Consider the following 113811-nt stretch of genomic DNA (forward strand, 5'->3'; position numbering starts at 1 on the left):
TTACAGGTTAAAACTTAAAAGTATACATGGGATAAACTCACCTAGTATCTAGTATCTATCATCCCTTATCTAACACTAGGTCCTTATGATTAACTCTAGTTGTGATGTCACCATCAGATACATTTCGTGAAGAATTTTAAGATAAGAATTTTTCCAACGGAGAAAGGTTAACTGTGTGATGTGATGCATTTTATTTGCTAAAAGCAGTTTGGAGGAGGTTGATTCTTTGTTCAGGAGTTTGAGTAGAATAGAAGTAGGAGAATTAATGCAGAGAAGTGTACGTGAAATGAAGTGATCAATGCAATGCAAAGAAGGGTCAGTTTTGAATTGGCACTCTTCATTGTAACATTTATCAGTGTCTTGTGTGATGCTCACACTTAACCACTCGCCTATGATATTTGTTTTTTATATGTAAATAAATCAGTTCCATAATTTAATTAAAAATTAACATCGTATTTAATACCATATATATAATTATTTTTATCTTTTCTTTACACATGTATATCAATTTTACACTAAAATATAAAATTAAAAAACAACTATAATTATTCTACATAAAACGATTTTCATAATAAATGTCAGTCTCAAAAGTCAACAAATTTCTTATGAAACTATGGGTGATGCTTCTGCCAGTCATTTGCTGTTGCTCATACTTGAACACAATTCTATACGTTTCGTGTTGTGGTTTCACTGTCCAAAGTGATTAATGTTACTTAATCTGCCTCCTAACTTTTCCATGCTTTCCTCATTTTTAATTTTAATTATCTAAAATAATAGGTTTAATTGTATTTTTAAGCCTACGTGCAACTTTGGCCTCCTTAATTTTTTTTAAAAATTTTATTTTATCAAAAACTTCGAATTCTCATACTTTCATTCAAAATATTTATAATTGAATCAGTTGAATTGTTTTCTACTCAAAATTAACTAATTAAAATATCAAATTTTATTCAAAATTTTTAAAATACTAAAGAATTTCTTTCGTCAAACCTTAATCCATATCTTATATCCTTCAAATCGTTACTATATTTCTTATTTTTCTGCTTTTAAGATGATTTTATGTTCTAATTTTATTATAACCTCCTCCTCCCCCTCCACACACACACACACACACACACACAAATCAATAAAAAAAATGAAATTTTTAAGTAAAAGAAAATCAATAAAAAGACCAAATTTATTAAATTTATAAATACAAAAACTAAATTAGGTTGAAAAAAATCAATTAAAATTAGAGATTAAAAAAAAAAGCATATTCAGCATTCATTGGGCAGATGAGGTTTTTAAAAATACAAAGGTATATGATTTTATAAGTAGTTACTTGACATTGGGGATTTTAAATTTTTATATTTGGCAATGATAACATAGAAATTGCGACTTTTAAACATAATTAAAGACTAAAGAGTTAAAAAAAATGCCACCAAACAATCACACAACAAATAATATTTTTCCCATTTAGCGTAATCAATTATTTTATCAGAAAATATTTTTCATTATAATTTTATTCATTCATAATCATATTTTCGTATATATAATGCATTAAAATTTATACAAATAAGTTTTATTCATAAAATCATAGAATATTTTTATTCATACTCTCTCATATTAACATGGATTTCAATCCAATAATATATAAAAACAAAATGTGTTGTGATATTTTCAAACAACCTAGTTTTTTTTTATCGAATTGTCAATAATTCAATAAATTACTCACATTCATAATTAGTATTACAGTATCTATTTAATCACGATAGAGAAAAAATGATTTAATAATTTATATCATATCATATCTAATAGATTCGAAGCCACTACATATTTCGTGCCATATATACCCAATATTTATTTTTGTGTGGGGACGTAATCATGAGAAAGTTGGAAATAACCAAAGCCATTAATATTATTACCTTAAACAAAGACTGGTTTGCACCAAAGACAACACCAACCGGACTTCGTATGGTACAATGCTCGTAGCAATGTTTTCTTATAAAGGCCCACAGAATATCTTGGAAATGACAAAGGTCAACTCTAAAAAAAAATATCACTTGTATTTTTATAATACATCACCCGTATACTGTAAAGTTATATTAAATTAAAAATATAAATCATAGTAAATTATATATTTAAAAAATATATTATTGTCATACAATATCTAACGAAACATTAATTATAAACATATTTTTTTATAATATAAAAATAATTTATCTAAATAGACATAAATTATTAAAGTGAAGTATATAAAAAATATAGTGAGTGAATATATTATTAAAAAAAATTTACATAAAAAAGAGTTAAACTTAAGATTTTACTTGAGCGATAATAAATCGTTTATTACTTAAACTAACTTCTATTAATAATGAAAGAGATATTTTATATTATATTATAGCATAAAATGTTATAATATAATTTTTATTTTATAAATAAAATTTAAATGATTTTTACTTCTATTATTATTAGAGAAACTAATCTTAAAAGATAATTTAAGATACTCTAAAACATGAAGATATAATAATAAAAATTAATATTTTTAATAAAGCATAGTAAAATAAAAATAAAAAAAATTATTTTAAGTTTCAATAAATATAACTATGTTAAATATTTAAAAAATATTTTATTATCCATAATAATTCTATTAAACTGAAATAAGATTAAAATATTAAAAATATTATAGTGGTAGAATTTCTATATCATATATAAATGTCTAATTTTCTGATTTTGAGACTATACCCAATGACAATGGTAACTTAACTATTCATGATTGTTTACTTCTTGCATATTAATAAAAAAAAAAAATTACTTACTTTGTGTGAAGTGGGAACTGAATCATTCCCTTTTGAATGTTAGAATATATTAATTATATTTAGAACATTTTATATTATTTTTTGGAATTATATTATATATTTTTTTATATTTTATAATTTATTTTTTGTAGTTACGTTGTTTGTCATGAAAAATAGATAAAAAAAATTAAATAAATACCTTTTTTTATAATTTTTTTAATAAAGAGAAACATAAAAAAAAATACATATAAATAATTATCTATAGGATGAAAGAAATATTCACACAAGAGTGTTAAATGGGCTTATTGGTGAACTATTGAATTAATTTATAATTTTTTAAAGATAAACTAATTTTAATTTCTTCAAAATAAGTTTATCCTATAATAATTTTCTAACATGGATCAGGTGAAATTTTTAAAAAAATTACTTTTATTTTAGCACAAAAGGTAAATTCATTACTAAGTAAATATTGTTAGTCATTTATAAATTTATTATTAAGTAAACAAAAGTTATTTATCTAGTCTTGTATAATACTACTACAACCTATGTGAATATTATATTATAAGTTTTGATGATGCCAAAAAGATTGAAGCATAAGAGTATGAAGTTTCTTAGAGATGAACTAAGTCAAATAATCAAGTCATGGTTAGAATAATTAAAACTTAGATCACGTTATTAAAAAAAATTATTTAATAAATTTATTTAATCCTTGTTAAGTTAATTAAAGTTTTAATTTAAATAAAATTTAATTTGAAAGAATTTATTTGTTTTGCTATCGAATAATTTTATTTTTTTATTGTGAAAATATGAGTATGTTTTAAAAAGAAATGTTTGAATGAGAATTAAAAGTATTTTTAGAAATGAAAGATATATAATTTAATATTTTGTAGTAATCAATTAAATACCTTGTAATTGATTACCATGCCTTGCCAGAATTTAAAATTTGAACTGTGTAATTAACTACTACTTCATATGATCAATTAACATACCTAAAAATGTGTAAATAAGTATTTTTGAAAAGATAGTTTTTTTTTTTAGATTAATTCCAAATGATCTGCACAAATTATTTTCTATAAATACTCATTCTTTAATATTTTTTTTGAAAGCATTAAAAAAAATATTACAAATATCATTTTAATAATTGTTTGTTTAATTCTTGACCAAATACACTTATTCTTGAGAAACATTATAGTGTTTCAATTTATAATATATATTCTAGTTAGAGAATGATTTCCTATATTCTTTTATTGAGATTATAAAAATGGCAAAATATTTATTGTTAGAACTAGAGTGATGTATCTCTTGATTCTTGAAAGACTCAAACACACATGGTAAGGAATCCCAAATAGGGATGAGAATGGATTATGCTGGAGGTTAAATGAGTCTGGCTTACTACATAAAATTAGAGCTTAAACTTAGGCCTATGACTTGACATAGACTAAATTTTTAGGCTTGCTCTGTCTTTTTAAAAAATCTGACATGATCCAGTAGTCTATTTAATAATAAGACCTTCAAATAATATTAACAATTTATATTTAATGGACTAGTAAGCCAATGAATTAGTAACTAACAGGCTAACAAGCCGAAAAATTTATTATTAATAAAATAAAAAAAATATGATAAGTAATTATATTTAAATACTATATTTAGCAAAAAAAAAATACATAAGTAATTATATATTAGGGTTATCAAATAGTAATTTTTAATGGCCACCTCAGAACATGCGACAACATCACCACAAACAATCGTCGGTGACATGCCTCAGTGGCAACTTTTGTTTTTTGTTTATGCAACCATGACTTTAAAGAATTATATTAGGGCTAAGAAACTGAAAAGTATTTAAATTAAAAAGATTAAAATAAGAATTAAGAAAGAATAAATTCTAATAATGAATTGAGATGTTTTAGAAATTAGACAAAGTTTTAATTGATAGTTTTTTTTACAATAAATTTAATTTTGGTACTCTAATAGTATAATTATAATTGTTATATTATTAAAGTATAAATATTAAACTATGTTAATCAATGTTACATTATATATAGGCTTAATTATGTTTTTAGTTCCTATAAATATAAGCGTTTTTGTGATTAGTTCCTACAAATATTTTTGTTAGAAAATGGTACTTCTAAAGTAGAAAATTAAGAAATGATCCCTATTGTTAACCTCTCTTCTGTTCAGTATTGAGTTAGCTAACGAAAAGTCAGCTCAACACTTCACGTGGCGCCACGTAATATGCCACATCATTTATTTTTTTATTTTTTTATTTAAAATTATATAATTATAAATAAGTCTTCAAACATACTTTTACATAATTACAAAAAGGTCCATCTTCTTCTCTTATCTCTTTCCTGTTAACAAAATCTACTCTTCCCCAACCCTCACCCCTTTCTTGATATATGGTTACTGAACACACCATTTCCTGCTTAACTCTTCCTCAACCTTCACTCCTACCTTTCACCCGCACACTCCCACCCACACCCACACTCCTTCTTCTTCCTCTTCTCCACACTCTACCTTTCTCACCCCAACCCCAACCTCCACTCTCCCTCCTCTAATCCCAACCCCAACCTCCACTCCCCCCTCTCCCACCTCTTTCCGACACTCCTCCTTTTTTTTCACATTCCTACCCTTTTCGACATTTATTTCTTATTCTCATGCTTCTCTTACCTCCACCCAGCACCCCTACTACCTCCATCCAGTTCACCACCAAAGAGTACCCCAAGCTTCTCTCGCACGCTAAAGCAAAGTCCAAAACCGATTGCAGACCCTTGTAGAAACCTTTCTCTATTTAAGTGGGTGTTGGTGATGTTTGTTTTATTATTCTCGTGAGGTGATATTGTTGAACTAATGGATAATGATACTGAAAATCACCCTCCCACTAAAGTAGAGGTAGGTCGACCAAACAAATTGGTCACTGTCATTACCAACTTCGAGCAACATGGTTGCCAAAATGTGATCAATGGCACACTTGAGTCCTTGATTGTCCGTTCTCTTTGTACTTTCGAGGTTCCTGTAAAAATTGATTCCCAATAAAGTTAAACCCAAATCTAAAATAATTAAATAAAATAATAATAATTACTAAGAAAATAAAAAATATATATTACTTTCGTTCCTCAAGAAAATAGTCCTTGAAGAGTTGCAACCTTCTCTCCTTAACTTCCTTGCAAATCTTCAAGTAGCCATGTAAGAAGGGTCTTAAAATAGGGATAAAATCACCATAGTTATAGTCAAAGCTTTGTGCCAAACAGCTTCTTTCACCGTTCAAAACTCTTAACTTCTGAAATAACGGATCCTCCTCGTTCTCGAACCTTATATCGAACATGATTCTACACATGCTGTTATACATCATCAATTGCAGCCTTCGCCGGAGCACAATGCCACCGGTGGCTGAATCTGGATTCCGGTGAACATCGTCGACGACGCGTGCCGCTTCGTCCTCTCATCCGAATCGATACCGTTGCACCACCTTGTTGGCGAAGAACGGAACCGTCATGATACGACGCATCATACCCTAAAGCATGAGAGAATTAAATTGGGGTTGAACAAGGGTTCTGCACGAGGTGAGAATAAAAAATAAATGTCAGAAATGGTAGGAATGTGGGAAAAAGAAGGAGTGTTGGAAAGGGGTGGGAGGAGGGGGAGTGGAGGTTGGGGTTGGGTGAGGAAGGTAGAGTGTGGGGAAGAGGAAGAAGAAGAAGGAGGGTGGGAGTGTGCAGGTGAAAGGTAGGAGTGATAGGGCAAAGAGGAAGAAGGGGAGAGAGTGGCGGTGTAAGGAGGGAGAAGGAGAGGGAGTGGTCATGGGAGAAAGGAGTAGGGGTAAGGGAGGTGGAGAGGTGCCGGTATGTAGAAGATTAAAGGAATGGAGAAGAAGAAGGATTTTTATGCAAATATATAAAATAAGTTTAGGGGTTTATTTGCAAATTTTAATTTTAAATAAAAAATAATAACGTAGATTATGACTGGGACTTAAGATGACAACGTGGCGTCACGTGGAGTGCTGAACTGACTTTCCGTCAGTCAGCTCAGCACTTAGCAGAAGGGAGGTTAACAGCAGAGATCATTTTTTAATTTCCTACTTTAGAATGATTACTTCTTAACAAAAATGTTTGTAGGGACTAATAACAAAGATGCCTATATTTATAGGGACAAAAAATATAATTAAATCTTATATATATATATATATATATATATATATCAATCATTTTTCTGGATAATTATATTTATGTTAAATTGTTACAAATAAATATAAATTATAAAATAATATAATTATTTAATTGGACTGGCCAATAAACTTAAAAGGCTTTTTTTAAAAAAAACTTAAATCTGACCTCTTTATATAAATAGGTCTTTTCAAAAGTTTAAGTCTGTCTTTTTTAAAAATCAGTCAAGCCAAGTTAGACTTTAGATAAGTTATAAGTTATAGGCCCCTCACGAGTGTCTTAACTCGTTTCCATTCCTAATTCCAAAGTATAAGAGTGTATTTTTTAGTTGTAAAAAATTTAAAGTTAGTAGAATTCTTAAGCATGTTACTTGCTTGGGACTAGATATAGGTCACAAAAGGTATCAAACTAACATAAATTGAGTTTGCATTCTTTTTTCTTTTATCTCTTTATGTTTACTCTAAGTTTACGTTTTATTATATTGTTTATCTATATTATTAAAATTCTAAATCTTTTGCATTATCATTCATTCTATTATATTTTAATCTAATTTCTTATATTTCATTGAAAAAAGAATTAAAATAAATAAATTAAGAAAAAGTTTGAGAACTTAATTCACCATCCTCTTTAAATTCATTGAAGTCACTTAAATAACAACTCATATAAACCATTTGATAACTTGTTTAAAATTAGTAGAGAACAATCTTTATTAAATTAATTAATAAAATTTAAAATATAATAAATACTTTATTTTTTTTATTCAAAAAAAATATTTTTTTAGGTTAAAGTCATAAAAAAATATATAAATAGTAAATATAATCTTTATAGGAAGTTAAAGTAACCATTCAAAAAATAATAATATAATCATAAAAGTTAGAATAGGTAAATGGCACCGGCACCTAAGTAAAATTAAATCATCAATACAAAACACTATCTCATTTTATATAAATAAATAAATCATTAGATAAATAAAAGAAAAGAGAAAAAAATAGAAATATTAACTAATTAAAAAAAGCAAAGATAGTCTAAAATAAATTATAATATAATCAAGATACTATTTATATTTTATATTTATCATAACATTATAAAAAGAAAAATGAAGTAATGATTTTTTAAAATTTTAAAATATCATATACCAATTCGATCAGAAGAGTTTCAATATTATATATGAATGTCTAATGTTTCGATTTGGAAACTATATCCAATGGTAATGATAACTTACTATTCATCATTGTATACTATTTTCAAATTCATATAAAGGTAATTTACTATAATTGTAAAAATATTGCGTTTAATAGATGTGAAGTGTGAACTGTGAATTTAACTATACACAGGTCATGAAGTGCCAAAGGTTAATCATCGCTTTTCCTTAGAAATTTTCAATTATAAATTCGTTGACACAGCTTAACAAATAAACAATTCATAGAAGATCTCTTTTTTCTTTTGGGGCAGTTAAAAAGTTGAAATTTAAGAGAAGACTAGAAATATTTACAACATAAAAGAAACAAGTCATGAGCTTCAGGAAAAACTTATAATAGACTATACCGGTTAAAAATTAATAAATTTTTATTAAAATTAGTGTTAAAATATATTTAATAAAATTATAAAAAATGAGTATATTTTTATTTTAAAATTTTTAACTAACATTTTAAAGATACTATGTTAATATTTTTTTATAGTAAAATAGTTTGGTAGCAGTGGAAAAACTCCATAAAATTTGGTAGCACTTGATTATCAAATTGCTGGAAGTTGAATATTTTAGCAAGCAAATTCAACAGCTTCAAATCATAACATATTTATTATTAAAATAAGATAGAGCAGAGCATCTTACTTTGCCCGAGGAATACTAATATCTAACTACTTTTTTTGAAATACTAAAACAATTATATATATATATATATATATATATATATATATATATATTCTCCCATACTCTTATAATTTTTAATAAATCTTAACTAATAATTAAAAATATTTTTTTAACTTTAAAAGACTAAAAATAAATAATTAATAATAATAATAATTTATAAAAATATATTTATTATATTTTATAAATTTAATATAATAAATACATATTTTTCATTAAAAAATTATTTATAAATATTTATTTATTTATAAGGATAGCGAGTTCCCACAGATGAAAAACAATTGCTTTTGGTGAATAAACAAATATTGGGATATCCTTATCCTCCGATTTGAACTGACATGCATTGGTCAAAAAGGAAATCAAAGCCCGTTTAGTGGTCCCTTTCTCGCTACTTTTATGTGGTTTTAGCATCACCTCCCCTACCTTTCCATATATTTGTACAACTTACTTCATCTTTCGGTTTTTTTCAATGTAATGTGCCTCATTCTCTACGGTAATTGCTCAGTCCAGGGAGTAGTTTGCGTAAAAAAAGAAAGGATTTCGATCTGATTTTGCGTCATTTACATATTAAATGTTTAATATTGAGTGTAAAACAGTGGTTTGAAATTTTATATTGACTATGAATGTGGATATACTCAAAGTAGAAATTGTAAAAAACAAGTCTTATAAACTTGTTTTTGAGGGCTAAGTTATGTCAAATACAAATTTAAGAATATGATAAATAATAAAAGTTATATTATGTAATAATAATAGCCACGAGGGATGTAACTCTAATTAAGGACTGCGATTCTCCATTTGAAATGAAATCAGTTATATGATGACTGCAATAGGGTGGGCACACACCGAGCTTTTTTGTTTTCTTCTTATCTATACAGGTAAAAAACAATAAATACCCATTATTATCTGAATCCGGGCGCAGGATAATTTAGCTTATTCTTATTTTTATTTTCAAGAAAATTATTACTGCTATTCACAGCTCAGCATAATGACATACTCCCATAAAGAAAGAATCAAATGAAGAAAATACTCTTAATGTCTCAAAAATATATTAAACATTCAGTATTTTCTTTGTCTAGCATGTGAGAATATTAATGAGAAGATTTTGTTGAAGGGTTTAATATTGACATGTACTTTATGTCATAAAATCATGGTAAGTCATGGAGAACAGTTAAAAACATGGCTTTGGAGTTTGGACTGAGGAGCACAATCAGTGAAGACCCTCTTTGTGTATAAATAGATAAGGCCTAAGGTACCCTTGTTTTTCTCGCTGCAATTGTGGAAGTGAAAGATCTTGAAGTGAACGCAATGGAGAGAAGGATTGGCTGTGAGATGGTGGTGGCTTTGATGACCCTTTTGCTTTTTTCATTGACTAGTGTCACTGCAACAAAACTTCACAACCATGAGGACCAATTCAGGAGGAATCTACTTGCTAATGGCCTTGGTAGAACTCCTCCTATGGGGTATGTGTGTTAATTATCAGTAAATTTCTTCTCTGTGAGATGAGTCATTTCTTTATTTTGTTAGTATCCCTTGATTTATGATACTTAGTTGTCATAACATTTTTGTTTTGTGCAGGTGGAACAGTTGGAATCATTTTAACTGTCAAATTAATGAAAAAATCATCCGAGAAACTGGTATTGGGTCATCTATATATATTATGTGAATTTTGTATTCATCTATCATTGTCAATTTATCATATAAAACTATATGAGTTGTTGTTAAAGATCAACTTTATTAACGATTAGTAGTGTGATTCTTCAATATGGGTTTACAGCGGATGCCCTCGTTTCTACTGGTCTTTCCAAGCTTGGATACACCTATGTCAACATAGGTACATGAAAACACCCATTTTTCAAGTCTCTTATTATTAGTACTACCTCTATTACTAGAAAAATGTTAACTATTGCCTTTAGGACGTTGGTTAAGGAATCAAAAGTAGAATTTTTTTTAATTAAAAAGCATGATAACGTGCTTCTCCCATGATTTTTAATGTACCCCTTATATGATTTTTAATATGAACATTTTCTTTATTTAATTCTTAACCAATGTCTTTAAGGTACTAGTTAGCAAAACCCTTATTATTATGCACTTTTTACTTTGCAAAATGTCATGAGCTCATATAGTAAACCTATATCCGCAATTTTCTATTCCTGCAGATGATTGTTGGGCTGAATTAAATCGAGATGATAAGGTATGGTTGCCTCAATGCATTTGCATTTTCTTGCTGGTTACCTGAAAGTTCTCACATTCAATTAAAGAAAAATTCTTCGTTGCTATAGGGCAATCTGGTAGCAAAAAAATCAACATTTCCTTCTGGCATCAAAGCTCTTGCAGATTATGTTCACAGCAAGGGTCTTAAGCTTGGAATTTATTCAGATGCAGGGTACCTATCTTTGGCCAATCACCTGACCAAGTTAGTTCCATGTACATTTTAACTAAGTTTTGTACTTTTATGTTGGTCAATTTCGCAGGTATTTTACTTGTAGCAAAAAGATGCCTGGTTCCTTAGGTCATGAGTTTCAAGATGCCAAGACTTTTGCATCATGGGTATTATACATTGTGCTCATTTCTTCATCTTTTTCGTTGACATCATCATATTTAATGCAATTCAAAATGTGGTTGTTATGCTTTATTTACAGGGTATTGATTATTTGAAGTATGATAACTGTAACAATGGTGGATCAAACCCAACTGTTAGGTAGTTAATACTTTCTTCAGTATTCCCCCTTAGTCATCATATATAATTTTGAAAACTATGGTCTGCTTGTGAATAGATACCCTATTATGACTCGGGCTTTAATGATGGCTGGTCGTCCAATCTTCTTCTCACTATGTGAATGGTAATTTTTTGTGCTAGCATTTTATTGTTCCTCCAATTTTAAGTCCTTCCCTTTAATCACATATGCTTTGTTTGTTAGGGGAGACATGCATCCAGCTTTATGGGGTGCTAAAGTGGGAAATAGCTGGAGAACTACTAATGACATCAGTGATTCATGGGAAAGGTAAAAACAATGCATTCAGTTTATACAATTAGTCTTTTAAATGTGAAGTAGGGTTTGTAGCTGTTCATCAAAATTGTAGTATAAAGTTGGATATTTAGCAACTAGGTTGTCTATTAATCTTAACTTTTGCCTTTGGCAGTATGATTTCAAAGGCAGACATGAATGAGTTTTATGCTGAGTATGCAAGACCTGGTGGTTGGAATGGTTAGAATTTCATCAGCACAACATTTAAGATTTTTATGTTTGGGTTTAGGGTGTGTCTATTGCCACACTCATGCGTCTATTACTACTCCCTTTTAAGTGACTTTTGTCTAAAATATCTTTATTTTTATAACTATATCAATAGTAAGTTAAGATTATTTTGCATAATTTTTTTTAAAATTTGAGGACAATAAACATACGGTGTGGTAATAGACATTTCCTTGGGTTTAATCTAATTATGAGTCATTGTATAAATTAATCATTCAAATTCAACAGATCCTGACATGCTTGAGGTAGGAAATGGAGGGATGACAAAAGATGAATATATTGTTCACTTCAGTTTATGGGCAATTTCCAAGGTAAATACTATTATTCTTTTGTTTTCAAGTATATTGATTTATGTTAAAGCATGTATAGGAGCTTTTTATTTCCCCTCACATGGAGCTTTATTGCAGGCTCCTCTTCTTCTAGGATGTGATGTTCGAAATATGACCAAAGAGACTATGGAGATTGTGGCAAATAAGGAAGTTATTGCAGTTAACCAAGGTGATACATAACCACGGTCATTCTATGGTTTCTTATTGTAATTTATTACTGTTATTAATGTTTATCTATTACCATGTCAGATTCACTAGGTGTACAAGGTAAAAAAGTTAGGATGGAAGGTGACCTTGAGGTAAGTTGAATTTGGAATATGACATATGATTTTGTCTCTAATAGAGTTGGAAAAATAGTCTGTTGTGGGCAGTGAAATTTAGCAAGTTGGGCTGAAAAAGCTTTGATTCAATTTAGGCTTGTAAAATAATGTCTAAATCTGGTAAAAGTCCAAGACCTATGCAAATCAAACTAGAAAGGGAAAAATTTAATTTGGACTCATAATTTAAAATCTAAGCCCTACATTTTGATGGCTGGGTTAGGGCCTAATTAGCTCATTTTGTCATCTCTAGTCTCTAATGTCATGTGAGCAAGAAATGTTCATAGGTATGTTTTTGGACAGATTTGGGCAGGTCCTCTTTCAGGGTACAGGGTAGCTGTTGTCTTGCTTAATCGTGGCCCTTGGAGAATTGCTATTACAGCCAATTGGAAGGATATTGGTATTCCACCTAAAAGTGTTATTGAAGCAAGAGACCTTTGGGAGGTATTGTAAATTTGTATTTATGATACATTTAATCTTTTGTTTTGTAACATTGTATTGAATGCTTTCTTTTCAACACAATTTTGTTGGGGGTACTGATGCTGTTAAGGTAATGTTAATGCATGCAGCACAAGACATTGATGAGACCGTTTGTGAACAAATTGACTGCCACAGTAGATCCACATGCTTGTAAAATGTATGTGCTGAAGCCAAAAGCTTGAGTTCTGAAACACATTTGAGTGTAGCTTATGGAGCCACTGTTTTTAAGTGTTAATTTGTATATCAGCTTCACTTCAATAAACATTCTTCATTTGCTTCTATTGGTAGAAGTTGGCTAGTGGCTACCTTATTTAGTGTACCAGCCCAATGGAATCAGTCAATAAGATGATATCAATTAAGGGTGTTGCATTCAAATTGATTTTAGTATTTTACTTTCTTAAACGTCAAATCCTCACTTTTCAATTGGCCATCAATTTTTTAGCAATACATTCTTGATTCTTAACTAAAATTCATTAAAAAAATATAAAAATATGAAGAAAAATATAATTTTAAAATAAATTTATATCATTTTAAAATATGTAGTTTGAATTAAATAATAAAATTTTTCTCATTTAATTTTATCTTTTGGTATGGGTAGAGTAATTTTCTTCATTATTAAGTCTATTTATTTAAAATTTTTACTATGACTAAAAAGGTTAAGGGGCTCATCCATGATGATATTACTATGGAACCAAACCACTAATTCTCTATTGTGAAAGCCACAACAGTCTCAAACTCAATAAAGTGTGACGGTGTGGAGTGAGAAGGGAGGTGGGTATGAAATTTACCCTTTTGATGAAATTATAATTCTTCAATTTTAATTTATTAAAATTTCAGTTAAAATTGTTTAATTTTTGAGTGTTTAAAATTAAACATCTAAGCAAAATATTTTTAAAACAATTTTAAATTTCCACAAAAATTAAATTCCCCATTCCATGCAATTATGCTTATGTTTTTAAAACCAGACGTCCCTGCCGTTGAAAAAAAAAAGCCATTTCTGATACTCCCTTAACATTTTTTTAAATTCATAAAAATTGTGTTATAGATTTATATTTTGTTTTAAAAATATTCATAATATTAATAAATAAATTAATGTTTAGTACATAATTACTTAAATTTATTCAATAAACAGATGCTTTATTTGTTGTGAATAATTTCTTAGTAATTGAATATTCATTAGACTTAAATTTGATTATTCCTTAATCATGATTAAAGTTAAAGGGGCCTTGAAGAAAAAAAAAAAAAGAAAAGAAAAATCAAGCAAATATATGGAGGAAAAAGAAAATGAAAATGAAAGGTGGGAATCTGGAGTATAGCAACAGAAGAATGTCACGTTGTGTACAAATCAAAATAATTATTAGATGATTTTGAATTCAATGATTTGATTTAATACATAGTTTAATGAAAGATTATGTCAGCAAATGAATTGAGCGTAGCAAAGGTGAGTGACAGCAGAACGATGAAAACGCGTTTGCAAGTTGTGAGTTGTAAGTTACTTTCATAAACGCGTTTGTCTGTTGGATACTGCAAAACTGATCTGTCATCCAATCATCACCTCATTGAATTTCTCTTTTCCTTCAAAATTAATTATTCAATTTGTAACGAAATTCATTAATATAAAGTATTAAATCTATTTATGGTATCATTTTTTATATTAATGATACATTAATATTAAACTTTAGTGGTTGAAATTTTATACTTTTTTACAGCACCCTTTTTTTTTAATTATCATAAGTCAAAATTTTTGTGTTAATATGAACGTGCATTTTTCACATTTCAATATTTCTTTTTCAACAAAATTAAGATAAAAAGATGGAAAATTCGACACTTTTTTAAAATGGGTAAACTGTGTATTAGGTAAGGTAGATTAGTCTCATTAATTCATAATATTCATGATTATAATTGGTCTGCACTTAATTTAGATAAATCTATCAAATTTTTATCCTTATATCAGCTGATAATCTCGTAATAAAAAGAATCATTTTCATCAATATGAAATATTTTATCTCAAAATTAATAAACATTTTAAAATTAAAGAAAAACTAGTATTAGAAAAAAAAACATTTTCAATAAAAAATTTCATCTCAAAATTAGTTTCTTAAAATTAAATAATACCATGCATCTTATATTTAAATATCTTAAAATGTGTAGTTTTTAAGTCTATCATTTAAAAAAATGGTAAAAATAATATAATGGATGATAAAATATATGTATCCTAATCATTAATCAGTATTAATAATAATAGAAGTTCCAACTTATTTTATAAGTTAGAGTTAAAACCAGCAAAAGATCTTATATAAATTTCTATATTTTTTATTGTATATATCTATTATATTTTTAAACATTATCTCTTAAATTTATAATTATTGATATATTTTTTACATTATACAATTAAAATATTATTTTAATTTTATTAAATATTTATTATTTTGATATATTATTTATAATTATAAAATTAAATTAAAATAATTTTTCTTTATAAATTTATAAAATATAAAATATTATTATTTAATTTTTAAATTATATATATTTATTCTAAAATAAAATATGAAAAGAAAATTACGTATAGTTTAATACAAATACGAGCAGACTTACAAGCTGAAGGTCAAAACGGTCACATCGTCAGCAGGTGGCCCTCTTAAACTAAGATTAACAGACAACTAAACCCAACTAATTATCTTCCATTTGTTTACATTGAAAAAGCATCAAAAGTTTATAAAAGCAGTTTTGGTCATTGAATTTATAAAAATACTGATTCATCACTTATTAATTTTATTATAATTAAATATGTAATATCATATAATAAATTAATATAAAATAATTATATTATATATGTTATAAATTTTAAAAAGTAAAATAGAATATTAATTGACAAAAAAATATATAATGAATTATGAAGTGGGTCCATCGTTCAAAGGATCTTAAGTTTGATACACATTCCACAATCTTTTTTAATAATTTTTTAAAAAAATTAACCCATTAGGTTAATAAATTAGTGTGTTTTTTTTTTCAAATAATTCTTGAGAAATTTTGCATCTAACTGGTTATGTAAATTGTCTGTCTGATTCCCAGATTAAAAACTCGTTCATTTTGATTTTCAAAAAAATGAAAAAAATTTGTTGTTAAAATATATTTATCAAAATAAGATCGTTGTTAAAATGAATAAATAAGAATTCATTTGACTCTAAATCTTAATAAATTAAACTTATGATACTTTTGGATTCAAAAGAAGAACACATCATTCATTAACTCATTATGTTCAGACAATTTATATTTGTAAATTTTTAAATTTATAATTTTTTTTATATAATAAAAAACATAATTAAAAAGAAAAAGTGAGTTAAAATCATTAATATAAAAGATAAATATAAAAAATTATTTTATAATAAATGTTAGAGATAATACAACTTTTATAGTGTCATCTACACGTGAAAGAGTAAATTGTTCTCTTACAATTAAGGTGTGGTATTTAAGACAGTTTTCTGTTTCTGGCATTTTCTCGCTCCATTTTCCTTCCTTCTCTCTCTCTCTCTCTCTCTCTCGTAGTCTTTCTAACTACAACTGGCAACTGCAATCCAACCCTAAAGCTCCGGGATCGTTGCGGTTTGACTCACCGAGTTGCTTTTTCAGCTGTTCTTCCCATGGCATGAGGTGAGTCCTTTCTTTCTCTCTTGTTCCACACTTTTCTTCCTTTTAATTCTCGCCATTTACACTATTTTAGCCTTCATCATCTCACTCATTTTTTCGTTGAGTCTATTATTCACTGTAAATCTAGTTCATCACTTTCCCTTATTGAATTTTGCTGATTTTGTCAACTTTGGGTCGAAACTGATGATGATCCCCCACTTTCCTTTCCTGATCTGGGGTGCTATAAAAATCAGATCTTTTAATCAAATTTAAGGTCTTTGTGTGATTTCAACTTCTGGGTGTGTTTAAATTGTACTTACATATAAAGGGTGTTTGCAATTGCAGGTGAGAAAACAAAGCAGGGTTTTTTGGTTCTGGTTTTGGTTTTACTTTGGAGCTTTGTGTTACGATGAGGAGCATGAATCAGTACTGTGTTTGTGTTCCATTGCTTGTGTGCTTGGTATTGGCTATTGAACTTGTCCTAGCTCAGGATTTTAAGCCTGCAGATAAAATTCTGCTGAATTGTGGTGGTCCTCCGGTTAGTTCTGATACTGATGGCCGTCAATGGACCACTGATATTGGTTCCAAGTTTGGTTCTTCGGCCGGAAATTCCTTGACTTCGCAGGCTGCATCTCAAGATCCTGCAGTCCCGCAGGTTCCCTACATGACGGCACGCGTGTTCCACGCACCTTATACCTATACTTTTCCGGTGGCCTCCGGTCGGAAATTCCTCCGGCTGTACTTTTATTCGGCTTCTTATGCTGGCCTCAATGCATCCAATGCACTGTTTGGTGTAACGGCACAATCCTACACCGTGCTTAGGAACTTCAGTGTTGCTCAGACCACCTTGGCTTTGAATTTTGCCTACATTGTGAAGGAATACTCTATATATGTTGAAGGGGAAACCTTGAATGTAACTTTTACCCCATCTACCAATGCCTCGAACGCCTATGCATTTGTTAATGGGATTGAGGTTGTGTCCATGCCTGATATTTATACTTCCACGGATGAATCTACCGTGATTGTGGGTACCGATACACCTTTCACAATTGATAACAGCACTGCACTTGAAAATCTTTATAGGTTAAATGTGGGTGGGAATGATATTTCACCTTCACATGATACTGGAATGTTTAGGTCATGGTCTGATGATGTGCCCTACCTCTTTGGGGCTGCATTTGGCGTTACTGAGCCTGCGGATCCAGGTGTGAAGTTTGAGTATCCTCCGGGCACACCAGCTTATATTGCTCCACAAGATGTCTACACTACAGCCAGATCAATGGGCCCAGATGCCAATATCAACTCGAATTACAACTTGACTTGGATTTTCTCCATTGATTCTGGGTTTTCTTATCTTGTGAGACTCCATTTTTGTGAGGGCTCAACAAATATAACCCAGATTAATCAAAGAGTATTTGATATATTCCTCAACAATCAAACTGCTCAGCCTGGTGGTGCTGATGTTATTGCCTGGGCACGTGATTTTGGCCTTTCACATTCAAATGGGGTTCCAGTGCATAAAGACTACGTTGTATTTGTTCCTAATGGGGAACCACGGCAGGACTTGTGGCTTGCACTGCATCCAGATACAAGTAACAAGCCCCAGTATTATGATGCAATCTTGAATGGAGTGGAGATATTCAAAATTAATGATACTACAGGTAATCTGGCAGGGACAAATCCTATTCCTCCTCCTTTGCAAGATATAATTGACCCGTCATTGGCTAGGACATCTAGTCATGGAAAATCAAAGAGTCATGTGGGAATAATTGCGGGAGTTGTTGTTGGAGGAGTTGTTTTAGTACTTGTGATTGGGGTATTTGCTTTTGCTGCTTCGCGTCGCAGTAGGCATGGAAAAGATTCTGGTGCAAGTGAAGGGCCGTCTGGCTGGCTTCCACTTTCTCTTTATGGTAATTCACACTCTGCAGCTTCTGCCAAGACCAACACCACAGGAAGTTACGCATCCTCTCTCCCATCAAACCTTTGTCGTCATTTCTCATTTGCTGAAATTCAGGCTGCCACGAACAACTTTGACGAGGCTTTGCTTCTTGGTGTGGGGGGATTTGGTAAGGTTTACAAAGGAGAAATGGATGGTGGAACAACCAAAGTAGCAATTAAACGTGGAAATCCACTATCTGAGCAGGGGGTTCATGAATTCCAAACTGAGATTGAAATGCTCTCTAAACTTCGTCACCGCCACCTTGTTTCACTGATTGGCTACTGTGAAGAAAACACTGAAATGATCCTTGTCTATGATTATATGGCCTATGGAACACTCAGGGAGCATCTGTACAAGACCCAGAAGCCTCCACTGCCATGGAAGCAAAGGCTTGAGATATGCATTGGTGCTGCTCGGGGTTTACACTACCTACACACTGGTGCTAAACACACTATCATCCATCGTGATGTGAAGACGACAAACATTTTACTAGATGAAAAATGGGTGGCTAAGGTTTCTGATTTTGGATTGTCAAAAACAGGTCCAACATTGGATAATACCCATGTAAGTACTGTTGTCAAGGGTAGTTTTGGGTACTTGGATCCAGAATACTTCAGGAGGCAGCAACTGACAGACAAATCTGATGTTTACTCATTTGGTGTGGTTCTATTTGAGATATTGTGTGCACGACCAGCTTTGAACCCGGCCCTTGCTAAAGAGCAAGTGAGTCTGGCTGAGTGGGCATCTCATTGCTACAAGAAAGGCATTCTTGACCAAATCATTGATCCTTATCTGAAGGGCAAGATAGCTCCAGAATGCTTCAAAAAGTTTGCTGAGACTGCAATGAAGTGTGTAGCAGACCAAGGCATTGATAGGCCATCCATGGGTGATGTCTTGTGGAACCTTGAGTTCGCTTTGCAGCTGCAAGAAAGTGCAGAAGAAAGTGGCAATGGCTTTGGCGGCATTCACAATGAAGAGGAGGCAATGTTTGCAGATTCTAAAGGAAAGAAGGACCCTGATGCATTGCCAGGTTATGATGGTAATGTGACCGACTCCAGAAGCAGTGGCATTTCAATGAGCATTGGAGGTAGAAGCTTGGCTAGTGAAGACTCTGATGGATTAACCCCTAGTGCTGTATTCTCCCAGATCATGAATCCAAAAGGGCGCTAAGGTCATGCAGTAAACCACTCAAGTTCTTCTGTAGTGCAATCTTCTTTCAGTAAACTTGAATGTTACTCTATTGATTCTCTTAATATTATTTCTATTCCTTTGTCTTGTTTCTTATTTATTATGATTATGTAAGCTGTAATTTGTGGCTACGTTATATAAAGATTGAAGAGCAAACATGTTGTAACGAGGTTGTTGTAATCTTAATTTTTGGAAACCCCTCCCTTTCTTTCTCCACCATTGATAAGACGTGCAAGACAAAGATTACATGTGTCTCTCCCTTTTTAAAGGAAAATGACTTTGTTGCTGTCATAAGATAAAGTCTACATATAGTCAACAGGCTCAGCATCATAATCACCTAGTGATTTCCTTGAAGATGTTGATCGCTCCTGTTTATAATTATAACCCTGTATTTTGTATAACTATAGTATGATAGTAATAGAAAAAAACAATTATACCATAATCATGCATGTCAAGAGTTAATATAGCAATGAAATGGGTATCTTGATTCTTGACCTTTAAGGTCTGACTTAAACCAAGCATGCCCATGATATTGACGTGTAACCATCCATACATTTCATATATATCATCATGATCTATATGCATTATATGTGGGGTGATCCTTGTTCAGTTGAATGAACTGTGTGGGTGTGTGATGACAAATTCTCATGTCTAAAATGAAAAAAAAATCTTCTAAAAATGTCACTGTTGTCAAACTTTTTGGGATCCCACTAACCATGAAGGAATATTAAAGATAATTAAATTGTGAATTAAATATAAGGATGAGCACTAACGTGTGAAAGAGTTAGAGGGAAGGAGCATTTTTCAACGGTTGCCTTTGTATGTATGAATACATAATAATGACACCTGTGCTGTGAGTATATAACAAAGAAGGGCAAGAAAGGATGAGGAAAGGGTCCATTTTCATTCATGAATGTGACTCTTGCACCAAACTTCCACCGTCATATTTGTTTATTCATTTGTGTCTTTCTTTTAGTATATGGGTGTTTATACCCTATAAATTATTTTAATTTTGTGCTACCCCATAAATTAGGTTATGATAAACAAAAAAATAAATAGGTAGCATTGGCCAAGAAAATTAGTTTATGTCTGAATGAGATTGGCACGACAATTGAAATAAGCTGAATGTGGTTGGGAGGAGATTATTGAAAAAACTATAAAAGTAAGGAGATCAGAGAAATTATTATCGCAAAGGAAATTCCTTGCTTAGAATCAAAAAATGAGAAATATCTTTATAATTTCTCTAATTATAACATAGATGACTTATTTTAATAATGGGTAGTTGATTCAAGTGATATATGCTTGATTTCTCTTGAACAAATTTTGTCTGATAAAAAAAATCTAGTAGAAGGGTTAATTCTATCATGTTGTCAATATTTTTAAATTTAGCTAGATTGTCTCAAATAAAATATATAGTAGTTTAGAGAAAAATAATAACTTACCTTTAACTTATCTGATAGAATAATAGTGAAGATGAATGTGTGTGTATTATTAGTCCGTTTTAACATTGTTTGCATGAAAAAAACCGGGGGAGGGAAAGAGAGAGAGTACCTTAATTTGGTCACATATTGATAATTTATAAAATATAAATATTCATTTATAAACAATTAAAAATAGAAAATATTGAAACAATTACTGTGGCACTTATAATTATATTTGTCCGAAATTCAGACATTCTTCACGTTAAAAGATGAGTTATCAAACTGTGTTAAAGCTGTCATCAACAATTAATCTTAAATAGTTTACGTTGTTTATTTCTTACAAATTTCTTTTACGTGAATTAAATAATACATTTAATGTAATTTAGAAGTGAGATATAACTTAACATGATAATTATACAAGTTAAAAGTCACCTTTTCCCGAGCTTTAACTAACAACTTGTACACCTATTTGTAGGAAATTAGTTTATGCAAGTATTTAAAAAATGACAAGAACTTCTAAAACATTGCAGTTTGGGTAGCAAATTGATCTGTCTTTTGACATTTAAAAGATTTCACAATATAAAGTGGGTGCAAAAAGTTTAAAGTAATTGTTGAAAAATTTGAAGCCACACGTATTCTATAGTTGTCCGGCTTAGGTGGCCACCTTAAAGTTAATGATTCTGGTCACACAAGACACAACCAATGTCAAAATGAAAGATTCGTCATGTTAGTATATCTATAGATAAATCATCTCTTTGCTTAAATATTTTTTGTTTTCCTTACGACTTATTCAAATAATCAATGAATATTTTTAATTAAAAATTAAAATATTTATAGGACAATTACAATCGATGTATTAAAAGTGAAAAAATTGTCAAAAAATATAATTATTAAACACTTCCAGTTACTTTGAATATGATTAAACATTTTTCAAGAAGTAAAACCCTACTTAATATTATTAATGCATTAAATCTTGTAATGTTTTACAACATTTAGTTAAAAACTTACTATATAAGTTTCTTATTATATTTTCTTAGACACGTGTAAATTTGTGACACTCGAAAAAGTTGCACCTGGCAAATGACATACGAGGGCTTCTTTATTCCAAATTTATAAAACCAATTCTCGTATTTTTAATAAAAGAAAACTCATATTTCACTAAAAATATGAAATTTAAATTAAGTTATGAACGTATTTTAATGACATCAACTACTTAAAATCAATTTCATAAAAAAAAAAAAACTAAATTCAAATGAGCACAAAACCAGCTGTCCAAACTGTATTAAGTGGGTCAACGATCTCTCTCTCTTTCTTTGTACTTAGCTTTGGCAACTTTTCTCTATGTGACCACTTTAAAATTCTCTATATGCCATGCCACCCATAGACTTATAGTAATGGAGCCACAAGGCATGAACCAAAGTTAAATTTTTGCTTAAACAACAACAAAAGACAATTTTTTGATATTAGCAAAACAGGATTGTTTAACTACAGCAATACCCCTTTGAATGATAGACATTAATGTGAAAAGTCTTGTATTTACATCCAAGGACAAAATTACAAAGATACTCACGGAAAAAAGACATGTAAGAACACTCATGACCCCAGGAATGAACAACACTCACTGCTTATACTCAGGAACTGAATCAGTAATTGCAACAATTTTCTTCAGCAGCTCTGGCTTGTTGGCTCCCACAAGTTTATCAATTTGTTGTCCATCTTTAAGGAAGAAGAAAGTTGGTGTGGCTTTGATGTCCCATGATGTGCTGAAGTCCTGCAACATATGCAAGTAAAATGTGTTGGTATATCTCTCTCACACACACACGTATTAGAAACAACACTCACCATGAACACAAGAATTGATATTCTTATGTTGAAATTTCACATAACATGATAACATGATCATGTGTAAATTTTTCGTTTTATCGTTTTTGATAGACATTAAATAAGTGGGACTATGTATAAGGAAAGATAGCTACAGAACTTGCACATAACCTATCACATCACATGAGAGGATCTTTTCCTGTTTGCTAAAGGTGGAACTTGAGTTTGTTTTATGTTTTCATTTAATGAAATACTAGTTCAAACAAAATAACTTTAAGATGTAATGATATATACAGCTTTGCTACTTACAGTTAGCTCATCCACATCAACTAATAAGAACATCATAGATGTGTATTTCTCAGATAACTCGCAGTAATATGGCGCAATCATCTTACAAGGACCGCACCATGTTGCACTGAAATTTGCAATGACCTGTTAAACATGGAACTTTAGCATTAATTATTGTATCTGAAGAAAACAAATTAGGTATATGCGAACAACTAATGTCCTACGGGTATTATAATTAAGGAAACAAACATAGAAAGTTTTTATAAAAAAATTAGTATCTTTTGTATTAGGAATTCGAAAGTCATTGATAAATGTTCTTTTTAGGTAACTAGAAGAATCCTCCTTATTAGCAAAACCTAAAAAATTACATAGCATAGCAAGTAAAATAAGGCCAAAGAAAATATAATGAAAAAGCTGCAACAAAAATATGATATATTTTAACAGTTTTTCTAACCTATGTCGAGGGACACAATTCATTGGAAATCACAATATCTAATGCATTGAAAACATTAAATGTTACAATTTTTTATAAAAACTTACAATTTATTAATTTCTTCTTGTGCACCCTTGAACATATACTAAAAAAACCGATATTTTAATAAAAATGGGATGGATCAACTTCTGAGTGTCTCTGTAAGCATTTGTGCTGGTGTGTGTGGAGAGAGAGAGAGAGTACAATCAGCAATAATTTGATATCTTAATACCTAGTCAGCACCAATTCTAGGCCACTACTAGACTAGAAAGAATAAAATCATGTAAAAAGAGAGACAAAGTCATGTTGTGCTTTACAAGGTTCAAGTGTACAATGCAGGGCCTCCCCATTAATATTGAGACTATCAGTTTATGTCCTTAGACATGTCTTAGACTGTTATACATTATAAGTCTTTCTATTAACATGAAAAATCCTTTCAATTTTTTTAGACAAATTAAAACAACAGGGAATCAATGATGTATCCTGATTCTGAATCAGAACATGCACTTTTGGTCAGGTACTTACACAAAATCTTACAACTCATCATGAAGCTTGAAATGAGACAGCACCATGTTGATTACTTATGAAATATAATTGTAAAACAATCCATAAATTATCTTTACAATAAATAGAAGCATTAAAAAGAAAGAGAACAGGGGACACAACATTTCATTAATATGGACTCTCAATAAAATAGAAACATTAGAGGAATTAGTGAGGCTTTGCTGTCTTGCACTGAAAATACACATGTTACCAACTATACACATGCATGGTAAATCATGATAAGGTAGCAACGGTTCAACCAAACAACACAACAAAATGGAAATAGGTTCTTTAATTTTACAGTAAAAAAGATGGAAAACTTACAATTTTGTCATCCCTCCTTGCTTCTTCCAATTTCTGGTCCCAAGATTCTGTGGTGGTAATAAGTTTCACATTCCCACCAGCAAACTCCACATCATGATCGGAATCATTATCCTTAGCTTGAGACTACAAACATCAGAAACATGAAACTTCCCAGTCAATTTCCTTAGAAATGAAAGATGTGGACTGACAGATTACAATTTACAAAGTTCTAGAAGCATTGAGGATGTTCCACAAAGTTTACAAAGCTATCATACGCTAAAATTCTTTTTTCCGTTGTTCTTTCTGGCAGCCAGTACCAGGGGGGAGGAACTGAAAAGTAAAGGCTAGAGGCTGATGGAAGAAACAAACTTCTAGTTACAGATAGAGTACTATTAACATCATACTGACTTAATAAGATTTTTATTAGCCAAAAACACCGCAATACCAAATATAAGCAGGAATAGGAATGTAAAAAAGAGACGTATTTAGAAATACCCAGCAGTTAAAGAGCAACCCTTTATCACCTTTAAAGATAAAGAAGACTGGGGCCAGGGGGAGAAGTAAGTGAAAGAATTAGAAAGAAAGTTGAAATTTAGAAAATTAGTTCTTATTTACATTATTTTCCTCTCTAATTTTACCTGTATTACCAGACTAATGGCTACTTATTTCATGATTTGAACTATAAATTATCAGCTGATATTTAGATACTTTAGAACAGCTGGCATACTTATAACATTTGTCCAGTTCAAATTCTTATATAGCTCTCATTAATTGTTGCAGCCCGCTATATTTGTTTCTCCATCACTGTTTTCATCATCATTGTCTAATGTCTACTATAGATTACGATATACGTTTCTACACAATTCATCACATGGGCAATGGCCTGCAGCCGCAGAAGAGAAGGCATGGTAAAAAACTATCAGTTCAAAGTTACAATAGCAGGCTTTCCTTATGCCATCCATTTAAATTCTATCAAAAAGAGAACACCCTACACACTTTGCATGAAATTTATTTTGCTTTTAGACTAGCTATCTGTTGAACAAAAAAAGTTATTAGAAAGAATAGGTGAAATGCCTCGGGCATTGATGTATCAAAATATCTCACCTTAGCTATGCAATTCCCCATACAACTGTTCGAAAGCCACAAAATCGTAAACTTTAATGAATGGAAGCCTGAAATGTCAGCAGATCAAATTTCTCTCAAGTCCACCACAACAAAACGAAAAGTACAGAAAACAATAGCCAAGTCACAGCACTCAATCAGGGGCTATCAGCTTTCAAGCTACACAAGACCACAGAAAAATAATCACTTCCTTGCATACTTTTCCAAAAGAGGACTAAAGAGCTAGAAAAGATGAAATCTGATAATAGTTAAATCAAAAGGGTCAAAATCAATCGGGGCAAGGAAAATATGTTAGTCCTCAAACAACACCCGCATATTTATCAAGTTGAAGAAGAGACTAACAACACACTCCCCTCCTCAACAATTACAGGAGTAGGGTGTGCTTTATAGAAAGCCAAATTGAGAATGGGAAGAATCAAAATGAAAATTACAATGTATATTTACAAATGACATATGGTTTAATCCTCAAATTTCCATCCAATACTCGCAAGAATGCCATAACATGCAAATGCTCCCAAAAATTGCAAAGCAAAGTAAATAAATTCCAATGGGGACCAAACTCCCAAATGTTCATTTTTGCTCAGAAAATTGCTTTTGTTGCTAAGAAACCCAAAAGGAAACTCATTAAAAACAAAGGCAAAAAAGTAGTAGTTTGAAGAATCATATCAGCTTACTTGTAATAACAACTCTTCTATATCTGAAACATAAAGTTGGAAGCTTTCCATCAATTTCCATGCAATTAAACAACCCCATCAAAAATAAATAAACAAAACACAGATAAACGAAGAAAGAAGCACAACTAAATCCCCTCAAAAATTGAAGTGTGAGATTGCTTAATAGTAGAAAAAGGGATTGAAAACAAACCCAATTTGCAGATTTGAGCTGAAACAAAGGAGTGATTGTGAAGCAGCAGACACTACTACACCTTAGAATCGGAGAAGATAAGGAAGGAGGTGATGCAGTTTGCGTGAATAACAAAGATTTTGGTTTTGGTTTTGGTTTAAACACAAAATAAAAACTAATAAATGGATTCTTGAAGTGGAAGCTATTTCTATTTTTATATATAAATATAAACTAGTAAATTAATTAATTTTTGGCATGGATCTATGAATAATGAATGAATCTTTAAGCCTCCAGCTTGGAATGTAGACAAACATATTTATTAAATTAATATTAATTAACCCCTTGATGACAACTAAGATAAATATAAGTGACCAATCAGAAGCTTGATTTTATTAACAATGTCCGGTTCAGTCAATTCCTTAAAAGTCTTCAAACTTGGACAAACCAATTGTTCCCTTTTTGGATGGGAAAGCTTTAAAATTAAATAGGTTAATATTTTTATAATAATTAAAAAAGAAAAATATGATGGCCCCCTAAAATGTAGTGCTTCATGCATTTAATATAAAGGGTATTTTGCATATGCTCACATTTTGATACCCATTTTGGCTCGGTAAGGTCGGTTACAGGCAGAATCGCAACTTCGGTTGAAAAAATCAATTTCCACTGGCCTTTGTATGCGTAAAAAAATTTTATACAATTCACTTACATTTTAAAACACATTATAAATTGAAATATTTTTATAATTGTGTTATATATATATATATATATATATATATATATATATATGTGTGTGTTATAGAAATGAATTGATTTAATATTTTATTAAATTTTATTTTAACATTAATATATCCTTTCAAGATTAATTCTACTAAAGCTTAAAACTCACCTCTTTTATTCATTCTATCTAGAACTGTCAAAATAGACTAATTATGATAGGCAGTAAATTTTAGCAGGTTGGACTAAAAAATCATGAATATAATTTAAGCTTTGTAAAATTAATGTTTAAAATGAGCGAAATTTATTTATTTATTTATTTATTGTAGATTTTAACAGATTTTTACGGGTTTAACTTGCATCACATTTTAAAAAAAATTAAATTTATATTTTATTAAGTGTGTTCTGACTATCCTATTTTGTCATCTTTAATTCTATCTTTTTTTAATTCTAGTTAAATAACTAAAAAAATATTTTTTTAATGTATTTTTAAGAGGAGTATCAAATTATTTATTTTTTTTTACATTTTACATTTTACATTTAAATGATTCTTTTACAGCATTAAATACATGTTGACTAATAAATATGTTCTTGCATTACACATATTTATTTATATATTTCTATTACATTATTTTATTTACAATAATTAAAAATTTTATAATTTAAATGTAAAAAATATTTTATAACAAAATTATAAATTTATTATTGATTAAATCATAATAAAATTTTATTATATAAATAATATTAAAATATAATCACAGCAAAAATGATTATGAAATACTTCATCATAACAATATTATTTACATTATACTATATTATATTATATTATATATATTATAATCTTTAATAATAAAAATTTGTATTCATGTTATTGTAATAATATAATTTATAATTAACAATAACTAAATTTAAGTTTTGTCAAATATAATTTAACATAATTTAATTATTATTTTTAAATTTTGTTTATTATTATTACATAGTATATATTTTTTGTTTTCTTCTTTAATAATGTGTTAATTGTACTTAAAATTAAAATTAAAATAAATTATAATGTAAATTTTTTAAAAAAATATAGAACTTTTTATTATTAAAATTTCATTAAATTATTTTACATCTTTTGATAGCTTAATAGCTTAAAAATAATTTAAATAATAAAAATTATTTTTTAATAAAATTTAATAAATAAATTTAAAATACTATATAAAAAACATTTAAATTAAACTAAAAATAAATAAAAAATGTACATTATTTATTAGGTCTATAATTATTTTAAAAAATAATAAACATAACTTTAATATTAATACACTGAAAAATTATATTGTTGTAACTACAAAAAAATGTATATTAGCTTTTTTATTGTTATAGAAAATAAATTATTTTACAAAACTATTATAATAAATATATAAAAAAGTATAAACTAATGGATAAAAAATATAATAAAAAGTATTTTCTAATCAAACCTGATGTTTACTACAAGACGCAAATGTGAGACATACTGAAATAAGGTTTAGTTTAATGGAGTTTAATTTTTACTTTCCAATAAAATTGAAGCAAATATTAATATTAATTTATTTAATAGATTATGCATAAAATTATTGACCTATAATTTTAAAATAACATATTTAAATTTGATTTAAAATATGTGGTATAATAAGAAAGTGTATTCTAACCATTGTAATGTAGATTTATAGTTGTATTTGACATATTTATATATCGAATATATTAAATTAATTAATAAAATAATTTAAATAAATACTATTTAAATTTGAATATGATGTGAAGCAATGATACAATTTCATTTTTAGTTAATGTACCACTCGAAAACTTCATTCACTTTCTGTAAAGTTATTTTAATACAAGTTAATTAATATTTTTTTTTGTTTTTCATATTTTATAATGAACTTTGTCAATGTTTTATATATAATAAATTTTAATATTTTTTATTAAATATCATTTATAACAAATTTGTTATTTTTATTTTTAATATTGTACAATTATCACTAAAAAAATTTTATACAATTAATTTTAGTAAACTTTTCTTAAATATAATTTAAAAATAATAATAATTTATTAATTATAATTTTAATTATTAATTTATAAAAAATATTATAATTAATTTTAGTAATTTTTTATTAAATATAATTTATAGTTAATTTTTTGTTTTCGTTTTAACATATACTAATATCTTTATAGATCATTCATGTAAGTAATGTTGTATGTAATATCTTTTTTTAGTGACATAACATTCATATTACTGATAATATAATTGATCCTAAATATTTTAAATTAATAATTATAAATTTTGCTATAAATATATAGAATAATAAATAAATACAAAATAATATATTTTTTTAGTGATGTAATGTTCATTTCACTAATAATACAAATAATTTTAAATATTTTAAATCTTAAAAATTACAAATTTTGTTATAAATACATAGAATAATAAGTGAATTTAGTTGATTTTATATATCTAAGTGAGTTTAAATATTCTAAATCTTAATAATCATAAAATTTATTATAAATATATAAAATAATAATATTTTTCTTTAGTAATATAATGTTGATCTCACTAATAATATGTGATATTAAATATTTTAAATTTTTGTAATTATAAATTTTTTTGTAAATACATAAAATAATAATAATAAGTGAGTGTAGTTAATTTTATGAAATAAATATAGATATAAAAATAGACATAGATATTGATATAGATGTAAGGTATATTAATTCACTGGTAGTAGAACAGCCGCAACAACTCACCTACATATATTGAAAAATTGGAAAAGTGTTCTTCAGGTACCAACTTTTCCAACGTGTCTGGTTTCTTTGTTAGAAACTTTTAAAATTTTGATTCGAATTAAAATTATAAAAGATGAAATTTCACCCAAACCATGATCTGTGACTTTCATATCGGAACATGAAACAAGTTCTAAAGATATGTATTATCCGCTAAGAGCAAAGAAAATGTGCACAAACATCCATTGGCATTAACTTATTATCTTCATTGTGCTTAAAGAAAACACCTTAGTACAAACAACCCTGTAAAATAATATCAATTAAATGTATCTAAGAATAGTAGCTACCAGGACAAGAAGGGTTTCAGTTCTTCTGATGTGTCCCTTGTGATCCTTATACACATATCTATATTCTACATAATCCTTTTTGCTTTTGATAAAGTAGAAAAAAATGTTACTATTTTTAATGGATAAAGTTAAATAAATATTAAAAAAAAAGCTTAAATATGGCCAGTGTTATTTATTAATTAATGCTATTACATAATATCAAAGTAAAATTTTAAATTTAATCAGTAAACAATATTGATGGTACTTAAACTGTTACACTTAATTTTTTCAAAAAAAAAAATAAAAATCTCAATCACTGGCATAACTATGTTCAGAGTTGAGATTCTTTGAAAGCCTTGGTTAGTTAAAGTGAGTTTTTAATATGGAATATCATAATTGACAGATAGAATGTATGATTGATTACATATAGAACATGAATATATCAGATTCTGACAGAAAAAAGAAAAGAAAAAGAGGGTCTGATCAGAGTCAATGTACATATCAATGGGTGTCACGTGGTATTTAATATTAAAAAATATATAGTAATAAAGAAAGTTAGTGTTTCCCACGTCTGATCCAAAGAAAGAAAGAAGGTGAGATGAGGAATGTGACAATGATTTTCATGTTTCAATCAGTGGCAGTGGCTATATGATCAGTCATCACGCGGTTTCTGATATGAAGTATCAACGATGAACTCGACTTTGAGACTGCATACTATCTCTTTATCTTCTCACTCCACCTTGCCAAAATTGAAAGCTCCCCACCACTCTCTTTTCTCCCCAACCCTTTCATAAATATTTCTCTCTCTCTCTCTCATTATATATCATTGTTCATTTATTATTTCAGTTCAAAATTTTCAAATTTATTCAAGTTTTGACTTTTTAATTGTAAGTTATTTTTACACACAATTATAATAGTAAATATTTAAATTGATTCTCTTAAAATTAATGTTACTATATTGTCCTTTCGAAGATATTTAATCAGTAAATTAATCTTTCAAAGATTATGAATGGTTGAGTCCCACAACCTATTCCTTTATGAAACAAGATGAGGTACATTACAAGACAAAGACAGTTGTGCAATCACCATAGCCAATTATTGGCAAAACAAAAACTCTCACCTTAATAAGTAGAGAGAGCTAATTCCTAAACACAATCATCAGTGCCACAGGAATCTAACTGTATGTTGCGTTTGTAACTTTGTACTCAACTAAGAATAAGAATAACAATACAATAATGGTTCACCACTAGAGTCAAGTCTTGGGTTGCTTTAGTATATTTCTATGGGCGATTATAAATTACACAATCATTCATCATTACAGTTGGTGTTAAAGAAAATAGACTGCATTTTGTTTATCTCTACATATGACGCACTAAAAATAAGACATAAAGGAGAAAAAATACATTAAATTTTTTTGGAGATCATTCGACGTTTTAAACATCTTATTGATCATGATTCTCTTCCCTCAAAAATTATTAGTTGTAACAATAATTAAGAAAAACATCATTCCTTCCATCTTCATTCCATGACTCGTTGAATTACATTTGATCTGTACAAACATAAAATATCAATATTTTATTTATAGCATCAACTATATCATTTTTCGACGGCAAAGAATCCAAACCCTCCCTAGTATAGTTTTATATAAACTGTTTTCTAAAATATTTGTTCGTGGAGGAAATACTTTTCAATCTTCAGAGATTTTCAAAGATAATATTTCATGTATTATTTTCTTCATTTTTGGTAAGCCATGTATTCTCCTACACCACTCATTCTCAAAATACACCATAGCCAATGCCGCTGAAATTTAGGGACTATGTAGGCTTTAGAAACGTTATTTTTCAATATTTCCTCTACAAAATTTTAAAAACAAAATAACAATTCTTCAATTAAAAGTAACAACAGAAAAACATAATAAAAAATACTTCCTCAAACTATAAAATTGAAATCTGAATATTTACATAATTAGAGAACCACTTTCAAAAAGCTCCATTGCGTAGGACTTTGTTGCAAGACAAATTAAAAAAATTCAACTCGGCTTCACTTTCCAATTAAAGCATGCTAAGTTAATTCCCTAAATTAATTATGTCATCCTCTGTTGTCTATTTTTCAATTACCCCATCCTCATTTTTAAAGTCTTCACAATTGTTGTTTAGAATATAAATCCCGTGTAATATTGAAAACAACATCAAATAAGCTTGCCTATGTAGAATTATTAAATAATAGGTATTGTAAACTTCAACTTTAAATATAAAATTTATGCATCCAAATATAGCAAATTCGTAATGAAAATGAAAAAAAATCACTACATTAAAAATACAAAAGTTGGAAATGGTTCCTAATTGAAATACTTCATTTCTCAAATAAAATTTAGTATTATTAAGCATTTAATTTCAGCACTAAAAACGGAAGTTAACATTTTCCATAAATATTAACCTAATATAGAAATGAACTAATGATATGTTATCACAATCAGAAACGTAATGGGTGCGGTCGGTGTCAGTGACATATCACTATTTCTACATTGCTTCATAGAGAACGTTACAACACAACCATGACACACAACATCCTGTTCGTGTCTTTGCATCATGATAAAACATCAGTGGTTGAACATAGTTATTTTTTTTATCAAATAAAGACACCACCTTCCCATTCCCTCATAACAGAAACATAATCTCCCTCCAGAAAACAGGAAGAGACAAAAGCAAACCCATAACAGTTTTAATAGATCCCATTCAATATACACACATCAGCCCATGGCATACTTCTGAGTCCAGCTACGTGCAGTCGCCTCATACTTGGTCCGGTCAGTTTTGTACATGTGAGCAATCTCCGGAACAAGAGGGTCATCAGGATTTGGATCAGTTAGCAGTGAGCAAATAGAAAGCAGTACCTGATATGGCAAGCAAGACAATTACAAAACCAATTACTTCAAATTTTTGCAATATCAGCATTCAGTTCCACATGCAACAAATGATTTTATAAAATTCCTAGTAATCAAATGCACAAAAATGCAAAAGAATGTTGCTTGTTGGAAACTCAATGCGTAAGAATTGGAAACATTTAGTGAGAGTGATGAGATTCAATCCCTGCCAACACTCCATCCCAATTTTCCTTCTCTTATCCAACCCAGCCCTACTAGGGCGCCATCTAGGGGTCTCTTCCAGGAACCCCTCCACCAAGCCACCCACAAAAAGGGATTATATAGAGATTTGCATTCTTAGCATAAATATTGCGTGGAAATACAATATATTACCAATGGCAGAAACACACAGAGACATAAGTATGCCATGCCTAAAGCAAGGCTCCAGTTAAAAAGACCACCCTGCCATAGAGCCATATTGGATCAGGTAAAGAGCAATACAGAACCAGTCCACCTAATTATGTTGGCATTAGCAGACTCAACTAACCACAAATGAAAATCAGTCCTCTGATGGACTGCACAAAATTACAAGTTACAATTAGTCAAATGCATGAACCTTATTATTCAGGGTTAATCTGAAATACAATTAAGACATGATCGAGAAAAACATAGGAAGATTTGTCAAGGAAGTAAATGGAGTAAAATCTAACTCTTATGTTTGGTTGGTAAAGTCTGAATATAATTCTAAAGTTCCTTTGTCAACCTCAAAAACCAGTCCTCAGCTGCTCAATTCCTCCATTTGGTTGTCAGAAGCTACCAATGGCAGTGATTCTTCTGCAGCATCCCATGAACAATGATTTAAATTTGCTTCGGTTGGACAAATCCCCAATCAGGAAGCAGCTTCAATTTGAATGGTGGTGGAGGATTGAGAAGCAAAACCCAGCATTATAGCACCACATGAATTTTTTATCAGGTTAATCTCTATTGAGGAATCGATGAAAGAGAGGTTAGTAAGTGAAACATTTCAAGCTGTGCCAGTGATGATTGATGCAGAAGAGCTCCCACTCCAGACAAAGTTCTCAGAAAGTGAGTGACAAGAGAGAGAGAGAGAGAGAGGGTCAAGTAATTACTGATTAGGGATTGGAAGAGAGTGTAAACATTACCCTCCTTATACCTCCATTATTTCCCTTCTCAAGGGCTTTGTTTGAGTTTGGAGGGAGAGGGAGAGGGTTTGAGGGATAAGAGGGGAGAAGGAACGGGAGGGAGATGAAGGGTCAGCAAAAATTCTCTCAATTTGGAAGAACTTAAAAACTCGACCTCACATTTAAAAACTTATAAACAAGAGTTACTGTCAAATAAATCTTCTTTCCTCTCTTCCTTCCCTAAAATTAACTCCCAAACAAAGCCTAAAAGGGAAACACCGTTTCCCTACTTATTCTTTGTTCAAAGTTTCCTTTTTCCGGTTATCATGTAATACATGTCAGTAAAAACTACATCTAAGTAAAAATTATGCCATAATCTACAATCGATATGGGCTACAAATATTTTATCAGCAGTTTCTTCATGGCATTACTACCATAAAATTACTGTTTGTCTTCTGTTCTTTCCACTAAAGTAGGGAAATGTTAAGTTGTTAAAACCTTTCTGTAAACATCTACAGTCATTACTCAATACAAGCCATGCTATTTAAAGATCCATGATATTCATGCCCACAGATTAAACATTAAAGGCAAAGCAAACTGAACCTTAGATATGGTAAGTGCGGGACTCCACTGCTCCTTCAGGATATCAAGACATATGCTACCATTGCTATTGATGTTTGGGTGAAAGACCTTAGTCCTAAATGCAACCTGATCAAGCAACGGTTATGTGACATTTCCAACACATTAAAACTTCTAAAACACCTCAAATTCACAGGCACCACAAATATAAATTACCTTGGGAGGCTTGAAAGGATAGTCAGGAGGGAAATGAATGGTGACTAGAAATACACCTCCAGCATATGGACTATCAGTAGGGCCCATAATCGTTGCCTGCCAATGGAACATGTCTTCAGCCACAGGACCTGCAAAATGAACAAAAACACCACCGAGATTAACATTAACAGACACATCACAAGCAAACATGCACCATTCAAACTCAATAACATATAATACACTCAAACAGACATCACCCACACCAACCGCCGTTATCTCACAAGTATCATTTACCCTACGCTCTATTTTCCAATTTATTTATCCATTTTATTATAGCATTCTTATTAGCAATGCATACATGATAAAACGCATTTTAATTTATTTTTATGTGCCTTGTTTCACTGTATTTCATTTTAACCCAGCACGAAAACAAACCCAAGAAAAAAATCAAAATTTTTTCGCAACACAATTAATTAAGCTAAAAATCTCGAACTGAGTAGGTCATAGATGACGAATCGATTAAAGGGAAAATAAAATTTTAAAAGGAAAAGAAAAACGGAGAAGAAAAGGGGTACCAGCGCTGCAAGAAGTAGGTGGATCCTTCTGCAAGTCCTTGAGCTCCTTGAGAATGCGCTTTGAAGCCATGGGTGGTATATCACACGTTCAGATCTGAAAGAAAAAATAGGGATCGGAATCAGATGGAACGAAACCCTAGAAATGAAATTGAAGCGGGAAATAGAAAGAGAGAGAAGAGAAAGGACCTGAGGCTGAGGTGGTTGAAATGAGGGATGGATCGAAGAGGAAGAGGAAGAGACGTAGCGTCAATCCCTCACCTTCTTCCCAATCCCAAGCCCTCTTTCTCTCTCTCTCTCTCTGAAACCTCTCTCTCTCAGACCAATAACTCGTTTCAATATATACCCACACCAAATGACTCTCTTATCCATTTTTTCCTTCTTTCTTCCACCCCTTTCCAAATTTGAAAAAAAAAAGGATCTTTTTTCTGATATAATATATTATTTTTATAAATAATAACTTCCAATTCAGTGTTATAAAAACCAATTAATAACTTGTAAGTTAATGGATTAATGATTGAACTAGTAAGTTATTAATTAATATAGTTAAATCAGTATATAATAAGTATTAAAATTTATACATATAACATATAAATGTATATGAGTTAGTGGCTAAGCGTATCTTCACTTTATACAAGATCCGAGTTTTAGCAATTTTTTTTAGTTAAACTGATTTAATTGCATTTCTGATACGAAAGACTCGAACCAGTTATACTTGTGGTTTCCAAAATTACATTTTGATTTTTATACATTATAATATAAGAGTGTTTATTATCATTTTCAATTTAATATTTTTATTTAAATTATATTATTACTTTAATTAATTAATAAAAATATTTTATATAAAATTTATTTAGGGGACTTTAGTGTATTTTTTCATAGAAATTATGTTTTTTCATAATTATATTTCTTGAAAATGTTTAAAAACATGTTTGGTATGTTTAAATATTCTTAAAATTATTATATGATTTTTTTATAAAGAATTTTAATACTTCTTCAAAAAATACCCATTCACCTCTATGATAATTAATTAAAAAAAATTAACACTATTAACTAAATTCATGTTTATTTAATTCTATTTAAATAATATATTATGAGAATATGTACACATATATGTATGTATAATAATATTAGGTAATACAGTCACCTAACTTGATTAATATGGTTACGAAAATTATAATCACAATAATTTTAAAGCATTTTTATTAAAATGATGAGTTAATAATAAAAAATAAAATAGATGATGAAAATAGAGAAATAAAAAATAGATTTTGATTTGGCATTTTAATATTTTAATATAATTGTATTTTTATATTATAAAGAACTTTTTTTTATTAAAATGATTTTGTTTAAGATTATCACTCCTCTCATAATTTTTTGCTCGAAAAACTTAATTAAAAAGATATTTCTCAGAATGATAGTTTATTAAGAATCCTTTTTAAAATATACATATCAAACGTGATAATTTAACATTTTTTTAACTTAAATTTCTTAAATGTTTTTAAAAGAAACCTCCTATCAAATGTCCCTTAAAGAAAACTAGAAGAGTGACAACAAAAAAACTCACTCTTGTTATAATTGTTTTTTTATCATTGAATTTATTTATCTAAAACGAGTAAATATAAAAATTTAAAAAATATATCTATTATTCATTTGAGTCAATATATATATATATATATATATATATATATATATATTATTGGTCCAAAGATTTAAAACATTTAAGTAATAAACACAGTACATGCAAAGAAAATATTTATTTTGAAAAGAGTGGACCGAAATGTAATAAAAGATTTTTGTTTAGAGAGTAAAATTAAATTTGGAAATATTGAAAATTGATTTAAACGAAAAGAATCAAGTAGAGGCAAGTCCATAAAGTAAGCGACGAATTGGAAGTATAGAAGCCGTTGGATCTGTGATTTGTGGTAAGAAACAAACAAGAGGTGTAGTGAAAGTGGCATCAAATCAACGCTAAAACCGCGCGTGGACACGACACGACACATCCCCTACCCTTCATTTTCAATTACCAATTTCGAATGGCAATTGCTTCTCACTCACTGAACCCGCCCCTTCACTTTGCATTTTCAGATTCATTTCTCAGAACTCAGTTTCGCAGGTCACGCTAACTCAACATTCTTCTCATTCCATTCACTCTTTACCTTCAACACTTTCCAATTCTATCCGTAAGTTTTTTTATATTCCATTCGCTGCTTATTTATTTATTTTAATATTTATTCCAAATTGATGAAATTTTTTATCCTGGATTTAAGATTTCACGATGCCCGTATTTTGTAACCGGGAACTGCAAGATCAATGTTATTTTGGTTTTTTTTCTTATATAAAATTATGACGAATTGTGATTGAATGTGCATCTGGGTCTTCGATGTTGAGTTTTGCATTGAATTGGATTTGGGGTCTGACTTGACTAGACATTGGGTTTTCTCGTTTGTTTTGGCACGTAAAAATTCTAAACCTGAAACTCGTTCTCTGTGTGTGATATGTGTATGTGTGTGTGTAGTGCCTTTTTGAAGTTGGAATAGAGAATTTGAGGTGGGTGGATGGAGGATGACAAGAGAAGGAGGAAAAACAAGAAGAAGAAGAATAAGCAAAGTAAGAATGTGGAGAATGGGGTTGGAGAAACAGCCACTGGGCGTCAGAAGACTCAGAACCTGGTGAGTAATGGAAAGGATCAGCATACTAATCTTTCTGAGACTACCGATGAGCAAAGGAAGAATGTGGATTTGAATGAGGTTGGAGAGACATCTACTCAGGATCAGAATCTGGAAAATAATGGCAAGGACAAGCCTGCTCAATTTACGGGGATTGCCAATGAGCAAAGTGTAAATGTGGATCAGAATGGAGTTGTGGATAGCACAGATAGAGATCCGAATCTGGTGAAAAGTGGAAAGGAGGAGTGTGCTCAACCATGGGAGTTTGCAGATGCAGATGGGCAAAGTACTAATACAGATTCAAATGGTCATCTGCCAAATGGTAAAGAATGTGTAAGTTTTCCTTCAATCAATTTAGATTTTCTTTCATGCTTAGAGGTATATGCTCATGATTCATGTAATATATTATAAATATTTGTTCATAAAGGGTATTTCCCTTGGCTACTTTATTACTTTTTATTCACTGAAACAGATGAATATAGTTAAAACTTCTTATTCCTTAATTCAGTTTCTGAATAGTTTCTACGAACCAAGCTATGTATGGCTAAAACATCCTTTTGATGATTTGCTGTTGAGCAAAATGGATAGTCTTGTCAGCATAAAAAAATTACTCCTACTGATAATAGGTGATCTTACTTAACAGTTAAAACTCTATAAAACCAAACTTCCTCTTGTAAATTTCTTAAGCATTCCCAAATGTAATGTCATTCTTTCAATTAAATCTTCTAAAAATTCATTATTATCTGAAGTAATTCTACAGAATCTACACTAGTTATGCAAACAAGTTCATAGAAAATTGGACATCCCTTCTTCCCTCTCTGTGTCTTGCCGACATACTTGCTATCAAATTTGTTTGATTTGAGCATTTGTGGATATGATTGCTATGCTAAACTAAATGAAATTACCTTTTGACAGGCCGCCTCAGAAGAGGTAATTAAAAAATTTGGGTAATGAAAATAATATGCTCAAAGTGAATGTAGTGAGATGTCTTTGAAGTTTTATTTTTCACATATATGCTGGTTTACTTTGTAGTTTCAAGGTTTTAATATGTACAGCTTATTTTTCTGCAGGACATATTGGAAGATACAATTAGGAAGCTGGAAGGAGAAAATGATGTGCTTGTTCTTGAAGAGGTAATATTTTACCTGAGTAATTTTTGTCAATTGTTTTAAAACCAATGTTTTGATGCTTTTATAATTTATACATCATATCATCCATAGGCCAAAAAAGATGAGACAATCAGGAAATTAAAAGAAGAAAATGAAATACAAATTCAGAAAGAGGTAATACTATATGTGAGAAATATCTGTCCTTTGATTTGATTATGTTTTAATGTTTTTATAGTATGTATGGCTTATCCATCCCTAGGCCTTATCAGAAGAGACAATTAGGAAATTAAAAGAAGAAAATGATATGTACATCCAAAAAGAGGTAATATTTTTTTCTGAGAAATGCCTGTCCTTTGTTTTAGGCTTTTAGCAATTATGTTTCATGTTTCTATAACATATGCATCCCAATATTTTCACAGGCCATATTGGAAGAGACAATCAGAAAATTGAAAGAACAAGATGACATGCATGCACAAAAAGAGGTAATATATTTTAAATTTTATTTGGGCGAATTTTTTCCCTAATGTTTTTATCTTGCAATTTTCTTTTAACTCAAGCTGTGTTTCCACAGATTATATCAGAAGAGACTATCAGAAAATTGAAAGAAGAATGTGATATACATGTTCAGAAAGAGGTGATTTATGTAGAAATAAGTGCCCATTTTTTAGCATTATATTTCATTATTTTCCTGACATGTACAGCCTATCATTTGACAGGCCATATCAGAAGATACAATTAGAAATTTGAAAGAAGAAGATGATATCCACATGCAGAAAGAGGTAATAGATTTTAAATTATATCTGAAAGAGATGTTTCTTCATTTTAATGTTTATCTTGCATTATTCTCATTACATGTATAACATATCTTAAAACAGGCCCTATCACAAGAGACAATAAGAAAATTGAAAGAAGAAAATGAAATGCACATTCAGAAAGAGGTAATTTTACTTCCAACTTTGTCTTTGAGATTTATGTCATTTATTAAATGTGTATATCACAAATATTTTTACTGTGAATGTTTATGACCTAATTTGCTACAGGCCATATCAGAGGAGACAATTAAAAAGTTAAAAGAAGAAAATGATAAACAAGTTCAGAAAGAGGTAATACACACATGCACTAACATTTATCAATTCTCAAATAGGTATTTGTTTAACTACTTATATTGCAACTATATATTTACTTTCTCAACAGGCAATCTAGAAAAATGATTAAAATAAGTTTGGTTCCTGATAAAATCTATTATTACAAAATTTTGATCTCTACCATTTGGTTTGCCTCTTTTACAGCTTACTTTGGAAGAGATAATCAATAATTTACGATCTGATAATGAATTGCAGGCACAAAAACAGGTAATTGAGTTTGAATTAAATAGTTTTGATGAATGTGTGGATTGGTACTATTGTAATTAGTTTATTCATTCTTATCTATGTTTAACTACGGACTGGTATATTTAACTGAATTATCTGCAGACTGGTCTGGAAATGAGAATTGCACAATTTCAGAGTGAGAATAATTCTTTACTTCAAAAAGAGGTGAATGACTAAATCATTTTTTTTTTCCTTTTAAAATTTTTCTGAGTGTAGATTTTGAGAAATTATATATCCTGATATTTAACATTTATCATATGCAGGCTGGTTGGGTGGAAAAAGCTAATCAGTTGCTGAATGAAAAGGTAGCTTTGAGCCTGAAAGGGATAAGAGTTGCTTCTTTGCTATATATTTAACCTTAGATGATTCGTATATTTTGAGGGTCTTTTTTTTTTTTTTTTTTTCTGTTGATGAAAGTTAGGCTAAATTCTAAGTCGTATATACATTGTTTGACAGGAGAGTTTAGAACGAAAAATAAATATTTTGGAAAGTGACTTGAGTTCTTTTAGAGAGAAAGAGGTAATAACTTTTCTATTCACTCTTGTTTGATTGCATTGAATATAGTGTTTGCTTAATTGGTGATCTTAACTGTGTTGTAGTAGATTAGCTATAGTCAGCCCCTGCATTTGACTGGGTAATTTTTTTTTAAAATAATTAAAATAGGTAATTGAATTTGAATTGAACAGTTTTGCTGAATGTTTGGATGGATCTTATGTATTACTGAAACTGTATTATTCTGATATATGTTAGCCATTGAATGGTATATTTAACTTATTATCTGCAGGTTGGACTGGAAACGAGGATTGCACAATTGCAGAGTGAAAATAATTCCTTACTTCAAAAAGAGGTGAGTAATCTAATATCTTTTTTCTCTCTTTTAAAATATTTAGGATCATAATAACCAAAGGCAGTTTGGAGTCTGAAAGGGGCAAGAATTGCTTCATTAACTTTGTCATTTCCTACATGCACTGTATTTAAACATAGCTGATCCAACCCCCTGTTGTGCTATATGATATCTTGATATTTTTATTTGGTATATTTAAATCCAATATACATTGTTCTACAGGAGAGTTTAGAACAAAAAATAAATCTGCTGGAGAGTGATTTGAGCTCTTTTGTTGAGAAAGAGGTAATAACTTGTCCTGTTGTGCATGATCAGTTGTTACATGGAATGTGTTATTTGCTTAATTAATGATCTTAAATTTCATGTTGTATATTAGGTATTGCTAGCACCTATTTTGAACCCCCTCCCTCCCAAAAAAAAAAAGGATAATAAAAGATAGAAATTTCTTTAAACAATGAATACAAATAAAATTTGAGCCTAATTTTTAAAATAAATCCTTGAAGCCCAAATCAATCCTTTGTTGTGCTCTCAAACTCCCTAGTCAGGGTACCTTTCTGTTTGATGGTAATTAGGGATTTGATTGGGGGGAAAAAAAGATTGATTCAGAAAATACTGGTGGTTTTGAAATTATGGTGAAGGGGAGTTTTGTGGCAGTGCGAGAGGGAGCTCTCCAAGCTGGAAAGCAGGAAAATTTGTTTGGTCCTCCCCCTAGTACATACTTCTTCCCTTAGAATAGCAACAGCCGCCTTTGTATGGTTAGTTTTTTTCCTGGTTAAAATTTTCAATTTTGAATTAAAAAAAATAAAAGTTACCAAATGAAGAAAGTTAGGTAAGTGCAAGGGAATAGGTATTACAAGACTACCCAGAAATTACTCACAAAAGCAGATGTGAAATTTGGGAGGGAAACAAAAGGGAAAACAACATAGAGAGAGGGTTGTAGAGGAGTTGGGGAATCCTGGTATCCCATTCTTTGGACTCTCAGGTCTGTCTCTCTGCAATACACTTTGTTGGCTCTACTGCACACCAGGCTGTCATATGAACTGCACAGGTTTTATCAATCTCCATGATCCCAAACATTACCTCTGACCCCATTAATTTTTATGCAAGGGCACATTAGTTCTGTACCCAAATAGTTCCATATGAATGGCAATGGATAAGCAGAAGGCCATAGTAACGTTACAGACTAATGTCATGTTTAGTAGTACTTAGTAAACTGTCAATAAAGAATTTGGGGAGTTCCATAGAAAATGCAATGAGATTTACCATAAAGTCAATAGGGGTTAAAAGGAAGAATAAGGACTGCATGACTTGACTGATTTGAAATGTGAAGATATGCCTGCAAACTGTTAATTTACACATTTTTTTCTTTTTCCTCTATTTTGTTATTCCAAATTGAAAGCAATAATTTTTCTTCATCATAACTTTAAGAGACTGAGGTGAAGAATAGTGCCTGGTCTAGTTCTTGTAAATTTTTCACTCACCAGAGTATATTGTGCGTAATATTTACAGAATTCAACTAAAGAAACCATTTCAAACCTGAATGGAAGCATCACTGTGCTACAAATGCAGGTATGTAACTCATGTATATGGCTATGCACGAACATTTTATACCGAAAAACCTAGGAAAGCATTAGAGATATTATTTTTATATAACGTTATTGTTATCTGTAATTTCCTCATCATAATATGTAGGAGTCATAAACTTGTTACTCGTTTGAATGTTATCTTCTAGTGTTTGGTTTGGAATCAGTTATAGGGGTCTATCATTTCAAGTGAGCCTGTGTGTCGCTCAGTCTACTGGCTATTGTTTTCTTGCATTTTGAGGCTAATAAGAATGGCGTGACTTTGGCAGCTCTTTGTCTTTTCCCTGTTCTGATGAGAACCTATCTGTTGGGGCACTAACTTATGACAATTCGTTCTGTTAGCTGTGCCAAGTGATTTTATCTTGCAAGTTTGTAACCGTCAGAACCAAACTGTTGGGGAAATAAGATATGACAATTTTTTCTTTTACCTGTGCCAAGTAATTTTATCTTGCAAGTTTGTATTTGTTGGTAACACTATGAGATTTCCTGTTGCTGGCTTAGAGTGAACACTATTGAAGCTTATACAAAAACTAGTTTGGGTGGTTTCATTTGCCCTAGAGCAGATTCCTTGCATGCAGATATGAACTTACCACTTACCAGTTTAATTATTTTGTCAACTATTTTTGCTTTGACATTGTGTCTATTTGTGACAATTCTGTTTTTTTTTTTTTTCCCACTTGTTTTGGGACTGAATACTGATCCATTGTTTAATTTTAGAATGTCTTCATTTAGTCTTGTGTTCTTTTGGCAATTTTCTATTGCCTTCTGACACCAATGCTGTATCATTAATAAAATATTCTTCCCTTTTGCTCCCATTGATTTTAAACATTGGCCTGATGAATTACCCTCACATTGTTTTTGGTTTGGCAATTTTCTATTGCCTTCTAACACCAACGCTGTATCATTAATCAAATATTCTTCCCTTTTGCTCCCATTGATTTTAAACATTGGCTTGATGAATTACTCTCACATTTTGTTTTTTGGTAATGTCCATTTCATAACAAACCTGTGTTAATTCTGATATGGAAATTAAAAACAAAGTTTGGCAGGTGGCAGAGTTGGAAGAGTCCAGGAATAATCTTTTGCTAGAAAACCAGCAGTTGAGGGAAATAGTGTTGGGTCTTCAGTCAACAGTCCAGAATCTTGAAGACAGTAGTGCTTCTCCCTGCTTACTGGACACATCTGTAAAGGTTTACTTTTGTTACCCTATATGGTTAAAATCTAATACCCACTCATTCATTGGAAAATAAGTTGTCTTGACTTCTTGTATTTATAAAGAAGGAAAGGATCATTGATTGTATATATATGACCATATGGTCAATGATCTTCTTATGTGTCATACTTGATGATACTCAAATCTATAGTGGTGGATGGCGGTCTAGCAGTTATGCCATTACTCGTTGCATTTTGAGTTGTCATTTTGTAATTTCTTAAACTGATGATGGGGCATGAGTTGCATGCTATAAACCTTTCAATTGTGAGTATGTGACTTGAAATAGGGAGGAGAAAGAAACCTTCACGGCTTACCTCTTTATATTGCCTCTAATCATATTTCACTTTATGCCATGGTGGATAAGGATCATGCTGCTGAAAATGAGGACTTGAAATCTCAAATTGAAGCAGCCTGTACGTTGGTGGAGAGGTTGGTTGCAGAAAATGCTGAACTTGTTGAGAAGGTAATTTGCAGGGTTCCTCATGGTTTTATTACTTTTGTGGAAGAATATCATGAATTTTGGATGGCTTAACAGAAGATTTGATATTTTTGTTCTAGTAGATTTAGATTGATTGGGTTAGTTTTTTACCCTCAGGTCAACAAGTTATGTGTTGAGCTGAATCAACAAAGTGCAGAAATTGAACATGCTGCTGGAGTTACTGGGCCTGATGAGACAGCTGAATTTACTAAATCACTTGATGTCGCCACTACTATACCTGAATTTGCTGAGATTAAATCTGTATCAGCCCAGGAGTTGAATTCATTGGAAGAGATTTCAGTGAAGGATAATGTGAACTCTCTTGATGCTGAAGACACTGTAGGGATAATTTCAAACTCATCATTGGTATCTGATGATACCGGAGAAATTGTGCAAATTCCATTGGATGATAATGAAGTACGGGATCTAGAATTGCAGGATGCCAAGAATGTGGAAAATGATGATGTGTCACTCACAGATGCTCCCCTAATCGGTGCTCCATTTCGTCTGATATCATTTGTTGCTAAGTATGTTAGTGGTGCTGACTTGGTTAACCAAAGCTCTTAGACACACTAGTCCTTGAACTTTTTAATACTGGACTGTATCCCTTGTTTTGGCGGTCTTGAACATGCAGTAACCTCACTTACATTAGGCAGAAAACTAATATATAGGTTGGCCTAAATTGGGTCATTTTAATGCTTGTGTTTATTCTTTGAACATTTTGATATATAGTACCAGGGAAGAGTGTAGAGTTTTATATTTTATGTTCTTGCTTTACATTGCTTTCGCAGTTGGAAATGACAATGGCATCATGAATAAAAATGTAGTAGTCGGTCACTAGTTTTTGCCATGGTCTGTAATGAAATCTTTCATTTTGTTGAGTGATGTGTATCGCTCAATCAAGCCTTGTGATTATTGGGTTTTTCGATAAATTGCAAAATTGGCCCCCGTCTAGATTGACTTAACTAGTGTTTTGTCAATGTATTACCAAAATAGTAATAAGACTTTTTTTTTCTAAAAAACAATGTATTTATTTATTGAATTCATATATCCTAATATTTTATGTTGAGTATACAGTGTGGTTCTAAACATCAAGTTAAAGCAATCATGAGGAGTTTAAATAAAATGGCAAGATGCTAAAACATTCGCGTGGTTTTCTTTTGATGCTACAAGCTCAAATGAATCTTGACTAGGCACGTTTCAAACCGAGCAGTGGATTTGTATTGTTCTTGCAGTTTGTAGTCTGCCACACGTCATTCCCTGGTTTTAAGAAATAAATGCTCCAATTTCTTCAATTGTCCTTGCAACTTCCTCCATTGAAGGTCTCGTGTCAGGCATCTCTGCCACGCATGCCATTGCCAGTTGCAACATCTGCACAAGTTCTTCTTCAATGTTTGGATATCTCATTAGCTCAAGATCAAACACTTCAGCAGTCCATTCCTCTCTAACAACAGATTGGACCCACTTTGGAAGATCAACCACATCATCGTGTCCTGAATACTGAACTGGTGTTTTGCCAGTCAGCATCTCAAGAAGGAGAACACCAAAGCTGTACACATCAGATTTTTGCGTGGATTTTCGTGTTTCAATAGCTTCAGGTGCTCTGTAGCCTGGACTTCTTGGGGAGGCACAGAAATTTGTTAAAGGAGTTAGGCCAAAATCTGATATGCATCCTTGAAAATCTATTGAGAGAAGCACATTAGATGATTTTATATTGCCATGGACAAATTTCCTTCCATTAGCTGAGTGGATATGAGCAATGCCCCTGGCAGCTCCAACCATGATCTTCAATCTTGAATCCCAATCCAGTGGAGTTCGTCCTGTTTCCCTTGTTCCTGTCATCATGTTTCACATGCCATAGTGAGAAAATGCAACAATAGTATTGCATTTAACCATCTTCAATTTAACAATACATGTACAAATCCTGTAAACCCAAACATGAAACTAGACATAAAGCATACAACATCAATGTGTTGATAGTAATATTGATACCGTTATCTTGTTTTGACATCTACAGTCTATAATAAGGTAAAAATGTTAATCAATATCCTAAAAACACTAGTTAAAGAATTAAAAGTTTTTTTAAGAATGAGACAATGCACTTCTACCGTGATTTCTAATGCATCTCCAACGAGATTTTTAATAAAAAATTCTAATTATTAATTTCTAAACCAAAGGAACTAATTGTCTAGACCCTATGATAAAAAATAAAACTATTGGACATCATCTAGAACCTTTTGTGATTAGAAAATTCAAAATGATAGCAATTACCATGCAACGACTTGGAAAAGCTGCCGGTACTTGAGTAGTCATAAACCATTAGCTTTTCATCTTTGGAATAGTAGTAAGCACGAAGGGGAATAAGATTTGGATGATGATCAAGTCTTTGGACAATCTCCATTTGCTGTTCAAATTCTTTTTTACCCACTGCCACTTCTTTTAACCTCTTCACAACCACTGTAGTTCCCTCCTCCAAGATGGCTTTATATGTTGTTCCAAAACTTCCCTTCCCAAGCACTTCAGCTGAAGCTCTTAACAAGTCCTCAAGATCAAAATTGTAAGAACAACCTTCAAAAAATATTAGCCTGTTTTTCTCATGTTCTTGCACACCACTCCCAAAATCCTCCTTAAGCTTTCCACCCTTCTCTGTAGGTGCTACATTTTGTGCACCAACTTTTTTCTTGAAACAGCAGAACACTACTATAAGAGCTGGAAGAAACATCATTGTGAAACCCCCCAAAGCAATTGCAATTTTTGCACCTGTACTTAGCTTCCTGTTTGATAGATCACTTGGTTTTTTGGAGACTATTGGTGGAGACAATGTGGTATTAAGGGAAACCAAAGAACATTGTTTCAAAGGTGCTCCACATAACATCAAATTCCCTCTAAATGAGGAGGCAGGAAACTTATGAAGACAAGAAGGAATTGAACCATTTAGGTAGTTGAAGCTCAAATCCAAATTCTTAAGGTTAGGAAGGTTAACACCAGGAATAGATCCTCTAAGAGAGTTGTTTTGGAGGCTAAGTCCTATTAGATATGTCAAGTTTTGGATTGAGGCTGGAATCTGTCCTGTGAAAGAGTTATAGGACAAATCAAGAATCATAAGCCTTGGTAGCAGAAACTCAGGAATATCACCTGAGAAGTTGTTATGTTGTAAATATATAAATCGAATCGAAGGAAGAGAAAGTATGTCAATTGGGAGGTTTCCATTCAAGCTGTTGGACCTAAGACTAAGACTAACGAGTCCATTTAGCTTACCAAGTGTATTTGGAGGGAGAGAACCACGCAGCCCAACACCTGGAAGCCTCACAGAAAGCACATGAGTGCCATCATGATTGCACGTAACTCCCACCCAAGAAGTGCAAATTGAGGTACTAGAGTTCCAATTTACTTTTGGACCATGATGAACTGCAGCAGCAAAATCAAGGAGCGCTTGTTTTTCTGAATGTAGATCAGCTATAGTTTGAGGAAACACAAGCAGGATTAGGAAAATTGATATTGTGGCAATGTCGGACTGTAGCATCATCAAGTTTTATTGTTCAAACTATGAATCAAGGTGCCTGAGATAAGAGGCTGTGATTGGTTGTCTGATCTCAATAATTCCACTTGTTTCTCTACAATGGAGATGAGAAAATATCACGCACTGATCAAACAGAACAACTGGGCCATTAACTAAGTATGCAATGCAACAAAACAGTGAACTTATCTGTCTACTAAAATTTATCTCATTTTTTTAAAATGAAGACAACAACATTGTTACATATGACAAGTTAAAATTTTTTGGCTTATCTCAATTGCAGAAGCAGTTTACTTGCTTGTCATTCATTAAAAGAGTATTCATTCTTCTTGGTTTCACTATAAAATGAAATTAGTTACACCCTTTGAATTTTCATGCTCTTTAACGTTGCTTGATAAACATTCTTCGTCTCTAAGCAGCCAAACAGGAACAATGCCAGGCCAACAACTATAAGAATTATAACTTTAAGTAACATTAATTTGTTCTACTTCTACATGTGTAAAGAACATGCACTCACTAAAAAGAAAAAATGAAGCATGAAAAAGAAGATAAAAATGCAAGTAATTGAGAGATGAAAACCTTGAAAACAGGAGAAAGGGAAAGCAAGTTTGAAGCGAAAGCACTGAGACAGCCACAGCAGCAAGTGTTGAGGCTGTGAGCAATATAAGAGATGGAAATGTAAACCATAAAAGTGATGCTGAGAAAGAAAAGTTTTTTGTTAAAGCAGTGTTGATTTGGTAATTGGCGGAAGCAACGGCCAAGAGGAAGCATGAACAAGCTTTAACGGCATAACTTCAGGAACACGCCAGAACTAACATACACACATACACACTCAATTTGAGACATAGAGAAAGAAAGAGTTATTAAAAGCATAATTATAGTACTATACTATTACTTCATACTATGCTATTCTATGCATAGATTTTACTTTTGGTTTTCCTGTTTAATGTTTATGATTTGGGAGGCAATCATTCAACGTTCAAGTAAACTTACTTCTCAGCTTCAACTTGAAGCCTTCTTCCTCATTAACCCAACCTTCTGAGGGAGGGTACAGTGGTAATAATAATTGACCCTTTAATAGTACCTAAGATATATGTACTAAGCCTGTTTATATTATATAGGTCTATTAATCCTTCTATTACACAAATAGGTTAAAGGGATAGTGCATCTGTTATTGATTGTAAACTTAACTATATATATACTATGTTTACACTAGAAAATCATTTACCATGTTTTTATTCGGAACAAAATATTATCCACCATGTTAATATAATCAGATGGAGTCCAAAAACGAGTTGTAGGTAATCCAAACGATAACACTTATTAAATTATATGTCTCAATATTTTATGATAAGCTGAGGTCCTCTATTGTTTAATCATTTTATTTTAAACTGTAAAAGATGTGATCTAATGTTAACTAAGTTGTAAGAGAAAATTTGTAAGGGTTATGTCAAATGAATTAGATCAAATATTTTAAAATATATATATTTTAAATATTGAATGATACTTATATTGGTCTCCCTTGCAGATCTCGATGAAACCTAAGTCATGGGTTTACTTCCCCATTACCTCAGTTACAGTTACAAAATTTAATTCACCCAATTTCTTGGGCTTAGTTCTTGTTTCGGATCTTGTGAAGAGAATTCTCGAATCACTAACCCTTTATACATATATATATATATATATATATGAAGATTTTTGCTATTCAATTAGATCACAATTGTTGCTGTTGTCAATTAAGGAAAAGAAAGAAACTTTAGGCATACATAAAAAGGTACGCAAAACAATTAAGGAATACTATTTACCGTTACTTTTTTTCTAATTCAAATTACGCAAAGCTGTTAATGAGGTTAAATTTGAACAATGATGCTGCTTATTTGAGGGTGAGTTTATACAAAAGGTGTCACAATAAAAGACAAGAGTTTCCACACTATTTTGCTTCTACTAATTTAAATAAGATTGTCTTTCTCTCTTATGGGCTTTGGATGCCAATTTGGGAGTAAATAGGGGCTTTGGAAGGGCTTGTGCAAGGGAATGGAAATGGGAAAATGGCATCGTATCAATGACAAAAGGGCACACATCAAGAATCGGTGACATTGATTTAGTGTGTGGCTTTGGCTTCTTTGAATTGAAAATGGTGTGGGTCTGTGTCCCTCCTTAGAGCTAAAGGACCACAACTAAAGTCTAAGTCTGCAAATTATGTGTTTCAAATTTTTGTGGGTCCAATCTCCAAATCCGTTTGAAAGGTTGATTTACCTTTATGTTATTAGACGTTAGAATTCATTTTAAGCTATACCCAAAAGTAGCATTGAAATTGTTGTTCAACCTTGATATATAATTTCTATTGAGAATAATGTTTTAAAGAATAAAATGCAGTCATACTCTTCAATTAAAAAAATCAATGATTTAGATTGTGAATATATATATATAAAATAAAAAATTATGAAATTGTTATAATTTCTCCATGGGTAATTTTTTAAACAATAACTATAACTTTTATTTAAAATATATGTTACCCATTTTAAAAGAGTCCACCACCTATAAATACCACTTACATAAAAGTAAATAAGCTACCCATCCACATTTAGTTGAGCAAAAAAAAAAGGCATCAAGAGTCTTAGAAATAAGATACAAAATTTTGTTTAAAACAAATGCTACTTTTATTTAGATTTTTAGTGTTATTTTTTGTTCAAAAAATAGGGAAATACCACAAAAATGATTATATATATATATATATATATATATATATATATATATATTTGTTATAAAAAGTTTAAATTAGAAAGAAGCATGTCTCCCTACAAGGTCAAGAAACGTCACTAACCTTAATAAAGACTTATGGTGAAACTATTATGTATTACCTACCAATAAGTTATTCTAAAATTGAAATCTTAACTTTTTTACATTAATTATAGTATCTTGTCACATAACAAGTGAAATTATAATTTTTTTTTTATCAAATAGACATCAAAGGTCTGTCAAAACAGTTCCCAATTGTGCTCTAACATCTCATCTCCCTCTGGCATGAAGAGTCGTATCTACTTACCATGGTCGTGTCCCAATTATTGTGTCTGAAATCTAAGCTCTCTTGAAGCCTAGAATAATAATTTACTACAGTAAATTTTAGTTTAGATTTTGAAGTAACGTTAGAGCTTCATCAATTTGAGTGTCCTTACATGTTCTTTGAGAAGTGGAGTACGAATGAGATGTGAATGGGGACAATTATTGTGACTATATACTTTATGAATAGAATCACATAATAGTAAAACTCATAAAACAAAAATGATAATTGTGATTATATTAGTATAAAAAATGTTTGCACAGCGTCATAAATTAATAAGCTTTTTCAGCTAATGTGACAATTTTGTAAATGGATAATAATTATCGACAAATCAATTTGCATTTAAGTTATAATTTTTTGAAATTTAACTTTTTTAAAATATGTATTTAAAGTAAATAAATAAAAATTATTTATCGTTAATTTAAATTAAAATACTTACACCTCTAACTAACTTAAAGTTAATAGTAAATATATTTTTATCTTCTTACTTTAAATACGCTTTTGCTAATCATTAGCTTCATTTTGACCTAAAAAAAACTGCTGATATTTCATAGGCAAGTTTCACGTTAAAGTTCTTTATTTCCTTAAAAATGCTATCAATAATATAAATTCTAACAATATTTCAAAAGAAAAATAAAAAATGAACACCAAGAAAAGTATTACGTATTATTTACAAAAATACACTGAATGGACAGTGTTATTTTGTACATTCAGGATCAATAAAGAAACAATTTTGATTATATTTGTTTTACTATAAAGTATTTACGTAGATATCTAACGTCTTCTTAAGAATTTTTCAAAATTTTTCAATTGTACTTGCGTTAAGCAGACAGCACTGAAGAGTAGAATGCAACTCAACTCAACTCAACTATAGTGTTCATTGCAAAGGAGAAAAATAACACTCAACCAAAGTGTTTGCATAGAACATCACATTCCATCTCTACGAACGTACAATAGTACATTTGCCTTTTGACAAATACATACTTGTGTATGCACAGACAGAAATGATTCATTTCTGAAAATTTTCACCCTCTCAAAGAAAGTTGAACCTGCTTTATGTAATTTTCTTCTGCTTTTGTTTGTATAGGTTTGAGATCAAAGTTAAATCCACTGATTTCTCTGCAGATTGAAAAGAAAACATATGAATACGTCTTCACTTCTCCACCTTGGAGCTATATAAGTTGAACCATTCCCATCATTTCAAAAAATTGAGATAATAAATAGAACATAAAATAGCATGTTACAAATGTGCTAGGTAGAACCTCTCTACATGTTATAAGAGGCCAAAAGGTTCAGGTAGGTGCTCAAATCCATTATCAAATATAGGGCCTTGATCACATTTATCATCAGCACTATGGAGCCAATTTGTGCTCTTCAAATCTTCTTTGAGCAATAGTGCATCATAACGAGAACTCTCATAGATATCCACTTCACTGAGTTTTGCAGAATAGTGTCTTTCATCTACCTCTCTTCCCTTTATCATATTCCTATTGATACCATTTCCCACATCAAAGTTAGCTCCATTTTTACTACTTAGTGGGCTACCATTCATGTCAACGGATGCTGGAGCGCTTGAAACTCGATGAGACTGGCTCTTGGGAGTGGAAGTTCGGATACTCTGAGGAAAGAGTGTGGTGCTCGATAATGAACGAAGATTTCCTGAACCGTTCCTTATGTCCTGTTTAATGGAAAAGCACATAGAAAATCACGTTTAAGTTGATAGCACAAACTTGCCTGAAGCATGTTATTCTCAAAGTAAGCTCCAGCAAGCAAATAAATGCTTGTAACAAATCATAAGAAGAAATATGGCAAGCCTAACAGCATAAAGATATTTGAAGTATCATGACAAAAATGTAATAAGATGAGCCTAATTCATAAAGTATCAAATGATGAATCATGGCATTAATGGCAAGTACTGCTGTATGCCTGTATCTTTTGGGCCATGATTTTCATGCAATGTCGTTTGGTATTATAAAGCTTCAGCCTAATGTCTACTTATGATCATGAATAAAATGTGCAGCTCATTAATGTTGATAGTTCTAGTAAGTAAATATTGATTGTTAATCTTGCAGAATTCGAAAAGTAGAGTATATATACAAACCATGTGTTTAATAGCCATATCCAACGATTTCTTTGAGATAGTCCTCCCAAATCCAGAGTTGTCAGTAGCAGTAGTTGAGGCCTTAACAGATTTCCTTGCAACTACCTCAGGAGCATGTGAGACCTTCCTAGGTTCAGGGACATCAGCATGATGGCCATTGGCATTGGCATAGCCTCGACTTTTCGCTACAGGTTCTGTCAATCTCCCCCTACTGACAATAGGAGATGAATGTCTCCTTGGCATAGTAACTGAAGCTTGAGTTTCAGAACCATTTCCCTTCAAAGTGGAAGAACCAGGACGAGACCTGCCTGCAGAAACTGGCCTATCAGGCAATGTTGTTCTAAGGTTTGGTGGTGTCTCAAGGGGAAAATCAGGTGGAACAATTGGCTGTGGTGGGGGCCTAATTCGCGGGCTTGGTGAGCTAGGCCTTGATGCAGGTGCTGAACTGCGTCCATTCAATGAAACCCGCGTAGATGAAGTTAAAGAGCCTGTTGTAGGGGAAGGTGACAAAGACAAAGATGGCATTGAGCTCCTACGTGTAGGAGTAGAAGGACGAGACAATGACCGAGTTGATGGAGCAGATGGAGAATGCAAGTTTGCAGGAATCTGAGGCCTAGAGCTAGGAGTGGATGGCCTTGAGCTTTGTGATGATGGTCTATGCTTTTCAGCTGCGGAATTGGTGGAAACTGAACGCACTTTGGAGGGTGTTGAGGACCGTGATGCTGTTGGGCGAGAGGATGGAGTGGAAGGCCTTGTTGAAGATGTAGAACGTGTTATAGGGGAAGACGGTCTAATGTAAGATGAAACTGAGGCAGAGCTTGTGTTAAGGATTGAGGAGGAATGTCTGTTTGAAGAATAGGTGCTGTATTGTGAGTGTGAAGTGGATATGGAAGAGCGAGTCACTGAACTGCTTCTTGCTGGTCTAGAGGGATTGTTGTTCTCTGATTGTGAGACTGAAAGCTGAAAGAAACATGATTATCAAGTTAAACTCAGCAGCATCTAGCAAACCGTTTTCAACAGGTCAATATTCTATATACTAAATTTGTCTGAGTGATTGGTATGGTTAAATTAAATATCAATTAGTTTCTGTTGTTGATACAAGGATTCCAACAAGCACTTGAACTGCTGTTGATGTACTCAAAGGTACTGGTGAATTGCCATAGTCAAATTGGTTAGAGAAGCTAAGTTGGGAAACATCTATTAGTCCATGTTTGGAAAAGCTTTGTTTAAGAAAAGTAATCGCTTATTTTTTCAAAACCTCTCTTAGAAAGTTGTCAAAATTTTGCAATTATTTCTTCAAAATAAGCTGAACTACGCACACACTAATACCAAAAGCAAACACATTTCCATTATCTAACGCTTCACTCCAAAACCCCACATTTGCTTTATCTAATGCCCTATTTGCTTGAAGTTTATAGCAAATATTGTATCAATCCACTTCCTAACAAATATGTAAGCATGGATATTGGTAACATAAATGAAATGCATTTTTCATAAAGTACATGTAGAAATTATGAGTGACACACATACCCTTGAGGCCTTAGAGGTAGATGTTGATCTACTTAAACTTCTTCTTGGCGGCACTAAGGTTGGCTGGGATTCACCCTCTGATGATGGAAAAACAGGTGTCCCCGGGGGAGTGAGAAGCCTAATAACATCAAATAGTTATAAGCAATGCAAATTTTTTTTTTTTTTTTTGTGTGTGTGAGTGGTTGATAATTTATAACTTCCAAATCGTTAAAGTAGCACCCAGTCATTTCAAAAGTTGAATAAAAAGATTCTAATCTGAGTTTAATTGAACTGGCTAAGAGTTCCATCAGAGTATAGGAATAGCAAGATGAAGAAAATCTTTCCGCTACTAATTCCAGATCTATGAATAGTATGAAACAAAAAAAACTGCATGAAGATATGATCTTATCTCCTAATGATGCATAATACATTTGCTTGCCTATTTCTATAATTGATCTATTTGTTCTCTTAAACATGATTTCTTCGTTACAATTGTCATTTAAGTTGAATGAATCTACTAACAAGAGATCATGATGAATTTGCATACCAATCATAATCATGCTTCCCTCCTTCCGTAGATGATAACAGATCATCAATTCCACTTCTAGCTGGTTTTGCTGTTCCAACAGAGAGCCTCCCCAGTTTCACTGAAACTAAATCCACCAATAACTATCATTATTAAACACATAATAATACATATAGATAGATCACCTATCAAAACCATAGCCTAAAGCCTAATACATAGTGGAAAATTAAATGACATCACAAACAATAAAAATAAAAAATTGAAAACCATCACAAATCATAATAATGTAAATTATGTAATTCCTTCACAAATAACAATTATGTATAATTATATAATCATTATTAAAACAAGCTAGTGTTTTTACTATTATTATTGGAAACTAACATAAAAAAGAACAAAAAAGAAACGGAAGTATTTGGAGAAAATAAGAATAGAGAAAAGGGTGGAGCACCATCAGAGGAATCATCTGAGGAAGCAAGAGAGAGAGAGCGACGGTTGTTGGAGAAGAGATCGAGGTTGTCATCGTTGTTATTGGCCACCCCATTAAAGCTATGGCCTCTTCGGTGATTGTTGAGTGATCCCAACAGAGACTCTCTAACATTCCTACCATTCATCATGCTTATGCTTGTGTTGTAACAAGATCTACAACTTCAAAGTGGTGCAGTGCACACATTCATGTTTCATGTGTTCATGTTTAGATCTACACTCGTTTGTTTCTGTTCAATGTCTCCACATTTGTTTTGTGTTAAGATGAGATGGGTGTGTCAGACATTATTAAAAATAAAAACTCAAGAAATACTCACATGGCTTCTTTCTCATGGCCCACTTCAATATATAGTATTTCATTCGTCCAACATCAAATATCGAAGATCTCAAAGCTTGTTTTCATTGTTTCCCTCCCACACTTGCTATTTACAAATAGCAAAGTTCTCCTTTAGAATTTAGCGTAGTTACATTTACTATGATTCAAATTGAAGACGCGTTATGAACAATAACACAAGCTTATAGTTTATTAATTTATTTATTTATTTTGAAAAATGAGTTAGCAAAATTGTATGGCAACAATAAAATAGAAAAAAAAAAGTATATCTTTTAAAAATTAGTTTTTGAAAATTTGTTGTTGTGAAATTTAATTTATAGTTTATAACTACTATTAATTTTATTTCATATTTTTTTATCCTTTCAAATAAATTACAAATTCTAAATTCTTCTTTTTTATTTAATTATAATATTATATCAATATAATATTACAGATTTATTTTATTTATCAATTTTCCTGTGCAACATTACACAAAATAATAAATTATACATGTTAATTTTTTATTAAAAATTATAGAATTATATGCATTAATCGTATTAAATGCTACCATTATCATATATAATATACAACTTAATATCCTGTACAATAAAAATTACATAATTAAATGTATTAACAGTATTAAATATCACAACTTTTTATGCAAAATTACACAAGTTAAAAAAATTATTTATTTGATATATTTTAACTAGTTTTACCAAATAGTTCTGATTCAATTAAGTACCTGCAGAGTTGTAAGGTTTTAGATGATTTATCAGCTATAAGTTATATATTATAAATTTTGTTTATTTTACCAAATAAAATCTAAGTTAAAACCACAATAATAAGGGTAAAAGACATTCATTAAAGAATTAAAAATAAATTGCTATTAAATTTTGTGTTAAATTATACTTAAAAATTGTATTTATGATATTATTTAAAAAAAAAAATGTTTTCAGTTTCTTAACATGAATCCAAAGAACACCAGTTAACACTTTGCTAATAATATTAATAATAATAGGGATGATGATAGGCCATGAGCACATGGGCATGGGATGGAGGTTCCCTTGTCCGTTGTGCTTTTGTGGAGTTCTCGTGCTCCTCTTTATTTTATTTACACTTTACTATTTATTTCCACTTCTAGTTTCGCTTCCATTCTTCAGCAGAATCTTGCTATGCAAAATTCACATTTCATGTTACTTTACATGTGATTTCCACTTCTGCCTCTTATCTTTCCTTCTATATTTCTTATTTTTATTTTTATGTCAAATTTACCAAAAACATGAATAAAATCTTAGTATAGACATTTTTTGTCTATGATTTTATATGAATAAAGGGGGGTATTTGTTACCATAATGAGAAATATGCTAACAGTGTGATATGATATGCAATTAATTGATAATTTAATCATAATTAATTAATGCACGAAAGGTGTGAAATTTATGTACAAGAATATTAACACAAGTGTTACCCTTTCCCCAGGAAACTTAAGTCTTTGGCTATCTTAAAAGGTTGTGTGGCCGTGAGAGGAAAAAGGAAGAGACTTTTTAAGATGCTGTGTGTTATTTTTAACCATTTTGGTGTGAATGAATGGACCCACTTCCAATTCCAATGGCATTGTATAGTTGTTATTTGTGGGTTAACTTAATTGCTTGAGAAGGTTGCTAATATACTCATGTCCCATCCACAAAAGGTGAAGAAACGTTCTTAACCCACCCAACCACTTCAATATTTTATACATTCAATTATTGCAAAATAATCATATTTTTGGTTTTTCAGAGACGACAGAGTAAGTGAGATAAAGGCCCATAGAATGAAAACTTGGCTCCTTTCTTTAATTCTTCTCTTGAATATCATTTTTGAGGTGCATTTTCGAAGGACGTTGCAACTACCGTTAGCTCTAACGCACCCACCTAATCTTCTTTTCTGTCCCTTTATGACAAAACCCAATGAGTAGTTTCTATTTTAATGACAAGTTTTTAACACTGTATTGCATTTGAGTATAGTATAGCCTTAATGTGATTTATTGGGTGGGTGGATTTGAGTGGAGAGAAATTGAGATGAGAGAATCAGAAGGACAATGTGTAATGTTAAAAATAGGGTTCAACTTATTAATGTGTATGTTCACTTTAATTTCAACTATATATCTTGTATTAAGATGTATGCAAAGTGTGAATAATGAATTTCTAAAATAAAATATAGACCCATTGTTGTTTGGATGAGAGCAGATTACATGGGAGAGAAACATCAACAAATTTATCTTTACATGGAGATATTTAGGAATGAGAAGAAGAAAATATGCATGTTTTATAACATTAATCCTTTTTAATTTGAAACTCAGTTCAAAACATTTGTTATAAGGGTAAAAAAGTCTTCTACACAATTTTTCTATTGTTTTTCAACCACTAAAAAAAAGTCCAAATGACTTTCTTTTTCTTTTTATTACTGTTCATCCAAATCATATGTCTGGTATTTTATTATTATATATTCTTTCCATTTTATTTTTCTTTCATTTTTTGTCCTATTTGTTTCTTTAACCAAATACAATGAAAGAGATTGGATATAGTGGCAAGCGATATCTTTCAAACAGAGAGAGAGTATAATTAGACTACAAAGTTAATTTAATAAATAAAAATACATATGTCACACCCTAAATTTATACAAATTGTTTTTTCTATAATGATACAAACCGGTTTATTAACAGATAATTAGTTTAAATTATACATATTTAATTGTTTATATATAAACTTTAAAACTTATTTTTTTGTATAAAAAAGTATTATTAAAAGAATTAACTCATTTTTTAAAAAAATTAATATATCTTTTCTTGGAGACGTTATTCAGTTAAATATAATTATTATGAGTGATAAAAAAATTTCTTCAAATACTTTAAGAACTAACTCATCTTATGAATATTTTTAATTTAATCAATATTGTTTTTTATGAACGATATATGAATGCTATATTTTATATAATTACATTTTCAAAGGTGATGATATGCGACCGAAACTTAAATCAATGGCAAGGTATTTTAAGGATTAAGCATTAATTGTTCATTGACCAAGTTAGAATGTCTAATGAAATATATATTATGTGTGTTGTAAGTATTTCGAGTTCTCCTATAAATGGGTTTAATTGTGATTTGTGAGTTTGAAAAATATTTTTGCACTCTTTTAAAATAAATTTTATGTATTATATTTTTTATTTCTATAAATATTGATCATTTTATGATAAATTCTTATAATTTTTTTTTTTGATGATTTAGTTACTATGAAGTTAAAAAGTTAAGATTTAATTTTTATTGTCAACTCTTTTAATTAAATGTTTAGTTAGGCTAACAGATAATCAGTTCAGCACTTATACTTTCACCTGATATATTATATCATTTAATTATATAATTTTTTTATTATTTAAAATTAATATTTATAAATAAATCCCTAAACATATTCTTAATATTTATAAAAAAAAAACTTTTTTTCCTTTCTTTATCACTTACATACCTCTCTCCCTCCCTTTCATCACACTCTCTTCCAACTTCTATCTTTTTCTCAATTTCATTCTCTTATATAATTAAATAAGGTGACATGTGACGTGGAGTGCAGATTTTTTGTCAATTAACTTAATATTTAACAAAAGTAAATCGATGATATGAATTAAATTTTACCTTTTTAACTTAAAAAAATAAATTTTAGTAAAAAAAATATCATAAAATGTCTAATATTTATAAAGATAAAAAATTTAATTAAATTTTTTATGATATTTTATTATAAAATAAGTTTTTATAAACCATATTAATTAAGAATAAGTTTGATTTGGAATAACCAAAGAAGGTGTAATACTCTCTTTTGACATCTCTATGTTGCTTCTAATTTATTATTTGAAATGGATTTAGAGTTTCATTCATCATAGTCTAGTAAGCAATGTGTGGCTACATATCTAATATTCTTACATATTAACTACAGGAAATTACAGTTAAGACTCACACTTATGATTATAAAGCATCTAAAATCATCTATGATTTTATCATTTTGATATACCATGCAATCTTTCGCTTATATATTGGCGATGCATAATATGTAATTTAATCTTGCTATTACACCATTGATAAAAATACTTACTTTAATATTAAAGTATCTTTCGTCCTATCAATTTTGTACATACATTTTTCTCTATAGACTTTGTTGGTTCACCTTCATTAAACGCAGTGGAGAAACATCAAATAAACTCTAAATTGTTTGACAAAATTAAAAAGAAAAACTCTTAAAAATAAAAAATATTTTTTTTAAAAATTGGGTAACCGACCAATGTGTATGAAATGGAAATGGGGGAGGGAAAAAGAAAACGACATGGAAGGGCTAACTAGGAAGCAGTGGATATTAATAGCATAGCAAAGTGATTGATCTGAAAATTGGATTGACAATGATATAAGAACAAACCAAAATGTTGAAAGATTTGATATGGTGGACATTATATTTTTTCATTTATTGAGAACACATGACACACCATGCAGAGTAACGTGCCAATTTTATATTTAATGATTAAAAAAATAATTATTAAATTGACGTACACATATAAAATTATATAAACGAAGGAGTTATGATAATAAAAAGTAAAAAAAAAGTAAGAGTTTATAAGTCTAAATAGTACATGAAATAATGTTTAAAAATTTGTTACCAAAAAAATACTATAAATTACAAAAATAATTTATTTTTACCAAATAGATCTGATTTGATGAATTTTTTAAACTAATTAAATAAGAAAAAAACTAATGTAAAATTCTTACTATAATTCTATAAAACACTTAAAGTGAAACAAGGAAGGGGAATTATATTGGTACCACCAGCATGCAGGAACAACGCATTCACATAATTCTTTTCAGGATATATATATATTTTTTATAAGCAAAACAAATCTTATTAAAAAGAGTTCAAAGGGAACTCAAAACCCATATACACAAAAAATTACTTACTCAGAGAAATAAAAAGTAAAAATATACTTATGCAAAATTAAGACAGATGCAATTTCGTAGGTTCAAATACCAATTAGCTAACATAATAGCTTCTCCCTTACTAACAAGTGATAACCATTTCCAGGATATCAGAATAATAGAATCTAGGACTTCCCTCTCATCCAAAACACCATTGGAAAATATAATTCTATTTCTATGCAACCACAAAGACCACACTGTATTTACCCAAATAATTAATAAGCATATTTCTTCTCTTTTACTACAGTCAACACCAACCCAATAAAGTAAATGAGTCGATAAATATGAAGGCAAAACCAGTGAGAATCCAAGCCAACGCGCAGTAAAGTACCAAATTTGAGATGAAACTGAGCACGTTAAAAATAAATGAGTTGAAAGTTCCTCCAAACAATGACAGAAACAACAAGTTATATCATCAATTTGAACACCACGATCAATCAGTAAACCTTTATAAGAGGGACCTTCCCTCTCCATAGCCTTTGCAAGGCATATGCCGTATACTGATCTACACTATTAGGACCACAAAAAAGTTCAAATAGCCATGAATACGCAGATTGCACTGAATAACAACCTAAAGAATATGTCCTCCATACCCATTTATCTTCTTGTAGTAACTTAATAAACTCCATCTACAAGCTCCAACAAAAGATTAAAGCTCAAGATCTCATGTTTAAAGAGTCCTCTTCGCCAACTAACATTCCAAATCCATCTAGTGCCATCATGAAAACTATTCTCCAATACACGTGATTCAGCATTTCTCGCCACTACAAATAATCGCGGAAATGCTTCACACAATCGCATCTCTCCTACCCACTTATCTCTCTAAAAAAGTGTGTGTAAACCTGCACCCACACTTCTATCAAACTTCTCATCCAGCCATGAATTCCCTCGATGAATAACCTCCAGCAAATCACGCCACCACAAAGAACATCTGTTGTGAACTGATGAACGCTGAAGAGAAGAAGTTAATCTTCCATATCTAGATTCCAACACCCGCACCCACAATGAACTAGAACAGTTAACACCTCGCCACAACCATTTACCAAGAAGCGCCCAATTAAACCACTGCACATTCCTAATGCCCAACCCACCATTCTTCCGCGGTCTACATACAGTTTTCCATTTCACCCAGAGGATTTTAGATCCATCCTTAATACCCTTCCATAAAAAATTCTGTTGGATAGTGACAATTTTCTTTATTACCGACTTCGGCACCTTAAAAAAGGATAACGAGTGCAATGCCATAGAATTAAGAACGGCATTAATCAAAGTCACCCTACCTCCAATTGATAAATACCCATGCTTCTATGACGCTAACCGCTTTTTAAGAACCTCTAACACACCCTTCCATGCATTAAGCTTTCTCGAGTTAACATCTAACTGTAACCCGAGATACTTTAATGGGAATAATAAGAGATGCAAATTAAAAAGAAAAAGAAAAAGAAAAAAAAGCATGATTAATACAGTATTTATAAAAAAATTATTATATATTTTCTTTAAGTTGATGGTTGTAATTTTTATTTTTTAAAAATAAATCATTAATTTTTATTATTTATTATACATATTTAATATAAAATTAATGATAAATTATGTCACATAATATTTTCTTGATTTATAAATCATAATATTTAAAATAGTATGTGAAAAATATACTACTGGTATTTCTTGCTCTCTCCTAAATGGTATATCATGCTACAGGTTGCCACAAAGTCCATGCTAAAATGCACCCGATTTTTCATTATACTTAATGTGACAATTTTTTAACTTTTTACTATCCGTGAGTGTTTATTGCCATATTCAGATTTGTCACCACTCATCATCACGTGTGTATAAGTTAGGCCATATAAAAAATATTCAAAATAAATATATCAAAGAAAAAAATAAAAATGTAAAAACCACAAATATCTTTTATCAAAGGCAATGTTTGAGTTGAATAGAACTGTCTCCAAGCTCGATGATACTGATACACAAGTGAAATTGCATTATGTCAAAAGAATTAATGAGTCAACTTAATATTTTATATGATGTTAATAAAATAAAAATAAAGAAAGAAAGATAATAAATCATTCAACTCATGTCAAATTTAATTAGATTGAATCATATTTAATATTATATTTTAATTAATTCAAATCAAACCACAATTTATTTCGATATTCGAATAGAATTGTTTTATCTAAAAATTGATTCAAATTAAATTACAAATAAATATAGTTTAATTAATAGTTTTATTTTAAAATATAGGAAATGAAGCTCCCATTTTAAAAAAACCAATAAGCCCATAATCATTTCATCGTGGAGTATGGGTTGGATCTTCTTGGTGGCAATTACAAAGTTCTTTTGTTTTTCACGAAAAAAAAAGGCCCTTTGTTTTTGGATACAGTGGGCTTACTAGACCCGGTATGGCCTGATGACCCGGGCAAATTGATAGATATAATTATTTTAATATTTTAAAATAAAAAATTTATTATTTTTATAATAAATTATTAATTTTTAATATTTATTATGCATATTTAATATAATATTAACAATAATAATTTTACTGACATAAAATATCTTTTTAATCTTGAAAGTATTATAAAAATTACTATTAATTAATAAATTTTACTTGCTGCTTTAAAGATAAGGATGTTTTAGAAATTTTTTTATAAATTTGATTAAGAATAATTATTATATTTTTAATTTGTTATGATATTTTTAAAAGCCATTAAATCACACTAGTCTTAGTTACTGAATAGCAGAGGATAGAGGGTTTCAGGTTTGGCATTCCGCTTCAGTTGTCCGTAATTCCTAAACGCAATTTTCTTGCCGTTAGAGTTTAGACGGACAAATTGTTACTAAAATTACGATGTTAAGATTTTTTACGTTTTTTTTTTTTCATGTAATTTTACTTATTTTTTAAATGTTTATGATTTTCCAAAATAATCCTTGTATGGATTTGTTTACTTATGTCATGATTAAGTGAAATGGAAAATGAGTAATAAATAAATAAAATTAAGAAATGACGTTAAAAATTATTATTTGAAGACATAAAAATAAGAGATGAAATAATTTTTTTATTTATTTGTATAAATAAAAAAGTAATTTATGTTAAAAAAATATTTGTATAATAACAATAGTTTTTTCTGACAAAATTTTAAAAATTATATAATATCTTTTTTAATTATATTTTTTAATTATTTAAAAATCAATAAAATGTATAAAAAATTCACTTCCTTCTTTTCCTAAAAATCTCATCATGGGAACAAATTTAAACGATAAATCTCACATAAAAAATTATTTCCTACTAGCACAAAACATCTTTTTACACATAAAAAATCACCTTTCCTACACATTTCTTGCCAAATCAAACCATATATATCATAAATTATGAGTATTGTGCGTGTTTTGGAACATCCAATGTTGGGTTTGGGTAATTTAACTGTTGAAGCTTTATAGAGTAACCAGTTTTGTGAATTTTGCAAAGTTCTTTGGGTGTTGGAAGATTGCTCCTAATTGCATTTCAGAAAATGGTGTCGAATTTGATAAATCGTAATTCGCGTAGGTTTCTCAAATCTTCCCTCATTTCCATTGTTAATCCTCTGATTTCTACTCAACAATTTGTAAACCAAATCCAAAACCCTAGTTTAAACCTCTCACCCACTCCATTCAAGCCTTCCCAGATTCAGAATTGTAATTTTGAATTTCATGAAAGGCTTAGGTCTCTTTCGAATTTCCATATTGTTGCACACATCTCTACTTCACCATCGCCGTCGAATTTAGGAGAGGAATCAAAGGAAAAGAGTGATGTGAGTAGTAGTAGTGGTGGAGGTGATGTTTCTTGGATTGAATTGTACTTGCCTAGGCAGATTCAGCCATATGCACGGCTTGCTCGTGTTGATAAGCCAATTGGGACATGGTTGCTTCTATGGCCTTGTATGTGGTAAGAGTTTTATGCCTTCTCATTGATATAACATGGAGAGCTTTATAGTTTTTATGATATGAACTTGATTGCTAATTGCCAGTTGGAAATGTTAGATATTGTTGTAACCCATTGATATAATGACATTGGTAATGATGAGTTGAAGAAGTTCTGGTGGCCTGAAGCCAGTTCTTTTTATGTTTTGTAATCTACATCTGCAGCTTTATTTATTGCAACCTAATTGTTATGCCTACATTATTCTTTTTTCAATTCTGATCAATTATAAATTTTTTCGATGAATTTACTCAATTCTCTCTCACTTTTTTTTTTAATGTTTCTAAGTTATCATGCCTTAGGTCAATTACCTTTGCCGCAACCCCAGGGAATCTTCCTGATTTTAAGATGTTGGCCTTGTTTGGATGTGGGGCTTTGCTTTTAAGAGGTGCCGGCTGTACTATTAATGATCTCCTTGATCGGGATATTGATACAATGGTAAATATAGTTGCTTCTTTTTGGTTAAATTGTTTCTGGTAGGAGATATTGTGATGATAATTTTGTGTCGCAAATACTATGACGGGTGTTTATGTGGATGTGTTTAACTCGTTAGTATAATAGATACTGATAGAAGAATGAACTGAAAGCTAACGTCATGCCAAGTCTAATATTTTTTCATATGGCCTAGGTTAGCACTGGGGACATGGGATACTGTCATTTTTAATTTGATTTTATTGCTATGACATTACCTTTATGATTTTGTTCTAGTAAAAACACTTCATATTTATTGAGCTTATTATTGCATGTGATGTCATACTTCTTCCCTTAGCCTTTTCAGAAATGCTTCAGTTTGTTTTCCCGGTTATAAACTTATTATTGATCTTAGATTTTATTTTCTGAATGATATTGCTTACCATCGTAAATGCAGGTTGAACGTACAAAGTTGCGACCTGTGGCAAGTGGTCTTTTGACACCATTTCAAGGACTTTGTTTTCTTGGTTTTCAATTACTTTTGGGTCTTGGAATTCTTCTACAACTGAACAATTATAGGTTAGTGTTAGTTTTGAATTTCTAAATTGGATCAGGTTCTATATTTTTTCTTTTGGGGCTTTAGACACTTAATTTGTAATATTCTGGTTAGTTATAAAAGATACAATCTTCCTGGCTGGAACTATGATCTGTGTTGCGTGTCCTCAATTGTGGTAGAGTAACCCTGATCGGCAAAGCTGGCAACACAAAATCCTTTTGATTGTTTTTAGGATTAAATACTGTATACAGTTATTGAGGCAAATCAACCAAGATTCTTTCCCAGAGGAGACCTTGAAACTAATAAAAATGTGAGGAAACTTGGTTAAAGTGATGTGAACAGAAATGTAGAAGGCCATCTCCTTTAATCTGCCACTTATGAGCAAAGGAAAAAGGTAACTGTTTCTACATAGCATTGTGAGTCTCACAATGAGCAGCTGCCTCTCCTCCTTGTCAACCATGGGCAAAATTGAGTCAATTGTATGATTAGAAAATACTGTTATGTGGGAACAAAGAAGATGTGGCATTGCTATATCCACTACCAATGCTATCTTAGAGAGTAGATACAGCAATGGTGTATACCCTGTAAAACACTGTTATGTATAGGTTATAGATGCATCCCTTTTTTAAAAATAAGAAAATAAGGGTCCGTCTGTTTGGTTTGGAAATTATTTTTTTTCCATTTCAGTTCTCATTTTTAATGATAAAAATGTCACTTTGTTTTCATTTTATTATTTTGTTTTCAAAGATTTGTTTAAGAAACAATAAAAACAATAAAATGTTGGTTTCGTTATTTCTTATGCAAGCATTTGAAAATGGAAACCAAAATGAAAATAGGGTGACAGTTTGTAATTGGAAGTGAAAATTAGAAATGGAAATTTGTTTCTTCACACGGCTTGCAATGCAAGTGACATGCATCCTTCGACTTTAGTTCCATCTTATCACTATTGCATATGCTGGCATAACTAAATATCAAGCGTGAACACGTGAATTTTGCAAAAAAATAGTTTTTTTTATTCTATGGCTTGTGTACGTCTTGCAGCCGTGTTTTGGGTGCCTCATCCTTGTTGCTTGTCTTCTCTTATCCCCTCATGAAGAGGTTTACATTTTGGGTAATGAGTTTCCTCATTTATGGTTTTTTCTAGCAGTTTTTTTTCCCCATATCTCATCTCTTCATTATTATTTTGATGATTGATCTTATTATGCTTTTATATGGTGCGCTTCTGTAACTATATTGGTTAGCCTCAAGCCTATCTTGGGTTAACCTTTAATTGGGGGGCCTTGTTAGGATGGGCAGCAGTTAAAGGAAGCCTGGATCCATCTATTGTGTTGCCACTTTATGCCTCTGGAGTATTTTGGACTCTTGTGTATGATACTATCTATGCACATCAGGTAAAAACAGCATTGCTTCTAGTAAGATGTAATCCCTACGATTTTGCTCTTCCGTCTTTAATTGCTTCATGATTTGCATTGATGTGGGGAGTACCATTATGAGTTTTTTGCTTCGTTATTCCTTAATTTCTTCCTGCTAATGGGCTTATCAATGTTTCCTTCACATATGGAGGGTGTAAATTCATGGTATAATTTTACCCATGTTTAGATGATTGTCTTGTCTATAACAGTTGTTATGAAACAAAAATTAAATGACAATACAACTTGGTATCCTCCACTTGAATCTTTTGTTTGAGGCAATGCAATCAAAATTCTTGTAGTGTCTAAGAATATTTCTGACCTTGGCATTCAGGATAAAGAAGATGACCTGAAAGTGGGAGTTAAATCAACAGCTTTACGCTTTGGTGATTCAACAAAGGAGTGGATTACTGGGTTTGGGATTGCATGCCTCGGTGGTCTTGGTGTCAGTGGTTTTAATGCTGAAATAGGTATTCATTTGTCAACATCATTTTTTTTCTCTTTTTTTCATGACTGTTTAGGTTGCCATGATTGTTGTTTACCTCCTAATTCATTTAAGTGGAGCAGGCTGGCCATATTATGCATCTCTGGTAGCTGCAACTGGACACTTAGGCTGGCAAATATGGACAGTCGACCTTTCCTCACGCGCTGATTGCAATAGGAAGTATGTTAGAATGGTTCATTGCATAAACTCATGATTTAGTTATCTAAAAGCAGCTTTTGAAAGGACCTGAAATCTTGATTTTTTCACTAGACCATCTGTTGGAGCTTGGATTTGTTCTTTTTAATGGTAGATAGTACCATGGAAAAGCAATTTTGAGATAATGATACACTTTTTTCAAACTTCATTTTCATTTTCTAAAAGAATAAATTATATAGCTTTGCTACAAACACTTGATGGCATGTTTTATGTGATCGCTACAAACCTCAAATATAAACTTCAGTGATTGCTCAATCTTTTTATTGATTATTTTTCAACTGTTTGATTGATTGATTGCCATATGTTAAACTTCTGACATTTCAATAAACTTACTATATAATGCTTACTTCTATTCTCTTAAATTTGAACATTATGAGCTGACTCTGCTACCTTTTTGTTTTCGATTCATTTTCCCTTCAGATTTGTCTCAAACAAGTGGTTTGGAGCTATCATATTTGGTGGAATTCTAGCTGGCAGACTTTCATCTTAGGGGAACATTTTGCCTCATAGAGAATATATAGACGCGCAATAACAATTTATCAAACATTGTGCGCATACCAAATCTGACGGTCCTAGGACGTTGTATCTGATTACTTTTTTAATCTATGGAATAATTTTTCAGAGATAATTAGTTTATGGCGGAGTTTTACACATTGCATGTTGAAATATGTTCCTATGGTTATTTTTTTGGGAGTAACAGTTGAAACAAGGTTACTGACATGATATTTGAGCACAGAAAATAAAATAATATTTCTCCATTATATTCGTATGATATGCACAGTTTTATCAAATTTTATTTTGTTAATGGTGGAACCGAAGACTAGTAGTTAGTTATTGAACTCGAAAGGATTATAGGCAAGTGTTTGACTGTTCACAAGTTGAGTGATCTGATTAACTTGTTATTTTTTTCCTTTTATTTTAATAAAACTTGAAAGAATGGGACGATTATTTTGTTGCTTGCATAACCTGGACATTGCAGCTCCATACACGAGGTTGTGACTAAGAAATAAGATACCCAAGCCCTTTTCATTATGGGAAAAAACAGCACGTTAAGATGCCAAGGCTCATCGTCTACCGTTGGAGTGCTATATCTTTGTGATTAGTCCACTGACATATTTGGAGTTGTGATGGCGTTAGTCCAAATATGAACAAGATTGGAAAACTGAACTCGTTAGAAATACTCGTTTCTTTGCATAGACAAAATAGTTCATATATATCAAGGATTTTGTAAGGGAGTACAATGTAAAATTTACATGCTCACGCTTTTATTTTTGCCAGGATAATAAAATGTTGCATGGCCTAACACTACCAACAAAAATGTGAGTTTCGGATTTATGAAGCATGCTGCATGCCAGTAATGTATCACTAATTAGATTTTGGGCTGAATGGGATGAAGATAATTAATTAGTGTCACCGATAGGCATCCACAAGCCAAGTCATTATTTATCTTACCATATGATAACGTTATGGAAACTAAAACCCATGATGAATCATTTAACTATGGTTGCATATATTACATTTTCCTTTTCAAACAATGTAAGAAGTATGACAATCAGTACATTCTATCATGTAGAGGGTGAGAAGATGGGAGAAAAGAAGGAGGTGCTGTTACTGTGTTCCTAAGAGAAGGTGATGCTACACATTGAATTGTGGTCACTGCAACAAGCAGTATCACTGTTTAGGACCTTAGCTTCTCAGCTAAAATCATATACAGCATGGAAGAAAAAGAGAGAAAATGTGGCATTCAAGTTCAATTGCCGAACTAAAGACCAAGGATGAAGAAAAAACTTTTGACTAACTCATTTACACGTTTTGTGATCAGGTAGAATAGAGAGTGCTATAAAAACTTAGCTAAGAAAAAGAACAATATCTATGACACCGAATGTCTCCTACTCCTACCAGTTTTCCCATCTGAACCCCTAGGCTTCCTACCTGATTTCTGGCGCTTTCCTCCTCCTTGACTACTAAAAATTGCAATTCTCCCTATCCCTTTCGAAAGTGATGTTAAGAATGTTCTTCCATTTCCTGCCTTATCAATCATGCCTTGTTTCATGAACATTTGCTCCTTCTCCAACTCACTCAGCCTCACTCTCATTCTTGAAATCTCTAACTTCAGTTCTCGGTTTTCTCGCCGCAGAGAAGCATAGTTGTCCCTAGGAGACATGGCTGCACTTGGAACACCACTGCTTATTCTCTGTGATAGCAGCCCTTCTCCTGAACTCCCTGATAATGCATTCTTCAAACGAAGCTGCTCAAAATACAGTACTTGTACCACCATCTGCAGTGGAAGCCTTTCATTCTGAGCAGCATGGTTGCATGCTTCTTGAGACAACTTCTGACAGTCTATCAACTTGCAGAGCTTCTTGCATTCTTGTTCTGTTATTGCTGGATGTGCCTGAACATGGAGCAAAAAGGTTTTCCATTGTCAACATGAAGAAGGAAAAATGATTAACAAACACACTAAACTGATTAGTTTTCCTAGTGTGACTGCTGCATGATTGAGACGGACAAAACTTAGGTACTGTACTCAAAAGTATTTTTGGTTTTCTTCTTCAGTCAAAATCAGAGTTTCATCTTGAAAAATCAGTGTTAACATATTATATTGACCTTTGTTATAGCCCAGTTTGAATTAACTTCTGAGTAAGTACTTCTGGAAAACAAAAATACCCTAAAAGCAAAAATGTTGATTACTAAAATGAAACTCGAATTTTGATTAGATAACTACACCATAAACATCTAAGGTACTGTATCTAAGTTTTATCTGATAGAGAAAGAGGTTAAATTAAGGAGTGCCTAACAATTGGAATCAGAGAAAAATCTTCCCTATATATAGTCCTAGAAAATTTACCTTCAAATAAATGTCCACAGCTCTATAAAGGCCATCATCAATAACACGAGCATAATAAGGAAGTATCTCAATCAAAGCAATGAATTTCTGTAGACTTAAGTAAGGATCAGGAGCAATTTCTGCTAAATAAGCATCAATTAGCTGCCCCACTTTTAGAAGAGAACCATGGCCAGTAGAACCAAGCCCATCAGATTCATACCCATAATCTTCAGTTTCTTCCTCTTCAACTCGCTGCAAGAAATTCAGCAGTAGCCTGTGAACTGTATCAACATCAAACAAGGAGTCTCCAGTCTGTAGAGATGGTATAAGAAGATCATCCAGTGAAACCATGTCCAACCGTAACGCGATTCTCCTTTCAAGCTCCAGTCTACAGGGAATGGTGGCACCCAGCATAATAGCCATCTTTAACATGCCAAACAAAAATGTCAAGGGAATGGAAGAGCTCTTGTCTGTTGGCATTAGACTTGCAAGAGTTTCTACTATTATCCTCTGGTCCTTTTCTACAGTGGTTGGACTTGAATTTGTCCTTGATGGATTCCAAAATTGACACTTTCCAATACCCTTCAATGATGATTGAGCATAATGCATGAGTGAAGCAATAATGCTGTCTGATCTAACTCCCATTCTTCCCATGGCACATATAACTCTCTGGAAGTAATCAATGCGCAATACTGAGAGATCCTCAACCCACCATGCAACACAATCCTCCTCCTTGAGTTCTCTAGATTCACCATCACAATCTAATTTAGACAAACCAGAAACCAGTTGCTCCTTGCAAGCATTCATTGCAATAGCTTCTATACATCCATTTGATATCTCAATTTCCTCCACTATATTTGAAGGTAACATCTCGCAGGTGGATAGCACTTCCACTGACTTCTGAAGGTTTTGAAAGACAATCTCATTCAGATAAATCTCTGATCTTGAGATGAGGTTTTGCTCCCTGTATTCTTCTGTCATTTCAAGGTACTCAGCTGCACAACGTAGCCGAGCAACATTAAATGTTGTAATCTCAAAATTCATCCCATAACAGAACTTCATGGCAAGTTCGAATGTCTGGTGCCCCCCTGGAAAGTTGAGGAGCTCCAAGTTTGAAACATTGGTCCCTTTGGCTTCAGCAACCATCTTCCTAATCTTCCCACTTAAGGTCACCAAAGGAAACTACATGAACCAGCAGAAAGTAAATTTGAAGTAATCATCTGAATAGTCTTGAGTTGACTATGTACCCAAATAGAATTTATCAACTTTTTCTTTGATATTCTAAAGTAGGCTAGACTTTGGGCTAATAGTGGTTGATTTCAGTTTCTTGTTAACATATTATGGATTCTAGGACATACAGTTCATCATAGTGTCTGGTAAAAGAGAATTGCCCAAATTCAAAGCTGTAACAACTACATTTTACCAGATAAAACTTGCAATTCAAAATGACAAATAGAACAAACTCATGAATGTGTCGAACAGTTGTCAACAGCATCATGAAAGATTTACCTTATGCAACAGAAATGATTCCCCATCAACAACGATCGTAATGTCACCAGCAACATCAGCAAAAATCCTACAATCAAAAAGAACAATATGACAATAGAAAGAAATGGGGTAGTTCAGAATAACAGCATGTCAAAATGTTGTCTTTAAGCATGAAATTCTTATTGAATTTCCCATGACTTCAGATAATCACAATTGAAATGCATACAACAACCAAACACCTCAACTTATCAACACCAGTAATATAGAACTTGAATGAAATGAAGACTAGCAAAACAAGCACATTGACTAATATTTTTTAATCTACGGTCGAATAAAACAAAGACTGACAATTATATTACAATCCCACAAAACATAGAAAACATAACAATGCATGTTTAATTCAACTTATTTTGAAAAAAAAAAATCATTTATCAATAGTTTTATGAGAGAGATTTTAAGAAATAAACAACTATTTTCTTTTGAAAAAAACACATCAAAACATACACAAAGATATAGAACTCAGAAGCAAAAAGAGGGGTGAGGGTGTTGCTGAAGTACCTAGTAGTGAATGAGTTACAAAACTTAGGAGTAGCTGGAGATCGTTTAGAAGAAGAGAGAGAGTTTTCAGAAACCATTTTCTTTGTATGTGGTAAGAAGAAAGTAGTGTGTATGTTTCAGTAACAGCAACACAAACTGTGGCCTATGGATGTGGATGATTAAACTATCAAATGATGGGTACGGTAGACTGCAGGTTGAAGAATATTTTGGAGTAAACGCCCCAAAAGACCCTTATCATACCCATCAATTATTCACAATTGCCATGCCATACATACAACATAGCTTTTTCTTTTCATTTTCATAACATGTGCTGTGTATAGCATTAGCCATATATATCTTTTGCTTTTTGGTTGCTTTTGTTTCTGGCTTTTGTGGTATAATAATACTATCACTATACACTATGCACTACAGTGTACAGAGTTCATGTTCACATGTAAATATCCAATCAAGTATCACTGTTGGCCTTGGACGTTGACACGTTATGTTACAAAACACTGACTGCAATGGTCAAATTTGCAAACATAACAGCGCTTTGTCACTCTGCTTTTTTGGGTTTTGATTTTGAAATCACCAAAACCATGCATTCCAATTATGGCCTTAATATCGCCATTATTATCACTGTTACACAGAATAGATTAATTTGCTAATTAAAATCAAATTTTCAGCCTTACATTTTGCTTGGCTTTAATTTTTTTTTTATAGGAGTTACAGTGGACTTGAAAGCTCAAAAATGAATTTCTTCTTCTTGTTATTCTCTTTCTGTGTATCACATGAATTGAAAATGTAACGACATTTGATCAAATTTATTTTTTTTCAATCTGTATCAAAATTAAACTTTTAGACAAGAAAAATTAATTAAAATAGATTCATGATGTAAAATTTTTTATATCATTAAAAGCTATATAAAAAATATTTTTTAAATTAATTTATTAACATATATAATGTTACATGTGATAAAATTTATATATAGTAAACTTTTATTAAAAATTGTAATATTTAATAGTCCTAATGTATTAAATTGTATTGAATGTATGAATTTTTAATAAAATTTTACTATATAACATTTTATTTAGAACAATATTGTACTAGTTAAAAAAATTTAAATAGTTGATAGTATAAATTTTTTAACAATGAATAATTTTTTATAAATTAAAAATAATGATAAATGCTTAAAGTCATTGCATATATTAATGTGTGTTTCAAAATATTTTGTGAATTTTAAATGTTATTTTCTTTCAGAAAAAACTGTGAATCTTATATTTTTATGATTTTTTTGTTTGTTATTATTCATTTTCTTAATGTAATTTTTAAAAAAAAGAAAGACATGTGATTAATCACGCTATTATCTAATGGTTACTAATAATGAAACATATTAAATTTACAAAAACCAGCAATCAAAATTAAAAAGAAAAGAGATTAAAATAAAAAAATTAGAAAAATGTAGAGATGAAAAGTATATTTAAGCATTGTAGATGACCTTAATCTAGCTTTTATATAAGATAAAATGTGTGAAAGGATCATTGGTAATGGTAGTAATTGTGGGTGAAAAGCAAAAGGGGTGACAGGTAGGGCATAATCCATATGGAGCTGAGATGGGAATGGTGTATGTTGGAGCTTAGAAGGCAGAAAAAAAGGGAAAGATTCAAAAGAAAAAGTGGTCCAAGGACATCTGACATGTAGTGTTGGTGCCATGGATCCATGCTACCAAGCTGACACGGAACTCAATAAAGATGCAATTATTAGAGACACAACACACCCCTCCTTCTTATTTCTTTCCCATTTTTTATGATCTAATCAAAAATTTATTTTTTTATTAAAATTATAATATTTAATAAAATTAATTTTATATGATTTTTCATTATATTTTTAAATTACACTAAAAAAATTATTTTTATTTATCAACATTATTTGTTAATTACTGAAAATAAATACTAGTTAAATCTTAAAAAAATATTATTTGGTCTATATACTGTTATTTTCACCAGTTTTTTTTACTGGAATAATAATTCTCTACATGTTTATCTACATTCATAGTAATATTTAAAAATATTATTAATAGTTTATAATTTTTAATAAAAAATCTTATTTTCAATTCTTTAAATAGTAATCTTAGACACTTCATAGATAGTGGGTAGAGTGGCAAACGTGCGAATTCAGAGGTATATTCCTTCCTGTCTGGCGTCTAGTTAGATATTGATAACTTTCCCTTTTCACCAATGTTTTCCTTATGTAATAGTATACAAAAATACTAGTATAATCTAACCCTCACTACTTTATTTTTATGATTTTATATTTTAATTTATATCATGTTATTATCTTTTAGAAATGTATTTTATATTTTTATGATTATCTAATTATTTTTAGAATAATTTAAAATTATATTTGTATATCATATTTTTTTTATATAAATTTATATTTAATATCAAAATTAAATTTATTTCAAAATTATATAAAAGTGATAAAATCATTCATTTATTACTTTTTAATAAAATTTAAAAATTATAAAAATTGAATTATCTAATCCAATTCAAATTACTTTAATTAAATCAGACTAAATTAATTTTTTTCAAAGCAATCAAAATCAAATCATACTATATTTTTATGTTTGAATTAAATTAAAATTTTTCTAAAAAATTGATTCAATCAAATCCATGAATAGTCAGTCACATTCCATATTACTTCTCCTCTACTCTCACAATTTATTTTTCTTTTTGCTAATTTATTTTTTAAAGTTATCATATCTAGTGTTTATGAAGTGAGTATATTAAATTTTAAATAATAAAATATGTAAAGTAAATTATAACAATAGTTAATGTCATTGATAAAAATTTGTTTATTCTCTTATTAATTACAGTTTTCAGGGTATGTTGTTAGTTTTTAAAATAATTTTTATTTTAATCCTTAATATTTTTAAATTTAGCCTTTTTAATTTCTTTTACTTACACGAAGGAGAAAAATTGACATTTAACAATCTATTAGTGAACTATGTTAATTTACTATAGATAAAAATAATAATAAATATAAAAATAACGACAACTAATAATATATTTAAATCAAAATCTTGTGAATATATAACAACTGATAATATATTTATATCTTTAATTATAATTTTATTAATTTTATTTATTAAAATAAATATATAGTACATAAAAATTATAAAATGTCTTTCGATAAAAACTATTAATTATTTTTAAGTAATACTTCTAAGACTTTAAGAGTAGTAGTTACTCAATTATTAATAAATAAATCACAGAAAACATAAATATAATTGTTACATATGATTTCTTATATAAGTTTCTATAAACCATGCAACAATCAAGTTTTAAGAATTAAAGTCTTCTTTCAAAACTTATCATTTAAACCAGTAGCTTTACATGGTTGTAAAAGATTATTGGATTAAGATTTTTTTTTTTTAGTAACTACAACATCCAATTAGTGTATTTTTTTTAAAACAAAAATATAAAAAATGTATTAATTACAAGATATAATTCAAGCTAAAATTGCAAAAATATATTTTTTAAATTATTAAAACGAGAAATCAAATTAATCTTCCTTTCGCATTGTTTAACAATCTTAATATGGAAGAGAGAGAGTATGTATTTGATGTGAAATTCAATTTTTTAAATGTACCAAAAGAGAAAAAAGAGAATGTGTATCTTGACTTTACGAGAAATACTTTTTTTTTTAAATAAAATTAAATATTACCCTCACAATGTATAATATTTAAAGTAACGTGATAAAAATAATTTTAATAGTAAATATATTTTTAACTAAATCTATATTAAAAAATAGTTTTAAAATTGAGTCCATATTAATAAAAAAAAAGTCTAATGATCCTTTTGTACATCGTGAAGATTATTTTTATATTGATTTTTTTATTAATATTAGTATATAACCCGTAATTGTGTAGATTAGTCAAATAATCAAAATTAACAAGAAATGCTCAATAACAATTTAATGATACCCATGGTACTATAACAATGAAGAAGCTATTATAGAGTGCTCCAAAAATGTTATTAAAAAAAAAGATAAAAAAATAAGAAAAAATAAGGATAGTGTTATATTATGATTTTACCAAGTTTATTAAGTTTTTTATGTAATATAAAGGGTTATTTTATCCATAGAGAATGTGGCTACTTAAACGATTTTAACTATCCAAATTAAAATTAATAAATTCTTAAATATTTATAAATGTACAACTAAGTAATATTTTGCATTTTTTATAGTTTGATTTATAGAAAATAAATGCAAATAAAAGTAAATTAAACTACTATGATAAGATTGAGAATTTTACTTCATCTATCATCTTCTTCCTATTTTTTATTCTAACATACATTAACAATTACCAAAATTCTATGATGCAATCTCATTATATTCACTCGTTAGATTTATTTTACATGAGATTCTAAAATATATTTATTAACTGATTATTCCTTACCTAAATAACAAATAATCCAATATTACTAGTAAGAGTTATATAATATACAATAGATTAAAATCTATTTCAGAGTTTTAACCTATTGTGTGAGTTTATTCCAACTGATTTCCAAGGTAGTTTTTCAACTCATTCTGAATTTTCGAATCATGAATCAATTCCTTTAGAGTAGAAATAAGGATTACAATCAAGTACAAAAACATTCAGAGTATGAAGATTACATCTAATCCCTAGAGAGTTATAGCCATGACGTGTATTACAATAAGAAAATGCAAGGAAAATGATAGAAATTAGTTCTCCAATGGTTCTTGGTCACTTTCCTAAGCCCCTCCACTACTCTTCAATGTCAAATTAGATCACTGTGTGTTGGGTTCCAAAGCCCTCTTTGACTCTTTCTTTTGGAGCTAAATCTTCTATTTTTGTAGGGCAATAAGTGAATTCTTGCTCAAGCGAGTTAATTGTTGCTCAAGCGAAAAATAACCAGAAAGAAAAGTCTACTATAAGATTTCTTGCTCAAATTCTTACTTAAACGCCATTTCTCACATTCTTGCTTAAGCGAAAAATAACCCGGGAGCAAAGTTTGTTGCAAGATTTCTTGCTCGGACGAGGGCCATTATCGCTTAAACAAGAAAACCAGCAAAAATATTATATGAATTCTACATTTATTGCTCAAGCGAGAATTACCTCACTTGAGCGAGACTTGAAAATCTGGATAACTACAACAAATCTGTTTCATCTTTAAATATCATAAAAAATAGAAAATAACTCTAAATCTAACAAATCATATATGTATTTTGAAGCCCTGGATGTGTAGAATTCAATGCAACTACAATCAGCCAAAAATAATACATGTAGAAAAAGTTATAGACAAAAAAGTAGACAAACATCAGATTAGCTTAAAATACGAAATTAAAACTATAATATAAAACAAGCTCAAGTCATTTCTATTAATGAGAAACGGTAAAAACTCTTAAAATAAAACATGTGAAGAATGTTTTGAACATATAATAAAGCTATAAGCTTTTGTCCTTAAGAAAATTCACACAATAAAAGTGGATCAAATACCTTTTATTATTTGACAAAAGTAAGATTAAAGTTGCTAAATTTAAATAACATGAACTTAAATATATTAAAATGTAAACTTTATGAAATTTAAGTATAAACTATGTGAAAAAGAATCAAATAAGTGTCAAAATATACACTGACAACTACTAAAATATGACACTTATCTTAATAAAAAGTCCCACACATACACACAAAAAAATAATTCTAAATGAAGAGTGAGAGCTCCACACAAATGACTATAAGAGAGTGGTTTCTTTCTTTCTGTCTCTTGACACTAATTTTTCATTTTGATCGTCCTTTTTTTTTTTTTTATATATTTGTTGATTAAAAAGGTTAACAACACTTATAATTAAAAGATATAATTAAAAGATGTTAAATATAAAAAGTATTATAACAATATACAATAGAGAAAACTCAAAAATACAATTCTTTAAACATAAAACTCAATAAAATTTAAAATAAATCTTCCACTTTTTTTTTAGCATAAACTTAAACATAAGAAATAAACTTATCTTCTTTTTTTTTCCTTTTTTTTTTCGAATGGATTAGCATAAGTATAGACATAATATCAGTGGGTTTGGATGTAAAAAAGAAAGGAGTCAAATGTAATAAAAGAATAATAAAAATAAAATAAATGATAAAATGAGAGATGATGGAGTCAAAGATGAAAACAAAAAAAAAAAAGTAATCTTACTTTATGTGCGTGGATATGCCTAAATTTGGGCTTGTGGCACTGAGGGATGCATGGAGCCCCAAAAAACATGGGTAGGCCCAGTTTGAGAGAAGAAAGAGAGAATGTGTTAGGCCTAAAACACACACGAAAAAAAAAAATGCAAGATACGCATAACATGGTGCATACGATACCCACATACACATACATGCATCATCCGTCAGCAACTAAATCTATACGAGTGTCTGGTTGAGTGGCCAAGACACACACACCGCATCAAACAATGCTAACCCTCAATCTCAATGCTGTTTCTTCTTCGTGAGTTCTCTTTGTTTTTCTCTTCACACCTTCTATAACTGTCTTTCAGTTACTTCTATTGTTATTATTATTTTATATGGGTTTTGCAGGTTCTATGTTCTTCCCTTTAATACCCATTGTCCATTTTCTACTCAAACTCAATTGTTTGTTCCTTCCAATCTTAATTACTCCTTTGCTACTACAGGTACACACACACACTCTTGCTTCTTGGTTATGGACCCTTCTGTTAATTTCTTAGCATAGTTGATTTAATATAATGCTTTCTCTGTTGATTGCAGCAACCAGAAAGTTCAAGACATTTCAGCTCAAGGCTGGATTCTGGGAATCAATTAAATCTGGGTACCTTCAAATTTGATTGTTCACGTTGGATGTAAAAGGAATTCAATAAGGGCACTTGACTTTTATTCTAGAAATTCACAGCAAATTGGCAACTTTGGTTGCGCCTTATTTTGGTAGAATATTGAGTGTGTAGGATTGAATAATTATTTCTTCAACTTGCATGGATCATGGATGGTTCTCACATTTGTCATGTGACTTAGTAGGTTTGGGATATACCATTCTCCCAATGTTATGCATATGGATATTTTTTCTTTGATTAATATAGATAGATGTATGTGCTCCCTGCTATTGAATTCTAAGACTGCTGAAACAGCCTAAGGTGTAGGAGTATCACATATGATGATCAGTATATCTATTGTCTTGAAAATTCCCTTGGCTCAACGACTTGTACCCCCTTTCAGGTTAATGAAGAATAACACAACGCAAGTCATTGATCCACCATCAATAGATGAAGAAGATGAGGAACCTCTGCCTCAAGAGTTTGTCCTTGTGGAAAAGACAGAACCTGATGGAACAATTGAGCAAATAGTATTCTCTTCGGGTGGAGACATTGATGTTTATGATCTTCAAGCCCTCTGTGATAAGGTGTTTATCTAGTGTGTCCTTATGTTGTGTTGTTTTGTTTTAATGTTTCTTATGTAAGGTAGTGATTATGTGTATTCTAGTTTTGAAGTTAATTTTCAGACAGAAATCCATACACTCAGATCATATTAGAAGAAATTGTGTAACAACATTAAGGACTCATTTACCTCTTGTACATTACTCATGACTGTAGTTTCCTTAGTATATTTTCCTTAAATTCATCTTCAGCACTTCCATTTTTTAATCATTATAATTTACAGATACAGTTTATAAATTCTCTTCTCAAAAACTTGAATACTGAATTTTCAGACTTAATTTGTTGTTTTATCCAACATGCCCTTAGTAAAATAGATGGTTCATCTCTTAAACAGGTAGGGTGGCCGCGTAGACCATTGTCAAAATTAGCTGCTGCTTTGAAAAATAGCTATATAGTGGCCTCACTGCACTCTATAAGAAAGTCACCTGGGTCAGGTAAAAATTGTATGACATCTTGCTGTGCCTCTGTTTATTTAATTAGTTAGCTGGTTATGCTTGTAGCTATCTAAACCTATTTGATGAACATCTTAGTGTACTTGGCGAAGTTATTTCACAGAGGGGAATGAACAAAAGAGATTAATTGGCATGGCCCGTGCTACATCAGACCATGCCTTCAATGCCACAATTTGGGATGTCCTGGTTGATCCTAGCTACCAGGTATTTTCTGTCAACCAAACATTGATTTGAACAAAAACTTGGCTGTCATTTACTTAAAAGAGTTCATTTCCATAAGTGAAATTTAGTAAATCCCACGTTCATGTGTAATATATTTTAGTCTAATGTAATATATTGAATTATTAGTGAATTGACGGTCAATCTATATTTTTAGGGGGTGTTTGAGGCCAAAGAAAGCTTACCATGTCAATAATTATGCTCTGTAAACAACATATTTTCGATCATAAGCTTGGAATTGTGCTTGGGGGGGGGGGGGAGAGAATAAATGCACATGAAATTAGGCTATGTTTGAAAGGATAGAATGGAGTGATAAGAGGAGCATAACCCACGGTTGTCAGTTTTCTAAATAATGTAGTGAAGTGGTTGAAGGCGAACCTAAATCATTCGATACCTCTTAGACCTTCAATCAATCAATCAGTTATATGGTTATACCCCCAATTTGAGAAGAATCTGGAATTGAACTCTTCTCCCTTCTGGCTTTTTATGATCACTTAATATCTTAACCCTTTTCATACCACTCAAATTCTCATTTTATCTCCTAAACAATAGCTTTTGGCTTGTCTGCAGAATTTCCCCATTTTAACGAAAGTTCTAAACCTAATCTAACCTCTCCATAGTTTTTCTCCTTTCCATTTGTAATTCTTCTCTTCTTGTGCTTTTCTTCCTGACTCAAGTCTCTTATTTTGCTTTGTATATTGTGCAAGTATGCTTTGCTGTTTGTTTTCACAGTGGTGCATATAAATTTTGTAAAGTTGGTACACATAGGTAGCCTTCCCAATTTAGGTTCTACAAATTACCAATTAGAATCCTTTTGTAATTAAGAGCTGTAAATGACCTTGTACTATATAAAGAGGAAATCAGAATCAAAGAGGGCATCAAGCCAAAATTTCTTGACAATTTTCTCAATTACCGACAAAATGAATTGGTTTTCAGGTTAAAAGACATCATTAAATTTTTGTCAGTTCAATAAAAGTGTATGAGCTAAGTGCTAATTGCATGTGAATATTTTGCTTACTTCCCTTACATGCAATGTATTTGTACATTCATTCTTGAAATAATTATGCATTAACTTGATTCAAGCAATCATTGAAATGGGAAGGAAACAGATAAATTTGATTCATTCAGGTGTAAACAATTTGTGTAAAGAAATATTTTACACATGTATTGAGATTCATTCAGATGTAAACAATTATGTTATAAGATGAATGATCAGTAAAGTGAGTGAGCAATAAAATAAAAATGTAGTAGTTGAATTTAAATTTGTGATTCACTCCACTCTTTTAACTGCCACTGTGACCCCCGAACAATGGAAGAGAATCCCATCCATTCCCTCATTAAATCTGCCAAACAACAGAGTGGTACTCTTTAACTTTTCCACTCCATTCTATTTCAAACAACTCCATTATGAACCACTCTGCTTGATCTCCTTCAAAACTCCCAAACACAGCCCCAGAGAAAGCTAACTATTTCATCTTAAATCTGGGATATTGTTGGATGAATTGTAAAACACATTTGGCAGTGTAGGATTCAGGCATTATGCCAAATTGTTCTTGGGCTTATATACCTCCATTTGTCCTGTTCTAATGTAAGCTTAAATTATGGCTACATATGGGCTGGGGTACCACTTATTGATGTGGATTTTGTTGTATAGGGCCAAGGTCTTGGTAAAGCTCTTGTAGAGAAACTCATTCGAGCTCTTCTGCAGAAGGACATTGGCAATATAACTTTGTTTGCAGATAGTCAAGGTATAACAACATCGATAGCTTTATGCATAGTATCGTTGATGTTCTTTTATTTCAGTGGATACAAAATGCTTTCTTATTCTGTTGGCTTGTGCCATGCTTTCTATGGTTTGGTTTAAGTGGATACAAAGCAATGTCATAAATTTTAAGGGCCACATTAGAGAACCTTCATTTAGGAATATTTTCACCCATGTAACTTAACAATGTTCTTCTTTTACTATTATTGCTGCAAGTTTGTGACTTCATCTGGATGAATATTTTGCCTCCAGTCTTTTCCTAATTAAATCATAAACTTGATCAATGCTATTGTTTTGATCCAACTAAAGGCTACTGCATTCCCTTCGTGATGAATATTCCATCCTAGTTGGGAATGTAGTTTAATTAGTATTGGTTGGAACTTGGAAGTTTGGAGTTTCATGCTCTTTCATGGTTGTGTGAATGAGAAATTGGAGTTTCACTCTTTGCTTTTGTATGTGAATGCAGTTGTGGAGTTTTACCGCAATTTAGGTTTTGAAGCTGACCCGGAGGGCATAAAAGGCATGTTTTGGTACCCAAATCATTAATTACAACCCCCAAATATGTTACTTCGGTTAACATTGCATCCATGAAGAATATAGGGGACCAGCAGTGGCAAGTTTGCCTATTACACTTATATATATGAAAGTATAAAGGATTGGACTTCAATCATGTAATTGTTGTGTTAGGCGTTAACAAGTTATTCATTTTTCCAAAGTTTTGCTACTCTTCAAACAGACAATTGTGAGGTTTTTGTTGGTCTAACTGCTTTATATATGAAAAACCTGAAAATGTCAGTTACTACTTAGTGCATGCTTGGATTCACATTTGAATGGACAAGGATTTATGTTTAATGCAATGTTACTAATTGTAATTTGTATGTTGAATGCATGTTTATAGGTTTTCTACGTATTTTCAAACCTATTGATTGTGATTTTTCATTCTTTTTATGCTTTTCCATATTTGGATGAATGGTTTGTATTTTATAGTTCTGATTTCTTCTTCTACTGTTTCTATTGTCACGATATGATATGATATAATATTTGAGAAAAAAAAACGTTATATGATATATTAAGTTTATATTATTATTTTTAATTATAAAATAAAGCACACACATTATAACATACTTTTTTTTTTCTTCCAAATAAGACACGTTTAAGAAAGGGTGTACCAATAGTATGGGATGCAAATAATGTTAATAGTGTACGAATAATATAGTCTGAACTAGCTTTGTCGTTTCATCTTTGTCTATGTACATATGAAAGGTTTTGAACTTTTAATTCAATTTAATAAAGTTTAAATTTTTCAATATTTTCTTTTACTTGTTCAATTACAAAACTTTCCATTCTTTGATACTTGTGCAATTAATATCTAATTATTAATTGAGAATACTTTGATGCTTGCGTAATTTTAGTTTCCTAATTTTCAGTTGCATAATTTTGGTCTCCCTATTTTATTTTTTTTAAAAATTGATAACATGCATGGATGTGTAGTCATTGTTTTGCTCTTTGATTTTCATAGTTAAATACTAAGAAATTGTTCACTTTCGAACATAAGCACGTAAACTCATCAACATAATTAACATAGATACATCAACATAAATAATTACAAAATAAATATGAACACTTTAATATAATTAACAACTAGCTTATCACTCTGTTAAAATTTGAATGACAGATTAATAAATATAAAATAAAAAATAAAAACTAAAGTTGTTCAATTAAAAATTGGAGGGAAAAGTCAAATAAATTATAAATTAAAGGGACAAAATTGCATAATAAAAATTGAGAGAAAAAGATCAAACAAGTATAAAATCAATTTAGGGTTTAGGAACTCTGCCGTTTCAAAGTGACTTCTCATAAGAGTTTGCCCAATTACTCATCATTCCACATGTCTTGGGCTTATGCCATTATTTTTTCACTACCTCCTTTTTTCAATTCACCCCACTTAAATTTTTTGTAGTTTTTGTTTTTCAAAATACTGTTGTATTTAACACCAACCTCAAATTTATGTGTGTCCCTATTTGATACTACATTCGAAAATAAGTTTTCGTAAGTCTTATCGAATATTATTCTTAAACTTTATTTTTGGAAATATATATAAACTAATTCTGAAAACGAGTTTCTATAAGATCTATCATTTACGAAATAACATTTTGAAAACTTAATTTCAAGAGGTCTTAAAAACACACTTTTGAAAATTAAGTTTCTGAAACTTCATTTTAATAGCTTCTAAAATTAAATAGCTAAAAATTCTGCAATCCCTAAAATTTTCACGTTTTTTCAGAAGTAGATAGAAGATATTTTTTTGAGGGTATTTTTGGGATTATATATATATATATATATATATATTTATTTATTTATTTGTTTTTAAATAAGGATGGTGTCAGGTCAGAATCCAATTCCAGCACCTACAATCCAATCCGATGTTACACTTTTTTATATTAAAAGAAAGTCATAATCATTATATATCATTTCTTAGCTTAGGTCATAATAATAATAATAATAATAATAATAGTAAAACCTATTATAAGTGGGCTAGACCAAAAATAGATATATAAATAAATATGTTGTCATATGATAAGGAAATAAGTTTGAACACAAGAAGATGCTCTCTCCCTCTAACATGAAATTTGCATTAATAAGTCCCCAACATGGTATACACTAAGCTAACGATATACTTTGCAAGTGGGAAGAAAGTAAAAGTTCGTCAATCATACACACATCGTGACATGCACTGTTTAGTTTTCTATATTTTCTAGTTATCGTTCTTCTTCTTATTATTTATTAGACAGAGTGTACTTTATTTAATTATTATGATAGGGTAATCTAAGATATTTACATGCATATTGATGGTTATCATATCATGCGTTGTCTTACTATTTGATTTTTCTTTATCTTCTTAAATTAATCTTCTCTGCAAGTCTCTTTCAATTCACAGTTAAACTTATCTAATTGATTGCGATGAAGATAATTAAAAGGGTAACTCATGAACCTTCAATATTCAAGGCAACGCATATATGAGAAGGTGACACTAAACAGAAACAAAAAGAAAACAATAATGTAGACAACGTTGACAACAGATGAGCTTCTCACGTTTTACTTTATTATTAGCAATTAAGTCAATACGTATCCCTTTCCATTGACAAATTTGGTAGAGAAGTTCGTCGGTAAGCATTATATATAGTGTGTGCATATTGAGCTATCAATTTGGTATATTATGATTACTTTAATTAAATTGGTGTGTTGAGTGTTTTTACTGTTTTAGATTATATTTTAATATCTAGTAAGGAATGGGATTTACTTACCTTAATCATTATTTACAAAATAAAAAAAATCACGTGAGAATTAATAGTATATATGCTTGAAGAAGATATAAATTGTCAAATAAAGAAACATGTAAGAGTATAATGCAAGATTAGTACATAAAATAAGGGTTGTATAATAATAATAATAATAATAAATAAAAAAAAATGCTGAGCGTAATAAACTTTAATATCATATAAATATGAAGAACTTGACACTGCAGTAGAGAGATTTTTAACCCAAAAAATTGTCATTAGCGTCTTTTTTTTCTTTTTTTTTCAGATCTCCTAATCAACACTTGATGGATTAGACGACATTGATAAATAAAGAAATGTTTTTTTTTTTTTTCAGGAAAACTCATGACAATTTTTTAAAATCCCATATATGTACAATTTAGTTGAAAATATCATGTTTTTGTGTTTAACGAACCAAAATTCTAGAGGTGGCAGATGCACATTGGTCATATGATAAAAATAAAAATGAAAAAGACGTGTATTGATTTAACCCTTTTCTCTATTGAAAGAGTGGATGACCTAACGATGACACCACAATAGGTCAGCTGGGTGTGGTAAATTGAAGTATGAAAATACTTGCTCAGTTTAAGATTCATTTGGCTTAGATTTTTCATTTTTGTAGAACTAATTTTGATATAATTGGTGTTCAAAATTAATTTATATATGAAATAATATTTTGCGCATAATGTAAAAGAAATAATTTTGTTTCAATTCTAAATTACAATTAACTTTAAAGTGTGGGCTTTTTCCCCTTTTGGGGTTATTTTGAAAACAAATTATCAAAATAGGCATGCATGCAAACAAATTCTCAGCCTGGAGTTGGGTGGCCACGCAGTAAAATTATTTAGAACAGGGACGTCACCAAAAAGTAAAATCGTCTAATTAACAGACGACTCTAGTATTTGTGGGACACGTGTCATACCAAATAAATGAAAAAAAAATTGAAATAATTCAAAATGAATCGACAGTGAGGAAGAACGAAGCTAAATGTATAAATCGTAAAGAATCGTCTGAGTTAGAGCCGACGTCAGTGTCAGTAGTCAGTGACGATTCAAGACAGTTGTCAGGGTCAGGAACGACACTCTTTTCATTGGTCCACATGGCAGAAAAATTTGACTGTTTGGAGCGCAGACTTCTCTTCCTTTCTTCCGTTTCTCCTTCATCTTCTTCATTGCGCATTTGGTTGCAGAGCTTTGCCGTTGCCGAAAAAAATACAGAGTATATTGGTAATTTGTTAGCTTCTGGTATTAAGATTTTTGAGAAAAAAAATTATTATAAGGTAATGAGATGAATATTTTGAAATATTTTGCTTTTTAAATATGAAATTGCATGTATGTAATATTGAGATTGTGGTGCAGGTGAAATTGTGGGTAAGTGCTTAGCTCGTGAGTGAGTGGAGCTCGTGAAGAAGAGGGTTTCTTCAAATCCATATCAAAGCTGCAGAGGTGTACAAATTATTTCTAGTTTTTAAATATTTTATAAATTAATTTATTTATTTTGTAACAAATAAAATTTTAGATAAATTGTATTAGAAATTATATAATATATATGTTATTATTTATAATTAGTTGTTTAAAAATGTAATAAATAAAAATTATAGTAATCCAGAATATGTATTAATTATTAAATAAATAAATAAAATTCTAATTTAATAACTTGATAAATTAAGAGGAAAGAATAATATATATAAATATATAGTTTAAAAAAAATAAAAAGCATGATAATGAAAAAATATATATAGAATGCAGTGAAAATGTTAAATAATTAATGTAGAAGAAATAACAAATTTTCATATTTTGATAGTAGATTGATATATAAAAAAATCAATGAAATAAAAAATATTAGATATAGTAAATACAGTATTTTTATTAAAAGAACATATACAATTATATTATAGAATAGATAAAATATGAAAAAAAAAATAATTATAAACATATTTAAAATATTATATTCATAAAAATTAGCAATAAAATATAATAATTATGTCATAAAATTTATTTAAAACATTACTTATTTTTAAAAAAATTTATGATTTAAGAAACAAAATTATTATTGAATAATTATAATAAATTAAGAAAATAATAATTTTATGAAAATTAACATAACAGAAGTTTTACTTTAAGTAAGATTGTAGTAATTAATTCGTTAAAAAACAATACATTATTATCTTTTACAAATTTTATAATTTATCTGATTTAGTTGAAAGGATTTTATAAATAAGATATATATTTGGTTTTAACATGCATTTTATTCTTAAACAAATTTGTTTTTGTTTAAGCTACTTCAATTTATTTAAGAAAGATTGAATGCACCGGACCAAAAATATTTAAAAGTAAATTTGAGAGTTATTTTTATTGACAGTTAATTTGAGTTTAAAGTTTAAAACTTAAATACACGTTAATTTATTTTTATTATTTGTAATCAATTTCATGCGAAAAGAGACTTGTGAGAACTATGGTCAAAACTAGTATTCCTTTCAATCCAAGAAATAAAACATCTTTGAATGTTTTTTTGCCAACCTTTAACTTAAGAACTTTTACAAAATTTTAGAAACATTTATTTTTTTTACATATATATCCTTTGTAATTATTGAATTGTTTAACGAAATAGGCACTGATGGTTCTTCTTTCACCATACCTGCATTTCATATAATGAGGGAGTTTTTAAATTTATTGTGATGTAATAGGATGAAAATTAGTATATTTTTTCTATTTCAAAATAATAAAATTTAATATAAGATTCGACATACCAAGAATGCATGAGCAAATAAATTTGTAATCCAACTTTTGGTGGTTTTGAGATATTGAAGCATGTACGCACGTATGGCACTACCCCACTTTATAATTTTTCACTTGTCTGCATTTTTTTGGCAACGATGCTCAAACTCTTCAGGAACATCCACTATTGTGATTGACACACTTCACAACACATGTTATTGCTTTTGACTCGACCACAAAAAAAGTTTGATGTTTCCTCATGACATAATGTTCTATAGCCATTCTTACATTTTCTTTAGTGTCAAATAGTTGTCCAACATATAATGCATCTCTTTCTTTCTATGATTGCACGTCATTCATACCAAGAAAATCTAATTCTTGATCAGGGTGTTCCCAATTAATATGACTGTAATGTGGGGTTATATTTTAAAAGGGCAATGTAGTTTCTGCATTACAACAATTCATAATTTATACCCTCATTAACAATTTATACATTACTACAAATATAAGTTATGAAAATATATCTTTTAAATCACTATCTAAAATCATACCTCCATGTTGTTATTGCGTTGAACTAACTCTTACAATACCCTTCATATTGATCATTGAATCATAATCATTATCTGTCTCAGTATCAGAAAAATTATTTAATGAAATATCTTCTTCTTCTTCATCTTTATATTCATCATCTTCATATGTAGATCGTACATTGTAAACTTATATTATTAATAGTATTTGCAGCATCAATTTTAAAAATTTAAAATCATCAACTTCATATTACCTTCTCTTATTGCATAATCATCATCATCATCACTTCTATGATTGTTTGGGAGTGATAAATTCACTTCTAACGGACGTGCCACAACAGAAGATGTTTCATTAACCGCAACATCCACATATATCTCAACTACATTCTTATGATGTGGTTGTTGACACGCACTTATCATGTAATCTATCTCTTCATCATCACATACATCCAGAGTTGTATGGTATCGACTATTTGTCCTAACTAAAATTCGTGAAATTAATCTAGAAATTACATGACAACTAAACAATTTCAATTTTGTGTGGATCTTCCTTTTAAACATTTCAAGTGTGATGTCACGTTCTATCTTAATCATCTTTTTCTCTCTTTTAAAAATTATACTTTCATTTCCTTCATATATTCTACCATTTGAATATAATATAACAACAATTTCATTCATCCTACATTAAAAAAAAGTCAAGCTTATTTAAAAATTAATTTTTAATATAATTTAATTATGTTTAAAAATTTATTTGTAATTACAAATATTTAAATTTTTATTTTTTAACATTATATTTTATCTGTCTTATTTTCAAACATAACAAAAAAATTAAATTACAACATTAATACTTAAAATATTATCCAAATATAAAATAAATATTATTATTCAAAATATAAATTCTTAATAGCCAATAAAAAATAATTATATATTTATAATGCTTAAAAAAATCTAACCTTAGTGTTCTGGTTGCAATTTCTTCTCCAGCCTATTGGATCGCCAGCTCTACGGTTACAATAGAAAGGTTTCGTATTTATACACATTAAATTTGGACAAAAGAATGTATCAAAATTTTTATCCACCAGTCACATTAAAATCGGGCGTAGTTGGACGACATTGGAGTCGTCTCTGTTGTGGACGCTACAAAAATTGTCCCAAAATAGACAATACAAGTTCATTGAGCAACACGTGTCGTATGAGTGTTGGTTACAAATGGGACAACACTCTTAAAGTTGGCCACATCATCGAGCCTTAAAGTATATATATATATATATATATATATACACACAAAGAGAGAGAAAAACACTCAAATAAATATTTTAAAATTAATAAATTTTTAAATTTTTGGTAATAATTAATTTCTCATTTTTTAATTTAAATTATTTAAACTTTTTTATACAAAAAGTAAATAAAAAATAAAAACTCTACTTGAAACTTTGAAGAAACTAAGCCAATTCATGGTGATGGAGTCGTGTGTGGAGAATAAATTGTGGGACTAGCTACCACCAAATTTTGTGCTAATTTAAACTTTAATGTATAAATAAAGATCAAAGTTTTGTTTTTTTTTTTTGGTCAAAATTATTGATTTTGAAAAATTTGTAATAAAAATTAATCTTGATGCTCATGGGGACAAAATGATGTTGATATCATGCTAAAAAGTTCCCACGAATTTTATGTCTCTTACTTTGGATATTTTCATAATGCCTTTCAGTTTTTAGTTTCAAGTTCATTCATCTAACTAGCAGCTTTTCACATTTAATTTGAATCCTTTTTTTACTAGTTTTACCTTTTATCGATGATGCTGTTAGCATATGCATGGAACTTTTATTATTCTTTAAAATACTCAATATATGTTTTTATTTATACTCTCTCCTTTTGTTTTATCATCCTCACAGCTAAAAGATCCTTCAAAAGGCTTAAAAAATAAGAGTATCTTTGTGTTTCACTCTGTTCTTCAGTCCAAGTTTGAAAAGAGAGGAACTCGTTATCTTAGTAATTTTAATGTTTGAGAAAGCTGCTGCATGCATATCATTTCATTCCCATTTGACTGCTGCTTTCATGTAGTTTGATTTGGCATAAATAATTTTGGCTTAAACATTAAATGGTTTTTATATTTGACCTTTTTTAATCTTCAGTTTGTTTTAGCTATTAAATGGTTTAAACATTAAATAGTTATATATATATATATATATATATATATATATATATATATATTATTTTAGTCTTTTTTGTTAATATAGTCTATTAAAATTTTATTACATATTAATTTATTTTTAGATTATATCAATTACAGAAACAAAAAAAAAATTGAAATTTAAAGACTAATTTCATAAGTCTAAAATTTTTAACCTTAAGTCTACATTTGAAAGGACAAAAATAGATGAAAAAAATAAAAAAATATACTTTTTATTATTTAAATATTTAAAAATATAAAAAAAAAACAAAGAAATGAGAAGATAAGCCTTTAAAAAAATCTCTCAATAATGGGTGACTTTTATTTTCCTTTTTATTCATATTTTAGCTATTTCAAAAATCAAATTATTTTTTATAACATTAAAAAACTGTACAATAAAGAACTTAGATTTGTTTATGCTAATTTTTCTTTGTATATATTACTTATTCAAATAAATAAAAAATTAATCTTTATTCATCTAAATGATAAATTTGTATTTTTTTTTTCCACTCCTCTGGTGGATCTTCAAACATAAACATAATACTTGGCCTATGTTTGTAGTGCGTGAATCCATTTACAGACATGAAGAAAAGTTTGATTGATCCGAATGAGGAATTGAGGAACAGAGACAAGGGTGACACAGTGACGGCACATCAAAGTGGACGCTTTGATATTTCTCTCAGAAGGTGCAAAGTGACATAAAAACAAGCATAGTGCCAGCTTTCACATTACACGACCTTTTCACATTATAATTATTCATCATTCTGGATAAAATTTGGTAAAAGAGTTACTAGGATTATTTTGTAATCACCCTCGTTACAATTTTATGCTTCATCACCCTAGTAATATTAGTTGTAACAGTTTTAAATGACTATAATTTAAGAAACTGTGATTAATTTTGTCTCTTTAACATGCAATATTAATTACAAAGTTTTTAAGATTGTAGCTGATTAAAATTGTTAAAATTAATATCACATATTGCAGAAACAAAACTAGTGTGATACTCACATGTAATATGATAAAAAAGCTTCAACCAGAAGAATAGTTTCAAAATATTATTAGTTTAAAAAATTATTTCTAAAAACATATTAATTTAATAAATAAGCTAAAGTTGGCGTAAGTAATATTTGAGGTTTGTTTGGTGGAATTAATTTTTAACGAAGAGTTTGTAGATACATCAATCAGTTGACTTATATCTGATTGTGAGAAAGAAAAGGTTATTTTAATATAAAAATATTATTTAAGAGAAAAAAATTACACATTCCATAATAACTGGATCACACATTTGACATGATTTCAAGTGTGTCGATATTATTATTATTATTATTATTATTTTGGGCACATCCACCGACGAAGCAGAACATCCCATTCTCCGTACACACACTCACTCAATTCATTCAATAGTTTACTATAAAAAAATATAACATGTCATAAAATTGATTACTCCGTACACGCACTCACTCAATTTTTAATATAACAAAATGAATTATGAAATATGTACGTTTTTTAAAACTAATACACACTTACCAAATAGTAAACTTTTTACATAGTAAAAAAAGGCATGTTCCATCCAATTTCTGTTCAAATAACATAATACAAAACTAAAATGGAGGAGTTTAGGACATAAATATCAATAATCAAATATAGACAAATATGCATGAAAAATTTTAACAATATATTTTTTTAAAAGTGAAAGACATTGGCATATTATGTTATTAGTAATTATTATATTCTTACATAAGGTGGTGGTGGTGGTGGTGGTACAAGTACATGCTGGTGGGGGAGGAGTTGGCGGGCTTCATATGTTGATATAAAAAAGTGATACACAAACAACTTTTCATTATTATATTAATATTGTATTGATATGATATTGGCGTGTTCCGATTTGGTGTGTTTGACTAATGAGAAAGCGGATACACCAACCACGATGACAATGCAAATTGCCATTTCAGAAACTTAGACAGATAACTTTCTCATTTTAATTTAGTAAACAATGAAAAATGAAGATTTAAAAGAAAAAAAATGTTATTCGGGTCTTCAATGAATCATTTAGTATTATCATTATTTTATGATGACAGAATGATCTAGCTAATAAGATCCTCACGGGCTCACTATTTTTGACTTTGGATTTTCATTGCAAGCCTTTTACTTCACTTTTCAGATATCAAACTCATTCACTCTACCAAGTTTTCACATTTTGAATCATCCCTTCTTCTCAAGTGAGATTTTTGGATAAGGAATTTACTTAAGCAATTCACAACTGAGATTCTGATTCATAAATAGAACATAAGCTAATGCTATAGTTTTGAGTTTTAGTTATTTGGGAAAGTTAAGTTCCACAAGTTTGCCACCTTTGAACTTCTTTCTTTCAAGTTTCCAACCAGAAAAATCAACCGGAGTTATTGTACGAGGCTTGCTTTCAGCATTTATTTATTTTTTTAAATAATTGATTTTACCTGTGAAATTGACATCATGATAAGGTTTCCATGTATTTTTGTGATGAAATTTTAGACCAATAAAGTATTCATTTTTTGTTCTGAATGTACGGTATGAATGAATCTTATTCCTTACAATGTTTATTACTTCCTTTATTCATCATCCCTTCGTCCATTTGGTTGGTTTATAGGATATACTGTGATGCCGGCTCTGAGAAGTCATGGATATGCCTTGGCTGTTTCGTTTTGTTTTATCATCTTCATAGCAGCCTCACAAAGAACAGACCCTACAGAAGGTAATTTTGGTTGATGCCTTCAAATTTCTGAATCTTTTTGTTTTACTTTGTTCTTTTTGGTCTATGATTCGAGACACCAAAGAGAGCTCAGATTGAAATTTCAGTTCACAATGGAAAATAGGGAGCGATATGCTATCCCTTTTCTTTGACAGAAAGGGATTTGTCATCTTAAATGATTAGCTTAGAGATAAAGTGTGCTAAGTGTAACTTTTCATTAATTTGACTTGATATTTGAAAATTTTAACCTTAATAATTGGCCTATATTTGTTATATTTGTAGTTGATGCACTGATACACATCAAGAAAAGTTTGATTGATCCCAAGGACAATCTGAAGAGCTGGAATAAGGGTGATCCATGTGCATCAGACTGGACAGGAGTATGGTGTTTTGATAAGAAGGGTGCTGATGGATATTTCCATGTTCGTGAGATGTATGGCTTCTTTTTCCTTCTACTTTCTTTTTGTTCTTATTTTAATGTTATCATTTAGATATTGTAAAGTGTTAATTATATAGTTCACAGAGTTAATATTCAAGGGGTTGCTAAATTTCAATTACTTTTTGTTATCCCAATTTTGTTGAAGCTACTTAATGACAATGAATCTCTCGGGAACTCTAGCACCACAGCTTGGTCAGCTATCCCATCTTGAGATACTGTAAGTTGTGTTATTTTGTAAATTGTTCTCTGGAAACAAATTATGTAGAAGGAGAACCAATGGTAATATTTATGACATGCTGATATCTTTGTTGTTTTATGATTGAAGGGATTTCATGTGGAACAATCTGACAGGATCAATACCAAAGGAGATTGGAAATATTACGGCATTGAGACTCTTGTAAGAACTTTACCAAAGAAGATGAATTATTAGTATTGATCCTCATCAAATTTTTATTTTAAGGTGGTGTTGTCTGTCCTGCTTGATATGTTTATTTATTTTAAAAGATGGATCTTATTAGCTCATCCATTTATGGTGAATTAAATTTGGACTTCTTTTTACCCTTATTTGTTATAGATAACCATATTGTAGCACAAGTTTGAAATTCAGTTGAGGAGTCTAATTGGCTGAATATACAAGGAAGACTTCTAGTAAATAAAACCAATATTTGGGGGAGATTTCTGATATTCTAGTTTCTATATTTTAGTGTTCATGATTGAACAGAATTTTACAAGCTAATGCTGCAACCTATGAAGTTTTATGATGCAATCATGCAGCAGATTAAATACTGTTTCCAACATATGTACATAATTTTCCTTTTCTGCTATCACAATAATACTTATTCTGATGTATTTTCTATGCAGGCTCCTGAATGGGAATAAGTTATCTGGTAGTTTACCAGATGAGCTTGGCAACCTTAAAAATTTGAATAGACTCCAATTAGACGAAAATCAATTATCCGGTCCTATACCGGAGTCATTTGCTAACTTGATCAATGTCAAACACCTGTAAGTGGATCTTTAAGCCAAATGCGTTGTCAACTGAGCTTGTAGCTGGATTTCTTATCCGTATTTCATCTATTCCATTTTGTATATTTGCAGTCATATGAACAACAACTCTTTTAATGGTCAACTTCCATCCAAACTTTCTAAGCTACCCAACCTTATGCACCTGTGAGTATTGAAGTCAGTTTTTTACATTTCCATAGTGGTTTAAAACTTCCATTGCATCCTAGGATGCATCTCCAAATTGACCTTTCTTACATTTTTGTCAATGCTTGCTTGTTGAAATGATTTTACAGGCTTGTGGACAACAATAACTTATCTGGCTATCTTCCACCAGAATTCTCCATGTTACATGGGTTGGCAATACTGTATGTTCTCCTTCCACGTTGTTTAGATTTGTCGCATTTATCAACTTCTTCATTTTATATCTTTATATATTAGAGTAGTTGACACACGTTTGCTTGATTTGTGGTGAACGTGTTAAAATCATGCTCTGATATGATAAGCCCAAATTCTCATGATATTTAAACAAAATGGTTTATAAACATATAGGAACATACATGTTTACTAGAGAGGTTACAATAATATCGGAGGATATATCAGATGACAGGACTAAATGAAGAATGTGTGTGTGTGTGTGTGTGTGAGCACTCTATCCTTTCTTCTGAAGGACTCTGGATTCATTTCAGAGTTTAGGAGAAAGGATTGTCATTATTGTTGTCACCCTTATGTGACTTGCAGATGCACATGCGCATAAAAACTTGATAGAAATTCCGGTTTTTAATGTTAATGTTAATGTCATAGTTATACATCTTAGATCATGTTTAGCATGAATTCCTACCTTCTATTTGCTACTTAATGCAAAAGGGAGCTAACTGTATAAGCTATTTATTATTAGTATATATAATTGAGTTTATAAAGCAACACCATGGAAGTATTATGCTCTATTGCACCTTTGAAACTTTAAGCAATTAGTAATGTATCCTCAACTCATATTATCTTCATTATACTCTTGATAATCCCCAAGGTAACTTGGTTCTGCATATGGACTTCCTCCATTTATTTATAAGACCTTCTCTTGTTTTAGCTTTTTATAATTGATTGACTTATATTGTCTGTCCATGCCTGGACTATTGTATAAAAAGTTTAATATGATCTTGGGGGTTATATGTTTGCTAAAGGAGCCATAAAATGATTACACGGTGAGGAATTGTGCGGGTATAGTTAGGACATCAGTAGCAGAGTCCTAGGTATGATCAAGAGATCTAAAAGAAGCAAACAGATCAAAAGGGAGTGTTGAAAAAAATGAATACTAGAAAATGGTGACACTAGATGATCCATGTGTGGAAGGTGTAGAGCTCAAAAAGTGTCGTTAAGTAGACGACAGCCCACTTGGTATAGACATGGATACTCGTGATGGAGAAAACTTTTGTTGTGGAGAGAGCCGATATAAATAGATAAGTTCACACTTGAAGGGGAGTATTGGAATCAAGTGTGAATTGAGTTTCACATGAAATGGGATATGAGTAAGTTAAGAGTTTATAGCCTTTAGATTTTCTTTACCATTCTTGGTTATTCTTTGATCATGTAATGCAATAGTCGAATGTACCACACATTTTGCATCTATATGCTCTCATGTGTACTTTACCGTTAGCCAGAAAAAGGATTTTGGATAGAGTCTCTTATTGTTCATATTTACTTGTTTCCCTTGCAGCCAACTTGATAACAATAATTTCAGCGGGAGTGGAATTCCTTCTACCTATGCAAACTTATCAAGGCTAGTAAAACTGTAAGTATTCTTAGCAATAGCTACTTGTCCATTATTTTTCCATTTAGTGTAGGATGTTACATATAATTAATGACCTTCTTTATCCCTCACTGACAGCTTAAGTTTTTAAATCAAAAGGTATCTTGAAATGGCCTCAAGCTGTTTTTAGCCTTTTGATGATTATGTTTGATATTATATCCTTAATCCTCTCATTGCCAAATTAAAGTTTTGATATAAAATAGAGAGCATTTGTTTTCCATGCTTCATGGCCAAAGCTTTCATGTAAAGGTGTGTGTTGGAAGTATTTAAATAGTTTTGCTAACAACTATCCTAAGGGTTGAGGTTAAGGAGATAAAGAAGGAAAGTTTTTTATTGGGAAAGAAAGGAAATAAAAGATAACTTTTGTATTTCTGATGTAATAAATGCTTTCTTTCCCAATAAAACCTTTATTACTGCTATGTTCTATTTCCTTAACCTCAGCCATTAGGAATGGATGTTAACAAAATTGTATTTGGAAAGGCATACTTTGGGCTTACCTTGAAGCTCAAGTAGGATACAAGGTCACAAAATCTTACTGTCATGTTTTCAATTACGAAAATAAGAACATAACCGTGGTTTTTTTCAGCTAACATTTCCTCTTTGATTTAACAGAAGTCTAAGAAACTGCAGTCTGCAAGGTGCTGTTCCTGATTTCAGTTCAATACCCAAGCTTAGCTATTTGTATGTTCGAATATATTTAGTGGATTTACTTTATTTGTAAATTTATTCAATTTTAGCTACCAACTTATTTGATTGGTTCTTGGTTTTTAGAGATCTTAGCTGGAATCAGTTCACTGGACAATTACCATCAAAGAAACTGGCAGACAATATGACAACTATGTATGTAAATAGCCTAATTTTATTTATTTTATGTTTATAATGTTCTTGGTTTCCTCATCTATTTCACAATATTTATTTATCTTAATGCTAGCCATGACAAAATTGAGTTTGATGTGCTAACTTTCCTTCTGTTGCAGTGATCTGTCCAATAATCGCCTGAATGGATCTATTCCTCAAAGCTTCTCATATCCTCATCTCCAGAACTTGTGAGAAGATACTTATCAACCTGTGTTTCACATAATATTTATTTAATTATCATGTAACAATATTTGAAGTTTCTTAAATAGAACTCTATTTATGAGAAGCAAGTTGGCATCTAGAATCTAGACAGACTTTTATAAATGTGCAATTCTTGGCACATTGGGTGAATATTTTGTTTTCATTGTCAAACACAGGTCACTTGAGAACAATTTACTGTCTGGGCACATCCCTTCTAGCATATGGCAGAACATGTCCTTCAGTGAGAAAGCTAAACTTACAATGTAACTTCTGAATCTGGATTATTAGTTCAGTGTCAAAGAAATGATTTTTAGAATTCAATTATTATACTGATTATGTTGTCTGCAAAGAAAATTCACTATGTTTGTCCTATTTTTGCAGTGATCTCCATAACAACTCATTTTTGGATGTCTTGGGAAATTTGAAGCCCCCAAAAAATGTTACCTTGAGGTATTATGATCACATATATTTGGTGCATCCACATGATCTAATTCTCTATATAATTCATATCATGTTCAGGACATTGCATATATTTTTGTTTAATTTTATTTTCAATTTCATGTTAACTATGAAAAACATGGTCACAATTATGCTTTGCCTTTGGTGTGGCATAAATTTCTTATCATTTCTTTCTCTTTTCCTTGAAGGCTTTCTGGCAATCCTATCTGCAAGAATTCTAGCGTGCAAGGAATTCGTCAATATTGTGGACCTGAAGGAGGTGAAGCAACTCAAGACTCAACAAACTCAAAACCTAGCTGTCAAGTTCAATCTTGTCCAACGGATAACTTTTATGAATATGCTCCCTCTTCTCCAGTTCCTTGCTTTTGTGCAGCACCTTTGAGAATTGGATACAGGCTGAAAAGTCCAAGTTTTTCTTACTTTCCTCCCTATCAAACTAGTTTTGAAAACTATATTACTGAGTCCTTAAACTTAGACCTTTATCAACTTTCAATAGATTCAGTTGCTTGGGAAGAAGGACCTCGTCTCAGAATGTATTTAAAACTTTTCCCTGCCTACAATGATTCAAATTCTAACATGTTCAATACTAGTGAGGTTCGTCGCATTAAAGGCTTGTTCACATCATGGCAATTTGCTCGCAATGATCTTTTTGGACCATATGAGCTCATGAACTTCACTCTTCTTGGACCTTATGCAAATTGTAAGTTTCCTAATCTCAACTTTTTACTATTTTGTGGCATCTTACAATATGCATAACAAATTTATGCCAACTGGACTATATATTATTATCATTGCATCTCACCAAATATGTTTGTACTGTTCAATAACAAGAAGTCAAAAGAAATTCTATTGCTGCTTGTTGAAGTGATTGGCGATTTAATATGCATACTGCAGAAAAATTGCACATTATTTGTAATTCTATATTCTCATCTTCCTATTATTATAAATTCTCTATTTGATTTGAAATGTTTCTTGAAAGTTTAAAATAATAATATTTATTTATTTAATGTTCTGACATTTTGTTCATACAAAAGGAGAAGCCACATGACTGTCTGTATTCATCTCTATTCTTGATTGTAAATTGCAAACATGAGAGAACCTCTTCACTTAAGTCCAAAGAAATCCTCATATTAAAACAAATAAAGGGAAATATCTCGATCCACGGAAGATAAATGTCCATACAGAAGTAGTTTCCCTTTGTTTGTCCATAATAATCATGTATGTTGATGAATTGGATAGAGTTATCTCGTAATTAGTGTTAGTTTTTGTTAATAAACTTATTCTACTTTCTGAGTTTCTCTATTTTAACTTTCATTTTATTGCTAGTAATTATTGATTCGGGGAAGAGAAAAACTAGTGTGGGCATAATAGTTGCCGCAACAATAGCAGCTGCTGCCTGTGTTTTATCAATATCTGCAATAATCATTCTTCTGATTTCTAGAAGACATTGGAAATACCAGCACAAGATTTCCAGGAAGCGAATGTGTGAGTATTCTATTCTACGGTTTTCTGCTGATTATATCATATTGAATTATCTATGAAGAAAGAGATTTAAATGTTTGTTTCTTTCTGCAGCCTCTAATATATCTATCAAAATAGATGGCATGAAAGTGTTTACTTTCAAAGAATTGGCTCATGCTAGCAACAAATTTAATATCTCAACTAAAGTTGGCCAAGGAGGTTATGGCAATGTTTATAAAGGCATTTTATCTGATCAAACATTTGTGGCCATTAAGCGAGCAGAAGAAGGTTCCTTACAAGGGCAAAAAGAGTTTTTGACCGAGATTGAGCTTTTATCAAGGTTACACCATCGGAATCTTGTCTCACTGATTGGATACTGTAATGAAGAAGGGGAGCAGGTATCTAACTTATAGTAACTTATGTTTTCTATATCATCTTGCAACTAGTTTTATTTAATAATTCAAATGTAAATGGTAAAAGAATTTCTTCTGCTTGAATCTGCATAATGATTAAACAATGTCATAGCGTATGATAAACATTCATCTACCTGTTAAGTTAAACCATTTCCCTGAGCTAATATCATGTTGTTTGTCTTAGTCTGTTTAAGCCTTTTCTTTTGTCGGTTCTTTCTGTTGATCTGGTTTGGTATGTCTCACACATTAGATGAATTGCATGCTGACACAAATTTCTGTATTTAAACTGTCACTAGATATTTATGTCAATATGGAGTGTGGACTGTAGTTCTTTTCTTGAATTGTTTTTATTATTTTAGTATTTTCAAGAAAGCTTATCTTTGGACAGTATACTTTGAGTATAAACATAAGTTTTGCCGTATTAGGTTGAATCTTGACATTGACAACAATATTATTCTCATATACTCTTTCTGTTGGTTCAGATGTTGGTTTATGAATTCATGCCCAATGGCACCTTAAGGGACTGGATTTCTGGTATGAAACTGTTGGAATTTTCTGTATTAAAATTAGCAATGATGTATATGCCAAATATGAATAGATATCTACTACTTTATTTTGTTTGTGCATATTAACTTTTTTTCTTCTTTATGTTTTCTGCTCTCCAGTTTTGAGCTTCACCTACAAAAATATAATCTATGTTCATGCAATTTTGAATATTTTTATGGTAAATGTTTAGAATTTGTATAATAAATTTGATAGCTTTCAAATCTGAACTCTAGTGTATCGACATACCACATAACTGAGGATGGTGAAATGCATCTGCTGAATTGATTGATTGAGGATAAATTGATTTCTATAGAGTTATAACTTCAAACTACATGACTACCATGAATACTCTTTAGAAGTCTTATATTTTACTCCTAATAGATAAGATATTCATGTTGAAACAAAAGAAATGACGATCATAGTGGCAGTATCAATATAGTGCAGAAGTGTTCCGTCATTCCATCCTTGTAAGTAGAGAATAAGAAGATAGAAGTTAAAAAGGAAAATATGAAAGAAAGGAAAGCTAATGAATATTATAATAAAAATGTATTGAATTCTATAATTTTTAATAAAAAAATTACTATATCTAGATTCTTATCATGTGCATTGCTACCATGTTAGAAAAATCATTATAATAATACAGCACCATAATTTGGAATTGTTGATGCTTTAAATGATGTAATTAGATATGATTCAAGTTAATGGGTATTGTGATGTGGCAGGTAAAAGAAAAAAAACCAAGGATGGCCTAAATTTTGGCATGAGGTTGAGAATTGCAATGGGTGCAGCCAAAGGCATACTTTATCTGCATACAGAAGCTAACCCTCCTATATTCCACCGAGATATTAAAGCCAGTAACATTCTTTTGGACTCCAAGTTTACAGCTAAAGTGGCAGATTTTGGATTGTCACGGCTTGTACCATACTTAGATGAAGAAGGAACTGCTCCAAAATATGTGTCAACAGTTGTGAAGGGAACACCAGTAAGTTTGTTAAAGAAAAGTTAGTATCATTTTCAATTCCAATGTTCAAGAACTGAAAAGTTTTCTGATTCGACAAACTTCTACTGAAGTTTTAAAAAGGGAAATAAATTAGTATAAAAAAATAATAAAACATTTTATAAAAATTAAAAACAATTTATGTTTTCTCCTACAAAAACTTTTTTAGAAGTTTATCCTAGGCCTATATAAATCATTCAAACGATACCTTTTATTCAATTCTGGCAAATTAACTTTGACATTTTTCTGGCTTGTCATGTCTTACCTTAGTAATATTCCAATATGTTCTTATTATATGATATTGGAGTTGGTGCAATCTTTGTGTCAATTTTTCTTCTAACGTTGTATAAAATGATTAATATAATGAATTAATTTTGCTCGCAGGGTTACCTGGACCCAGAATATTTGTTGACTCATAAGTTGACTGATAAATGTGATGTCTATAGCTTAGGAATTGTGTTTTTGGAGCTTTTGACGGGCATGCAACCTATATCACATGGCAAAAACATTGTCCGTGAGGTACTTTCCTAATTACTCCACTATTTCTCTCTTAGATCTCACTTACAAAACATTGGATAATTTTAAAGGAAAAAACATGTAAAATGAGAAAATAAAAATTTATTTATTATTGATTTAAAATTAATTATGTTTATAAAATATTTAAATTCAAGTTATTAGTGTATTTACATTCTGCCTTTATTAATTTTTTCACTTTAAAAGTCTTGAAAATTTTATTACTGTGCAAGCACAATGTACAGAAAAGGGGGCATGTATGCCTCTTTAGTTTGACAACATTTCAATTTTTATCTTTTTAAAAAATATTATATTAGTTTAATTTTATTTCTTGTTTTTAAATATTTATATGAAAAGCAATAAAAATTACAATTTTTTATTTTTCCGTACAAATATAACAAAAAGAAAATGACTACACATTATTGTAATTATAAGTGAAAATAGTAAATAAATACAAACTGTTTTTCAAAACAAAACAAGCCCTTAAATTCTCAATCTTTTAGACGTGTGATTTACTTACATACCATATGGAAGAATGTGAACTAAACAAATCATCATCAATAATGTAACAATTTGGTGTCAGGTTAATGTGGCATATCAATCTGGGCAGATATATTCCATCATAGACAACAGTATGGGTTTTTATTCATCTGATTGCTTGGAAAAGTTTTTAACACTAGCCCTTAGTTGTTGCCAAGACAATCCAGAAGAAAGACCATCAATGCTAGATGTGGTCAGGGAATTAGAAGATATCATTGCAATGTTGCCTGAAAGTGAAACTAGTTTCTCTGATGTTACCTTGGATAGTTCTGGTAAAATGGCACCTTCATCATCATCATCAACATCAGGATCCCATGTGATAAGAGAAGAACAACACATGTCCTCATATGTGTCAGGAAGTGATCTTGTTAGTGATGTCACTCCCACCATTGTTCCTCGTTGAGTCTGCTATGTTAATTGCCAACATATTTTGAAAGATGTAATTATGATTTTTTTATACCAAGGTTTTGATTAATATTAAAGGATAAGAAGTTTATTAGGTAAATAGCTATTACCCTTCTCTTGGGGGATGTTGTAAATTCTATACGTGTAATTTATAACAAAATACTCTACTATTTCGGTCAAAAAAGAGTGAAAAACCACCAATCATCCTAATAAATCAATTGACAAGAAGTTGTTCTAACTTTACTTGTGATTTGAAGAAGATATCTCTAATTTAGAGGCGGAAGAGTGAATTATATAACATACATTTTATTTATTTAAAAATCATATACATTAATTTTTATGAAAGAAACACCTTTTTTTTTTCTGACATCATTGTGTATTTTGAAAATATAACATGAATTTTCTTGACAATTCATTAATTTTAATGAAATCTCTGTCATTTAATTTAAAGCCAAATTTAAAATTTAAATAATAGTAAATTTATCTTTAAAATAAAAAAAAAACATGTGGACAAGTCTTGATTTTAATAAATAATAATTATGATAAATTTAAAATGAATAAACTTTAAAGGAATTAAGCCTTTTATTTTAACATATTAAAAAAAAACTTTCACTCGTATCCATGTTACTATGTCACTGTAAAAGTACGGATTTAAAAACAAGTTAAAAAAATTTTAAGTGTAATTTAACATAGTGTTGTTCAAACATGAATCTAAAAGAAAACTAGAAGTTTAAAATTAAGTTGTTTATTTATGTCGACAGTTATGAGTACTCTCTTGAATTAATATTTGATATTGTGATTATTGGATAAATTAGTCTATGAGATATTTACATGGATTAGTTTTTTACTTTGTTAAATGTTGGACACTTTAGTCTAATAATTTTTATTAAGTGTTAACTTTTTTTCATTAAGTGATATGTGGAATGCCAAAACAAGGTTATTTCGATTTCTTCCACTCTAAAACAACATTGTTTCTTCTCCTCTCCACACACTACTCACCAATCTCTAGCTTCGGTAGCTGATTCCTCTTGAAGCATCATCATGTTTATACTCTTTGATAACTCTAGTTCTTTGCCACAATTTTAAAAGCACCAGGATGGTAGCCTTCCTATGTCTCTTGGGTTGCTTACCAAGTTCTTGTGTGAGATGGTGTGATTTTTAATTTTTTTAACTTTCAATTTCCTTTTATTGTATTCGAAGGTGAGGGATTGAATTCAAATTAACATCGAAAAGACAGAAACATTAATGCCTAAAACTAGTATTAGATTTTGATGGAAGAAATAATGTAGAAAGGAACTTATTTTTTGTAATAAATTACTCAGATTTTTAGATGAATATGGAAGAGGCACAACCCTTCCACTTAGGATCTAAATCCGGAAATATTTGCCCTATCTCAAGAAGACCCAATGCCCCTAAAACAGCATTGACCATGCAGTGAAGTAGATCCCTTGTACCCAACGACCAATAAGACTCATCATCATACTCTTAAAAAATTTAAAGTTTAAAAGGGTTTTAGAGTTTTTATCCTCTTCTTGTTAATATCTTAATTTAGAGCTTCGAATTTAGAACATCGTAGAGTTTAGGAAAATTACCTTTTTCCAAGTTCATGTGGAGAGGGGGACTTTTGAAAACTAATTTCTAGTTAATACGTACTGTTATAACATAAATTATTAATAAAAAAAAAGTGTCTAATATTTAACAAAGTCAAAATTAATTAATTCATATAAATATTTCAATAAACAATTTATCTAACACTTTCAATCTTAAAACTAACACAAGAGTTTATTCTTGAAGGAAAAAATTGTCAATTACTAACTAATATTAAAAGGATATTTATTTTTTAAAAATATAATAATAATTATTACTATGATGAGTTGATCTATTATACGATTTAAATAAATTAACAAAATAATCTATTATAACAGATTTTAAAAGATAATATTTATATTTTAGTCATTAATAAATTTTATAAGTTAAAAATATCAAAATATTATATATTTAAAACAGGTTCTTTAAAGTATTTTTGTTTTTGAAAGCAAGTATCTTTTAAAAACATAATTGTAACAATTTTGAAGTTAAATTTATTTTTATCTTTATTTCTAAGAGTTTAAATATTTTTTTTGTATTTCAAATAGTTAGTTCCATAAATTCAATAATCATAGTTAAAATTTAATGTCATAAATCGAATAAAATTAAATAATTCTTACTTATAATAATATTGTCGTTAAATATCAAGTTTTAGTAGATAATAATTTGAATTAGAACACTTATTACCTTTAATTATTTAAATTTAAGTTTTAATCTACTTCTAATTTAAAAGAATTTAAATTAACCCATTTATTTTGATTACGAGATAATGATGAAGATTTTTTCTAAATCTTTTAAGTTTTTATTAAATTTAAAAGAAAATTTTTGTTTTAATCTGTCTAATTTTTATTCAAGCAAAGAATTTTTTACTTAAATAAAAATATAAAAAAATAATAATTAATTACTGCCTAATATTTTTCTTAAACAAGAATTGAAAAATTAGAAAGGAGAACATCCAAAGCATTTTTACTTGAGTAAAGATTCCTTCGCTTGAGCAGCAAGAAATCGCAAAATAGTTTTCAAAAAAGGGGAGGGAGTTCATTGTTTAAAAATCTAACCGTTCCCACTCCCTCAAACATTCACATCACTCTAATATGGGCTTTCATCTCACACAACTCCTACTTCCCCTCTTTATTCATTCTCAAAACATCTCCTAGCAAGTTACATGTCCTCATCTTCATGATTACTTCACTCATTATCTCAATGCAATTTTCTTTTGCTCTTGAAGTTGTCATTTCCTTTGCTTTAGAATATTACCCTATGCATTGTGATGATTTTTGGATTTAGTGTATTGTACAAAAAGGAATGCAATGTTTAGATTGTTGAAATTGGTGATTCTTGTGAATGGGTAGATGTATAAATTATTTGTTTGTGATGAATGCCCACCAAGTGTTTGATAAAATACTCTAACTGTGATTATGTGCTTTATAGTGATATTTCTTTGCAATCTTTGAGATGTTCACACTGGTTGATGATTAAACTATGTGGATGACGTTCTGGCAAGGCGTTCTTATGAAGCAAACCAAGCAGAAAAGGTACTAAGGATTCTAAAAGGGAACATGAAGTCCCTGACCCAAACGTGGATGACATTCCTATTAGCCAACATAGTGTCAATCAGGTATAGTTCAAACTTCAACATGCCCCATTGCTATCTTGTCACTCCATCATGAGCCAATAATGCATAGACATAGAAACATTTATTTTAGAGAAAATTCATCAATTTGTCATCACAGAAGCTGGCCAGAACCTGGAGCAATCCAGCAGATCATTGGGGTTCCCTGCTCTAATCACTACCCTTTGTGTAGCCCATGGTGTTGATGTCACACCTTCAGAGAAAATTAGGCCACCACTTGACAAGAATTCATAGATAAGAATTGCATCAACCCACAAGAACAGCTAATGAATCCTGAAAGCTCATTACCAGCACCCGACCAGGCAAAACTAGTGACAGCAGACCAGCCTCCACCTTCAATCCCAGACCAACCATCAATGTCAGCCATGATGGAATACCTCAAGAGGCTGGAAATTCATATACATCACTTGGAGGATTAGCAAGCAGTCAATCAGATAGGACAGCACCAATTGAACGAGTCCTTCAACCATTTTTTTTGCTCAACATTGGCATGAGCAAACTCTAAACTCATGGCTCACTCCAGAACAATTTGCAGCTCACGTAGTATGGTCTAGGTACAGGCCAATTTTTTCGAGGGGCCAGGAGCTAATGCAAAAGAAGATGAAGAAGGACAAGACGATGGTGAAGAGGAAGATGTAGATGATATGAAAGACAGATTCATGGGAGGGAATTGAGAGCACGAACACATGGTTTTGTTATTTTATGTTTTAGTTTACTGCTTTACTTTCGAATTTTTGTTTTATGTTTAAGTCACTTATGTTAGTTGGTTTATTTTGGGTTTATCCACTTTATCTTAGACTTTATCCTCTTTTGGTGTGGATAATAGAAATTGTCTTTTTGAAAATTCATTAGAAAGTTTTATTGATGATCTTTGATTTGAAAGGAATACAATGGTACATTGGGTTGTTTGGAATTTCACTGAACAAATTTTCTTGTTAAAATTGGTTGAAAAAAAATTAATGCTTAGTGCTTGATTGTGAACCTTAAATGAGATGATGAAAGTCTGAAACAAAGTAAAAATTGTGAATGTACTTAACATTCAAGTCAAAATGAGATGTAAATGCACTTCAATTTTTAAATGTTCATTTCTTGTCTAGAAAAATTAAGTTCACTTGAAGCTCAACCACATTACAAGCTTGAAAGACCTTAGTAATCTTGACCTTGTTTTGCAATTGTGATGATAAGGAGATTAATATCAATGTTGGCTTTATATGCATAATGTGATTGGATGAGAGAAATACTTACCTTGGTGAAAAATATATTTCATGAACTTTCATTGTGAATTGTGAGAGTTGTTTCTTGAAACATAGTCAATTAGTTGTTCCTCTTGTTCTTTTCTTTTATTGCATGCAAACCTATTTCTTAAATCTAACTACTTAAATAATCATGCTCTATTTGCATTATTATACTTTGAATTGTGATGATATTAGTAAGTAGAATCAATTAAATTTGAAAACAATACTCATCTCAATTCTCTCAGTAACATAATTTGGCTAAATTGGAATAAAAGGTAATGATTAAAGAGATATGGTTGAATGCTAAATAGTTGCAGTAATATTATTCTCTATAAATTTTATTTAAGCTATATAATATTCACTTAAACTAATTTTGTCAATATTTGTTTAAATTATTATTTTTTGCTTAAAGCTAAAATTGCAGGATTTCTATGTCTTTGTAGTTTACTTAAACTAATAATATTTTCACTTAAGCGAATTTATTATTACTTAAGCAATATTTATCCAAAGAGCCATTTTTTTATTGTAATTTTGTTTAAGTGAAGTTAAAATAGCATAAGTAAATTTTGTAAACATTAGCATATATGATAAGTGTATGGAGAGGGTATGTAGAAAATTTAAAATAGCATTGGACAATTTATTAATACAAAATTAGTATTTGTTTAAAAATAAATTGAGACTGTAAAAGTAAATATAAAAATTTTAATTCTAAAAATAATAAATTACATACATAAAGATTTGCAAAGAATTTTTAAAATTCTTAAAATGATATTTAATATTTTATTAATTCAAAAATTAATTTTTATTATAAATTTAAATTGTATCAGTATATGAAAAAGTTTTTATTTTTAAAATTATTATGATTTGCATGAAAAAAAAAAAAAAAAATCTATCAATTAAAAAAATCTAAAATAATAAATTTTGAATGTATAAAGAACAATTTTATAAATTTTATACTTATTAGAAATATTAATATTCTTTTAATGTAATTTTTAAGAATTTTTATTTATTAATTTTTAATGAATATTCTAATACCTATCATTTATTTACGAAGAGGAAACACCAGCAACTGTTGTTTGCTTTGTAATGGTGCGTAGACGCATACAAATGGGTCATCATGGTCGCGCAACTCTGCGTTGGTGCTCGATGGTGCAAGTGAGGTCACAGTGCACCACTACTTCAGCCATCGCACGTTATTCGCGAATTGGACAAATTAAAAATGCTCGCAAGATGTTCGACGAAATGCCTCTTCCTCACAGAACCATCTCTTCGTGGAACGCCATGGTCGCCGCATACTTCGAAGCCCACCAACCCCGAGAGGCCATTCTTCTGTTCGATAAAATGCCACACAGAAACACAGTTTCTTGGAACGGCTTGATTTCCGGTTACATCAAGAACGGCATGCTGAGTGAAGCACGGAGGGTGTTCGACACAATGCCCGACCGCAATGTTGTTTCGTGGACTTCGATGGTTCGCGGTTACGTGCAGAACGGCATTGTTGTTGAAGCGGAACGGCTCTTCTGGCAGATGCCTCACAAGAACGTGGTGTCGTGGACCGTAATGCTTGGTGGGTTGTTGCAACAGTCTCGTTTTGAGGATGCACGCAAGTTGTTTGATATGATGCCTGTGAAGGATGTGGTGGCGGTTACAAATATGATTGGAGGGTATTGTCAGGAGGGTCGTTTGGATGAAGCGCGTGCTTTGTTTGATGAAATGCCAAAGAAAAATGTGGTTACTTGGACTGCAATGGTTTCTGGGTATGCACGGAACCAGAAGGTGGATGTTGCAAGGAAGCTTTTTGAAGTGATGCCAGAGAGAAATGAGGTGTCTTGGACGGCTATGCTTATGGGGTATACTCATAGTGGGAGGATAAGAGAGGCTTCTGAGCTTTTTGATGCAATGCTGGTGAAAACGATTGTTGCTTGCAATGAAATGATCATGGGGTTTGGGCTTTATGGGGAGGTGGATAAAGCTAGACGTGTGTTTGAGCAAATGAAGGAGAGGGATGAGGGAACTTGGAGTGCTATGATTAAGGTATATGAAAGGAAAGGGTATGAGTTGGAAGCGTTGGGTTTGTTTGCTAAGATGCAAAGGGAAGGGGTTGCGCTGAATTTCGCTTCATTGATCAGTGTTCTTTCTGTGTGTGCCAGTCTGGCCAGTCTTGACCATGGCAGGCAGGTCCATGCTCAGTTGGTGAGATCTGAATTTGATCAAGATCTATATGTTGCCTCAGTCTTGATTACGATGTATGTTAAGTGCGGCAATCTTGTGAGAGCAAAACAGGTTTTTAACAGGTTTCCTTTGAAGGATGTTGTTATGTGGAACTCTATGATCACTGGTTATTCCCAACATGGATTGGGAGAGGAAGCTTTAAATGTTTTCCGTGATATGTGTTGCTCTGGAGTTCCGCCAGATGATGTTACCTTCATAGGGGTTCTTTCAGCTTGTAGCTATAGTGGCAAGGTGAAAGAAGGGCTTGAAGTTTTTGAATCAATGAAATTCAAATATCAAGTGGAACCTGGAGTTGAACACTATGCTTGCATGGTTGATTTGCTAGGCCGAGCAGGCCAGGTGAATGATGCAATGAAAATAGTAGAAAAGATGCCAATGGAACCTGATGCTATTGTTTGGGGTGCATTATTAGGAGCATGCAGAACCCATATGAAGCTGGATTTGGCTGAAGTTGCAGTTGAGAAACTTGCACAGCTAGAACCCAAAAATGCTGGACCTTATGTGTTGCTCTCAAATATGTATGCATCTAGAGGAAGATGGAGGGATGTTGAAGTCCTTCGGAAAAAGATAAAAACGAGGAGTGTTAAATTGCCAGGCTGTAGCTGGATTGAGGTGGAGAGAAAGGTACATATGTTCACTGTGGGCGACAGCAAAGCCCACCCTGAGCAGCCTATTATCATGAAAATGCTGGAGAAGATAGGTGGATTATTAAGGGAAGCTGGGTACTGTCCTGATGGTACCTTTGTCCATCATGATGTGGACGAGGAAGAGAAGACACATAGCTTGGGTTATCATAGTGAAAAACTAGCTGTAGCATATGGACTCCTAAAAGTTCCTGAAGGGATGCCAATTAGAGTTATGAAAAATTTGCGGGTTTGTGGGGATTGTCATACTGCAATCAAATTGATTGCAAAAGTCACTGGAAGGGAGATCATTTTGAGGGATGCTAATAGATTTCACCATTTTAAGGATGGTTACTGTTCTTGCAAGGACTATTGGTGATCCTTGAAACAGATCACCTATGGCTAAGAGTTGAAGAAGCTTGGAATAGAGGGTTTCTTTGTCCCTGGGTTTGTTGGACTTGGATACCCATACTTTGGTGGGCTGTATTCTAGAATCAAACAGAATCTCCTTAGTTTTGAGCTTTTCACTTACAAATTACAATTGTAACAAACGTGAGTGAGTATTATGGTACATTCTGCTGACAGATAAATTGGTATTATCATTAAAGGAAGAGATATACTGCTTATACCGGTTGCACCCTTGAACATCTGTATTTAAATAGATGGAATGAAGGCATTCACTTTCAAAGAACTGGCACTTGATACCAATTACTGACAAATTTATTGGCTCATCTAATGCTGTCCAATGAGGTTAAGGGAAGGTTTTAAGCTGTTATGGGTATGCTCTGACCCATATATCCTACAGTCCCACATACCTGGAGTTGTGTTTCAGGAGCTTTTGATATCACATAATAGGAACATTGATTGCAAGGTAATCCATTTTGTAGCATCAGTTAATTCCCTCTTGTCCTATCTCTTATTTCCGCACATTAAACATATATTCTATGAAGGATTATACTGAGGGTAGATAAAATATTAACTTCCCTAGTAAAATAGGTTGTGTTCCCTTCTTATTAAAGTAACATCTCAAGCTACTTAACACTTCTATTTTTGTTTGTTATGTTACAAAGATATGGTTAGACACTGATTTACTAGATTGTCATGATAATAAAATTTGCATTCAATTGCCTGCAAAATTCCTAATACATGAACACTTTGTATTTGTTAGACCTTTTTAGGTATGATATCCTTAGAATTAAATTTATATATGTTGTGGAAAGTATTGTGTCAGGTGGATATAACTTGTTTATTTTGGCATGATTTTTTCATTTTAGACTGCAGAATGCTTTGCTTCCTTTACAACTGATTGTGTTGAGGGATTAACTTTGGCACTCAGTTATTGACTTGTTCTCCTGATAATACAGAGAAGAGGCTATCATGATACAATGGTCAGGGATTATGTTCTTAAAATTTTTCCAATACTGAATCTTGTTATGCAATTTTTTGCTAGAATTTGTATACACAACTTATGAAGTCACAACATTATTTTAAATGAAATGTAGTTGTTTGGCATGAAAATTTGTACACCTGTATTTAATATAAAATGATGTATTAGCATATAATTTGTTTTAATAAACTAAGTTTACACATGATTTTCTCACATAGGATGTAATGCATATTCCCGTCAGTCCTTTTTCTGGAAGCAAACTTGTCTGTGCTATCATTCCTGCCGTTTTTCCTGATTTTTGTCATACTAGTATCCATGACAATATTTTTTATGCAGAAAATTGTTAAAGGCAACTCTGGTGGATATATTCCAACTAAGGTGATGTTAAGACAGAGATTTGTGTTACATGTATTTAAAGTGGAATTTGCGTCAACTTGGGAAGAATTTGAAAGAAAATTTCACTGCATATGCTTCTGCTATATGATTTAATTTTCATAAAGAATTAGGGCAAAGTGCTTATCAGGCTGGCATGATATTCTCCATTATTATAGACAGAAGAATGAGCTCCTACCCTTCTTAATTCTGGCACTCAGTTA

General features: G+C 30.6%; 12 protein-coding genes and 1 pseudogene across 24 annotated transcripts; 7 read left to right on the forward strand and 6 right to left on the reverse strand.

Moving 5' to 3' along the window:
* Positions 1-5325: 5325 nt before the first annotated feature.
* On the reverse strand, positions 5326-6279 carry LOC113862466 (annotated as a pseudogene).
* Positions 6280-10106: 3827 nt separating this feature from the next.
* Positions 10107-13476, forward strand: LOC113862632 (alpha-galactosidase 1-like). Of its 2 annotated transcripts, XM_027495719.1 has the most exons (15): positions 10107-10261; positions 10377-10435; positions 10576-10632; positions 10958-10992; positions 11081-11184; positions 11273-11348; positions 11441-11499; positions 11576-11641; positions 11720-11803; positions 11943-12007; positions 12281-12363; positions 12460-12550; positions 12631-12680; positions 13002-13142; positions 13268-13476. In XM_027495719.1, the coding sequence occupies exons 1-15, from the start codon at positions 10107-10109 to the stop codon at positions 13358-13360; spliced, it is 1218 nt and encodes a 405-aa protein (XP_027351520.1). In that variant the 3' UTR covers positions 13361-13476. The 2 variants fall into 2 exon arrangements, 1 of the variants encoding a protein (XP_027351520.1); XR_003504467.1 differs by lacking the exon at positions 12631-12680 and having other exon boundaries at positions 13268-13395.
* A 3116-nt stretch (positions 13477-16592) lies between these two features.
* LOC113861899 (receptor-like protein kinase FERONIA) lies at positions 16593-20432 on the forward strand. The gene is made up of 2 exons (XM_027495001.1): positions 16593-16829; positions 17151-20432. Exon 2 carries the CDS (start codon positions 17215-17217, stop codon positions 19912-19914), a length of 2700 nt encoding a protein of 899 aa, XP_027350802.1. The 5' UTR covers positions 16593-16829; positions 17151-17214; the 3' UTR covers positions 19915-20432.
* Positions 20433-22815: 2383 nt separating this feature from the next.
* On the reverse strand, positions 22816-35527 carry LOC113863705 (thioredoxin H9). Of its 3 annotated transcripts, XM_027497381.1 has the most exons (6): positions 26767-26933; positions 26577-26599; positions 25885-25952; positions 24802-24924; positions 23484-23606; positions 22816-23124 (listed from the first exon to the last, which is right to left on the reverse strand). In XM_027497381.1, exons 3-6 carry the CDS (start codon positions 25903-25905, stop codon positions 22972-22974), a joined length of 420 nt encoding a protein of 139 aa, XP_027353182.1. In that variant the 5' UTR covers positions 25906-25952; positions 26577-26599; positions 26767-26933; the 3' UTR covers positions 22816-22971. The 3 variants fall into 3 exon arrangements, with proteins under 3 accessions (XP_027353182.1, XP_027353181.1, XP_027353180.1); XM_027497380.1 differs by lacking the exons at positions 26577-26599; positions 26767-26933 and adding an exon at positions 35487-35527 and having other exon boundaries at positions 22868-23124; positions 25885-26088; XM_027497379.1 differs by lacking the exon at positions 26577-26599 and having other exon boundaries at positions 22868-23124; positions 26767-26896.
* LOC113863704 (ubiquitin-conjugating enzyme E2-17 kDa-like) lies at positions 32759-36232 on the reverse strand. Of its 2 annotated transcripts, XM_027497377.1 has the most exons (5): positions 36065-36232; positions 35879-35972; positions 35325-35452; positions 35133-35237; positions 32759-33417 (listed from the first exon to the last, which is right to left on the reverse strand). In XM_027497377.1, the coding sequence occupies exons 2-5, from the start codon at positions 35946-35948 to the stop codon at positions 33274-33276; spliced, it is 447 nt and encodes a 148-aa protein (XP_027353178.1). In that variant the 5' UTR covers positions 35949-35972; positions 36065-36232; the 3' UTR covers positions 32759-33273. The 2 variants fall into 2 exon arrangements, with proteins under 2 accessions (XP_027353178.1, XP_027353179.1); XM_027497378.1 differs by having other exon boundaries at positions 32928-33417; positions 35879-36200.
* A 1616-nt stretch (positions 36233-37848) lies between these two features.
* LOC113861859 (WEB family protein At4g27595, chloroplastic) lies at positions 37849-45976 on the forward strand. The gene is made up of 18 exons (XM_027494934.1): positions 37849-38058; positions 38394-38877; positions 39615-39677; positions 40073-40135; positions 40225-40287; positions 40370-40432; positions 40529-40591; positions 40694-40756; positions 40943-41005; positions 41126-41188; positions 41287-41328; positions 41480-41542; positions 41808-41870; positions 42090-42152; positions 43377-43436; positions 44500-44640; positions 45028-45126; positions 45259-45976. The coding sequence occupies exons 2-18, from the start codon at positions 38434-38436 to the stop codon at positions 45706-45708; spliced, it is 1929 nt and encodes a 642-aa protein (XP_027350735.1). The 5' UTR covers positions 37849-38058; positions 38394-38433; the 3' UTR covers positions 45709-45976.
* A 431-nt stretch (positions 45977-46407) lies between these two features.
* LOC113862467 (probable inactive receptor kinase At5g58300) lies at positions 46408-48667 on the reverse strand. The gene is made up of 2 exons (XM_027495550.1): positions 47413-48667; positions 46408-46976 (listed from the first exon to the last, which is right to left on the reverse strand). Exons 1-2 carry the CDS (start codon positions 48665-48667, stop codon positions 46408-46410), a joined length of 1824 nt encoding a protein of 607 aa, XP_027351351.1.
* A 4204-nt stretch (positions 48668-52871) lies between these two features.
* Positions 52872-56579, reverse strand: LOC113863061 (mucin-5AC). Of its 3 annotated transcripts, XM_027496458.1 has the most exons (6): positions 56307-56579; positions 55877-55982; positions 55351-55468; positions 53821-54780; positions 53309-53397; positions 52872-53260 (listed from the first exon to the last, which is right to left on the reverse strand). In XM_027496458.1, exons 1-6 carry the CDS (start codon positions 56470-56472, stop codon positions 52993-52995), a joined length of 1707 nt encoding a protein of 568 aa, XP_027352259.1. In that variant the 5' UTR covers positions 56473-56579; the 3' UTR covers positions 52872-52992. The 3 variants fall into 3 exon arrangements, with proteins under 3 accessions (XP_027352259.1, XP_027352258.1, XP_027352257.1); XM_027496457.1 differs by having other exon boundaries at positions 52872-53397; positions 55877-55976; XM_027496456.1 differs by having other exon boundaries at positions 52872-53397.
* An 8408-nt stretch (positions 56580-64987) lies between these two features.
* LOC113861491 (4-hydroxybenzoate polyprenyltransferase, mitochondrial) lies at positions 64988-69453 on the forward strand. 2 transcript variants are annotated; one of them, XM_027494335.1, is made up of 8 exons: positions 64988-65557; positions 65893-66028; positions 66459-66580; positions 67599-67668; positions 67799-67948; positions 68301-68436; positions 68534-68630; positions 69087-69453. In XM_027494335.1, exons 1-8 carry the CDS (start codon positions 65145-65147, stop codon positions 69154-69156), a joined length of 1194 nt encoding a protein of 397 aa, XP_027350136.1. In that variant the 5' UTR covers positions 64988-65144; the 3' UTR covers positions 69157-69453. The 2 variants fall into 2 exon arrangements, with proteins under 2 accessions (XP_027350136.1, XP_027350137.1); XM_027494336.1 differs by lacking the exons at positions 68301-68436; positions 68534-68630 and having other exon boundaries at positions 69087-69393.
* A 1083-nt stretch (positions 69454-70536) lies between these two features.
* On the reverse strand, positions 70537-73667 carry LOC113862468 (BTB/POZ domain-containing protein At3g08570). Its single transcript, XM_027495551.1, has 4 exons — positions 73540-73667; positions 73003-73069; positions 71515-72675; positions 70537-71061 (listed from the first exon to the last, which is right to left on the reverse strand). Exons 1-4 carry the CDS (start codon positions 73614-73616, stop codon positions 70537-70539), a joined length of 1830 nt encoding a protein of 609 aa, XP_027351352.1. The 5' UTR covers positions 73617-73667.
* A 6224-nt stretch (positions 73668-79891) lies between these two features.
* LOC113861492 (acetyltransferase NSI) lies at positions 79892-84267 on the forward strand. Of its 2 annotated transcripts, none has more exons than XM_027494337.1 (8): positions 79892-80027; positions 80117-80211; positions 80306-80366; positions 80768-80951; positions 81320-81419; positions 81541-81641; positions 83311-83404; positions 83885-84267. In XM_027494337.1, the coding sequence occupies exons 1-8, from the start codon at positions 79993-79995 to the stop codon at positions 83962-83964; spliced, it is 750 nt and encodes a 249-aa protein (XP_027350138.1). In that variant the 5' UTR covers positions 79892-79992; the 3' UTR covers positions 83965-84267. The 2 variants fall into 2 exon arrangements, with proteins under 2 accessions (XP_027350138.1, XP_027350139.1); XM_027494338.1 differs by having other exon boundaries at positions 80306-80323; positions 80760-80951; positions 83885-84192.
* A 9763-nt stretch (positions 84268-94030) lies between these two features.
* LOC113863925 (probable LRR receptor-like serine/threonine-protein kinase At1g06840) lies at positions 94031-104753 on the forward strand. Of its 5 annotated transcripts, XR_003504574.1 has the most exons (22): positions 94458-94553; positions 94776-94880; positions 95160-95310; positions 95462-95533; positions 95642-95713; positions 96178-96321; positions 96415-96486; positions 96615-96686; positions 98033-98107; positions 98738-98806; positions 98897-98965; positions 99103-99171; positions 99361-99447; positions 99566-99634; positions 99832-100343; positions 100970-101128; positions 101219-101502; positions 102000-102051; positions 102183-102241; positions 102786-103045; positions 103445-103579; positions 104157-104613. XR_003504574.1 is itself a non-coding variant. In XM_027497708.1 (21 exons), the coding sequence occupies exons 2-21, from the start codon at positions 94787-94789 to the stop codon at positions 104514-104516; spliced, it is 2877 nt and encodes a 958-aa protein (XP_027353509.1). In that variant the 5' UTR covers positions 94189-94553; positions 94776-94786; the 3' UTR covers positions 104517-104753. The 5 variants fall into 5 exon arrangements, 3 of the variants coding, with proteins under 3 accessions (XP_027353508.1, XP_027353509.1, XP_027353511.1); XM_027497708.1 differs by lacking the exon at positions 102183-102241 and having other exon boundaries at positions 94189-94553; positions 104157-104753; XR_003504573.1 differs by lacking the exons at positions 94458-94553; positions 102183-102241 and adding an exon at positions 94672-94691 and having other exon boundaries at positions 102786-103064; positions 104157-104752.
* A 5293-nt stretch (positions 104754-110046) lies between these two features.
* Positions 110047-113561, forward strand: LOC113861889 (pentatricopeptide repeat-containing protein At1g56690, mitochondrial-like). The gene is made up of 2 exons (XM_027494979.1): positions 110047-112699; positions 113103-113561. The coding sequence occupies exon 1, from the start codon at positions 110060-110062 to the stop codon at positions 112205-112207; it is 2148 nt and encodes a 715-aa protein (XP_027350780.1). The 5' UTR covers positions 110047-110059; the 3' UTR covers positions 112208-112699; positions 113103-113561.
* The last annotated feature ends 250 nt before the right edge of the window (positions 113562-113811 follow it).

This window comes from Abrus precatorius, unplaced genomic scaffold, assembly GCF_003935025.1.
Source record: "Abrus precatorius isolate BTA unplaced genomic scaffold, Abrus_2018 Scaffold3, whole genome shotgun sequence".
NCBI classification, from domain to species: domain Eukaryota; kingdom Viridiplantae; phylum Streptophyta; class Magnoliopsida; order Fabales; family Fabaceae; genus Abrus; species Abrus precatorius.

Excerpts from the sequence above, each read along its gene's own strand:
- LOC113863705 (XM_027497381.1), bottom strand. The coding sequence starts at position 25,905 with ATGGGGAATTGCATAGCTAAG. Across the intron at positions 23,607-24,801 it reads CAAGGAGGGATGACAAAATT|GTCATTGCAAATTTCAGTGC; the intron begins GTAAGTTTTCCA and ends CATGTTTAACAG. Across the intron at positions 23,125-23,483 it reads TTGATGTGGATGAGCTAACT|GACTTCAGCACATCATGGGA; the intron begins GTAAGTAGCAAA and ends CATATGTTGCAG.
- LOC113861859 (XM_027494934.1), top strand. The coding sequence starts at position 38,434 with ATGGAGGATGACAAGAGAAGGAGGAAAAACAAGAAGAAGAAGAATAAG. Across the intron at positions 40,757-40,942 it reads ATAAACAAGTTCAGAAAGAG|CTTACTTTGGAAGAGATAAT; the intron begins GTAATACACACA and ends CCTCTTTTACAG. Across the intron at positions 42,153-43,376 it reads GCTCTTTTGTTGAGAAAGAG|AATTCAACTAAAGAAACCAT; the intron begins GTAATAACTTGT and ends TAATATTTACAG.
- LOC113862467 (XM_027495550.1), bottom strand. The coding sequence starts at position 48,667 with ATGATGCTACAGTCCGACATTGCCACAATATCAATTTTCCTAATCCTG. Across the intron at positions 46,977-47,412 it reads CTTTTCCAAGTCGTTGCATG|GAACAAGGGAAACAGGACGA; the intron begins GTAATTGCTATC and ends ACATGATGACAG.
- LOC113862632 (XM_027495719.1), top strand. The coding sequence starts at position 10,107 with ATGGAGAGAAGGATTGGCTGTGAGATGGTGGTGGCTTTGATGACCCTT. Across the intron at positions 10,436-10,575 it reads AAAAATCATCCGAGAAACTG|CGGATGCCCTCGTTTCTACT; the intron begins GTATTGGGTCAT and ends ATGGGTTTACAG. Across the intron at positions 12,008-12,280 it reads AAGACCTGGTGGTTGGAATG|ATCCTGACATGCTTGAGGTA; the intron begins GTTAGAATTTCA and ends CAAATTCAACAG.
- LOC113863925 (XM_027497707.1), top strand. The coding sequence starts at position 94,703 with ATGAATCTTATTCCTTACAATGTTTATTACTTCCTTTATTCATCATCC. Across the intron at positions 94,881-95,159 it reads AAGAACAGACCCTACAGAAG|TTGATGCACTGATACACATC; the intron begins GTAATTTTGGTT and ends TTATATTTGTAG. Across the intron at positions 98,108-98,737 it reads TTATCAAGGCTAGTAAAACT|AAGTCTAAGAAACTGCAGTC; the intron begins GTAAGTATTCTT and ends TTGATTTAACAG.
- LOC113861492 (XM_027494337.1), top strand. The coding sequence starts at position 79,993 with ATGCTAACCCTCAATCTCAATGCTGTTTCTTCTTC. Across the intron at positions 80,212-80,305 it reads TTACTCCTTTGCTACTACAG|CAACCAGAAAGTTCAAGACA; the intron begins GTACACACACAC and ends TGTTGATTGCAG. Across the intron at positions 80,367-80,767 it reads TGGGAATCAATTAAATCTGG|GTTAATGAAGAATAACACAA; the intron begins GTACCTTCAAAT and ends ACCCCCTTTCAG.
- LOC113861899 (XM_027495001.1), top strand. The coding sequence starts at position 17,215 with ATGAGGAGCATGAATCAGTACTGTGTTTGTGTTCCATTGCTTGTGTGC.
- LOC113861491 (XM_027494335.1), top strand. The coding sequence starts at position 65,145 with ATGGTGTCGAATTTGATAAATCGTAATTCGCGTAGGTTTCTCAAATCT. Across the intron at positions 67,949-68,300 it reads ATACTATCTATGCACATCAG|GATAAAGAAGATGACCTGAA; the intron begins GTAAAAACAGCA and ends CTTGGCATTCAG. Across the intron at positions 68,631-69,086 it reads CGCGCTGATTGCAATAGGAA|ATTTGTCTCAAACAAGTGGT; the intron begins GTATGTTAGAAT and ends TTTTCCCTTCAG.
- LOC113863061 (XM_027496456.1), bottom strand. The coding sequence starts at position 56,472 with ATGATGAATGGTAGGAATGTTAGAGAGTCTCTGTTGGGATCACTCAAC. Across the intron at positions 55,983-56,306 it reads CTCAGATGATTCCTCTGATG|TTTCAGTGAAACTGGGGAGG; the intron begins GTGCTCCACCCT and ends TGGTGGATTTAG. Across the intron at positions 54,781-55,350 it reads CTACCTCTAAGGCCTCAAGG|CTTTCAGTCTCACAATCAGA; the intron begins GTATGTGTGTCA and ends TGTTTCTTTCAG.
- LOC113861889 (XM_027494979.1), top strand. The coding sequence starts at position 110,060 with ATGGTGCGTAGACGCATACAAATGGGTCATCATGGTCGCGCAACTCTG.
- LOC113863704 (XM_027497377.1), bottom strand. The coding sequence starts at position 35,948 with ATGGCTTCAAAGCGCATTCTCAAGGAGCTCAAGGACTTGCAGAAGGAT. Across the intron at positions 35,238-35,324 it reads ATCCTTTCAAGCCTCCCAAG|GTTGCATTTAGGACTAAGGT; the intron begins GTAATTTATATT and ends TTGCTTGATCAG. Across the intron at positions 33,418-35,132 it reads CCGCACTTACCATATCTAAG|GTACTGCTTTCTATTTGCTC; the intron begins GTTCAGTTTGCT and ends TTGCCATATCAG.
- LOC113862468 (XM_027495551.1), bottom strand. The coding sequence starts at position 73,616 with ATGGTTTCTGAAAACTCTCTCTCTTCTTCTAAACGATCTCCAGCTACT. Across the intron at positions 72,676-73,002 it reads AATCATTTCTGTTGCATAAG|TTTCCTTTGGTGACCTTAAG; the intron begins GTAAATCTTTCA and ends TGGTTCATGTAG. Across the intron at positions 71,062-71,514 it reads CTGTGGACATTTATTTGAAG|GCACATCCAGCAATAACAGA; the intron begins GTAAATTTTCTA and ends CTCCATGTTCAG.